Here is a 139,050-nt window from a genome sequence, read left to right as displayed (position 1 = left end):
AGTATGCATGTAAGCTACAACGGCATCTTTTCCATTTGTAAATACTAACTTCAAACTTTTGAATACTTTTTTTACTTTGAATTTACTTTTTAAACAACTTCCATTTATGTTTTTTTTCCTTCTCTTTTTTGTACTTTTTATTATTGTATTAAAAATAGTTCATTGATAACCTTAGATATAATTGTAATATAATATGGAAACTTCAGTGGTCTATTAAAGTTACGTAAGTCTAACTGTGTAAAATATAAAACGATGTAACCGTACTGTATGTTTCCTGAATAAAAGAAAAAAAAATCGCAATCATCATAGTAATTATAGTTCTTCCAAGAACTAAAGAAACGTTGAAAAAAAAAGGACTTTTTGTATATTCGATCACCCTGGAATGCGAAATTATGTAGATTAGAAAAATTCGATTTTTGGTTTATCTACTTATACAATATATACCACTTATGGTATATATTTTTTCTCCAATATGACTTGTATTTTGCATTTTGATTACACTGTATTAATTTTGTATATTAACTAAACTCATTACAATGAACACAAAGTTCTAAATAAGAAATGTATGCTACTGTAAAAATAAACAAATATATTACATTTTCTTAACCTATTTTAAATAGAGATTTAAAAAGATAACACATGTATCGATAAGGGCGATAAGGATAGTCGTTCATAATCGCGGCTCCCGTCACAATCAATTATTAAGATTTACATGCATACATACATATTTATATATAAAATATTGAAGAGAAGAGAAACAAGAAGAAACAGTTTACATATTTGGAGATTTTTTTTTTTTACATTTTCAATCCGCATTTTGTCGCCCAACTTGTTTGTTCTAATGCTAACAAATGAGGAAATTTCTGGTTTGCAAAAGAACGTGGTAATGATAAAGGTATAAAAAAAATATATATATAAAATTGAAAAAAATTACACTAACCATCGAGGAGAAATAAGAAAAATATTTTGTGTTGGATTCACATAAATTTTTTTGTAGTCCTGTGCAGAAATCCACTTGTTATCCACTTTAAACGCATTTAAGCTGTTTGCGGTTCTAAAAAAATGTCCAATTGCCTATGCACTCTCGGTGCAATAACACTGTATTACCTTTGAGCGAAGATTGTTCTTGTAGCAGGGGTTGCATAATTTTCAGCTAAAGCACACTCTCAATAGATCTTCACAGGTCGCGATGACGTCAGAAGCTTGCATGGCACTGACCCTCACCTCTAAGAATACGAATAAGATTACCCCCTCTTCATATAACAGATGATCGAAAATACGCGGTATTTGTTTTACAAACGCGGTGCCCGACGAAAAACAAAATGTTGATGATAATGATTTGGATAGGTTTATCTAATGCAATTTGGTATGGTAAAATGCAGCATAGCCAATTACCACTAAAATAGTCATGAAAACTTGTTCCACTACCGTAACGGTAGTAGATGGCTATCAGTGTTTTTATTTTCCAGTCAATCTTCTTGCTCCCAGAGCGTTTGACAAATTTAAATATTGTTATTAGCAACACTACATACTAAATGGTGTGGTTGGATGCACTGATGATCAATTCTTCAGAACGGCAATTGCTCGGGTTGATTTTAATGCGCATATCTGTAAATCAGCGTATTTCAACCTGCGGTTCGCGAAGCCTCGAAGGTAGCGCCAGATCATAAGAGCAAACGCGGTCAGGTGTTTATTCGTACAAGCGCAGTCCCCTTTTTTCTCCTTGGTCTATGATAATAATAAAACATCCTTATTAATCATGATACATCACGTGAAAAAAAAATACAAAAAAATTAGAACAAAGGAATTCAAGGTTAAATGGCAGACTTATTGCCACTAGCAATTGCTTACAATCTAACCAAAAACAAACAAATACTATAATAAAAATTCATGTTTGAGTATGTCCAAATGCTTACAGACTGGCCGGATTTCCTCCCTAGGGAGTCATTCATATTAACATTTATTTCAACAGAGAGGGAAAACATTTTTGTGAAGGAATTATGGAAGTCTAGGCATTTACATGGTCTTATGACCTGACATTGGCTGGTTTGGCCACTTTACACACTGTATAACATTCACCATTCTGCCTATGTTTAAAAATCCACATTTCCTCAACTCTTCCTCATATGAATGACTCTTAAATATAATTATATCTAAGGTTATCAATGAACTATTTTTATTACAATAATAATAGGTACAAAAAAGAGAAGGAAAAAAACATAAATAGAAGTTGTTAAAAAATTAAAATTAGAGTAAAAAAATGAAGAAAATTTGGTAAACTAATTAAAAGTTAAGAATAAAAATAAACAATGAAAAACATGCTCAGATGTAAAAATAAAAAAAAAAAATAATATCATTATTTTAAAAAGGAAAAACATAAATATACACATACATATTTTAAAGGATTCAAAGAAACGATGAGACGAATCTTTAAATAAGAAAATTAATTTAACTCAATTTAAAAACATCTTCAAAATTAATGACACATAGTAAGAGCAGCAATATATTGATTTTAAATACATATACAATATAAGTAATTAAAAGTAGTTTAAAAGTATAAAAACATGTCAATGAAGCAGAGAAAAAATAAAGAATAACAGGTATAGGTAATATTTAAATTTTGAAAAAGCAATATAAGGAAAAGATTTTAAGTAACACTAGTTGCAATTTGTCAGAAGTATGCAGATGCAGGATATGATAAGGATTTATCAGATAAACACTTTTCACAATGTGACTTGCTCGCAGAACGGTAGAACAGCAATAATTAGAATAAGGAAGGATATGGGTAAGAACGGGACAATTTAAGTTTTATGAGTTGCCAGTGTAAAAAATATAAATTCAGTACTTAACATACGGTATAGAACCATGTTAACTATTTTTGAAAAACGTAAGAGGTACCGACACAGAACATTTTATTAAAAAACAAAATTAGTTCAGTTTTGGTGTCCGGTATACGGGACAGGGAAGCGTTTATTCATAACTAGGCCAATGAGCAATTGTCTTTTTTGCACAGTATCTCTGAGGCATTTGCAAGAGAGAAACAAAAATACAATGTTAAAATACCTATACCTAAATAGCATAAAAGTTTTTTACAAATTCGTACCTGCCGTAGATGTCATAAAGAATAAATTAAAATTCATCAAGTAGTTTTGCATTTTTTTGATGTATTTTTCCAATTTCGTTTTCACAGAAACTAAATCACATAAATCATGACATGTTTTCACTAAATTTTAATGCAACGTACTGTGTGGAACTTACTATCCAATTATATTTTGTGCACGCAGCGTGCGTTAAATAAAACATTAAAATGAACCTGAAAAAAACACACGGAAAGGCGCCATAAATATTTTTTAAACACAAATGTTTATTTGTGTCGCAGATATATAATAATTGTAGCAAAAAAAATTGTTTCTAAATCCGGCTAGGATAATCAATATATCTTTAATCTACGCGGATAATCTAACCAATAAAGTAGAAAGGATCTTTTGAGTGGAATTTGGAAAAGTAAATTTCACATGATGGAGTATTAAACCAATGTGTCCTACCCCCTACCCATCCTGATTTACGGGGTGGAGGCTTTCTGGCCAGGCCTTCGTATAAGATGCAAGTTGCACTATGAAACGCGTTACGCTTGGAATAACGTAAGAAAGAAATGAAGAAACGGTTGGACCCGCATTCAAATCAAAGCATGTGATGTGGTGAAAATGATTTGTTTGTTGATGTGGGAATGGGCAGGTCATATCGCTTGAATATCTGATGATCAAAGATGTACAAAGCGTATTCTCGAGTAGAGACCGAGAAATATGAGGTCACTGAAATCACCGGTCAATGAAAGCACCCCCCCCTTTTCCCGAAACTGTTAATGAATACTTGTGTTTCGGATTCATTATCTTCTTATTCAAGTGCCAAGCCATTCCTTCCTTTGATTCCGGTGGCCCTTGTTTTGAATTATAATGTACCTCCCTCCCTGACGGCGAGTCAAGAAACCAACGTGCGCGAACACACAGCGAAAAACGTACCGCGAGCGTAACAGTGATTCGAATCATCAAAAACATACACGAAACGTTAAAAGTCATTAGTGCAAATGATAACGGTGTTTTTCTGGACCAGTGTCAAAGGGAGGAAATCGTAAGTCCTTACCATTTTTATTCATTCCAGGATTGGCACTCAAAACCATAACGTCAATAGTTTACATAAAATCAAACGTTCCCTGTTTTCTTCAAACACGCGTATCGCGAAAGGGCGGGCCTTGTTTACAATCCCGAGGTCGAAGGAACCGAGCATCCAACAACTTGTGTCTTTTTTAAGCTTCACATATTCACCATCAATTAAAAAAAAATTAATTAAGCGAAAATTTAGTAGTTATTTACGATCAAACCGCGAAATAACAAAACATAGAAACTTTAAAAGCTTTTATTGTAACCCTGGCTGCAATATTGTCAATTTGTGATCAATCAAATACCCACGGTCAGTACAATCACCCTTTTCTGATTTCCCAGCATGATAGAAAAGGAATACAGTGTTAGTTCCGAATTGAGACCGCGGCCGTTCGCTCCAGATCCTGCTTCGGAAAGGAAAAGATCTTAGTAATACAAACAAAACAAACAGCGACACAAAACCCAAATACATATTGGAAACATTGGGAGAATTCGCCTGATACAACATGCATTTAAGCCACAGAAGAAATACAATAAGCATACCAAAGCACAAAAGTACATTAAATTATAAAGACACTACTGGCAAAATCCTAACACAGATCCTAACACAATCCCCATTGAACTCAGGTGAAATTACCTATCTTAGATGAGATGGTCAGATGATATCGGAGGCTTGCCGGAAGACAGTGGATGAGGAATACGCATAACCGGGAGGAGTGGAGGGCACATAGGGAGGGTGAGGCCTATGTCCTGCAGAAGACCAACACGGAATGATTATGATAATGGCAATTTCGAATAATTCTCTATGCAATAAATTTGGATGACTAATATGTAAATATGAAACTACAGTGAGAAAAAAAAAGTCCGCTACTATCAAATTTTACTATCGTAAATTTGTAGCTTCAATGCGAAATTAGTTTTTTTAAAAAATATCAATTAGGGATATGTACCCACTAATGTTAGAGACCCCCACCCCTTCTTTATTTACATTTAAGTCAAGGTTGAAATGTCACTATCTAAATATTTAAATTGTTCCTTTATTCTTCTTATTTCCTTCCCATCCCCTCTCCTCTCTTCATAGTCAAGTGTAATTTTTTTTTTTATATTTTTATTTTGTTAATCTTTGTTTTTAATTTTTGTATAAAATTGTAAGATTCAATATGTCCATGTATTAATAATTTTCTCAAACTGAACGGTTTGGGTAGGTAGGAAGAAATTACCTTGAGGCAATATGCCCGCCCTTATATGTATATATATTGTATATGTATATAAGGTGTCAAATAAATAAATAAATAAAATGTTTTACCAAAATACATATTTTTTAAAATTTAATGAAACTGAGCAGTTTTTGAGAGTTAAAAAGAATTATACTAATTCACGAATCCGCTTTAGATTAACTGTCAAATTTAGACATAGTTGGGCTGCAAGAATTAGGAAGTTCCTTATTTTTATGATTTTTGCCTAAAATCTGCGGATCATGAATTTATTTCAGGAGGAATCTAAAGAAGGAACCTTACATTCCTGAAACATTTCGGTTGCACTATAGTATCTGGAAAGCTCAAAGAGCTGTCGATTCGCGTTGTTTTGTCACGTTCATTTTATGTACAAATATTTAAGCCCGCCAATGTACAAATAACATTATGTACTAAAGTTAAATAAATTTAAAAAAAATAAAATATATATTTTTTTTAATGGAGTTAGTTTTGGAACATACGTAGTAAAGCCAAGTCAAATAAATTTGTAGTTCTTAAATATAATATTTAAATATATTTTAACTACATTAACTTGACTTCTAACATACCATACGGTTAATTTTTAAATAAATTCGTTCCTATCCAAAGATTATCCGCAAATATTATACGAAAGTTCTTCCGTTACATTCATCCAAACAGCGAACAATCTGTTTGCTATTTTGCATAATCAAATACAAGATTCAATGTTAAAATAAATTTATTAAAAGTAAACCATGGCAGCGAATTAAAAAAAGTCAATAAAACATTTTAAATATTAAAATATAAACATCTGTGATTAAAATGTTTTTTTTTTTAAATACGACCAGTTTATACCTCTACTATTATAATATTACTCATACATATACTACAGTGTTAATATTTTATTTTATTTTATTCATATACAGGCACCGTCTCCCAGGTTTTTTACAAACGTCTTCTGATAAAATTGGTGTACAGGACACGGCTATCCGAAGAAACTTTGAAGCGCTTTTTTAGATTATATTTACTTTTCATAATCATGAATCTAAGAGCAAAACATTATGCGATAAGCAGAGTTTTATTTATTCTAACGTGTTTTTTATGTTACTTTTGCTATCATTTTTGTCAAAAACTAGGTACCCGCATTCATAATCTTTATACAAATTTCAGACAAACATAAAAATTCACATGGTACAATAAAGTTACATTAGTGGATTGATTTTTATTGCATAATAATTTTTTTATAATTTTGATAGTAAGCAAACGCACTAACACATAATAATTCAACATAAATCAAAATGTAAAAAAACAATACTTAAAGTCCTACTGAATTGAATGAATGCAATTCGTCCGTAGGTGCTTATAACTATGATCTTATTATATTTACGTATTATAACCCCTATCGACAATGCTATCGATTTCAATTACAAATTAAATAATACCAATATTAAATCTGTCGAAACGGTACCTAACTTAATGTATCCTCCTAGTTAATTTCAATAACCACATCGATAGTATCATTAAAAAATCGTTTAGAACACTAGGATTCATATTACACACAGGCGAACCATTTAAAAATTCCAATACTCTTTAAAAAAAAAATTCCTATGTTCATAGATTATTTACTTGAATTTTCTTCTCTTGTCTGATCTCCGTTTTATAAAATTCAATCTTGCAAAATTAAAAGAAATAAAAACATGTTTATAAAAACTTAAACCGTAGACTACATCTCAATTTCACAGATTACCGCCAAGCGTGCACTTTTCATAACACTGAAACTCTCGCTGGTAGACGAACCACGGCTAATATACCTGTAGTGTTACTCACCAATATTATTTCTGATCAAATAGATTCCCCGACTTGATTACCCGTATTCATCTTAAGGTACCACAGAGAAAAACGCGTTATACACAACTTTTCCACATACCTCAATTTAGAACAAATTTTACAAAAAACACTACTGTTAACCGCTTTATGGATACTTTTTTTTTTTTTTATAAAAGAAATATTAGCGTTCTTATAATTTACGCAAATATTTAATTTTGAGGGCCATTTTCAACGAGTTGTAAATAACTCACTATTAGAAAATGGAAATCAAGTTGCGGTAGAGTGGGATTCGAACCACAGACCTTTGGTCCGTGAGTCCGAGACACTAGCCACGGGACCACAACCCGATTCTAAACTTATAACAGGAAATTTAACCACATACGAATATATTTACAAAAAATACTAAATTTATCAAAACAACCATAGGTAATCGATTGTCTGCGCCCACTTCCCCCTCTCCGTTCCTCTCTATCCCAACATAAATATTAGTTTTACAGCGAGAAGATCTTTTAATATAATTATGAATCACCGTACTGCGCGTCAACCGTTTGTGATATCTAATTTTTATCAATCAAATCACTTATGTCGAACTTATATGATATTGTTATAAATATTATGTGGATGCATAAAATGTGTATTTGTATGTTTATTTTGAACCAACGTACGCGTATTGTCATGGTCATCCTATCTTTTGTTATATAAACTTAAAACAAACTTTTACTGTCGCGGAAATGTAAATTCAAATCCATTGGAATAGATCATTTAGAAAAAGCGTTATGGTAATATGCGAATAATTTCACGTCATTTCACAATCAAAATGTATTAATATCACCTGAATTAAGTGTACAGCAAGAATTTGCGCAATTGCATTAAATGCAAAGTTATCTCAATTGCTTCATTATAAATATTTTATCTTGTCAATCAATTGCAACGATAATTATTTTTTGTTGCAACAAATGTGTAAAGAATTTTAATGTATTAAAAGCTTGAATGATCTAAGAGTATTATGCATTTGGTTTCTTGGTAGAAATTACTTCGGTGTAAATAGGAATATAATTAATTTGAATGGATAAAAAATTAAATAAATTGTGTATGAATCAAAACGTCATAACTACCATACAAACGTTATTGAAAGTACTTCATATTAAAAGTATTTGAATTTTACATTTTTCTAGTTACTAATTGGCTTCATAAAAATACAATTTGACAGTATGATTTGTAGGTCTGAAGTTTATTTTACTAGGTTGAAAGGTGTTTTAAGCTTACAAAATAATAATACATTCGCATGGTTCTTAGACGATTTGAAAGTAATCGGGGCCCAGGCCTATAAAAACCACCAAAATTCCTTTAAAACATGATTAAATTATTTCAAATATTATTATAAAAAATGTATTAAGTGATTCTTTACAATTAAGTATCCTAATATAAATATAAAACAATATGTTCGATACATAATGACACAAAATACCATACATTACAGTTTTACCAGGGTGGGCTGTTTTCTGCGAAAAATACATCTTGTGGACAGCCAGACATTAAAAATCATTAAAACTGGTCAAATACAAAATCAAATTATTTTTTGTATAAAAAAATGCATGTATGCATTATTTATCTTTTGTCAAAGTGAAAAACATTTCTACTGTTGTGTGGATTTGATTATTCACTCTTTTATGAAAGTGCTATTATCTCAGTTTTACTTTTCTATGGCTGGCTGCTTTCTACATTACTACGTTCATAATAATGTACATGAAGTTAAAACAAAGTTTATTTGAAAATTGTGACTAAAAGAATTAGTGGTTAAAAAAAAAAACAAATTTATTGGCAAAGCAAAAAAACCATACAACGCTAGATTTTTGGTAATTTTTAATTTTTTGTTTTTTTTTTATTTAAGAAGGTAAACATGAACAGAAAATATAAAAGAAAGAATAACGAAACCCACTAAACCGCGAAACCGGTTTGTCAGCAGGTTAAAAAAGTTAAAGAAATTATATAATTTTAAAAAGTTTTATAAACATTATTTAGAACTAAAAGCATAGGTTTTTTTCACACAAAATATATTTACAAAAATATAAATAGTTGACTAATAACATAAAATAATAATATAAGCCATTGAAATATTTTTTTCTTAAAAGTTTTGTCAACATTTTCTTTTAAGATCTGCTTAGGAATCCTATTGAAGATTTAAGGAATTGTATAATGAAGTGTTCTATAGCCATACTTGTTTAAAAACCTCGGTACTGACTAGCCTTCCCGTTGTGCTAGCCTTGTAGTGCATATCTTTTCTGGTAGAATTTTTTTTTGATTTTTTTTTTAAATTTTTCTCTTTTTAACTCAAAATAATTATTTTTTATTTATATATAAGCATTTTTGGAAGGTTTTTTTTACAAATTTTGATAGTTTCAAAGAGTGGTGTTTCCTTTGAAAATGAGTTACAAGGGTAAATTAATTAAAATATTTTTGAAGTAATCGTTATGCATAACATTTTACATGATTACGTACTTTATGTATTTCCGGTTGATTCGGCCTTCCAAGGCTGCAATAGCTACATATTTCATATCAACTTATTACTTAACAATCATCAAATAACACACAAAAATAAGGTTAAACATATTTTATATTTTATAATTACGTCAATTGATCTCAATTCAACATGTTTCTTGTGTTTATATTGTGAAGTAATAATTAAAAATAATTGTTATTGTGATTGGCATACGTGTTTTTCTATAAATTACATAAGAACTTTCCAATTAGCCACCAAATCAATACACGATATGTTTTGTACTATGGATGGCTTTACACTAAAAAATAATGTAAAGGTGTTTGTATACAAGACTTTCTCTCGATGCTGTAATATGATATTTCTCTTTTATGCAAAGAATCGAAGTTTGCGTAATGACTTCATCTTGAATGATGGAATATTGTGATTCGATGCAATAAAATGTTTAATGTGATTTCCGGATTTTACTCAAACTTCACACGAAGTTAATTACCTGTCTATATTTTTCTTTCGGAAACGCACCTGGTAATAAAAATGAACGCACTCATAACATGCGTTTATTGTGTCTATGAAGTCATAAACATGTAGTTATTAATGTGTTAACATTTAAGATTTTGTAACAGTGCAAGATATGAGATCTAGAGGAAATAAAAGATACCTTGGGAAAAGATGTTATAAGGAATCTTTGTTACTTATTGTATAGTAGAATGCCTTTTGATGCAAATAGTTCTTGCTTTGATTCGCCATTTTGATTTAAAAATCTAAACCTGGTAAGTTTTCTAATATAATCGAATCAAGTTATATACCCCTATGTATTTATTCTGCCGCTAATCGAACACAAAAAATAATAATTGTTGTGTTTTAATCATATATTTATTTATTTTACTCTACACAATATTATTGGAGTAATATAAAATTGCAGTGACTGTCTAAGTACAGTAAGTTACTCAGTTCTAAAACAAATATTTTTTTTTTATTTTACTAGCCAAAAACATATGTAAATAAAATTATAAATACTGTATTTTTAGAGAAAAGTGGTCACATAATAAAAATAAAACGAACTTTTAAAGTAAATTAACGAAAAAAAACAATTCAAACAAGAACATGAAGTGTTCGCCATCTATCAGCTATCGTCAACCTCTCAGACTCTCCGCGACCAATTTCACCCAGGAAAGCAGTCAGTAACCTCTAGCTTGAGGTTCTGAAAACATTTCCGTAGTTCTGGCATTAAATTAGATACTTAATGTCCTATGTAAGAGTATTGTCTCAGTGCCAAATAAACTCTAACCATTTGTCAAGAAATCAGATTGCTATTGAAATTCAGAGCCTCATAATTATGAGAAACTGATGGGTGTGCGTCTCTGTTAGTGACAACTACTGCCTTCAGTAACTTTTGCTGTGTGATATCAAGCACTGAAAATTCCTTAAATAGTTAATTCCTCTTGTTAATCTACATGGCTTATTTAGGATAGTTCTGATGAATGACTTTTGCACTTTTGCTGCTGGATCTTATGAATTGCAAGTGTGACTGTATGGAGTGGAGGGTTGGACTCTTAAAGTTTCCGCGATGAAGAAAATTGAGGCCTTCGAACTTTGGTTGTGCAGAAGAATGCTTCGAAATATTATGGACTGATCGTGTCTCCGAAGAAGCGGTTTTAAGCATTGTGCACAAAGAGAGGGAGTTACTGACCACTGTCAAAAGAAGAAAAGCCTCATACTTTGGTCACATATTCCGCAATGAGAAGTATGCTCTTCTCCAACTTAAGGAAAGATAGAGAGCAGGTGGGATATGGGACAGAAAAGAGCATCATGGCTCGGAAATCTCAGACCTCAGATAGTGGTTTGGTGTGCTGGGTGCAGCACGCTGATTAAACTGGCCAAGGATCGTGATGAATTTAGAACGATGGTCGACAACCTTCGGTAGAAGCTGCAAAAGAAGAAGACAAAGTTACTAGATCCAACTCTGTCATAGTTCAACTGCCTCAACGAATTACATCGTAAGTCGTGACAGAATTTGCCTTGTCAATTCATTCATAATTTATTCTACATTGAAAATGTACCAATTTTAATACCCTGGTATTTCATTTTCTTCATCTTTTCAGAGATCGTAAAAAATCTGTGCTACAGAAAACTAGTTGCTCTCCTGAGATGATGAGGTCCAACTGTTCCTTCATCTCTTGGATGGTCTTCCAGGCGGACGTTGTCCAGGTGGGATTTCATTGACTGCAGTGTTCACAAGTCTGTCGCAGATCATTCTGTCCACATGGTACCTCCAGTATCATCTTCTGGATCTGCTCCATCGCTCGATATCCTCTATTTCACACGTATCTCTAATTACGCTGGTATTTAATATTTGTAACTGCGCACAATTACAGTTAAATTCACTGTAACGTTGGTGCAGCTGCAAATCGTAATTATAAAGCAGTCTTTCTCAAAGAGGGTGAAAACGCCTTTTCGTGGGCGCTAAAGGCCTTCAAGGGGGCGGTAGTAGGTTCTAAGAAAATTAGAGGGCGTTGAAGCAGTCCGAATCGGCGATGGGTGATTTTAAAAAGGTAAAAAAATATATTTTCTTGATATTTCCAAATAAAATTCATTTCTTCATTATTCCTACCCTGTTTTTGTTTGATTCATCACGGCTTTATTAGCCTGTGTGCCGTTTTTGTTGATATCAAACTTTAACAATTTTTATATTAAACCTAATTATATTAACAAACTTTTTAAAGTGGATCAGATTCATCATTCGTATTAGTGAGTTTTAAAATGCTTTTTTTTATTTTGGAAAAAATATTTCTAAATATAATTAAGCATTCGTTTTAATTGCTATTATTAATAAGGCTTCTTCATAATGTAAATTGGAACTCAGAAATAGCATATGGCACGTTAAAAAAAAATGCAATAGCTGTGTTTTAAATGCGCAACAGACGGTAAGTTTAATAATTTTGGTGGACTTAAGAAAATTTTGCACTCCCAAAGTAGGCGGTGAACTTTAGTTTGTTTTAAAATGATAAAATAAATAAAACAATTTTGTTTTTAACCACTAACTTTTTATTATTTTTTTCCCACCGACCGGTTTCAAAGCAAACAAGCTTTTTGTCAAGGTTTATGTAACTAATGAATTAATTCCTATTTTATTTTAATCATGTTTACTAAATACTACACGTGGACCCAATAAATCAAGTATTTTTTTCCTTACAAGGGTGGTAATTTGATATCAATATTTTCGAAGCTAGACAGGAGAGGACTTAAAGAAATATTGTTTATCTGGTCAAAAATGATTATTTTTTAAAAGTTATAAATTATTAAAAAATAATAGTTAGTGGTTAAAAACAAAGTTGTTTTATTTATTTTATTATAATGAATAACCACAAAATTAGTGCTTCAAATATAAACGTTATATTTTAAAATGCGTTAGCAAACATATATTTCTGAATTGAGAGTTAGTAAAATATTATTTATTAATTTTTTTTAATTACTCAAATAAATTCTAGCTTTTTAATGGAGCTTACCTATTTGAAGCATTGTAAACAATAGCTGTATCATCAGAACATATTATTAATAATAATTTATTTTATTAATGCCGTATGTTTCTATGTTAATTGTAATAAATTTAGATACACGTTTCAACCTTGGGAGATAGTAGTGAAAAAAAAACAATGGCTATTGTTATTTTAAGCGCGGCCATGATTACATATTATTAAATCATTGAAAAGAGTAGGCACTAATGATATCTAATTAATATTTTATTCACATGAAAATTTAATTTAATTCAGCAGGAAGCGGAACTGATTCAAATAGATGCAAACTAGTGATGCGCATAATCGATTGTACGGAATACAATGTTTAAATTGGTTATTTGTTAACTGATTATGAGAATAACTCATACTAATTTAAAATTAAATTTATAACTACCGAGTTATTACTTTTAAGGAGATGTAGGTATTTGTTAAGGCATGGCGCCGCTATTTCATGGGGATTTTCAGGCGCCTCGTATCGCCGGACTTAACTATAAATATTGAATAAAGACAACCTTATCTACATAATCTAAATATATATCTTTATCCATACTTAATATTATAAATGCAGAAGTGCGTTTGCTTGTTTATTTGTGTGTCCTTTACGTCTCAACGGAGCGACCGATCGACTTGATTTTTTGATAGGAAGTAAAATAGGCTTCTTAACTTTTCATATTTAAATTTATTTCAACAGAGAGGGAAATCATCTTTGAGAAGTACACAGTAAGAGCAGCAATATATTGATTTTATATACATATACAATATAAGTAATCGAAAGTAGTTTAATAGTATAAAAACATGTGAATGCAGCAGAGAAAAAAGAAAGAATAACAGGTATAGGTAATATTAAAAAAAGCAATATAAGGAGAAGATTTTAAACCAAAGGAAGTTGATTAAATTTCAGTATTACAAATTTCAGTAGAAAAATTTGATTAAAATTAACAATATTAATGTGAAGTGATGTAAGAGAAAAAAGGATCAATGGAAGTTTAATTCAAAAGATTACAATACACTATTTTTAAATAATTGTAATCCTGTATGATAGATATCTATATCTATATGATTTACAGGGCTTATGACCTGTCATTGGCTGGTTTAAGTGGCCACTTTACACACTGTGTAACATTCACCATTCTGCCCATGTTTGAACATCCACATTTCCTCAACTCTTCCATCTCTGTTGAAGGAAATTTAAATTGAGATAATTCCCTAGGGAGGAAATCCAGCCAGTCTGCAAGCATTTGGACATACTCAAACATTGTTGTACTTACTTTCTTCCCAAAAATAAAAAAGTACGCTTAAAAGTAATGAAATATTGTAACAATGAGCAACATTATTTGAAAATAAGTAGGCGGTAAGTTGTAATGTCAGAAATAATTTATTTGCTTTTTTTTTTTAATTTCTACTTCCTTTTTCAATGGTAAGTTTGGTATGCTTTTCGTTTTGCTTTTGTAGTAGGCTTTTAGATTTGTGAACAGAATGACGATGCTACGTCATTGTAGACTAACTGATCACTGTATTTCTTTCATGGGGATGATAGACCGAGCTTCTTTCAATCCCGATTAAATATATCATTCCATCGGAAAAATTATTATGTATAAACGAAACAACTAATTAATTGCCTAATTAAATTTTCCCTAATTCCACGTGAGCGAAGCCGCGAGTAAAGGCTGGTGCACTATATAAAGCCCATTTCAGGCGTTCGTAAAAATTTACACAAGGCAACATGATGGATTAATTAAGATTGTGTTATTGTTGTTGATTTGATGGTAGTCAAACGCACTAAAGAGTACATCATTTCGCCGACTTATCAATTTCTTTATGTGGTGTTTTTACCCGAGAGCCAGTAAATAAATATTAAAAATTACAGTAAAAATCAACCCAAACTAATTTTATACTGTCGTGTGGATTTGTACGATTACGGTCGTTGTGAAATCGTCTACAGGTCAGTGGCTAATGGTGGTTTTATTTACAGGCAAGCTATAAAAAAATATCATATATTTGTACCTACATAGAAGGTATATAATATAATGTAAGTAATATATACTATTAATTGATATTTTTCTGTGGTTCTATGTACAACAACTCTCATCTATGAAATCAACGATGTAACTTCGAGATATATTATATTATAAAGATATATTATCCATTACTTTAAAACATTACTCATTAAAAAATAAATAAAAAATAGCACTATGAATTCAGTCGATATTAAATATAGGCAGAATGGTGAATGTTACACAGTGTGTAAAGTGGCCACTTAAACCAGCCAATGACAGGTCATAAGCCCTGTAGATGCCTAGACTTCTATATCACCTTCTCTTAAATGTTCTTCATCTCTTTTGTAATATGTTAATGTTAAAAGCTCCCTAGGGAGTTGAATCCAGTCCTTGTCTACATAAAAATTGACAAACTCAAAATATTGTTGATAAATCCACCTGGTCCATGAAGAAGTGTAAAAATTGAAAAAATAAATTTCTCAAGCGTTGCCTAGTATGTAGGTGAAATAATTCATTTAGATGAATCTCACCCGCATAAATAAAAGTTTCAGCTCTTTAACTTCACAAACATCAACAGATGAAAGAATCGAAGGAATATAGATGTTCAAATATGGGCAGAATGGTGAATGTTACGCAGTGTGTAAAGTGGCCACTTAAACCAGCCAATGACAATGGTCATAAGCCTTGTAGATGCCTAGACTTCTATATCACCTTCTCTTAAATGTTATTCATCTCTGTTGTAATATGTTGATGTTAATAGCTCCCTAGGGAGTTGAATCCAGTCCTTGTCTACAAACATTTGGGCAAACTCAAAATATTGTTGATATATAGGACTAAATTCTATGCTTAAATTCTAATTCTAAAATTAATGCATTAATCGTAAACTTATGTGACAAAATTTATTACCAACTTACGAAACGATCATTTTCGAAAGACCTTATTTTCGAAACGAAAATAATGAATGAAAATATTCATAATAAGGGTTTAAATAAACACTAGGAGAATCTTTCAAAAATATTTTATTTATAGAGTAGGTTAAATCCGATATTCCTCCCGAGTGATAATACCCTATTGAATTGTCGGAGGGTTTTCAAGAATAGCATTATGACAAAGCAATCGAGTTGCCCAATCGACTATTGTCGAGTGGGTGACAAAATGTCGCATCTTTCCAGCATAAGGCTCCAGTTCATTACGTTTGCCTCGCATTAAATAAAAAAAAGAATTATATTACAACCGATATAAATCCAGGGTAGGTTATTTTATCATGCAGTGTAGATTTTTATCATGGCGTGTGGTATAGGCCTACCGATAAAATATGAGGTGTCAAGTGATTGAGTAACATAATAATATTGCTAAGATGCAGCTGTTGGGACAAGCTCTATTTACTCCCCTCTTTCTTATAACGACGGTCGGCTCGTCTCACTAATCAAATTACCTGCCGTGTCCCTGGCACCGGTAAACACTAAAAAATACGTATTATTATAAATTGCTAGAAACAATGGGTACTAAAGCAATAAGCGATCGCGTCGGGCGTCGCACTAGTACTAGCCACGTACTAGCTATTAAGGATGACAATAATTATTATTGCTGCTTTATTTTCATTTCATTAGCACACGAAGTTTTCAGCTTAGCATGTGAAATGCTATTGGTGACTGAGGAAATTCAGTGGCATAAAAAAAAACATGTTAATAGACTATCAAACTACGCCAATAAAAAAAATGTATTGTATTTATCGCACCTATCAGGAATACGATTGTTTAAAGTTTTGTTATTACTCCGCGTGTGACGTCACAAGTTCTCTTCGTTGAGTTCTGAGGTGCTATTATGGAGCTTCTTGCGGAGGCAGAGAATGGTTTCTTTGTGGATTTTTATTTTTTGTATGCGATTACAGTTTGCTTCATATATGACCAGACTGATGATTACACGTCATTGTAAATTGATTACAAAACTGTTCAAATAACAGAAAAAACTAATACGATTTGGTCAATTCAATATATAATATAATTTAATAAGTTAAATATTTTTGGCTATTCCGATTACCTGTTATTTTTAAAATTATTATTTGTATTAAAATATATTAATATATATTGGTATTATAAACTTATCAAAAATAATAATAATGATAAACTAAATGAGAAATGATATATTTTTTTTATTTCAACACCTTCCAGGCCGTTTCATGCCTCAGAATGATAAATTAATCTTAATAAATTACAACAGAAATGGAGAACATTACACAGAAGAAAATATGGAAGTCTAGGCATTTACAGGGCTAATGACCTGTCGTTGGCTGGTTTAAGTGGCCACCTCAAACACTGTGTAACATTCACAATTTTTTGATTACGTTTGAACATCGAAATTTCTGCGATTCTTCCATCTGTTCATTTTACTGAAAAAAAAGAGCTGAAACCTTTATTGTTGTAAAGAGACAAGAGAGAGAGACAGCCTATGACAGGTCATAAGCCCTGTAAATGCCTATACTTCCATATTTTCTTCTCTGTAAAATGTTCTCCATCTCTGTTGTAATTTGTTAATCTTAATGACTCCCTAGGGGGCGAAATCCAGTATTTTGTCTACAGACGTTTGGACAAACTCAAAATATTATAATTATTCAATTATTTTCCTATAGCTAAACGCTTTAGATTTTTTTATGCTGTGCCATTGATAGGTTCAATTTTAAGAGTTTCATTAAAAAAATAGCATTTGATCGATGCTGATGCTAATGCTAATCATGTCATCACTTCTAGGTAGGTATTCGGTATCCGTAGTCGACTGGCTCTATGTAAACTGTAAATTATCGTCAACTACGGCACGCGGTCGTGAGCTCTACTTCGCTCCATTGGCAGTCAGAAAGAGACAGGTACCGCGGTAGGCTGCGCTGGCGGCGTTGCACTATACGCTGTTAAGTTTCATCCATATCCATTCGTCGATGAACTCAAATTTAACTCTTGCGTTCGAATTTTGAACGACATAGAAATAAGTTCTCCAAGTTCAATTCAGTTTTGGACGACGGCAGTTTTCTGAACGATTATTTTCCCGCTTTGAGTTTATACAAAGCGAGAACAAATTAATTAAAAAGTGTTTATTTACGTGTACTGTTTGTGATAAGAACCGATAAAAAGATATTGTTTATTTAAGTGTTTTGAGGATAAGGACGCAAATCCTGGTATTGATTCTTCCAATAAGGGCAAATGTAAGTAAATTAATACATTTTAATGGTAACAATATTTTTAGTGTGCCATCTTAAAAAATCATAAGTTAAAAAAAAAAACATTCAAACCATTTTTATTTTATATATGTATATTTTATTATTCATAAATGCTTCATAAAGCTAGTTTTTATAACGTATATGCCTATAAAACATTTGACTGACTTTATGATCAAAATTAAACAATTCGCATTTTTTTTAAATGATCAGATATATTAGACTGTGAAGGATAAAATTTGGTATTTTAAAAAGGTTTTTTTTTTTTTTTTTATAATTCAGGGCAGTGGTGTAGATTCTTATTACTAATAATATTTGTAGAATAAACTACTACATTAATAAATACTACATTTGTGAAAAATAATTAAAAAAACAGACCGTTGAAAATTTGGACTAAATTTCGCTGATCTTTTTAATCTCAAAATTAAATAAGCATAAATATAATATATTAGAATAAAAACATTTGTGGCATTTAAAAAATGAATTGGTTTAGGAATACATTTTATTGGGAATGATGGGCGTTAACATGGACAGAATGGCGAATATTACACAGGGTATAAAATGACAAGTCAAAAGAGTTCAAAAGTTAAAAAATTCAAAGTTCATTACTCTATATCTTGAATTCTACAATCACTTCTTAAAGAGCATCACCATCTCTGTTGAAATTCTGTAACCTCTATTTCTACCCCTGTGACGAAACGATGCAATGGTTTTAATATATTAGGTATTATGTATTTTATTTTTTAAATTACTGAATTCGTAAAAGTACGTTTCTTATTTTCGTAGTTCTAAGAATTCAAAATTTAAGTATTTATACCGTTTTTTTTTATTACTTTGTAATATAATGTAGTAGGTACATAAAGTTTTCTTTCGTTTTGCATAATTTCTACCGAAAAATTCAATGAATAACGTTTATATATTATTATTACAAAAATTGAGAAGAATACAGGAATTTTTATATTAAAAAACGATTATTAATATTATTTTATCATCATCATCATTCCCATGCATAGGCCACTGCATTGGTTTAAAAATCGCTGCGTATCTTGATCATTTTTAATGAAGGTAAGATGATCTGTCTTACGTTTCAGGTGCTAGCCCAGGGACTAAGAAATTTTATAGTGGAAAACACTTTTTATTTATAAATATTTCGTGTTAATCATGCCGGGAATCGAACCCGAGACCTCTTGCATGGTAAGTAAATGCGCTGACTAATACACCACGCGGCTGACAAAAGATTATTAACCTGTTAACGGAATTTTTGTACGATGACAAAACTGATCAAATTGATTCGATTTATGATATTTATTGACAATGAGGAAATTCATTACTATGTGAAATTGAATATGAAAAGTGTTTTTTTACACGTGATAAAAATTAGAGCATTTTTTTATTAATTATTTTTTTTTTTGATTGATTTTTTTTTGTTTTTTTTTACAATAAACATAAGCGATAAAACAGAGTATTAAAAAAATAAAGCATAATTACATCGCAATGAAATACATATTAATAGTAAAAATAGTAAACAAAAAATCCCACAAAGGCATGGCCTGTTCGTGGGTATACAAGAAAATGTTTATGAACTTTTGCTCCTATAATAAAAATTAGACAGTTATAATATTTTTGTGTAACACGAGAAAGAAAAAATAAAATATTCTCCGAAAGATAATATGGCATTTAGTTGTACGGCGAAGATTCTGGAAAATGTATTAAAATAATAATAAAAATGTTTTTTTTGAATTGACCACTTTGAACTACGTCACAGGTTCTTGTGAATCAACCAATTAATTATGGTTTTGTTATGCGTTGTGAGAGAATACCGGTTTCCGGACAGTAATTTTTTCAACGACTAGCGTATTTCGACTGCTACGGGGTTCTACTTTGACTCAATTTACAACTCACCGACGATAACTCGTGACGTCGGGCGGCGTAATTTCAAAATAACAAAACTTTAAAAAGTCATAGCGATGATAATACGAAACATAAAAATAAAAACAATTTTGTCTGGCTTAGTTTGATAGTCTAATAAAAAAAAAAATGAGACCATTGAATTTCCTAATCATAAATGCAATTTGATTGTATGTAATTAGATAGTAATTTATGCTTTCATATAAGTTATAAATTAAAATATTGGTACACTTCTACTTATTTATTTGGACAATTAGCGCTTTCGCTCTCTAACGTCCATCTTCAGCTCCAGTCTGGATTTATAAATATATAAGTTACACTTTTTATTAATATTTAAAGTATGTAGCCAAAGATTTCAATTAGCGTGAGTAAATATTTGTAAATAACCAATTACCGATTTTATTACATCCACCGGATTCGAGACGTACCCGTCTCTTCGTCAGAACACTAATTACACATACATGCAAATCGTACTGCGCACATTTGTCATAGTAGTTGCTCAAAAATATGACACGAACGGGCTAAAAACCACACGATTAAACATCTTTCAAATATTATAATCAATGCACGTTGGTGTAAACTCTAAATAGTATTTGTTCTATCAGAACGTTGGGTTTATATTTTTGCGGAGGTGTATTTTGATATTTGCATGTTAGTGTAATTAATGTCCCGAGGAAGAGACCGGTACGTCTCCAAACCGTTAGACATGGAAAAGTCTATAAGTAGTTATACTAAAATATTTCCTAACATTTAAGTACGTACTTTAATTATTTATTGCATTACACAAGCATATGGCCATTTAATATACTTTGAATTGCCACTTATTTCATTTTAATTATGTCGCGTTATATTTTTATATTGCAAAATTATTTTTTATTTTTTTTTTTATTAGAATTTTCATTTATCATTCAATTTGAATTAAAATTGGTCTATTTTTAAACTTATTTTTAATATAATTAATATTGATATTAACGAGGAAGTTCGGTGTTATGGGAAATTAGACATAAAAAATGTATTCTTACGCGCGATAAAAATTAGAGCATTAAATTGTTCGACGAAGTTTCTTGAAAATGTAAAAAAAAAAAAAAAACGAACTAATTTAAACGACGTCACTATTTTTTTCTAAATCAACTAACGGTAGAGTTGTGATAGATCCCGGTTTACGGGAAGCTAATTCATCAATCAGCAGAACTCACCGATGAGAACTTGTGACGTCACGGGCCGAGTAATTTAAAAATCACAAAACTTAAATAATCGTGGCGCTTATAATACGATATTTATAAAAGCATTTTTTTTAAATATCGCTTAGTTAGATAGTCTATTAACAAATAAAAAATATTAAAAGAAACCACTGAGCTTTCATTCGTCATCTAATCCTATTTTCATGACATGGTATCGAAAGATTGCCACATATGAAACAATATTAGGTGAGCGTATTCACTATAGAATTCAACCAACTCTATAAACACCAAATACAAAAGTGGGCATTAAAGTACCATATAACAATGCTAACCAAATTAGACCACAGATGTGAACGGCACAATATACTGCCTTGAGTTGTGTGTTGTGTCCTGTTCTATTTTTACACTCTGTATAAATCTATTGTTAGTAATATAAAAAAAAAAAAACGAAAAGATTGGTGGAGAAATCACTGTTAATATGTATCGTTTTATTCACGCTTCATATACGCTCGACGAAAATGATTAACGATAAAAATATGGCACACGGAAAATAAAATAAAATGCAAATATTAAACTGAGGTGAAATGAATTAAATTACTTTATAATAATGTTTAAGATCAATCAGAATATAACATATCAAGAGCAGAAATCTTAATTTTTCTAAAATGTTGGATAGATTAAATGAAATTAGGTACTTGAACTGTGTTGAACAATACTCTACAGACATACTTTTTACAGAATTTTCAGTACTAGACATAAGACAAATATACATAAAGACAATTTTAAGACATTTCCATCAAAATCCTGACAGACATAATGACGGGCAACAAATTTACGACACTAGGCAAAGACAAAAGACAATACTTCTGCTCCCAAAGATAAAAACAAATTACGGACAAAGGCATTATACCTTTCTGGCCCCTAAGCTATACAACTTTTTAAGCAAGGACATATTGGCGAACAAAATGAAAAACCATATTTTTAAAGCTAGAGTCCATAAATGGATTGCTTAAAAGACTAGACAGGAAGCTGAGGAATATGTTTCGTACATAAGAATATAATTTTAGTTTCTTGAAAATCCTTTTTCGTTTTATTGATGAAGGTATGTTTAAATTTTTAATTTTTTAAAATTTCTTTTGAATTTTTAAACAATTGATGTGAAGTTATGTACAATTATGTATAAAATAAATAATACACCGACACTCCGGAACGTACCTGTGGGCCAGTGGAGTGGCTACATCAATAAATAAAAAATAAAAATATTGAATGTACCGTACCTGTTGTAGAAACATTTTTGTTTACTATGTATTTGTATTTTATATTGGATTAAATAAATAAATAAAAATAAATAAATGCTCTAAATGATAATAATAATAATTTACTGACAAAATTACGATATATTTATCATTTTTTAAGGTAAAAAATATATTTTATTTTATTTATTCAAAACTTCAAGTACAAAGAATAATTACTTTGGTGGACTTATTGCTAAAAGCAATATCTTCCAGCCAACCAAAAAACAGACTGGTCAAAAGAAGAGTTGGTCAAAATTTTGTATAAAAAAAACATAAATATAAATCAAAAGATACGTGCATAAATGAAAATGACCCAATTAATAAAAACTAGCACATATTAACTTTTTTTAAAGTACATTATGTTATACATAATAAATGATAAGGAATGTAGAATCAGATAATGAGTTTGGAAGGAGACAGAAAGAGGAACCAATGATTTGTTAAGTATTATAATATATTAAAATGTAATTGCCTAGCTTGGAACGGGGTATGTACCCTTGTTAGCTGGGCAAAGTGAATATGGAATTGTATTTTGATAAAGAGTGTGAATAAATAAATAAATAAATAAAATAAATAAATAAATGAAAGAAAAATCGATAAAAATGCATATTAAAAATATTTTTTAAAAGTAAAATTTAGAGAGATCAGGATTCTGGGGATATATAATAATGTTTCAGGCTTTTTTTGAAGGTGGCTAGAGAAGGTGCATTTTTTATATGAAGAGGTAGCTTATTCCGAAGTCTAGCAGTTTGAACGGAAAAGGAATAGCTGAAATATGATGTGCTATCTTAAGATGTATGAATAATTCCTCTGTACGTGTGATGTCACCGTACTCCTCCTAAACGGCTTAACCGATTTACGTGCGGTTTTCAAAGAAATATAGATCTTTGCGCTGTGAGTGTTCGTAGATATTAAAATCTTCAATCGAATATGTAAAAAAGAAGTTACGAGTATAAATGTCTTATTTATCGATCTACCAGGGTTGCATTCGAAGAAAATGCATTTGCAAAAAATGGAAAGATGTTGTTTTTTTGTACATAAAAAAAGTTTGTTTTTAAATGTTTACAAACAACATTTGTTTTTTGTGGATCTCAATCAGATTCTTTCCTTAAATTCCTTATAATTTTTACCCATTTATTTATTTTAATTGGATTTTTGGTAATACTAAAATAATATTAAATTCAAAACATTAATTAAAATCGTATTCCTATATAAGTACACCCATGCTGGTGAGAAGACTGGAGTTTGACGTTTGCAAAAAGAATGCCATATTTGAAAAAATATTTATTTTATGTTTGAATTCAACCATAAACAAGTACCTCGGTACCTACTCAAATTCAATATTATTTGAATATTGACAATTTTTAGTTTTGGAATTCAATCTAAAATCCTGGATTCTTCAACTCAACGCTGAGGTTTTTTTAAATAATTTTTAACATCGATTTTTGAGCGGACTCGAAAGGGTTTAAAATAGATTTATAAGGGAATCTCCATCCTATTATGCCACGAGCTATAATTGAGTTACATAAAATATAATATTGTTGTTTAAGTTTGATTAAGGATAAGATGTTACGTGCCGACTTGAAGATGTGGAAAAGTTCTACTTTTAAAATCATTCTTCAATGCTCCTTTAGTAGTTTACTACTAAACTCTATAAGAAGAAGCGCTCGTAAAGTGGAGATGCTTCCAGCTCCCCTGAGACTTTCTGGCAACTCAATAAACATTTGTAAACCTTGTTTTGAGTTCCAGTCAGTCTCACCTTACTGGTACTAGTCAATTTTGGCCGCCACATGGTCTAGTGGTCAGCGCGTTTGCCTACTATGCAAGAGGTATCGGGTTCGAATCAGACGTGATTGACATGAAATACTTATTTAAAAATGTAAAATAATTTTACGTACCCTACGTGAAGAGCTCTATCTACAAATTTATTACATACTCTGCAGGTACGAGCTTAAAAGATTTTTTCATCATATTTATTTTAATTAATTAAATGTTATCTGAATAGGTCTATAAATTATGCATTTTTACATGCACAAATATTTTGTTTCTCCACGTTGAGAGATGAAGATCGTGTATTATAATAACATAGACGAAATATCTTGAAATCGTCGAAACGCAATTTGTGAAAAGCCCGGTGTTAGAAGTTGTGGAAAAAAAATGTAGGTGGCGCACTTAGATCAAGATATACCAGAGTTAACAATCCTCAATTCCTGAATAAGAGGAATGAGGAAGTTCAGCACTACGGGTTATTAGATTAAACAATGTTTTCTTACGCGCGGTAAAATATTTAGGTATGGCAAAGTTTCTTGAAAATGAATTAAGATAATCATTACAATAATTTTAATAAAAACCAACTGCAATAGAACTTCAACTAAACATAGTTATGCAGAAATCAGCCAGTCCACCGTTTTGAAAAAAATATATATTGGTGTTATCCGGCGCAGTGTCAATTTTATGTTCCGCTAAAAACAGCCAGGCCGCTTTGATATAAAAAAAAGTGTTTTAATCACCTTCTGAAAATAGGGTTGATCACCAAAACGGCATTTCTCAATTTGCAGAAAACATCCACAGCACTAGAAAAACCTTACGGTATAGATGCTGATGGGAAGATTAATGCCTCCAGAAATCTAGATCTCTTAAATAAATTAAAGTGGATGAATACACAAGTATTTTCATTTTACAAATTCATTAATTTAAAAATACCTGTAATAAAAATATTCGTTTTAATACGAAATGTTACCCCATTCATTCAAAGTTTGAATGAGGTATCATTCAATATTCGGTCTGGCTGTTTTCTGCAAAATATGTATTTTAGGTGTAAGAGTGTAAAACTGGGCAAATACATAATGAAATACTTTTTTTTGTATTTTTTTATTTTATTTATTTACAATTATAAAAAACCCGTTAGGGTTACATTAGAAATTTAATATTGTCTAGTCATTTTATGTCTCGTCTAGTCTAGTTAGTTCAGTCATCATGTGCTTTTTCAGATTGATTTTTAAATTTGTCTCCATTAAAAGTTTTCAAGTAGTAAGGTAGGTCGTTGTAGTGATTAAGTCCATTATGTAGTATTTTTGACTGTCCTGTGTTTGTCTTTGCTTTTTCAATATGATAGTGTTTTTGTTGTCTGGTGTTATATTTGTGTATGTCAGCATTTTTGACTAATATTATGTCGTCGTCTTGTATGTTTCCCAGTGTTATTTTGTGCACAATTTTTAAGGTCTCAATTTTAGTCAAGTAGTTTATGTCAAACTGGTGTGTTTTTTTGTACAGGTCAGTCGTAGAGGTCAGGTAGGGTAGGTTGTATGTTAGTTTAAGAATTTTGTTTTGTTGTCTTTGTATTCTTGTTATGTCTGTCTTGTTACCAGTTCCCCAGAAGGCGATCATGTAACTCAATTACGTAGGGCACGCCGATTTCGTAGTCCCTGGACTGGCACTTAAAACGAAAGACTGATCTATTTATTCATGTAACAAAAATGATCAAGATACGTTGCTATTGGTGTACCAGCGCAGTCTTCCATGCACCATTAGGTGTGAAAAGGGAACGATGATGATGATTAGCAAATTCAGATCTGCGCTTTAGTATTTAAAATACACGAAAACTGAATAGAAGGAACTTAGATTGTTGTCTACACGGTACACGGGCATAGTCAACCTTTTTCTAGTTTAGGCCAGTTTGCCGATTTTTAAAATTTAGAATCGAACCTCGGAACTCAAGCATGGTTGGCGAATGCACCAACCACATTACGAGGGGGACTTATCTTCACTAGATTTCTTTTTTCTGGATTTTTCGAAAAGTCGAAAACTCTCGTTCAGGGTTCTGGTTCTTTTTTCACACACCACCCGGACACAAAAAAGGTGTATATTAAATCTTCAGTATTAAAGGTGTATATTGAAATACGTTTTTACAGAAATTTTCTGGTATTTAACGACAAAAAAACCATGTCGTTTGCCTATGACACGGTTTTGTTGTTTGAAGCTAGGGATTGGAGCTCTGTATTAAAAAAAAGCAAACTGAAGTAAGTCAGCGGTTAAAAGCTGGCCATTCAATAATCTACCAAACAAAATATATCACGTTCCGTATAGGTAATAGGTCATCATCTGAGTCCCATCTTAATCTGGAAAAAAACTGTGATTGTTTAAACCAGTTTTTGAACTAGTTGACCACATTAAACATCTGCAAATAATTTTTGACAGAAATTTACTATGGGAGGAACAGTTCCAATCGCTGCTTTCCAGATTAAGAAAGCTGTGTTATGTTTTCTGCGCACTTGGGTATATCTTGGACATTAACACTCTCAGAAGTGTATTTTGCAATTTTCCAGTCAGTTTCTATATATGGTATAGTGGGCTAAGGAGGTTGCACGGCATCTATCATATAATATAAAGGATAAAAATACAAAAATAAATACTTAAAGTGATGCTTCGGTGTCCCTTAAATTTTCCATTTGAGACATTGTTTCAATTTATGAAGATTGCAATGACATTAGACAGTTTAAAAAAAAGACATTGACACTTTTGCGATGCGATGCGTTTGCAAAAAGAGATCCCAGCAGAATGCTTGTACGAAGTTTTTCTGTAATTTGAATGATTTAATACCCAAAACGCGTACGACTTCGCTTAGAGATTTTTTTTGTGGCCCCAATAGTGTTCATTGTCCTGGATGAATAAAAGTTCTCTAAAACAGAAGCCATTTTAAGGAGAAGTGTACAAGATTGGATGTTGTCTAATAGAAAATACCATTGCAGGAGACTGCTGCAAGACATTACATATATTTATATACCATTAATCGTGTTGTCTAAGTGTTAATTGAAATTTATGTTTATTGAAGATTAATTTAACTTTTATTTTTGGTATTCTTTAATAATATGCATGCTTCCATTTCCATTATGTTGTATCCCAACTCAACACAGAGCACTTGGCTTAATGGTGTTAAGGATACGTTATTATTACTTAATAATATGTATTTTTGTATGAATAAGTAAATAAATAAATAAATAAAATAAAATAAAATAAAACTAATATAAAATTACTCGAGACTGTTAAATGCTCATTTTATAGACAATGAAAACGATTTTCGAATTTCATAGTTTTATCGCTCGAATTTTTTTTCTTTTAGATAATTTCCACCGAATAATTTTCCACATGTATAATACCGGCAGATTTTAATTTGCATACAATCAACAGTATCTTAAATTTGAATTTTATTACATATCTACTTAATATGTAAATCACGACCCACAGATTGGGCGCCAATGAATAGATAAATAAATTAATTGCATTTACATAATTTATTGTACATTGCTAATAGCTAATTTTAAATCTGATGAGCAATGCTAATTAGTGTAATTAAGAGGGAGTAATGCAAATAAATATATAAATAATAGCTCAAATATTAAACATGCAGACATAAAAATATACATAAAAACATTCCCATGGACAATAAATTTTGGATATGGTGCGTGATTAATTATTTCAGTGCAAATATTAGACATTAACGAGCAAAACGTTAATCATGGTGTTTTATGGAAAAAGTTGCTGCTTTACAGTTTTTCTATATGATGTTTCATAATGAAATAATTAAAAATAATGAGAAAAGAATGCAGGATTGAAAAGATATTTAATTGGGAATTAATACAACTTAGATTATTTATGTAAAAGCCTTGAAGAGAAATTTTAATGTATTTTCCCACTTTGTATAAAGTAATGCATTTCTTCATTTATTAATTGTTTAATTTGTATGCTACTTTATATTCTTATTGGGTTTGGTTTTGCGAGAGTGAAAGGGTGAGTTTAAAAAAATCATATGTGCTTTGTAATGCATTTCTCATAAACCTTATGTTTTTTTATAACTCAATACAAAATATGACAAAAGTTCACAGGAGATGCGAAACATGTGAAGCTTTTAAATAGATAAAAAAAGTCACTAAATGTTATTAAATATTTGTATATAACCACTAAACGACTTTTCTACGTCTACCGGTTTCGGAGACGGAGACGTCTTTTCGTCAGGACACCAATCAAACTAATATGCGAAACCCACTATACACATTGGTATCTGCCCGCAGTGTGGTGAGCAACTGGGTTGGCTATTTGAGCCAATATAAACAGCCACCTTGTCCAGAGAAAAACCTTCCGATACCGGTTTCTACGGTCTGATTTTCGACCACCTTCTTAGCGAGAGATTTACCAGCTCCATTGAAGAAGGTAAAGTTGGTTACCGAAACTAGTTGGTAAAAATAAAGTGAGTGTATCAAAAAACAAAGTAAAAGTTTTATTTCTCCAAATTTAAATAATGGCCGTTCCTAGGGCGGCAATTCTTACAATGATAACTCGTACGATCGTCGTAATCAAATGTACTAATTACACTTTCACCAAAGTTGTTGCACAAAAATATAAAACCAACATGCCGATTTAAAAGCACATGCTTTTAGACCCCTCTCATGTTAAGCTGAAGAAAATCATATGCGTTGTTGTATTAAGATCAGGACGATATAATCCGTAAATGTCAACATGTCAATTATACTGTTTGTCATCTTTGAGAGTTTTGTAAAGACTTAAATCTCACAAAAGCAACCTGTCAGTGTTTTTACAAAAATTAAGTAAAATACATTAACACTACAATTATCGGGATTAATGAGTGCCAGACGCAAAAATCTGGATATTTGGTATAACCATTAAAATAAAATATTTTGAAATAAAACATAAAATTCACTCAAGGTCATTTCTTCATTACTTTCGAAATAATACAGCGAATTGGAATAACATTAAAAACTTACCTAAACATCTCCAGCAAAGTTAATTACTTTGACGAAAAAACTCCTTTACGACCAGCGAGTTCCTTATTTCGATGTATTATTTTCTGATAGCGATCCGGATATTTGACAATCTGCATGATTGGAGTTCAGATAAACGGAAATCTAATGTACGTAAGTGTGATTTGTCTACGTAATATTAAAAGCTTCAAACACAAACGTTATTTACGAGTAGTTTATTTATTTATTCTATTGAAATTTTAATAAAAAAAAGAAATAACAGTAATGTTCCGTGAGTGGAATGAAGTTTGAATTCTTTTTATAGTTTTATTTTTGTTTTTATATTGTTGTTTTTGCAAACAATGTTCTCACGTAATTAAGAAAATTCAGATTGGAAACGTAAATCACCGTGTTTAAGTTTTCTCCTTCAGTCATGAAATATGGAATTCTTTAAGTAATTACCATGTTTTTACCGAATCGCGGAAATACGCGATAAATTCGAGGAATCGCCATTGCAATTAACTTAAAATTATAAAGATAAATAAAACAGGTAATTATTACATCGATGGTAAATTTTACGGAAACCTCGTTATTTCCCTTCGAAATTTAGAAGTTAAATAAAGTGTTTTAAAATCATTATATTATGCACATGCGGAAGGAACGTTCGAGGGCATCCATTGAAAACTTGGCATGACTAGGAATCAGTACAGACTGCCAGGAAATGTATCAATACTTACGTCGAAAGATAATGCTCTCGTAAGGTTATTTACCGGGACAGATTCAGGGCCCCGATTACAAAGGAAAGTTAACAGAGTTATCTTCGACTGTCTATAATGAAAAACCGATATTTGTGTACGAAAATGAGTATGTTTGCATGAAAATTTAAAGTATCTTCGTCGGAAACCTACAATCATAGAATTTAGAATAGTCCAGAAACCGTATACGCACATCAAACAGAAGGCGACTAAACTACTCATAAATTAGTAGGTTTACGTTTTGACCCATTAGTTTCTTAGTCAGCAGAGGACGTCTAGGACGTCGAGAACCTGTGGTTAAGGCTCTCAGAAGGCATCTGCAGTACATAACCAAGCCAACCGTATCGCCCCCGCTTAATGACAGCTGTCACCGGAGTTTGCTGTCTTTTTTCTTATTACTTAATTCCGCACAAAGTCAAACCATCGTACACCAAAGATTCTTCTGAGACACCTATTCTCAAACTCAGTATTTTGCTGTTTTGGGCCCTAGTGAGGTGCCACGATTCGCATATTACATATTACAAAAAATATAATAACGTATTCCTTACTCTGTGATGCCAAGACCCCAGTGTTGAGTTGGGGTACATCATATTAGAAAGTGGAAGCATGCATTGTTTTGCTGTAAACTATAGCTAACTTCGTGATTGTCAATCCTAGAATGATTTTTTGTCCATATGGACGGCTTTATTGCGGTAGCGCCTTTTAACTCTGAGAAACTAAAACTCCGACGAAAATATAACTAGATTCCAAATATAATGCACCTACATAATTATGTACATGTTAAATACAATATGTTTTTTGTGGTGTTTTTTTTTAGGAATAATTAGTTATTTCGGTGTGTAAAAGATGTATTTGGTTCTGACAGATATTTATGTTTTTTTTGTCTTTTTTCTGAATTTTATTTGTTGTTTAATTATGATGTTGTTTTATTATTTTATGTCCCACACTGACTAATTAGTAACTCTTGGAAACAAAATATTCTGTAGGATAGCCAAAAATGAAAAACCTTTACGTACTTTTTTCATAATTACTTACCTACGTAGAATGTTAAACTGGAGAGTTTTTATATTTTGCCGCGGACGGGTACCTTCTAATTTATAAATGTAAATGATTAACTCTTAAAATACTGTGTCACAAAATCCCTCTACAAACGGTGATTTAACGTCGTGTTGCATTATGCAAAAGACGAGATATTTTTTAAAAAGTATGAAAAAACAGAAACATATTGTTTGATAATCTTTTTTCCATCATTTAGAAAAATATTATAGGTGACCTTTGTTCAACACTGAATACAAAAGAAGGCTAAATCGAGTCAAGTAAAAAATAAATTATTGCAGTCTCATAAAAAAATATTTTATTAAATGAAATTTTATAACTCTATTCCATAATGTTAATAAAATAAATAAATTAAATAATGAAATTTTTACCTTTAATGTGGATTTCACTACAAGCTGAACCTTAAACGGTCATTCATTGGTGCTTTGACCCTATTGTATTTATGGAGTTCTACAAAATAAAAATCAAATCAATAAAAAAAAACAATTGTTTGCACTTCGATTCTTACGTGATGTTTTTGATTAATTGACATTTAATATAGAGTAGCTTTATAATTTTATATTTTTTTATGCTCGTAACACGGCTATACAATAAATCTGAGAATCGGTGAAACTATCTGATTCGATACTATTCGCGAAAGTTATTTTTACGATTCTTAACAGTGTGATACATTTTATGTTATGGTGATAAATAAATCGTGTTTTTTTATATCATGTTACTGTGGGCAATGTATTTTAGATGTATGTTAAAAATAATTGAATAAGTTCGCATTTACTCGTAACTCGTAACATATCAACAATCAAATTTCATATTAATTTGGATGACATTTCAATATTTTCAATCACAAATCATATAAAGAGGAAATGCGGTGCCAAAGAAATTTGATGAATGGGTATTTTTTTATATTTTTCTTATTAATAAAACATATAATGCAAAAAGTACATATTATACTCCCAGGAGTTATTAAAGAAACTCATTTGGGACCGTAAAAACACTGGATTAAAAGTTATTAATGTTGAAAATAAAATATTAAAATCAGACAACTTAGAAATCTTAGAAATCTAAAGAGCGATTCATAATAAGAAAACAACCAAATAACCAATATTTCCTTTAATCTGCTCCTGTCTAGTTTTAAATACCGTATCCATCTCACTTTATACTTTCCATCTTTACAAGAACTATATGACAAAAATACTTGATTAATTAGCTCCACAGATTTCGTTGCATATTTATTCAATACTATTTAGTAATCACTGTCAAACTAAAATAGGATGAGATTCAATACTTAAGTATAAAGAAGCTTGTGTAGCATTGAAACCGGTCAGTGAAAAAAATATTAAAAATAAGTGGTTGAAAACAACGTTGTTTTATATTTATTTTATAAAACCAAATATGTTCATACATAAATCGATTGTGCCGTATATGTTAATAAAATAAATATTTCGGATGTTTGAAATACAAATGGCTTATCTCAGGTTTAGATAATGCTCTAGAAATAGTTTATTCTTTCTATTATGGTAGGCAATAAAACTGTCACGGATTTGCTTTTTGATGCAATCACTCAAACAATTTGTTCTGCATGACTTTCAATTTTATCCTTGAGACACGATTACTCCTTGAACTTTGCGTTTTGGTTCTGTAGTTTTGTCATGATCTATTAATATTTTGTAGTGAGCATTCTTACAATCTGCCAAGGCTTACTCGTAATAATCATCAGTGATATCACTGATAAGAATGCATTATTCATAAATAATTAATTCATAACTTTTATTTATTAGTTTTAAGTGCTGTGTTTCCTGTGCGAAGTTCTAAATTATCATAACTTCCTTTCAAATGCAATAAATTAATAATATATGCTAAATTACTTACATTTTTTAACATTGTGAAATTTGCTACATATGTAGATAATCACAGAAATCGCTCGTATTACATGGGTCAGAAAATGGTACGTGCAAGATTTGACTAAGTGAATATTGCGTCGGTCAATAGTCAATACAAAAATTGAATATTTTTTTTAGTGAAATTGAGAAAACTTAGAACGCGTACTGTTTTCCAACAAACATTTGAACCAATATCTGCGTGCGCATCCCACGCCTGTGATACTGTTAATTGATTGCTTCAACTGTCAACGCGTGTTTGTTGTTGCTCAATAATTAACCCTGAGTAAACCAGCCTCAGAACTGCGTAGGGTAGATACGATTTAAGATGGCACATGTTTAATTTGCATTGTGTCAATCAATTTTGGAGTACGATATAATCGGTTGGGGTGGTGCGAGTGACACAGTTTTAAATAGCGTATTTCTTGCACAAAAATCCACATTTAAAATAATACTCAGAGTCCCGATACAGACATCTACTGAAGAAATATTCCACAAATCACAACTTATGACACCAAAACAATCATACGCTAAATGTAAAAACATTTCAAAAAAGTATATTGTTAAGTGTCCTTGGCACGGGTAACCCCCCCCCCCCCCAAATTTTAAATTCTGCATCATGAAAACATCCGAAATGATATCCGAAATATGAGTACTTTTCTCTATTAAAAAGCCGACGTTGATTTTGTGTATCTAAACATGATAATATGTTAAAATGAATGATTTTCATAAAATCGCGTTTTAAATACAGTGTGAATGGCTATTAAATGTAATAATATGTTGTTACCAAACTTGCAGTTTTTAATAAGGTGAATCCGGATTCTCATTTCTTGCTATACAATTATAATTGACGGGTCGGGTCTATCAATCAAAATAAATGTAAATAATCACGCAACATTTATACTGACAGGTGAAGAGGTATGTATTGTATATACCTAGCAGTAGCTGTATGTATTAGTAGTTTGATTACGCTCGTGTGTAAAGTGTGACGTGTGACGTCACGGTCAACTGCGCTAGTACGCTTTTATTATAAATATCGATTTTTTATCGCAACTTTCTTAAACTGTTGTTTGAAATTGGTTTTAGGTTTAACCATAACAATTCTATTATATTTTAAATAGTATATTATATATATCTAATTCATACATCTTCTTAACATTCTCAATAAGTTGTACAATAAAATTATATCATGAATTCATAACCTATAAAATTATTCTGTTGTATAAGGTTTTTACAGTGAATTGATCATGAAAAACGAATTTTGACGTATTCTATTATTATTTATTAACCAAGCTTCAAATCCAAATTTCCAGTTTGGCAGACTTCTTTCTAAAATAAATATCTTCCATCCAACTAAAAACACAATTTATGTCGTTTCTTAAAAGTTCCCCAGTAAGATTGATTATTACGATACAGATACTTATATCCAGAAATTTTAGTAATTCAGAAACTAAAAATAAAATATGTAAATATAATAATATAAAAGTAAAAAAATAAAATAAATATATATACACACATATATCATATAATAAATAAGTAACTTTATAAATATATTTTTTTAAATAAGAAAAAAAATTATTTATGTAATAATATTGAAGATGGTACAAAATATAAATATAAATGTACAATTTTATTGACATACTCATATAATTATACAGGTGTTTCATCAACGCCTATAAGTAATCTTTTATATTTAGTATAGGAAAGATGAAAAATGTCTGCGTGACCGGAGAGTACGATATTGTAATATTGACATGCTCTATAGAAAAAATCATTATTTTTATATCAATGCATATCAACCGTATTTTATTTATATAGGCGATAAATTAGAATGAACGTCCCCCGCGAATTTTCACTACTCAAACTTTTATGTTTATGTTTAAAATAAATAGCGAACTAGATCTTCAAATGTTTTTAGACAAGTTCTGTTAGTGTTTAGTAGTATATGTAATCGTATAAAAACCACTAATTACAGAAACAACAATAAACTGTTAGTAAGCGAGATGCGTACAAGTAACGAGCGTGTAATTATTTAGTATATGAAAACATACTAGTATAATACATATGTGTGTATACAGTGCACTAGCGCATACTGCGTGACAAATTTATATCTGCAGTAAACTAAAGTAAACACGATGTGCTTTAATTTTATTGTTTTATTTATGACATTCTTGTCACGTCGATTTGATTGACGTTTTCATTTACGGGGTAAACGCGATTAATAAAAGTGCAGGAAAACTGATAGACACGGTCAGACTCAATGACGGAATGATGAATAGATACGCCATTAGGGCGATGTAAATGACATTTCGATTCGTGGGTAGCTCTAAGATAAATTGGATACAAAAAATGTTTGGTTAGGCGTGGCAAAAATAGAGCATTGAATTATAAGTATTTTGAACGACGTCACTAATTCATGTGAATCAACCAATAATAAGGAATAGGGAATATCACTTACTACGAATACACGATAAAAATATATGAAATGGATTTAGAATAATTCATTGTATTTTCAAGATCAATATGAATACTGTGGAGAAATGTTTTCATTTTTAACATTATTTTTTTTTTTAAATACGTTTTTAGAAAAACGCGACATGTTTGGCCTTGATAGTTGTGACGTCAAGATTCATGACAATGTTTTAAACAAATTTCAACGGTCAGGAACAAATAAATAGAAATTGGGACGTATTAGGGGCGTGGCCAATAGAATGGCCGTTTTTGCGGGAATTAAAATTACAAATATAAAAATATATTTTATGCTACTAATAAACAACAAAAGTTTTTTTTTCTTGACAGTATTTCATAGACCTCTATTACTTTAAAAATATTTTTTTTTAAAAGTGATATTTCCTGATTGAACGCGGAGGTGTCGAAAATGCTCACTTCGTCTACTCGTCCATTTTGAAGGTTTGAATTAAAATAAAATAATATGTTACGTAAAAGCAAACACAACATTTTGTATGGCAGAAAATTTTATTTTGAATGATGGATAACATTTTTAATATATGTTTCAAATAAAACAATTTGCGTATATATACCACACGCGAGTTTAATATTTGAACACAACTAGTTCCAGGTATTCTGATTAGCCATTATCAATTAATTACTTTAATTTAATTAATACATTAATTGTAACAATTATCTAAACCAAAATACAGAATACATGATAGTAATTAGGTACTGATAGTCAAATAATATAAACTTAAAACACTGCAAGCAACTTACCAAGACACACGTATGAAGCATATTGATGTACGGTTGTGAGACATAGCGCCTTACCGAAAGAGATAAAAAAAGACTAGAGACCTTTACGATGTGGTGCTACAGAAGAATATTAAGAATTTCCTGGAGAGACCACATCACTTATGACGAGGTTCTCAGCAGAATCGAATAAGGGGGGCACCTAATTAAAACCATCTAAGAGAGGCGAGCCTAATGGATCGGCCACATTATACGCCATGGGGGTCTCCTGCATGACATAATACATAGAGAGAATGGCTGTAGGGACAAATTACAGAGGGCGCCACAGACGGGAGAATTTAGAGCAAGTGTGCGAGGATTTAATCTGCGCCATATATACTGAGTTAAAGAGGGCTGCAGAGAATAGAGACCGATGGAGGACGAGGTGTAGGACTTTGTTGCAAACCAATCCCTAGGATTGAGACTGCGAAGAAGACTGATAGGGTTGGATGGAGTGGGTAAGGCGTTGGGGTTGAGGCGGTAAGGCAGGGTGTGGGGGGGAGGGGTTAAAGCATGATAGGTTTTCCTATTTATTGGAAATATTGACAGCAGGAGTAAAAAATTTTGAAATTAAAAATTATTAATTAAAGTTTTGTCAGATTTTTTAAAATGAATTTTCTAAATAATTCATTATTTTACCTTTATTTGTAACATAATGCTGTATTTGTATATTGGCACTGGCTGGAGAAGCTGAAATTTGGAAATTGTAGGTACCTATACCTACATATGAGTAGATTGTAAATCGTACCCACACAAACCAATGCTTTTAATCGCACACACTTATTGATCCACAAATCACAACGGTGATTTAATTGTGATTATTGTCAGTGGCTTGTACCGCTTAGTCAGAAATGAAAATGCTCGTATTTTCATTGCCTAACATTAAAATTGCGAATATTTTTATACATCCGGTAAACAGACCACATCCGGACACCACGAATGACGCAAAATTGTTAACATTATAAATCGTAGGTAGGTACTAGCCAAAATGAAGACCATCAAAACCATTACGATTATATCTGCGTATATTAATATAAAAAGTTGGTAAGATATCCAAAATAAAATACTTTAACATATTACAACAGAGATGAAGAACATTTAGGAGAAGGTAATATAGAAGTCTAGGCATCTACAGGGCTTATGGCCTGTCAATGGCTGATTTAAGTGGCCACTTTACACACAGTGTAACATTCACCATTCTGCCCTTATTTGAACATCCATATTCCTTCAATTCTTTTATCTGTTGATGTTTGTGAAGTTAAAGAGCTGAAACCTTTATTTATGCGGGTGAGATTTATCCAATTGAATTATTTCACCTACATTTTTTTTTTTTTTTTTACATTTTTTTTGCACCACAACAGGCCAGGAGGCCTAATTACAGTGGTGAATTACATCACAGAGCACCCAGGCTTGAGAAAAATCACATTTTATTTTTTGTGTTCTCACCGGGAATCGAACCCGGAACCTTCCGTGCGTGAGTCAAGCGTCTTGACCACTACACCATGGAGGCCGCATACTAGGCAACGCCTGAAAATGTTATTTTTTCAATTTCTATACTTCTTCATGGACCAGGTGGATTTACCAACAATATTTTGAGTTTGTCCAAATTTTTGTAGACATGGACTGGATTCAACTCCCTGGAAATATAGGTGTTCATTTATAGGCAGAATGGTGAATGTTACACAATGGTGGTGAATGTTGTTATTGGTAGAGTTCCATAATAAAATTTGGTGCGGTATCCAAAATTAAACACTACTATGATTTTTAATTACGTTACGTATCTTGGTTTATACAGAAATCCTCAATACTTACCAAATACCCCCATAAACTATTAGCACCAATATGCATCTATATAATTTAACGGTAATTATTGATAGCTTATAAGGAAACTTTGTAAATATTTAAGTTAGTTTGATAATGTCCTAACAAGACGAGACGCTTCTCATTAAGTAGAATTAAATCTAATAAAAGTATTTTTTGAACAATAATTTGAGTTTGTCCCAATTTTTGTAGACAAGGACTGAATTCCCTGGGGATACGTATATATTTTCATATTACAATAGAGATAAAGAACATTTAATTTAAGGTAATATAGAAGTCTAGGCATTTACAGGGCTTTTGACCTGTCATTGGCTGGTTTAAGTGGCCACTTTACCACGGTGTAACTTTACTTTATTTATTTATTTCCGCACCACAAAAGGCCAAGAGGCCCAATTACAGTGGTGAATTTCATCACAGAACCCCCAGGCTTGAGAAAACTGACATTTTAGTTTTTGTGTTCTTACCAGGAATCGAACCCGGAACCTTCCGTGTGTGAGTCAAGCGTCTTGACCACTTCACCACGGTGGCCACCTGTAGTATTCGCCGTGTAATATTCACCATTCTGCCTATATTTAAACATCCACATTTCTTTAACTTCTCCATCTGTTGACTTTTGTAAAGTAAAAGAGCTGAAACCTTTATCATGTTGGTGAGATTCAACCGGCTGAACGAATTCACCTCTAGGTAACGCCTGAAAACAATTTTACAATGTATATACCTCTTCTTTTACCAGATAGTTAATTCAACAATGGTTAAAGTATGTCCAAATGTTTCCAGACAGGCTGGATTTCCTCTATGGGGAGTTATTTAGATCTTAATTTGTTGCAACAGTGAGGGAAAACATATTTTAGAAGGGAATTAAAAGGTAATTAGAACTATTTTCGTGAAAAATCACCTAAAACTCGCCTATAATATTATTCATCTAGATATTATCAAAAAGGAGTCAAATAAATCACACACAGGTTCGTTGTTTTGAGTTTGTGAACAAATTTTGGTATTAATCAAAACTCCACATTTCCGAAATCCGGATCAAAACTGATGCAGTTTTCCTTCCTCTTTACATCCACTCAGAACAAGTGATAATGCAGGTATTACTAAATAACGTAAAATTAAACACCACTAGAGTAAAATTTTGCTTTATCTCATCTATCTTTAAACTAAATAATAAAATATAACCTTTCAAAAATACACCCAAAATAAGTTCAATATTTGTGCAGTACATTAAATAATTAATCTCAACTCCTTTGGTTTATATACTTGTAGCTTGGTAGCTGACATACTTCATTGATTATTCTGAATCTTTTTTGAACTCATCAAGCATTTATTATTTCAATTAATGTTGAATTAGATACTATACTAATTATTTGTAAAAACAACATACAACGTGTAGACAGCCCATTTGCTCAGAGGCATCTCTCATTTATCGCACCGAGAGTGTTCAATATTTTGGAAGAGCGTATTATAATAATATGTATTTAAACATCTAACTTAGCAATTCTAGGAAAAATGAGAGCAATATTCGCTGATGAGTTTTAAAATGCAGTTCTCATTTAAAAATCAATTATTTCCACAAATGGGGATTAATTAGTTTGGCCTTGACGATTACAATCACCGTTTGGCCAAATATAATTGATGCGCCTTTGAGGTTAACAGGAACAACTTCCGTGAATTAGATTTTCGCAATTTTTAATATAACCGAGTAATTTTGCTTTCGCATCGGGTTTCTCAAAACTTGATCCGTAATGAGAGCGGAGAGTCTAGCCCGGATTATTCTCAATTCTCATTGGAGCGCATAACTCTCTTTGCATCTCGTTCGACCGGTTTCCGTTATTACTTATTACATAAAAACTTTTCGTTTTTATTTCCTAATTAAACAATGCTCTATCTCCGATAATTGGCAGTGAAAATGCCCCGGGGAATCCGTACGACTTGGTTATTTTTCGGGGACGACCACTCATTATGAACTACATTCTACAATATATTCGCCAACTATTGCGACTCCATATCGAAGAGTTGAAATTTCAGTTTATGGTCTTACTTTCCTTTTAGATAGATTTATTCCACTCGGGTACACCGGTAATTATACACTTGAACCAGTTTATAGTTACAGCTCGTTTTCCAGGTAACCCACGTTGTTTTACCGGTGTAAGAGTACCATTTCTTCAACGCAATAACCTCACTGTAAGCTAATCATTAAAATCGCTGGGTACTTTATGGTAATGTTTATATTAATGAAGGTCTAGGGCACAATATATACTTACTTGATGTAATCTTATAACGTAATGAGTTACAACATGCAACGTGTAAGGGATATTTTACTATATTGGTGAATAATTAAAAACACAATTAAATGTACATCCAATATGCATTTAGTGCGTACCTACTGAATTTAATAATGCTAAACTTATCATTTATACATATCAACAATATTTTGAGTTTGTCCAAACCCCTGTAGACAAGGACTGGATTCAATTCCCTGGGGAGCTGTTTATATTAACATATTACAACCGAGATAAAGAACATTTAAGATAAGGTAATATAAGAAGTATAGGCATCTACAGGGCTTATGACCTGTCAATGGCTGGTTTAAGTGGCCACTTTACACACTGTGTAACATTCACCATTCTGCCCATATTTGAACATCTATATTCCTTAAATTCTTTCACATGTTGATGTTTGTTAAGTTAAAGAGCTGAAACCTTTATTTATGTGGGTGAGATTGATAAATCTACCTGGTCCATGAAGAAGTATAGAAATTGAAAAAATATCATTTTCAGACGTTGCCTAGTAAATAATTCAATTAGACGAATTTCAGCTCTTTTTGTACTATTTGTTTAAACAAATTCCAGTTCACATTTTTAGTTAGATATTTGAAGGTTTTGGACTGTTTGTGTGGTATTTTAGTGCTGATATTTATTGTGGAAGTAATAGGATTGTGGTCGCTAAGAGAATTCAATTAATCAGCAACCTCCCAATTTGTAACACTTTTTAAGAAATAAGTCGAGCAAAAAGTTACGTCAATAATACTTTTTATGTGAAGAGTGCCACGAACAGTTTCAAATGTAGGCTTGTGGCCACAGTTAAGAATATAGAAATCTTTTTTTTTTTTTTTTTTTAAAAAGAAATATTTGCGTTCTTATGATTTACCCAAATATTTAATTTTGAGGGCCATTCTCAACGAGTTGTAAATAACTCACTATTAGAAAATGGAATCAAGTTGGGGTAGAGTGGGATTCGAACCACGAACCTTTGGTCTGTGAGTCCGGGACACTAGCCACGGGACCACAACCCGACTAAATTGGGAAAGACAGTCTGCTACAGCCTCTCCTCTTCTATCTGTGTTATTGCTACTCCACCACACTATTACGGATTATTACATTCATTTAACAAAATAATTTTTCATTTATACCCAGTTGTTGATGAAAATATCTTTAACGATTTTGATAAGGTTGTCTGAGTCTTTTGTTTAGTTTTGTCTGGTAGTTTGTTCCATATTTTCAGTCCCTGATTTATTAGTCACGATTGTCCTTGTCTCGTTTTAAAACGCTGTATGTGATATTGTTCTGATACTCTCGCATTGTTTCAGAGTTTATTACATTTTTTTTCGTGCTTTAGTTCTTTGTCTACAATGACATCAGTGGCCAATTTATTAATAAATTTACAAGATTCCAGTTCCAAAAGTTCTTTTACATTTAATTGCTTAGTTTTTCAAAAGAGTTATATAGTTGATGTCAGATAAAGGAAGTCAAACACTAACTTCAATATTGTATTTTGCTGTCGTAGTCTGTTATGTCATTTTAATTTCCTTTTCCCCATAGTTGTTGCATATAACACAATTTACAAAAACACAATTTAAATTCTACAGAGATTTTATAATTAAGTTTTTTTTCTTCCATTTTTGGAACAAAGTTTTTGATTATACATGGTATGATTCATTGACGCGAGAAAGTGTGAGAGTGCTGGCTGGCGATTGGCGATAGGGTCTTCTGGAAGCATCTGGCATCTGGTGATGTCCACAATGTGTAGAAGAGGATGCGTAAAAAGAAGAGTATCAATGATTGATAATCATATATATGTTGAAATAATTACTCATTCATTTATTCAATTGTTACATATTTATTACAGCAATTTATATTTCATTATTTATACTATAATTAAAGTAGTTAAAGTGTACATTCATATTTTTATTATTTTTGCTGGTGAGTCATCTAAACTGCCTAACTAGGGATACCTTCCCCGTTCTAAGGCAGTAAATAATGTATTTAAAAAAAGTTATTTTTGTCATAAATATCATTTACTCAAATAAAACATTTTCATATTTTTTTTCAAACATAAAGTTAAGACAGAATACATATAAAATTATCTATTTATTTTATAGAAACAAACAGTCGACAATGACATTATAACATTTTTTTAAAAATACAGTTTAAAGACAGACCAGCGAAGTTTATAAATAAAAATCATACATATTATTAAATTTTGTTACAACAAAAGGGTGTGTTTATGTGTATTTGTATGAGAGTAAGTGTAGATGTGTGTTTATGTGTATTTGTATGAGAGTAAGTGTAGATGTGCGTTTATGTGTATTAGTGTGTGAGTAAGTGTTCAGGTGTGCGCATCATTAAATAGCAAGTGGAATCGTATCGCAGCCAAAAATAATAAGTCTTAATTTATTTTTTAAATAAATTAAGAGGTATGTAAAATATATCAATAGATGAAAAAAAAACATTATAGTAAGAACAAGAACGATAGAGGAAAGAGTGTTGTGCATAGTTAATGCTACATACTGGCAGATGGAATAAATACTTATTTCTTGTCACGCGAAAGGGGACATTAAGATTAATAAATGAGATATGCAGTATATACAGTATTATTACGATAGCACACATAAGAATATGTTAATGTTTGCCCTAATTCCAGATTTAAAATGAAATAATAAATGTACACAAACAAATAATAAATATACTACAAATATCTAAATCCTATGTCATTAACATTAAAACTAGAAATCCGTTTATAAATTTAAAAAAAATGCATTAAACTACCTGCTTCCCCGTTTTAAGGGAGTAAATATATTTTTATTTTCAATAAATTTATAAAAAATAGTTCCAACTTTATTATTGTTATTATTAGAGCGCACATAAGAATATGCCTGTTAGGTCTGTTCCTTCCTAGTTCCTACTCGACATGCAACATATGAATAATTATGATGTTTGATACTATAATTCTCGTATAATAATAACAATTTTGTATTTTTATTTTCCACCAATAATTTCACTAACAATGTGTTCAGTTTATCCGAACTTTTCTAGACAAGTTCGATTCTACAAATCACGTAGGTAATACCTGTCCAATAATTAAAACAAGTGATTATCATTTGAGTTTTTATGAGTGATAGATAGGTTATATAAAATGTTTCTATTCTGTTCTTCGGTGAAACATCTATATTACAAATTGGATACACCGTAAATGTAGATTATTCGCTTCTCACAAAACGTTACACGCTTAATGAGTCGAGGCTTCGAGCAATTGTTCTTCAAGTACCAATCCTACCTAGTATTAACTACCGCCAGGCGTAGCAGGCATCGCTCAAGCAAAACACACTTACAAATCAGTTACAGATTGATGTTTGAATCCGACAAATACCTTGAGAACTCTTCCTCATGTTTTCCGCCATTTCTGCATTTCGTGAACTTTCTTTTCTTCCCTGTAATGACAAACTTCCGCCTTCAGCAGGTTAACTGGTACCTAATCGTGATCTGAGGTTTCCCCGTGACCTCACAACGATAGGTTGTCATCGCTATGTTCTTTTCAATGAAACAGTAGCTTCTATTTCTGATCCCATGTTAGCTGTTTAATGTGTAATGTGATGTCAGCTTGTTACATACATATGGTTTTGAATACCTACCATTATAAAAAAGTAAACAATACGTATTTGTATCTACAAGTAAACACAATGAGAAGAACAGGCCGTATCTTATTGCGTGTAGTCAATGTGTATAATAAACACACTATAATTTACAATAAATCTATGTTGATGAGTATAAAGAAAAACACAATGTTTAAACCTCAAATTACTCATCAACAATATTATCAGTTGCATTGCACTCGATAAATTACTACAGTGAGGAAGTTCAGTGATTTATTTGTTTATTTAAAATGATTATTAAACTGAGTCAATTTTTTTTTTTAAATTTGGTTGTATCGTATTATCAGGGCTATGATGTTTTTTAGTTGTGGATTTCTGAAGTTTTTTTTAAGGCGGTATTTCCATAGAAGCCCAGATTTAAATCAAAATGACCAAATCTGGACCTAACGATTACAAATAATTATTTTCGTTGTTAAAAAATTAGTGCGATCGCTTGTAAAGACGTCATTCTTACCTGGAGACGAATTTAGCTGAAACCTGAATCCCATAAAATGCATGTGCGCGGATGCTGGCAGTAGGAATAGTCGTCTCGCTCTCTTATATGGGCTTCTCATGTGGCTTTCTCGTCGCAAGAAAAAATAGGAACATCGCATTGCGAACATGAGATACAAATAAAAGGATAACAATTTTTTATCACATGTATATATTGCTTTTTGTATAGAAGTTAGAAGCTAGCTTCTTTTGAAGTGATGTTAGTTGCGTGCGGATGCGATAGAACAGATCGAACGTATTCACGATTGTTTCTTTTGCGCTGGTTTTTTTCTATCTTTGTTAGGTTTTTTTTCTTTAAATTAGTTAAAGACCCGTATTGCACTACTTATACATTGTGTTATCACGCAAGATTTTTTTAACGGGCTTGCCTTACTGGTTAACCGTATGCACGCTACTGGTTTCAAGTTCTCTTCCGCTTCTTCTCGGTCACTTCTGCCTATTGGTTCGTTTACTTACTGTAAACCAGAAATCTTGCAAAACTTTTTTATCATTGGATGATTCATTGACGTCGTTCAAAGCAGATCGTTTTTATTAAAATATTTTTTATTATTTTTTTCATACATGTTCAAGAAACTCTGCATTACAATTTAATGCTCTAATTTTTGACGCGCGTAAGAAAACATTTTTTATATCCAATTTCCCGTAGGGCTAAACTTCTCAATTCTGATAAATATTTAGAACCTTTTACTATTTTATTTTACGCTCGTCTACGATAAACAATAAGTATCTCGTAAAATTATCGATTTTATCTAAAATATATTTTTTATTTTCAGCTCATTTTTTTAATAAACTGTCGTTACAAAATGAAAAAATCGTATGATTTTCATGTTCTTCCACAGGTTTACTGCCAACTCCGTCAATTGGTGGTGTTGGGTTTACGGAGCAGTTTTATATTCTAGCTCCGCCTATTGTCGGAGTTATCATTTTTACATTTTTCTTCAAAAATAAATACAAATTATTAATTATTTTGCCTTATTTTACATTTTTTACTATCTGATCTCCGAGCCAATATGATAGTAAAACATATTCGATTTTTTCCATAACTTATATTTTAGGCTGGCGGGGGAACGTTTTAATCCATTTTACGAAATCACAGCCTTGAACTTCTTTACCGCGCAAAACGTTATTCTTCTAAAGAAATAATAAATAACATTTTTGGTAACAGTTAAATTTGTACTTAGATAAAAAGTTGTGATTGGATTATAATATTCAAATGTAAAACGAACAACGAAACGTTAAACCAGCATTGTCAAATGAAGCCATAAAAATGATTAAGTTATTTTAATCTGTTTCCTTTTAAGCTGTTTTATGACACGATGTATTGAAATACTTCAAGTTCAATTCAACGCTGTCAATACCGTCAATACAACTATTGCATACTCAATACGATGATATCTGTTATGTATGTGTATTTTTCTAACGTTTCGGGTAGGTATTGTCAAAAAATGCTTGTGGAATTCACGCGCTAGCAAAATGTTACGAAATAAAAATACCGTGTAAATTGATTTTCGGTTTCTTGTTTGCGACAACCGAACAGGTGAGATTCGGTGTTCAGTCATCTATCGAGGGCAATAGTTTTCCTTTTCGTTCGTTTCCAGATTCCGCTGATTTCCATTCTAGATTCTAACTCTCCGACATTTTCTGCAATCGTGATCCCCTGAAATGATATGCGGGTAATTTAGCTGCCAGCAAACTGCTAGCTCCAACCGACAACCGACGAGCTCCAGCCCGTCAGCCGCTGTCTGCGGCGGGCAGCAAGTGAGATCGGATGTTCGCCAATCCCAACATATAATTATGGCGGTGATTATATCGATTTTCCTTCATTATCATTACCCATCCGAAGGTACAGTCATTACTGTGGTTAGAAACATGAATAGACGTCCGTTTATCAAAACGTCGACCTCATTATCGGTTTCAAAATGTGAAACTGCCTCGAGAACACTATTAATGATGAATTGTTTTTGCAAGAAACAACTTGCGATTGCTTACTTTCTTCGCAGAAAGGACGGTCTTATTCCAAACTAGGAGAAGTTTCATTACCCGGACAGCTGTAACCAACAATAAACTTTTTACTTTTTATCACAGTATTCTACTTTCCCATTTTAGTAGAAACAAACTACATCTTTTTTCTTAATTAAATTTAATGTATTAATTGTATCAAAATTATATTTTTGGCCTATTAGGTTCACGAGTGATTAATCGAAGTGAGTTTTGGCGAACGCGGCATAGTCAAAAGAAATGATTAAATCGGTTAATTTTGAATATCCACTCTACATTAAGTAAAAATTACTATGGGAAGTTTTTTCCATATCTATCTTATCTTCTAAATCATAAGTTCGAAAACTTATTTCGCCCACCGTCCACCATCCACATTGTAATAAAAAAATCTAAAGCCCCCCCCCCCGGTTGCAATTCTTTATTTTTTCAAAGTGCTATATTTGATTTCTTGGATTTAAACTTACATTCTAAAGAAGGTTGTTTAATAAGAGAAATTAAAACGCGTGCTTAATCACATTTAAAAGTTTTAAAAAATTAAAACAAAGCATTTTAAAACATACCTTATGTAAAGGATAAAGCTGATGAACTTTTACAATAATTAGTCAATATTTTTTTATTTATTTAATGCACAAAATACACAATTTTACATAGACACAATTATATGTTTTTTATGTCCCGACTTGTTAGAAAATTCCGTGTTAAGTCGGGACTCTTCGATATATAAATCAAAAATATTTATTTACATATTAAAACAATATACAGGTAATTAAAACAACATGCAAAATAATCAAAACAATTTACAAAATAATAATAGAAAAATGAAAATAATACAAATTTATAATACATGTCGAAAATGGAATCAAAAGATATATAATAATACGTATGACAGTGATGACATACACATATACGATATACGTATATGGATAATAATGAAAACAGCAGCGATGTTATGCATTTATTCCCGAAGCAATCTCATACAGTGGTCTCTACCCCTCGATACAATCCAATTATGGATCTTCATCTTAAATATAGACGTTGTTTTAGAGAACTTAATATGTTCATCCAAGACGTTGAACACTCTCGGAGCTATATATGAAAAGTGTCTCCGAGCAAACATCGTACGCGTTCTCGGTATTAAGAAGTTTAGGTTCCGCGAAAACCTCGTGCGGGCATTCTGTTGGCAGTTGGGACCTCCTTCTCAGTCGCCTGACCAGAAAATGGTCAATACATTCTTGATATAGATTTGACGAATATCAAGAACTTTTAACAATTGAAATAATGGTTCAGATGGGTAGGTCGGAGGGCACCGAATATCATAATTTTAACTAAAATTTCGCTAAAACAGGGCAAACGTGAACATTTTAGAGAAAGTAATATAGAAGTCTAGGCATCCACAGGGCTTATGATCTGTCATTGGCTGGTTTAAGTGACCACTTTACACACTGTGTAACATTCACCATTCTGCCTATATTCTTTCGATTCTTCCATCTGTTGACGTTTGTGAAGTTAGAGCTGAAACCTTTATTGTTGCGGGTGAGATTCGTATGATTGAATTATTTCATCAACATACTAGGGAACGCCTGAAAACATTTTTGTTTATATTTTAATATTAACAGCTCCCTAGGAGATTGAATCCAGCCCTTGTCTACAAAAATTTGGACAAACTCAAAACATTATTCATACATCCACCTGGTCCAAGAAAAAGTATAAAATTGAAAAATACTTTCAGGCGTTCCCTAGTATTTTATTTATTTATACTTTTACATTGTTTTTATTCTTTTTTTATACAGACCAACGTTCCCTCACTGGGATGTTCCGTGCCGAGGGAAACATTTTACAAAATGTGAAATATGCCTTAGATTAGCTATTTAACAAAGTATACATAATAATAATAATAATAAAAAAACGTAATTAATCCAATTAACCTAATCATCATTAACATAATAAACAATAAAAAACTAAAATAATCATAAAAACAAAATCAATTTATATACACCAATAGTATGTAGGTGAAATTATTAAATCTTATTAATCTCTCTCTTTATGGTCTTCGGTTGTTTTTATTTTTTTTTTTTGGTTCAAATTAAAAGTAATATTTATTTTTTTAGTTTTTTTATTTAACTTTTTGTACATAATGTTATTTGAACATTGGCGGGCTTATTGCCAAATAGCAATTTCTTCCAACCAACCAATAAAATAAAAGTTTTATTTTTATAATTCAAGTTACAGAACATATTCAATAGAAAAAAAAGATTAAAAAGCTAAAGATATATAAAAATAGAAATAAACGTATTTGTTTATAAACTATCTTAAATCAAAACTCAATGGGAAAAAGGAAAAAAGAGGAAAGAGGAAAAAGGAGAGGAGGAGAAATTAAGGAAGAGAAAGGAGATGTTTCTTCAGACGTGATTTAAACAGAGATAATGTAGTAACATCTTTGATGGTGGATGGGAGATGATTCCACAGTCGAGCCGCATGGGCACTATATGAGTTAGAGAAGAAAGAGGAATTGTGGATGGGTATTAAGAGAGTGCCTTGATAATTAGAACGAAGAGGTAAACCATGAACTGATAAGCGTTGAAATTTTTCCCGCAGGTATATAGGAGCGTTAGGACTGTAAAGTACATTGAACAGAAGTGAGAGGGAGTGATAGTCTCTCCGCTGTCTAATTTTGAGCCATTTCAGTTGCCTGCGATAATCAGAAATGTGGTCATATTTCCTAAGACCAAAAATGTACCTTATGCATGTATTCTGAAGTCGTTCAAGTTTATCAAGTTGCTCACAGCTTAAATCAGTCACGGAAACATCAGCGTAATCTAGAATGGGTAGTAGTAATGCTTGTACAAGGGTGCATTTAGTATTAATGGGTAAGAATTTATTCCCAAACGATTCTTCTTAATTTAGCTCCGTGTTATTTTATTCGACAAGTAATCAAATATTTTAACTTAACAGAACGTTCCCTTGTTAAAAATCGTTTAATACTATCTTATAATCACATTAAATAATGCCGAGACATGACATGCGTAAATATTTATAAGTATTGTATAATATGAATATGATATTCACGTGTTTAATGCATTCCTGCAGCTCAATAACATCATATGTATGTAGATGTATGTAAATACTAAACACAAACACAAGTAAACAAAGCGTAAAGCTATAAATGCCTCAACTTCGTATGTATTTAACCAATTATTATGATAAATTATGCTTTTTAAGATCATTTTTTGCGTTGAATTATAAATATTTGTTTTGTTGCTAGACTTGTGTGATTTCGTCTGAAATACTGTGCAAATTTTAATTTTTACTACACGGCATTAATATCTTAGTATTGTTTTCTTTTATCTATGATGATAATAATTTGTATCCACTTACGGGGTACCCAAGTGTATTTTATTTAGGCTTATATCTATGAGTTTATTATCAAGTGATTAATTTGAAATAAATATGTAAACATTAAATAAAGGTGCAGTTCGTACAGTATATACCCATTTACGTATGTAAACGTTACGTAGTTCTACGTAGTATTTTTTTACAAATTAAATTAAAAATAGTTTTCTTTAATTATTCATTTTACTTAACAATGTTTTGAGTACGTCAAAATGTTTGTAGACAGGCTGGATTTCACTCCCTATGGAAATCTAAGATCTTAATAACTCCCCGAGGAGTGAAATCCAGCCTGACAGACATTTGAGCATACTCAAAATATTGTTAATTGAATTGTCGGTCTCGTGGTGTAGGGGTCAGCGCGTTTGCCTACCAATCAAGAGGTCTCGCGTTTGATTGCCGATGTGGTTGACATGAAATATTTATTTCAAAAAGTATTTTTTACACTAAAACATTTCATAGTCCCCTGGACTGGCATCTGATGCGTTAGACTGATCATCTTACCTTCATGTAACAAAAATAATCAAGATACGCTGCGATTGGAGTACCAACGTAGTGTCCTATGCACCATTAGGTGGAGAAAGGGAATTATGATTGCAACGTCTTTTTAGGCGTTGCCTAGTAGGTACGAATAATATAACCCAGCCAGATGAATCTCACTCATATCAATAAAGGTTTAAGCTCTTTTTTTTTCACAAAAATTAACAGATGGAAGAGTTTTGGAAATGTGGTGTTTAAACATAAGCTAAATGGTGAATGTTACACAATATGTAAAGTGGCGTCTTAAATCAGCCAACGACAGGTCCTAAGACCTGTTAATGCCTAGACTTCCATGTTTCCATCTCAAAAATGCTTTTTCCTCTGTGTTGCAAAAAAATTCAATCAATTCTTTATGCATCCATGTTCCGGATTTCAAAAAAACATATGGTGTTCAAACACATGCAAATTGGTGAATCTTAAACCGTGTGTCAAGCGCTAAACCTGCCAATGACAGATCATAAGCCCTGTAAATACCTCGACTCCCATATTTCCATCTCAAAAATGTTATTGTAATGTAAATATGTCAAATTGGATTAACTCTCTATTTAGGGTGTACAATCCACTAGCCTACAAATATTTGGAGGTACTATAAATATTGTGAAAGTTGAAGTTTTAATAATTGAATGCTGTAACAGGTACACAGTTTGCGATTGGGTTATTTTTAAATTTAATTAAAAAATGAACAAAAACCCTTACTTATTATTGCTTGATCTTCTTCGCAGTCTCAACCCTGGGGATTGGTTTGCAGCAAAGTCCTGCATCTCGTCCTCCATTGGTCTCAATTCTCTACAGCACTTTTCAGCTCGACATATGAGGCCCAGTTCCTCGCAAACTTGCTCCAAATGGAGCCCCCTCTGTAATTTGTCTCCTTAGCCATTCCCTCTATTATGCTACTCTCATAGCGTATACTGTAGCCGAACCATTGGGCTCATTGGGACATTAGGTGGCTCCCTTCTTCGATTCTGCTGAGAAACCTTATTGCTTGATTTAAATAGTTGATGTAGTATACAGTATACCACACACAAATTATTTATAAACATATATGTTAGTCTGCCTTAGCACGGGTATTTTCTTACTAGGCACTTCATAATATTTAATACAAATAAATAAAATAAAATAAAAATATATTTATTGGAAATGTCTTTACTCCAATGGCAAAAGTTGACTCTGTTCTCGAGTAAAGCGTTGTACTTTGTCCCCGTCATATTCTAGAACTTTGAAGATTATACTTTTATTTCAGTAAGAATAAGCGATGGGTGCAATATTTCTATTTCTTCTTCATTCCCTTTCCACACCTTATGGTGCATAGGACTCTGCATTTGTATACCAATCAAGGAAAAATTATCAATCTTACGCTTCAGGTGTCCGTCCAGGGATTATGAAAAATATTACAGTTAAACCACTGTTGTAAATAAATATTTTACATCAACCAAGTCGGTACAGTATTTAGCCAGCAATATTGTTCTCAAGTACTCGCGTTATATTCATTGTTTTTAAAAATTAAGTACGTAAAACGTTTTAACTTGTTTTCATTTATTTAAATAACTGCTCATAAGTTAAATTTAAGGCAGCCATTTCATTTTGATTTGTTGCAAAAAACCTGTTGTAAGATATTACTTAATGATTGTTTTCATTTATTTTTTATTATTTCAAGAAATGCTTATGCACTAATGCACTATTTGATTATATAAACGATTCCTCTGGCGTAAGAATGAAGAGCGTGAAAATTGTGATATAATTCGATTATATTATTACAAAATCCTTGCAACAGAAATTGATTGAAAAGTATTACAGAGAATTTCACCCATGGCCAATCGATAAAGCGACTTATTACATTTTCGAAGCATTCCATCAAATTATTAGCGCTTACTGTTCGCAAAAAGTTATAATACCTCAAATTTTGGGTATGTAAAAAAATATTGACCAATATTTAAGAGCTTTATGTAAAAAATCACTAATAAACAGGCAGGTAGAAGGTACTTTGAGACGTTAGTAGTTTTTACTTACAAAAAGCTTAACATTTTCTAAAAGGTACTATTATTATTAAAAATGTACATATCTCTTTATTTCTGTTACAAATCATATAAACAAGTGTAATTACCTCATTCGTATTCACTCAATAGTATAAAGAATTTTAAAAAAGCTTTCGTTTTTTTTCTTTTGTTCTGGAAACATACAGTACAATTACTTACATATTTTAAAAGTATATAAAATTAGACTTAATTATAATGAACCAGTGAAGTTTCCATATTATATTTGGAGTACTGTATAATCGGTTGGGGTGGTGCGAGTGACACAGTTTTAAATAGTGTATTTGTTGCACAAAAATTCATCATTAAAATAATACTCAGAGTCCCGATACAGACATCTACTGAAGAAATATTCCATAAATCACAACTTATGACACCAAAACAATTATACGCTAAAACAATACTCACTTTTAGATTAAAAAACTACTCTTACTCAAATGAAAGACATAACCCCCACAATACATCACATACAAATAATATAATCACTAGATCCTCAACACATAAACAACTTAAACAAATACAAACTAATACCACTTTCGGACAAAGGGATTTTGAGTATTATTCTATTAAAATCTATAACCTACTTCCACTATCTATTAAAGCAATTAGTAATGAGAAAATGTTTAAAAAGGCTATAAAAAAATGGATAGTGGAGCTAGGTAGAAGTAAAATGGATTGTCTCATTCGCCCATACCAATGCTGAATCAATTGCTCCACAACTGTATAGCTTATGTTAGGTTTTTGTTGTTTTCATTGTGTGTTTTGTAATATAAATAATATAGATGTACATAAATACCTTGTTTTGAAAACTGTCTGTATATTTGTTAATTATGTTTGTTTTTTAAGTGAGTCTTCTTTGTTTATTCTCAAATGTAATTTAAAAAAAACTAAATTGTTAAGTGTCCTCGGCACGGGAAACCCCAGCAGTGAGGTCACATTATTTTTATTTTTAATCATAGTTTGTAAGCGAAAAATATGAATAAATAAATAAAAAAAAATATCACATGCTAAGGTTATAAATTAACTGTTTTTATTATTTAAAGTAAAATATTATTATAAGGGGAAAAAAACATAACTGAAAGTAATTTAAAGATTAAATTAAAACCAATAAAAATTTAAAATTTAATAAAAAAATTAAGTTAGCAGTTTTTACCAAAGATTTTTTAGTTTTGTAAGTATACTAAATAATGTTTAATTTGAAGAGGAAACGCGTTCCGACTCTTCTTCATACAAACGTTATCCCGTATTATCTCTCTGGATTATGGCACTGGAGCAGTGATTTTTTACACACTTTAGATATTTACCATTGGCGTGTCCCTATTGTTACGTTTTTTTTTTAAAACTAGTTTATTATGGAAACTAAAACCATTCAAACCCGTAATAAAGCACAGTTTTATCTGATGTCTTCGGGCGCACGGTATAGAAATAGAAATATTTTTGAAAAACGCAAAACGAACCGATCCAGAAAATTTTATTCTGATCCTCTGTCTAAAAAAATAACAAAATCTTTTCAGTTCTGAGGTGCGGAAAACGGGACAACGAAACGTCGATTTTGTTTAATCTAACAAAAGATCTGACATGCAGTTGTCTTTTTCGCACAGTATCGGGTGGGCATCATCTGCAATACAGTGACAGGAAAACAATGTTCCAACACCTATTTATCAAAATTCTCTGTCCTCACAATTTGTGTTAACCGAAACACAAAAATAATACTGTATACGTACATTTCTAATTTGGACTGAATACATTAATTGATATCAAACTCCTACTCGTACTCAAATATAGCAATAGCAAAGCGTTGCCGGATTCAGCTCGTATTAGCAATAGATCCGATAGTATACTGTCAGTTCCGGGATGCAGAACTAAGTTCGCACAGAGGCACTCCTTAAGCTAGGGTTTCCTAGGACAGCGGTGCCCGTATCTTAACGGCCGTAGTGAACGGTGATGCGGTGGGAAGCCGTCGTAACGTCGTCTAGAGAGTGGTTTCATAGGGAAATGGTGTTAAATGGTGTTGATAACACCGTTTTCCTAGGAAACCACACTCTAGTCATCGTTACGACGGCTGTCCACCGCATCACCGTTCACTACGGCCGTTAAAATACGGGCACCGCTGTCCTAGGAAACCCTAGCTTTACATGTTACTCCGAGATCCTTCAATCTTCTACCTAAGGAGTTACAAAACATCAAATCAGTGATCCAGTTTAAAGTAGGTTTGAGGTCTTAGATTAGAAGGAACAGATAAATACTTTTTTTTAAAAATAAAATGAAATAAAAAATAAAATGCATACTGCAAATAATCCTGTTTTGTAATATCAGCATATTATGTTAATCTTGTTTTTTTTTCATGGTAATGTCATACCATGTTTATATGGTATAAACTCATAAATCATTAAAAAAGGAATGACCCACGCTCAGACGCTAAAGTCTTTGTTGGCATTTTTTCCAAATTATGTTATATCTTAATTTTAAGATGTTTTTTTTTAAAGTTTATTTTTTGTAATTAAAATTCTATGAAAAAATAAATATGTATAGAAAAATAAACAAGTAAAAAAAAAAACAATAATAAAAAATAATTCTATTTCGGCTTATGCAGTTGCTATTTTTTTTTCAAGTTTTAGATTATACCTACCTATTATTGTATTTTAGAATATATGTCGTTCGATTAATTTACCAAAGTCACAATTATTAATAACTGAAAATACGGTGAAGTGTACTCGTATGGAAAAATAAAACATTGTTAGTCTTTTCTTGCCAAAAATGAGTATGAATATAAATTATTATAAATAAGAGAGAGCAGAGAGCATAATAAGTTTATATAATCTGTAAAATTAATAGTTCAAGCGATGTTTATTTGACTGTTGTTAATTTGTTTACCTAATTGAGGCGAGCTCATCAAAATAATTGTACCGAGTGAAATTAGTTGATGTAACAGTAATTTCAGGGTACTACTTTATAAGAAGAAAGAACTACGCAATCCCACGAATACTCAAAATTAATTACGGTTAGAAGCAAATCAAATAAAATCATTACAATCCATTAGCTACGATACAAATTACTTGCCTAGTGATTTCAGCACCGGTGTTGATGTGAGAGAATTTTTATAATTGTTCAATCGAATCGTTTATTAGCGGAGTAAAAAATGTTTGATATTAATCAAAGTGAAATCGGTTTAAGTTGCTGCTGTCACGTGATATTAGTGCCTTTTCATGACTCTTGACAACGCGATGAAGGAGTAATGTAACTGTGAGATAAGCAAAGCACATATGACACATCAAACAATTACCTGATTCCTAATACATACTCGTATTTTGCAAGGATGAACTAATCGATAATTAATTTTCCGTGTTCTGCCCACAAAAAATGTAATAATGTTATTATTTAACAATTTTGTCCAAATGTTTCTTGACAAGGCTGAACATGCGCGAAATTTAATGATTCCGTTATTTTGTGTAATGGATTATGTTTTATTATTTTATTTATTAAACGAAAACCACAGCCATTGCAACAAAAAAAAACATTTGCAAATAAACCAAAATTATGGGCCAATTATAGTTTTCTATACATTACTCAATACAACGTCAAAAAAAGAAGAAGAAAAAATACATTGAAATAGCCACTCCACATTATTCCACACGCAAAAAATAAATAAAATATTACTATAATAATAAAATGATAAAAAAAAATAAAGAAAAAGTTTTTTGTTTACTCGGACTTAAAATCCTGTCGCCGGCGGATCCATACGGAGTAATACGGAGCTATCAGTCCTCCCTTCTTTCTTCTTTCAAACAAGAGAAAATAATTACAATATTAAAGTGTACAAAAAAATAAAATATTGGGTTGATTAAATTTTAATTATTATTTTTAATTAGGGTTAAATTTGTTTAAAGTGAGGAAATATATGTCTATTTCAGCAAAAAACATGTTATAATTATTTACAATTCTGGGCAAAGATGCATTCTTATTATTATTCGTGCTTGAAATACCAACATGAAACAATTGTTGCAGCCGAGTTGTACGTTGAGGGATACGAATTTTAATTTTCTCAAGTAGTTGAGGGCAATCTAATGTTATTGCATATTTTGTAATGGAAAACGGTATCATTGATGATTCTTCTAGATTGTAAGGTATCGATTTTGTGATGTACCGTAGCTTCTTCATAGTTATTGAAATGTAAATATTGACAATAGTTTAGGTGATTCTAATTTTTTTTTTGAATTCTTTCAATTCTTGAAATAAATTTGGAATATCATTATGGAGACCAGACAGTAGAACAATATTCAAGAATACTGCGTACATGTGCAAAATATTGTGTTTTTAATGTCTGTGGATTGTTAAAAGGCTTGCAGACTCTTATTATAAAGCTCAATGTTTCGTGAGCTTTGCTTACTGTCTTCTCTATACGGTCTTCATATGTCATTTTTGTATCCAAATATACACCAGGGTCACGAATACAGTCTACTTCAGTAATTCTGCATGCATTTATAAGGTAAAAGGATGGTATTATTATCTTATTTCTGGTAAAGGTCACTTTGTAGCATTTGGAGACATTTAAATAAAGGAAATTATCGTTGCAGTATTTAACGACCCTATCTAGGTCTCTTTGAAGGTTGTTAATATCTTCTAAAGATTTAATTATGGTAAAAATTTTCATATCGTCGGCACACAGGGAAAAAAGGGCAAATATTATGAAAAATAAATGTTTGTTACTATATATCGCTAGCCCAAAGCAACAGTGAGATATCTTTGAAGAACAGACTCTGAGATAACCGGAATTTGAGAAGAACAAAAGGCCTGACTGAATGAAATTATTTAAAGTAATTAATGTAAGTAAATATTGGTATTTAACCAATAACCGACTTTTTATGTCTACCGGTTTCGAGACGTACCCGTCTCTTCTGTTTGACCACAAAGTTAATGCTTTGAACATAAATAAAATACTATGAATACTAGAATATGAATACTTTATTTTCATTAAATGTTATTAAGTATTTGTATATAACCACATACCGACTTTTCAATGTCTACCGATTTCGAGACGCACCCGTCTGTTCGTCAGGACACCAATTAAACCAACATGCTTTAAATATTAATAATACTATATTTTCACATAGGTTAATTATTTGAATTCAGTATTTTATTATTTCCAAACATTTATTTATATAATTTATAAACATATCTGCACGTGTATCTCAAAAACGGAAATTTCACTATTATCTCACTGTTGCTTTGTGCAAGCAATATATATTATTTATAATTTAATTTTTGAAATAGTATTTATTGTTTTTCCTTTATTGGATTGTTTTTTTTTATTTATTATTTTCGTGATATGGGTAACGGGTTCTTTCAAATGTATTTCCCTCAACGTCTATTTATTATTTTTTTATTTTATTTATTCATTGACGAATTTATACAGTCTATTCCAACAATGTTAAACACATTTTCTTATCATAAATACAGGTACAAATTAAATAAAATACAACTAAATAAAATTAAAGCCAGGACAAAAAAAATACTACCTCAAGACAAAATCTGGTCTATCATATTGATATTTTAAATCTATAAAGACTCACTTTAAAAAAGTCCAGATCTTGTCTCAAGTTTACAATGCGACACAATCGGGAAATTGGTGCATGCAAGCCATAGTTTGTGCTGTGTTGATCAAGGAATAGCACATTATAATTTCGCAACCGGCGGATCGGAACATTGAATGCCACTTATTCCAGTAACGATGATACATCAATAAAGCCATTCAGTAAATCATAAATATGAAGTCAATGTTATTTCTACGTTTTTGTAGACTTGAGATTTTTAACATTGACTGCATTTCTCCGTAAGTGTAGTCTCCCCTCTCGAGGCCAATCATCCATGCTAATTTTCTTAGCAGACGATGTTCCACCGATTGTTATTTTATTTAAATTAACTCTTATTCACTTGTTTGGTGAGAGTAAGGCCGAGTTTGTCATTATTTTAATAATAAATTAGTTACAGTGTATAAAAAAATAAAATCTACCAAATTGGTCGCCATCAGCCATCAATTATTTACTTTTTTGAAGAAACCTTCACCAGCGCTTAGAAACTTTTTTCTTATACCGTGCTCTGTATTCAGGGCATACATTGATATATTCTTTTTGATTAAGTACTTTATAAAATAAATAAAATGATCAACTTATTGCCAAATGGCAATTTCAATAAAATTAGATGAATCTCACCCGCACAAATAAAGGTTTCAGCTCTTTAACTTCACAAACATCAACAGATGAAAGAATTGAAGGAATATAGGTGTTCAAATATGGGCAGAATGGTGAATGTTACCCAGTGTGTAAAGTGGCCACTTAAACCAGCCATTGACAGGTCATAAGCCCTGTAGATGCCTAGACTTCTATATTACCTTTTCTTAAATGTTCTTCATCTCTGTTGTAATATGTTAGAATAATATAATATAATAATTTCGGTGTCTCAAGATCACACGTACAATTGAGGTTGGTTGGGGACTGTTGACCACAAGTTTGAAATTAAATTTCCTAGCCAGTGATAACAACTTATAATTTGCTCTATTTGAACACCTAATATTACAGTTCAATATAATATAATAACGTGACTGAAACAAAATTAATAAATAATATTGCAACTATACGTATCTTGTACACGACCTAGTGACGGTTTTCACTACTATTTTTGCACCACCACAAAATATTTTCGTTTGGCAATATAGAAACTAGGACCATTGAATAAATATGAGGATGAGAGAGCATTCGCCCCCTACCTGACAGCCAGTTACTTTAGTGACTTGGGCATGGGGGAGGAGATTTAACAATGTGAGAGCACTCGCCCCCTACCTAATAACTAGCTTCTTTAGGGTCTTGGGCATGGATAAGGAGATGTAACCACTTAAGACTGCTTGCCCCCTACCTTTATGTAGGGACTTGGGCATAGAGGAGGAGATTTAGCAATGTGAGAACACTCGCCCTCCACTCAGCAGCCAGGCTCTTTAAGAGGAGCGGTTGTTAATAATTTTGATAATTAGGCATTTGAACATTATTTTTCTGTTATTCTCGCAAATGTTTCCCTGGTGCTGTGCGAAAAAGACCAACTGCATGTCGGACTGATTATGTCTAACTAAAATCGACTAAATCTACGTTTCGTTGTCCCGTTTTAACTGAACCCCAAAACTGAACGGATTTGGTTGATTTTTTAAAAGAAAGAGTATCAGAATGATATTTTCTGTGTCGGAACCTTCGGCGGTTTTCAAAAATAGATATCGATTAACTCTTTTTTTTATGTTCAAACTACATACTTAGATATATTGTAAATGCACCTGAATCCTATGTCAAAATTAGTCACAAAAAGAGAAGAAAACTGACGCTTACAATTGCTGCAAAAACCAAGGAATAAGTCACATTTTGAATAATCAGAAATAAAAACACAGTATTTCAATTGTTTTTAAGCATAAAACACTTAAAAATACTTTATAGTTTTATTCCACTTTTATTTATAATTATTTTTTTATTTTTTTTACCAGTGACCGGGTATCGTCGTGACCGACATCGTCAGACTGGAAAACTATTAAGTATTTTTATTATTATAATTAAAATGCAGTTCCACCAAGAAATGTCAGTAGAAAAACTCAATATATTAAAACTCTTAATATCATAAATCTACACTGAGTTTTTGCTTATGAATCTCTAAACACTATTTATGGTTATTGATTAAAATAACTTTAAAAAATATAAACTCGTTTTTCATTCTAAAATAAAAAAAATATGACTTTTTGCTTTACTTATTTATTAATTTATGCTTAATCAAGTTAGTTCATAACATGTTAATAACCACAGATATATTACTCTATTCAGTGTTAATAACTAATTTAAACTTTTAATAACATTACAATTTTCTATCAAAATTTCTCAAAACTCATTTTTTCAAATTAATTAAAAATATTTCAAAAATTTTTATTTCTTTAGGTTACTCATTGTATCTTCAATCCCTTGTGCAATAAGTTTTTAAACTCTGTTTTTCTCCACATATATATAAAGTGTTTCAAATTTGTATGTAGACCAATACCTCGGATTCAATTCATTTTATGATTTTTGCCGAAAAGCTGCCTTTATGTTTATGAGAGCAGAATACATTTCCCTTATTAAAAAAATGCATTAATAAATATGTAATAAAACAGGCATTTTAATTTATTTTCTTCTTAAAAAAATGTACGGATACACTGACTTACCGCGTTGGTAAAAACGGCGCAGTTAACGGATTTTAGTTTAATAGTTCAATTTATAGTTTTAATAATAAAACTATTTAGTTCTATTACGTATTAGAAATTTAGTTATAAGTAATGAAGCGGTTCGCTTATTATAATACGCTGAATTTAATTTACGCGATCTTTTCATCATTTGATCGTGAAAAGCGATAGTTTTTTATTGGTTTAACTTTGATTAAGCTATCGGGGTCGCCTTTCTAAAGTATTAAAAGCCAATATTAATCAAGCTTTTGATGCAGAAAGTCACGAAAAACGATTAATTTCGTATCTTAACGATTCGTTTTTAATAAACTTACGCAGTGCTTATAAAACAGTTTAATAAAAGTTAACATTTATTGATTACGTTATATGGTTGAATTAACAATGCATTGCGCACAAGGAAAACGCGTGCCAAAGAATAAATTTGCAATTTTTGTTTAAATTGATTAATTTTTAACACAGTTTTAAAATTGATTTTATACGTAAAAGTACAATAACCATTTGATTAACAGGTGTACTGTTGATTATGAATATTTTAACAGAAAAGTATACACGATTTATTTAAAATTTGGGTAGCTTTAATAACAGAGTGACCATGGTGTCAATGCTAATTATATTTCCACCCATTAATATATTTTTTACTTCCTGCTTGTATTTAGAGTGAACTACATTTTTAACAATATTTTTATTATATCCAAATGTTTGTACACAAGTAGGTACCTAGTGGATTGCACACGCTCTAGAGAGTAAATCCAATTAGACATATCGTCGACAATACTGCAATTCCGCGTAACTATCAATATATTTTTTTGGGAAGAGAACCTACAAGGGTTCTGTTAATATATTACTTATGACTATAATCATCCAAAAGTTCTGCCGAAGTATCAGAAAAATTATAATATTCCGCGACAACGCCCGTCCTCACACAACCTTACGCCACCAAGACGCTCTTGGACTCACTTGGTTGGGATGTTTTGAACCACCTCCTTAGAGCCTTTAGATTATCATGTTTTTACCTCCTTGAAGCACACAAGGGAGGATTATAATTTTCAACCGACGAGCAGGTGCAAAAATAGGTTCTGAGGTGGGGGAAGGAGCTGGCAGGAGAGTTTTCAAGGAGGGTATAAAGAAGTTTGTGCCACGTCTCACCTCATGCATTGAACAGGATGGCGATTATCTGGCAAAAATTGTCAAAAAGTGTATCAACAATATCCATAAAACTTTTTCTAAAAAAATATAAAAATTTGGTACACTTACTTTTCGAACATGCCTCGTGGTTTCCCGCTTTGCCGACATACAGTTAGTTCTGCTTTTTATTAAATCGATCGTTTTTTGGTTCATTTTACATTACCCGCCTACCATAAATATACGAGAAGCGTAAAATCACAATACTGTTTCCAAATTGTGATAGGCGGTTAGCCATTTTCCTTTTTCAAAAGCGCGAATTCGGTTCATTTTTAAAAAACCTCAGAATAACACCGTCGATGTTGTAATAAACCTTAGATATATATACTCTAATACCCGTATGCAGAGACAAACCTTAAGGTGAGGAGAGTACATTCTATTGTCTTCACCTTTGGATTATTCTTTGCATTTGAAATTAGAATGTACTTTCCTCACCTTAAGTTTTGTCTCTGCATACGGGTATAAGTAATAAACGTATCAAAATAGTGGTAGAATTTCCCGCTTAAATAGTCTAATGTATTTACCGAGAAAAACATCCACTTAATTTATTATTTGTCTAAATAAATATAATGAAATACCTAAGCATTTTGTTTGTTTGTAAGTGAAAAAACGTATTCTTATTCAAAGCATTAACTTTGTGGTCAAACATTTTAATAAATGTTATTAAATATTTCTATATAACCACTTACGACTTTTCTATGTCTACCAGTTTTGAGACGTACCTGTCTCTTCGTCAGGACACCAATTAAACCAACATGCAAAACAACATGCAAAACCCAGTATACACCTTCACCATAGTTGTTGCACAAAAATATAAAACCAACACGACATGCATTTTAATAAGCACATGCACTGATTATGACAAACATGTCAATAATAGTAAAAAAAAAAACTCATCAGCTCCGATGAATATCGATTTTAACATAGGTATTCTTCACAGTAAAATAGACTAGTGTGTTTGCAGACCCGTGATTTTTATTTAGATCACCGCACTACAGTAAAATAAATAGCTACACAAAAGCAATGTTTTATAAGCTCAAAATAATTATTTGAAATAGCTTCTGAAAAGGCAGTAGATTTTTTCTCCGTGGTTATTTTTATATTTTTTTTGTTTGTTTATTGTTTGCGAAAAACTAAGGCTTTATTTGCCTTATATTGCCCAATGATGAAGCCAGCCCAGCGGCAGCTCTTTGATAAAAAAAATATATGTAAATATTTCAAGAAAGTTTCTCGATAATATATTTTTAAGTTGGTTGTTCTTGGATAAAAAGATACTGTTGTAGTAAACTTTAAAATATACGTTTTTGTCGCCGAAGACTAAAGATACTACCATCAAATGAAGATATATCTCAAGATAACGAGAGCGTAAATATACCATTTAAAATTATAACTTTATTCAAGAAAATTATAGAGCTACGGTGTTGAGTATGCCATTAAATCTGGAATGGATTTGCATCAGTAACTTCGACAGATGAGTGTTGGCAAGAAGCGAAGTATTGAAGTTTGCTACTTGCAATATTGAATGATCATTATTTTATACATTATGATATCTATAAATAATAGGCATTACCCTCGTGAAAGGTTTACCTTGTTGTTCCGGACGCGTAAAATCGAATAAATTAAAATAATACATTAATTAGAAAGGATCCCCGGTAAATGTATAGAACTGATGGCTGGGCTCTCAATAAAGATAAAATGGTCACTTTCGAGCCTGGCCTCAGTATTACCGGGGAAAAATAGCTAGGTTAAAATGAATAAAATGTACAAAAATATATTATGTAAATGTCATGTTGCGCGCGTCGCGGCTGCCGACGAAATGGCCCGTACGGGCATTGAGCGCCCGTATTTACGCCACCTGCGGCCGGCGGCATGTAGCGAGTGGCGGGGAAAGATTACCCCCACCACTCCGAGGCAGCCGGCGCGGGTGGGATGGCCGACTCACGGAGCCCGACGCGCACCGCTTTATAAGGCGGTCAATTGGAGATATTAAATCAGTTGAGTTCCTAACTCTGAACAGTTCACACGTGTTTTATTCCGTTCTCCGTCCTGTTCGCCTTCCTGCACTTCGCTCTTCGCTCCGCTCTGCCTGCTGACTGCCTTCGCCTCTCTGCACCACTTGGACCGGGTGGAAAGTCCTTTTCAGGGCTATTGAGGTTGACTTGCGGTCGGCGCAGCTGTGCTCCTACCTTCCGACTTTGTCTTTGGCTCTGTCTGGGAGGGCGGCTTCCCACTTACGCCGGGAAGCTTGACTGCGGCAGACGCGGGTGACGAACCGGCGAAACTTTCATCGTGGTAACGCGTACGTTACATTTGGTCCTTCGGAGCTAAGGATCGTCGCCAGTGGTCTCCAGTCTACAACACACCTACAGCATGCCGGTCAACAGATCGCCTGTGTCGACGCGTTCGGGAACGCGTCGAGACGCCGGCACGGAGCACGAAGAGGAGCTTCAGGAGCCCCAACCGGGGTCTGTACGAGCACATCAGGAGGAGCCCCAGCCAGGGCCTTCACACGACTGCCAGGAGGAGCCTCATCAAGGACTTCTGGAGGAACAAAAGGACTCGGACGAGGGATCCGCACCCTCGGAGCGGTCCATCTCATCGGCGACATTTCGCCGACAGATGGAGGAACGCGAGGCGCATCACGAGAGGCAGGTGAGCAGCCTCAACGAGATCATCGCCGCGCTGAAGGCCGCCAACGCGAGAGAGGACGCCAGACGAGACATGGCAACCCCCCTCACGCCCACCATCGAGAGGGACCTCACATCGCACGGGACGTCGGAACCGGCTCACAAGCCGCTGCCGCTGACGTCAGACGCGTCTAGGACCGACGCAGCCCTCAGTACGAGGGAGGCTGCCGCCGCACGCCACGCCGCACGCTACGCCGCTGATCCGGAGGATACCGGAGCGGCGTACATCCAGCAGCCGAGCCACTACGACAGCAGCCGGGCGAGAGACGGGGCCGCTTGGAAGCGCCCTGTCACCGACGCGGAAGCAGCCTTCAGCACAAGGGAGGCCGCCGCCGCACGCCACACCACACGCTACGCCGCTGATCCGGAGGACACCGGAGCGGCGTACATCCATCCACCGAGCCACTACGACAGCGGCCGGGTGAGAGACGGGGCCGCATGGAAGCGCCCTGTCGCCGACACGGAAGCAGCCTTCAGAGCAAGGGAGGCCGCCACCGCACGCTACGCCGCTGATCCGGAGGACACCGGAGCGGCGTACACACTTCCGCCGAGCCACTACGACAGCGGCCGGGTGAGAGACGGGGTGCCACGGAGGCACCCGGTCGCAGAGGCGGACTCCAGGACGAAGGAGGCCGCCAACACACGCTACGCCGCTGATCCGGAGGACACCGGAGCGGCGTACACATTTCCGCCGAGCCACTACGACAGCGGCCGGGTGAGAGACGGGGTGCCACGGAGGCACCCGGTCGCAGAGACGGACTCCAGGATGAAGGAGCCCGCCAACACACGCTACGCCGCTGATCCGGAGGACACCGGAGCGGCGTACACACTTCCGCCGAGCCACTACGACAGCGGCCGGGTGAGAGACGGGGTGCCACGGAGGCACCCGGTCGCAGAGGCGGACTCCAGGACGAAGGAGGCCGCCAACACACGCTACGCCGCTGATCCGGAGGACACCGGAGCGGCGTACACATTTCCGCCGAGCCACTACGACAGCGGCCGGGTGAGAGACGGGGTGCCACGGAGGCACCCGGTCGCAGAGACGGACTCCAGGATGAAGGAGCCCGCCAACACACGCTACGCCGCTGAGCCGGCCTACGCCGCTGAGCCGGCCTACGCCGCTGAGCCGGCCTACGCCGGAGCGACAAACGCACATTTACAAGGCCGCTACAATGAGCGGCATCGGGACAATGAGGCGCCACCCGCACACAGCCGAAGGGAGGACGCCGACGTACGCTACGCCGCCGGGCCAGGCGAGCCCGTAGCGGCACGTACTATACCACTGGGGGGCTACGAGTTTCGTGACCCGGTGAGCGCGTGGGTACAAGAGGGGCTACCCACGGAATACATGCCGCCGGGTGCCACCGGCGAGCCTGTGACGAAATACAGACAGCCGCCGGAGTGGCACACGTTCATGGCGAGGCAAACCGGCGCTAGGGATCTACCGCAATTCTCCGGCGACCCGCTAGAATGGCGAATATTTAAGGCGCAATTTGATCAATCGACACAGATGTGCTCCCTTACAAACGCGGAGAACATTCTCCGTCTGCAACGAGCCCTCACAGGACGGGCCAAGGCCACAGTGTCGTCTTTGCTGGTAGATCCCCGAAATGTGCCGGACATTGTGAAGATGTTAGAGGCCGCCTTTGGACACCCGGAGATCGTCGTGGACAGAGTACTGGAGCGGATAAGAAAACTCCCTAAACTGGCCGACAACGCATCCCTGGAGGCCCTGACGGACTACGCGGTCGCGATAAGAAACGTCGTATCGACCGTAGAGGGCCTCGATGGAAGCCACCTCTCCTCCCCGAAGCTTCTGTCCGAGATGACTCAGAAGCTGCCACGAGTCGAGAGGATGATGTGGATTATGTCACGAGCGGATACCGTGAGAAAAGCTACCCCCAGGGATCTGGCACTGTGGCTAGCGAGACTGACCGGTGCAATACCGAATGCGGGTTGCATCGGGATCAGCACGGAACCCGCCCGAGTGGAGAAAAGGCGTACCCAAGAAAGGCACGTGTTTCTCACTCAGGACAAAAAATGCCTGTTCTGCGACATGAGTGGACACGCATTCGGACAATGCCGGAAGTTTCTCCGGAAAACGGTAGAGGAGAGGTGGACAATTGTGCGTGCCAAGTTCGTGTGCTACGGATGCCTAGAACCGGGACACAAAACGACCACCTGTGAAGCGGCGAAGTGCGACGAGTGCCACGGGCGGCATCATCGGTCGCTACACCGCGAGAGAGGGGACAGTACGCCGAACGAGCAAGTCTTATTGACAAGGCGAACGGAAGTCCCAGTGACCTTCAAGGTAGTGCCAGTAACCTTGAAGGGCCCGCGTGGGTCAATGGAGATCCACGCACTACTAGACGAGGGTTCATCGGTAACTCTCCTCGAGGAGGATGTCGCCCGTGCAGTGGGCGCCACCGGGGCCTGCGAGGAGTTGAGACTCATCGGTGCCAGTGGGAACACGGACACGCTACAATCACAGCGTGTATCCGTAATCCTCGTTAAAGGAAACAAAGAATTTGGTGTCCAGGCACAGACGGTGCGGGTCATGGATCTGCCGCACCGCAACCGAAAGAGCACCAAGACACACGGGCCAGGCATCAAGCCGAAGATGTTAATCGGTCTTGATTACGCCACCCTAATGGTATCTACAGGCCCGCCAGTCCTACAAGAGGACGGGCGGCTAACCATCGAGACGGCCCTAGGAGCCGTCACCTACGGCGGGGCTGTGCACCCCGCCTTTGAATTACCCCCAGACGGCCAGGGTGAAAGGGACTTAGCGGAACTGGTAAAGAAGAGCTTCGCCGTTGACTCGCTAGGTGTAACCACCCTGGAACGTTGCCGCGCCGCAGATGTGCGAGCGGCGGAGCTCATGAGCAGCTCAACCACACAACTACCATCCGGACGATGGGAGACCGGTTTACTGTGGGCGAAAGACGGAGATTCTTTGCCCTGCAACCGGCAAGCAGCCATGAAGCGGCTGCACTCCCTGGAAAATAAACTACGGAAGGATCCGATACTGGCGATCGCATATCGCGCCAAGATGGCGGACTACATTGAAAAGGGATACGCCGTCAAACTAAGCCGCGAGGAGGTAGACGCCCACCATTCGCGCAAATGGTACCTGCCCCACTTCGCGGTGACAAACCCCAACAAGCCTGGCAAGATAAGGGTCGTGTTCGACGCCGCCGCCCAGTTCCAGAGGACGGCGTTGAACGACCATCTACTGACGGGACCTGACCTGCTTTCATCCCTCCTCGGAAACGTGATCCGCTTCAGAGAGGGACGAGTAGCCATCGCGGCCGACATACGGGAGATGTTCCTGCGGATAAGAATCCGGGAAGCCGACCAGCAATCGCAGCGGTTCCTATGGCGGACGCAGGACGGGCAGGAGCCCGACACGTTTGTCTTCGCGTCCATGATGTTTGGAGCGAAGTGCTCACCCAGCAGCGCGCAATTCGTGCGAAACACAGTCGCACGAGCACACGCGAAAGAATTTCCCGCCGCAGCAGAGGCGATCGAGCACAATATGTACATGGATGACTACCTAGACGCCACAGACAGCGAAGAAACAGCTGCAAGCCTGGTACGAGATGTTACCCTCGTACTCGGCAATGGCGGGTTCCGGCTCACCGGGTGGGCTTCAAACAAACCAGATGTCCTGGAAGAAGTAAAGGCCGACGACCGGGCCAATACAGCAGTCACCATAGGGGAAGAAGTAATGACGGAGCGGGTCCTCGGGATCGTATGGGATCCCAAGAGCGACCTATTTATATTTCGGCACGGAGCCGAAAGTGCAGCCATCCCGGAGCGACCCACCAAGCGCGGCATGTTGAGCGCCGCCATGAGTATCTTCGACCCAGTAGGCTTCATTGCGTGCCTCACGATACGGGCGAAGATATTGCTGCAAGCCATCTGGAGGACAAACACAGGTTGGGACCAACCGCTGCAACCGGACCACGCCGAAAAGTGGTTGGAATGGCGCGACCTGCTGGCAGCGAACGGCTGTACAATACCGAGATGCTCGCTGCAAGGGCAGAAAGAACCCGTGACACTGCACGTGTTCTGCGACGCGTCAGAGCAGGCATGCTGCACAGTGGCATACTTTGTGGGGGCCGACACCACAAGTTTCGCAATGGCGAAGTGCAAGGTGGCCCCCCTAAAGCCTCTGTCAGTGCCTAGACTAGAACTCCAGGCAGCGCTACTAGCGGCAAGGATGGCCGCCACCATAAAAAAAGAGAGTCGAGCTCTCATCACCCAAACCGTGTTCTGGACGGACTCGAGCACGGTCCTGTGTTGGCTGCGAACCGACCCACTGCGGTACAGCACGTTCGTCGCAAACAGGCTGGGCGAGATTGACGAGCTCACAGACGTACGGGACTGGAAATGGGTCCCCACCAAGGACAACCCAGCCGACATAGGGACCCGCGACAAGGGCCCACCCGACCTTGCGAGGTCGGGACTATGGTTCGGAGGCCCCGGCTTCCTGAGAAAAGGGGAAGCCGACTGGCCGAAAGAGAAGAAGTTACTACAACAACCGGACGAGAAGACGCTGGAGCGGAAACAACCCCGCCACTTCGTGGGCCACATCAGACGGACGGAGGCCCTACCCCAGGTGCAGCGCTTCTCGTCGTGGACCCGACTCGTCAGGGCGACGGCATGGGTGCTGCGATTCATCGCACGATGCCGCCGCCACGAGTCCCTACCGTCCCCAGGGGGGACCTTTGAACTTCACGCCTCAGAAACACGGGCCGCAGAAATCATGCTGCTGAAGCGGTCCCAGGAGACGGCTTTCGGAGAAGAGCTGGAGCTCCTGAGACGAAAGGCGCCTATCCCGCCGCACAGCCGCCTCCATGCAGCGGCACCCTTCTTAGACAAAGAGGGAGTCATCCGGATGGGAACGCGCATCCAAGCGGCACAGAGCTTCGCAGAGGACTGCAGCGCGCCGCCTATCATGGACGGGACCTGCCCATACACCCGGCTGCTGATCACGCACAGCCACCGGAAGGGTGGCCACCCGGGAGTCGAGAGGACGATCGCCGACCTGAGAGCCAGCTACCTCATCCTGCGACTCCGCGGGGCTGTGAGGAAGATAACACGATGGTGCCCGCTGTGTAAAATGCTGCGCAGCCGGCCCCAACCCCCGCTGATGGGGCAACTGCCTGAGGCCCGACTGGCCTTCAGGACGCCGCCGTTCACGCACTGCGGGCTTGACTTCTTCGGGCCGATGATGATCACCAACGGCCGAAGAAAAGAAAAGCGCTATGGGGCACTGTTCACCTGCCTCACCACACGCGCGATCCACCTGGAGCTAGCGTCGTCCCTCGAAAGCGACTCCGCCATAATGGCCATAAGAAGGATGGCCGCCCGCAGAGGCTGCCCACACGCGTTATACTCGGACAACGCTACCAACTTCAGGGGAGCGGACAAAGAGCTGAAACAGGCCGTAGACGAGCTCCTGGCGGACCCCAGAATGCTCGCCGAACTTACAGTTCGCAAAATTGAGTGGAAATTCATTCCGCCCTCATCACCTCATATGGGGGGAGCGTGGGAAAGACTCGTGAGATCTGTAAAACGAGCCCTCCACGCAACCCTCAACGAGCAGGCTCCAAGAGAGGAGACCCTCAAAACCATATTGGCTGAAGCAGAGTACACCGTGAACAATCACCCGCTCACGCATGTGTCAACCAAGCCCAACGACGAAGCACCGCTGACCCCGAACCACTTCTTGCTCGGGTCAGCCAATACACAGCCAACTCTGGCATATTATAACAAAAAGGAAGAAGGGGCCTGCCTTCATAAGCAATGGAGGATCGCCCAGAAAATGGCCGACATGTTTTGGCGCCGATGGCTGAAGGAGTACCTTCCCACCTTGGCGCACAGGAAGAAATGGCGCGAGCCCGCGCCTCCAATACAGGTCGGGGACCTCGCGCTCATCATGGACCCAAATCTGCCGCGGAATTCTTGGCCTCGCGGCAGAGTCACCCGTGCAGAACCAGCAGCTGACGGACAAGTACGAGTCGTCGAGGTGCGGACCACCAACGGCACCTACACCAGACCAGCGGTGAAGATCGCCGTACTAATGAAGGAAGAGGAACAACGCGCCCAGCAGGAAAATAGTACAGACTAGCTGCACGGGGGGAGTGTTCCGGACGCGTAAAATCGAATAAATTAAAATAATACATTAATTAGAAAGGATCCCCGGTAAATGTATAGAACTGATGGCTGGGCTCTCAATAAAGATAAAATGGTCACTTTCGAGCCTGGCCTCAGTATTACCGGGGAAAAATAGCTAGGTTAAAATGAATAAAATGTACAAAAATATATTATGTAAATGTCATGTTGCGCGCGTCGCGGCTGCCGACGAAATGGCCCGTACGGGCATTGAGCGCCCGTATTTACGCCACCTGCGGCCGGCGGCATGTAGCGAGTGGCGGGGAAAGATTACCCCCACCACTCCGAGGCAGCCGGCGCGGGTGGGATGGCCGACTCACGGAGCCCGACGCGCACCGCTTTATAAGGCGGTCAATTGGAGATATTAAATCAGTTGAGTTCCTAACTCTGAACAGTTCACACGTGTTTTATTCCGTTCTCCGTCCTGTTCGCCTTCCTGCACTTCGCTCTTCGCTCCGCTCTGCCTGCTGACTGCCTTCGCCTCTCTGCACCACTTGGACCGGGTGGAAAGTCCTTTTCAGGGCTATTGAGGTTGACTTGCGGTCGGCGCAGCTGTGCTCCTACCTTCCGACTTTGTCTTTGGCTCTGTCTGGGAGGGCGGCTTCCCACTTACGCCGGGAAGCTTGACTGCGGCAGACGCGGGTGACGAACCGGCGAAACTTTCATCGTGGTAACGCGTACGTTACACTTGTTTTAATAAAATTATTAACTGATTTACGGATTGACATTTTTATTTTGTCGATTCAGATAACGGCACAAAAATGTTTTTATTATTTTATGCTTAAAATAATTAAGAAAACACTATTTTACTATTTAACATGCGTTTGTTGGATATCTAATTATTTTATTTTATTTGGGAAATCAACAGTTCTACATACATATTTATAGTAAACAAACAGATATAGTGTATAAACTCAAAACTAATAACAGATTTCCACAAAGTATACAAAGTTAGTAAAGAAAATATATTACATATAAAATAAACACATATAAGTTTATACGTCATATAAAAATGTTATTTTCATGTACTTGTAAATATTTTTCAATAATCAAAGAATTTTTTTAAAGAACATTAAGTTACTGTAAATTACATCTTGTAATACTTACCAGTTTGAGGTCCTAGGTTCGATTCCGGGCAGGATGGACGTAAAATATTGGTTTTAAGATGATATACGGAAGGTAAGAATTTTGACGAATAGGTATTTGAACATTGTCTTTCTGTCACTCTCTGGCAGATGCCTCCCCGATAGTGTGCGGAAAAGACAACTATACGACTAACTGATTTTTATAACTACTCGTAAAATCGGTAAAATCGACGTTTCACTGTCCCGTTTTTCGCACCTCAAAACTGAATCGATTTTAATGTTTTTTTTTTAGAAAGAGGATTTTTTCCGGGTTCTCAAAATTATTTATAATATTTGTATATCGTTCCTCCGAGGACGACAGACAAAACTAAGCCTTTTTTTGAGCTTTTGGATGGTCCTAGCTCCCATAAGAAACAATTCATCAAAAAAGTAAAACAACAGAGACACGCCAATTGTAATGTGATAAATCATTGATCTAGTGCCATAATCCAGAAAGAAAATACGAAAATACGTTTGTATGAAGAAAAGTAAGACCGCGTTTCCAATTAAAGGTGGTTCGACAATGTTTCCTGGACTGGCACTTGAAGCATAAGGCTAATCAATCACCTTACCTTTTTGTAACAGATGGTCGAACACTGCATTTTGTTTACTAATGCAGTGCCCTATGCATCACTGGATGCGGATAGGGGCATGACGAAACATTTATCCGCAGCTGATGGTGCAAATGGCACCACACTGATGTAATAAATCAGCGTATTTAGATAATCGGTCACGAGGAAGGTACATAAATGATTAGATTTTTTAATTCATTTTCGAGAATCTTTGACGTTCAGTTAAATGATCTAATTTTTATCTAGCTTAAGAAAACATTTTTATGTCCAATTTTCTGTAGCACTGAGCTTCCTCGTGCTACGGAAAACACAAAATCACAAAACGAATGTACCCATGTTAATATTATCCTATTTATGATTTATTTTGACTCAAATATGGCTGCTGCGGAGATCGAACCCTTTTCCATCGTATTGTATTGATTTGATACATTTTCTTTCCATTCCAGTTGTCTGCGTTGCAAAATGATGCATCGAGTGAACCGAGTTCCCAAAGAGCGTATGTTCGCAGTGTAATACATCGCAAAATTGACATTTCCTGTGTTGAAAGAGTGGCCGAATTAATCAGAAAGCGTACCTGATGCCTAATGCCTGATTGGAGGATGATATTATTTCGTGTCAACACGTTGTATTGTGTAAACATTTAATTAATTATTCCGCCTGTGTTTCGTGTTTAGGTTTCCATTTCAAATCCAACCCGTGAAAAAGTTTTCTTGTGTTCAGTTTTATCAAACAACGCTTAATGTTTTTATTTCATTTCCATGGCCGCAATGGCTGATTAACTCCAGTGCAAGCGCGATAAACTATTTACCATTTATTAAGTTTTTGTCATGCTTTTTTATTTGATGATGGAATTTGTAATCTTTATAAATTGCACCTTAAATAGTTTTTTATTCGTGTTAGATAAACTTGTCCGAATGAAAAGAGGTTCCTTGTTAACGACACAATTGATTGGTCAGAGTAGTTAGCATAGTGCCACAAAATGTTTCTTTAGTGTGTAGCGGATACGAGAAAGAAATACGATTTTGAGAGCGTTAAAGTAAGATAGATGTTTAGTATGCGTCCATAGATTTATTTATTTATTCGTTTTTTTCCATTATAAACAAAGATAAATTACCCGTGCCGAGGACACTTAAAAATACACTTTTTAAAAAATATTTTTACATTTGAGAATAAACAAAAAAGACTAACTTAATAAACTGAGATAATTAACACAATGTTCAGAAAGTTTTAAACACTACGTATTTAAGTTTATATTTAATTTATGTACACCTATATTATTTATATTATAAAACGTACAATAAAATAACTAAAACATAACATAAAATATACATTTGTGGAGCAGTTTATTGGTTTATTGGTTTGTGCGAATGAGACTGAACGAACTGAAGTAAAAAACACCGTGCTTTGTCTAATTATGAAATAGGGAACTGCATAAGTCTTTTAGCTCCCTTGAGGCGGTCGTTTACTACTGAATCCAAAAGTCCGCGCATGCGCAAATTGAGATCTTTAAAAAGCTTTGTGGAAGCAGTTCTAATAAACAAATCCATGGTCGTTTTTCATGTATTGTGACTGTTTTATTATAATTATAGCACTTAAATCGGTTGACACGATTGTAATATGAAACTTTTAAATATTACTCTTCTATTCTAAAATGTTGGCACAAAATCGTTTTCTTATTTTATTTTAAAGAACTAAACTCAAAATTATGTTGGTAGTAGGTACATATTTTACCTATGCAACTTGTACTAAGTGACTGTGTCCCTAATCAAAAACATCACCGCACGCTCTGATGTATAGGATACTGACAAACATTAGAAACGAAAGTATTGAATTGTAAAGGGTCTGACCCCATAACACGCCAAGCCTTCGATTCCTTAGTTCGGAGTCTTCTCATGTTTCCGATGTATACGAACGAACAACTGACAACTAGACAGGTTCTTTCACAATATTCTTTTTTGGGTGTAGGGTGGGTAATTTAGCTGTTTTATCTATTAGAAGGAGAGTCTATAGCAGGATAAGTCTTATCTGTCATGTAGGCAAGCGGGCGAAGGTAGGTGTGATATTTTCACAAATATTAATTAGATCTCAAAATTCAGAAGTTTTATTTAAAAATAAAACTAATTTCCTTTTTGAAAGTCCCCTGCTTACTGTTTATCGAGCGTTCATGTCAGACCTACGGGACGCGAACCTGCAGGCTTATTCTGTCACAATTTCGTTTCGGAAGTTCGTTCGTTCGTTCGTTCGTCATTTATCCGTCTACCATATTTCGCTTTCGTTCCCTCTCATACGATACGAATGAATTAACGGAACGAATTAGTTACAGAGTAAGGCCACTGACTTGAGGGGTTACACAGAAACTGGCAGAGAACAGACAACCTGGAGGCTGTCGATTTTGACGCCATATGTTCCAGCTAGGGAACAGACACGGATTTATGATGATAATGCTTTTCAAAAAATAATGTATTAGGTAAGTCGGTACTTACTCCCTGTACCTACTTACCGGATGGCGAACAATACAACAATGGGTTACTATATCGGATCCGGTCATTAGGTAGCTTATAGCTTGCAACTTATTTTGATATGCACTTCTCTTTTCATATTCAAATTAGTTTCATTGTTCCAAAACGTACTCGAATTCAAATTTCCCATTTTCTCTTAACTGTAACAGATAAATCAGTAAGTAGGTACGGCTGTTACCCTAAATACGCAAGAAAATGATTTAGGACGGGTATTTATCTTATCGTCATAATACGTAATACGGAACACTATGTTGTAACCGGCAGTCGGTGCTGAGGTGGCGGTTATCTGACATACGTTAATCCGCATGATTGAGATAATATAAATAGGTACGTAATATTCGTTTTCGAACTAATAACAAAGAAGACAAGAAGCTGTTTTGTGTTCGGTGTTTGTGTGAAAGAGACAAAAACAAAAGAAGACATTCGTTCAATCAGTCGGTTATTGGCAATGAGTAGACACTAGTTATGTGACCGGTGAATTTATGATTTTTAATTTCTTTTGCCATAATAGGCCTAAATTATACTATAATTTGTATGATGAAATCCATAGAAATACAGATGCTCGGTGTATGTCTAAGAGACTCAATAATAAATAATGAAATAAAGCGCCAAATCATGGATCGGGCAGCAAAATGAAAATGGCAGGGGGTAGGACATTTGGCGAGGCAAAATGATGGCAGGTGGACACCCAGAATAATAAAGTGGAGACCAAAAGAGGCGTTGGAAGGCCACAGAAAAGATGGGTCGGTGACGTTGCCTCGATAGGCGGTAAAACATGGAGGATGAAAGCGGGTGATAGGAAGGAATGGAGACGTTTAGAAGAGGCCTTTATCCACCAGTGGAGAGAATAAGGCTGAAGAAGAAGCAGAAAAACACGGAAAATGAATTATTTAACAATAAGTCTCCATGTTTTTTTTTCCAAATGTCTGAACTTCAGAATATTCTGCTTGAGGTAACACGATGTTACATCACCGCGTGTAAATGATTTTTTGGCATAGCCGTTTGAGGGTTAAGAAATTTGAGTATTAAAAAAACTAATCACGGGAATAGATCTACCCCCAATATGATGTATCGTAATTTCCTGTGTTTAGGCAGAAACTTTTTTGTTACTTACATGTGTTTTTTTCGTTGAATGATGCTAAAACAATTAAAATCGATACTGATAATACTAAAAATAGAAACGTAAATATGTTACAAAATATACCATTTTAAGTTTAAGTTCCCCAAAACGTAAGTCATTTCCAGAAGTGTACAAATTTGGATTTCGTCTAAGGGAAGAAACCATTGCAAGAGACTCCTGCGAGATATTGCATAGATTTATATACTTTAAGCGTGTTGTCTAGATGTTTATTTAAATAAATGTTTATGTAACAATTTTGATTTTTGGTATTGTTTAATAATATGCATGCTTCCACTTTCCATTACGTTGTATTTCAACTCAACACTGAGCTCTTGGCCTCATGGAGATAGGGATACTTTATTATTATTTTTTGTAATATATATATTTGTATGAATAAATAAATAAAGATAAATCATAAGAATTGAAATATAAATACTAATACCTCATAATAAATGTTGAAACATAAATATTAATTACAAAATATAAAAAAAAACGAGATATTAAGTCAAAGAAACAATTCACAGCATACCAAAAGCAACTCTTTATCCACCCTCTCACCATCTTCTCATATGTATTGCAACTTGCAACTGACAGACGTCTTTACTTCAGGGTCTAACACAGTCTTTCTCAAAGTGGGCGATAACACCCAATTGTGGGCGCTGAAGGCCTTCGGGGGGGCATTAGAAGGCTTGGAGAATATTGGGGACGTTATAGTAGTCTAGGGGGGCGATGGTTGATTAAAAAAAGGCGAATAATTCTGTTTTTCTGGGATTCCTTTTTTGTTTTATTAATTACGGTTTTTTAGCCAAAAATCGACTACATGATACTGAACGCGGTGACTTACGGCTATTTTTAAGTAAATTTGAGCCTGGGGTGATATTCCAAACACTCGTGGCCGTAATAAAAGCGTATTTACATACAAAATACCCGAGATAAAAGTGTTGTCTCCGGCCGCGAGAGTGCTCAGAATAGCACCCCTGATATTGACAAACTCACTAAAGTGCATCTGATTCATTCTTCACATTATATGAGTTTTTAAATACTTTGCGTTCATTTTAATAAAAATGAATGCGTTATAACTGATATTATCAAAAAGACTCCTTTGGCTTAAAAGTTTGAACTCAGAAATAGGATTTGCCATAGTTAAAATTATAATAGCAATAGCCGTTTTTAAAATGCGAAACAGATGGTATGTTTTAAAAATGTAGAGGTCTTTAGAAAAATTTTCAGGGGGCCAATACCGTAAAATGCCTCTAAAAATATATTTTTACTTTGAGGTAGGTACCCAAATATTTATGCACGTTGCACATCGTGTTTTAATATTTTGTTGTTTTGTTTTTGTTGAGGAGTGGACGAGGTGTAAGAATTCTCGTCATAGGAGGAAGAAAATTCAGTAAGTGGACTGCATTGTTAGGAAGGAAGGTTGCGCAACTCCACTAACCTGCTGATGATGAGGCATGATGAGTGCTGGAACCTGGCTGGTGAAGCTGGCGGTCATAAGACACTGGCACACCTTGTATGGAGCTGGCGGTCTAAATGGACGCTGGCACAGCTCGCTTGATGAAAGATTTTGATGAAACAAAAAGCACTTCACTCGTAGAATGTTATTTGTGTACTGATAATATAATATTTTTTCCGGCCCTCACACGTAGAATTATTGTTACATGGAGTACGCTAGGACATGGGAAGGACGGGTAGATAGGTATTGATTAGGTTGAGCGTTGGTTCGAACAGTTTTAATTATCTTTTTATTAGTTTTGATTTATTTAATGGCAAGAAACGGACCAACCAGTACACCAGATTTAACCATCAGTAACCAGATTTTTACCTAAAAGTTATCGCTCAATATTTTTTTTTTTAATGCCAAACAGTATAATAATATATTTCTATCCACCTTAATTTTATTGTGCCATGTGTATTTGGATACGCGTGAAATCGACCTAAGGGCGCAAACCCCGTTCCTCCAAACCAAGCAGGAAATACATTACGTTGCCCTCAATGATTCTTTTTCGATCTACGTAAGTAGCACTCACTATTGAAAAGTTTTGTTTCTTTTTTTTCTTTCTGTGTCGAATTTGTGTGGAAACTGTGTCTAATGATTCGATTGTGCCGATTATATTCAAATTACTATCCGGAATAGATTACCTAAATAAGATGTAGCGGCGTTTCACAAATTATTTATTGATGAATGGGCTCGCGTACAATCATTAATTATTCATTATAAATATTATTATTATTAATTATGACACGTTATTATAATCGCGTACACACTTTAACGGCTACAAGATAATTAAACTAAGTACTAGCTCAAAATAAAATTAATGATAATCTGAAAACGGCACAATACCTGTGCATGAACATAATTTTTACTTTTTATTAAATTATTCCATTCGTGCCATAAATCGGCGCCCCCTAAGACACTTACCTCACCTTAGAGTATATACATTTGTATATACAGATGTATATACTCTAAGTACCCCACGCACGGAGGGCTCGATTCCCGGTTAAATCACAAAAAAATATTTTTCTCATGAAATAAAACTAGAATAAACAAACCTGGGTGTTATATGTCAATTCGCTTCGGTCATCGGACTTCCTGGATTTGGATTTTTATTGCGATGTTAAAAATTGCTAGCAACGAGATTCACACACATAATAAGGCCAGCAACACAATGAGGAACTTCAGCCCTACGGGAAATTGGATACAAATAATGTTTTCTTGCGCGCAGTAAAAATTAGAGCATTCAATGGTACGGTAAAGTTTCTTAAAAATATACGAAAAAAAATAAAATATTTTATTAAAAACGAACTACTGAACGAAATTGCTGTTTCATATGAATCAACCGATGATAGGCGAGCTGTGGAAGATATACGGTAGATAACGGACCGATCGGCAGAACTGACCAAGAATAGGTGGAAAAAAACTTGAAACGTCAAACGCGGAGTAATTTTAGAAACACAAAACATTAAAGAATAATAGCGTTGATAATACGATGTATAAAAGTTTTGGCTTAGTTTAATGGTCTATCAACAAATAAAAACATATGAAAAATCCATTGAACTTCTTCATTGTATGGTCTAATTTATAAAACTTTAAATAATTAATAAATCACGAGGAATGTACAATAAGTTTTTCGAAGTTTTTATGTGGTGTGTCGTTCGCACTATTTATCGACGTTTCGGATCACATTATAGCGTGCATCATAAGGGTTGATGTTATTTGTATAAATAAATGTGTAACGTCTATAACTTATCAATTTGAAATTTGTGACGCTTCACAGCCTGTGCTCTTATGTCATTTCTTTATAACTGAGTACCAGGATGATTTTTAACGCATCCCACCCCATAATGATGCACGCTGTAATGCGATCCAAAACGTCGGTAAATAGAATGAACGACACACGGCACAATAATCCAAAAAAACTTATTGTGCATCTGAACGACCGTGAAAACCTAAAAAGTTTAATCATGAGAAAGTTTAGAGGAACCGGGCTGTGGTCTCGTGGCTACTGTCGACGACTTACGGATCAGAGGTCCGAGGTTCGCACTCCGCTCTGCGTTTCCATTTTCTAATAGTGAGTTATTTACAACTCGTTTAAAATGGTCCTCAAAATTGATACATTTGGGTAAATCATTAAAACGCAAATATTCATTGGAAAAAAAATATTTCTCTACTTTTCTTTTATTGTTAATATTTTAGATTGGATATCGGGTTGGTTAAAAATTTAAATCGAGAAATTTGTGCAAAAAACCGCATTTGCAGTTTAGCGGGAATTTAAGTGCAGTATGTATAATGATATTGTGAATGTGAATAATAAAAAATAAATAAAAACGAGTTCATTTTGCTTAGGTACCCCATAAAATATTTTTTCTATTAGTTTTTTTCCTGCTATATCACTGAGTTCGCTAGGTTGTCAGTCTGATAATCAGGAAGCGGGATCTTCAGAGGTTTCAATGTGTTATCCGTTTTTCTTAATTGTCAAAAATAAGTCACTTTAAAACAATGCTGTCAGATTTTGCAATAAACTGCGAACTCTTGCATTAAAAACAATAAAAGACCATTGTTTTATTTGTGTTAAAACAGAGCAAGCCATTGATACTATCACGTGTGACCATGAATCCATTGGAATATTATTCAAACCTCGGTATTAACTTTGTAAATAGGTCGTGCATAGTACGGCTTCACAGATATTATTGTACATTTACAAAATACGAGACGTAAATAATCTTGTTAACTACTAGATAGTAGGTTTAAACAAGTGCTGTTTTCGTGTTTTCTAAAATAAATTGTCCAGTAACATCTCAGATAATTGTGTGTTCTCTTTTCGAAAAAAAATTTTTGATTGTGATGATTGTCTCTTGTTTTTTCGCAATAGTGAAAAATAATGAAGCAATGACCCTATCTTTTAACAAGCTATTTAAAATGTTTTTTTCTTCTTTTGTTTCAGGTGAACGTACAACGGATTTTCAAGCTATAAAATGGCTTACCATGGATTATCTCAACATGTGGAATTGGATAGAGTGGCTGATCCCTTGGATAGATTTACCCTCGAAAGTCTCATCGGGGAAGGGACTTACGGAGAAGTTTTCTCTGCTCGAGATAAAAAGAATAAGAGACGTGTCGCCATAAAGGTTTGTCATTTATTATCAAAGGTTTGTCACTTAATATCCCTCCCATCATTGATGATTTCTTTGAATAAAATTTTAGATCCTAGAAAGCATAACTGAAAATATTGAAGAAATTGAAGAAGAATTTTTGGTCTTTCGGGACCTTTCTCACCATCCCAATCTTCCGGCATTTCATGGGCTTTTTCTAAAGAGGGGGCCAACTGCTGAAGATGATCAGCTTTGGTTTGTTATGGAGGTAATAAAACTTTGATAAATTTACAGCGATTCAGATTCAGGGCCGGCAAAATCGGTGTTTATTTTAGTTGAGAACATTTTTATTCTTACAATAGGGAAAACAAATTGTAAACCAAAAAAGGTACATAACATCAGGCTTCCGGAACAAGCTGGTAACTAACATTTTACTAGTTGTAAGATATTACACTTTTAAATTTAAAAGCTCATTCTAAGCTCATTTATTCTAGCAATTTTAAATAAATCAAAGTATAATTTTTTGTATTCATAAAATATAAAATGTTTTTATTTATTTTTTAAACACATCTCATTTTGCGAAAATTTGTAGTTACCAACTTGTTCCAGAAACCAGACGATAATGTAAATTGTAATTATTGTTGCTGACTATCTCACTAAGTATAACCTGTTCTGAGATAGCTAGCAATGATTCCTCAGCTATTTTTTTAAGCCTTATATTGATCATATTATAAAAGTACAGAAATAAACAAAAAAAGAAAATAAAATAAAAATTGTTATTAGACAGCAGATTATTATAACATTATCGAATTTTATCTAACGCGTATGTGTAAATTTTATTTTTTAGTTGTGCATCGGCGGGTCTGTGACTGATCTCGTGCAAGGTCTCCGAAACCGCGGTGAAAGATTATCGGATGAACAAATTGCTTACATTTTGAGAGAAACATTAGAAGCCTTAATATACCTGCACAGCAATCATTGCATGCACCGGGATGTTAAGGGCCACAATATTCTCTTAACTGAGAATGCCGGAGTCAAATTGGTAGACTTCGGAGTTTCTTCACATTTAGCTGCTACCATGGCGAGGCGGAACACTTCGGTTGGGACTCCGTACTGGATGGCTCCTGAGGTTTCAAAACATTATAAAAAGATGTTGCAACAATGGTTTAGCTTTATAGCGTTATATAAAAGTGTGGGAAAATGTTCATTTTTATTGCCTATTGTAGCGAGGAAATTATTCCTTGAAAAAACATTTTACATTCCACACTGCAAGACATGCGATGTCTGATTTAATGGCATTAATGCCGCTTTAATGATGCATTTTTTTAAAAGTCATTGTCACAGTAATTAATGATTTATGACAATGTTCAATAGCTACTACAAAATTCATTAGATTTGCTTGATATCCTGCACTGCCAGTTGGCAAGTAGCGCTAAAACCAGACATTGTAGATCTTTGACAGAAAAAATGTTCACATTACATACATAAGTAATAGAGCATTCATTACATCGTGGGGTTAATGCTACTGCTTTGTAATTTTGAAATGAACTCTGCAGAACTTTTTTTTTATTGATTGAATACAAGTCATTGAATTTTAATCCCAGCCCAGTAAAGGGTTTAGGAAAAGTATACCTTCATTAAAAAAAATTAATAAACATAATAATCTTTTCACAAATCAGGAATAAATTTAAAACATATTGAATATTTAGAGCAGGTTTTTGCAATTCTAGTGATATTACTATCAATGTACAAAAACACAGTTCTTATTCAAAATTTTTGGTTTAAAATATGAGCACACATAAAATGGCTCGTCTTTGGCGAATGTGTTTCTAACAAACCGGGCGTACAACTCCAGTATGGCAAGAGTAATGTGATTCTTGTCATTTGTCTCATAGGGCACTAAACGTCTCGTTTTCAAATAATTCAGAATATATGTATTTTAAACCTTTGATAGTCTTTATCAGACATTTCATGGAAAAAAAATATACCTATATTAATATAATTTTTGCCATATTTTAAAAATAGATAGTTGAAAGATGTGAAAATTTCTTATTTAATGTTTAAAAATATTTTTTCCTGTTTTGCACCTGATATTAAACTAAATCAAGCACTGTATGACAATTGAGGTATAATTTGTATACTGATGATATCTATTTCTCTATACCATTTCTGCAGGTAATCGCGTGTGAACAGCAACTCGACCACTCTTACGACGCTCGTTGCGATGTTTGGTCCACTGGTATAACAGCCATTGAGTTAGCGGAGGGCGACCCTCCCCTGAGCGATCTCCACCCCATGCGTGCCCTATTCCAGATTCCACGCAACCCTCCCCCTCACCTCACCCGCCCTGAGCTGTACACACCACTGTTGGCTGACTTCATCGCCGAGTGTCTGATCAAAGATTTGGATCAGAGACCTTTCGCCAAAGAACTCCGGCAGCATCCATTGTTAGTCGCAGTGCAACAGTACGCCAGCCAAGTGCGAAAAGAACTACAGAATGAGATATCCAGGCAGAGAATGGAAGGTCGTTGTTGCCGTGCAGCTGAAGCCACCACCAAACAGGGCAAGTTAAAGGCCGATCGGAAGTCTCGCCCTGAAAAGATGTTCATGGACGACCTCGCAGCCCTGGATGTGCTCTCTGAAGATTCTATAGTAGAACAGTTGCTAACTCGATATAATCAGAACCAGATCTACACCTATATTGGGGACATTCTAATCGCCGTTAATCCTTTCTTAGAATTGGGGATATATGGTGCAGAAGTAAGTACCAAAGTTTAATGCCTAAATAAGAATATTCGGATAACATCTGCTTAAAATTCAAGGGCTGATTTTAAAGCGAGTCAGTTTATTGGAAACAACTGAAAAATTATAAACAGTTATTGTTTATGTGAAATATTCCACTTGATCGATTTGCCTAGTTAATATAATGGGAATATTAATTGGAAGGATCATTATTATGTTCCCAATTCAAAATATTTTATGATCTAGTTTTAGGTCAACTGTTGTTTTAACTGGTGTTATCAATATTTCTCTAAATGTTTGCTATAACTTTTTAGGAACAGCTGAGATATAGTTGCGCCTGTCGCTCTGACAACCCTCCCCACATATTCGCTGCAGCAGATGCAGCTCATCAAGCCCTACTTCACCAGAGGAGACACCAGGCCATAGTCATTTCAGGAGAAAGTGGAGCGGGCAAAACAGAAAGCGCAAATCTCTTACTAAAGCAACTTGTGTTTCTTGCCAAGGTAGTTATTCTGTCCTTATGAAAATATTGCGAAAAAAAATTCACAAAAAAATGTTTGTCGGTAAATAAATTATTCTGGTTACTGTTTTAATTGTATTTATCAGTTCTATGTTGCAAAAATTAAGAAACTTCTCGAAACCTTTATCTCATGGTGATATGAGGTTTTATTTTAGTGTTAAAATTCAAAACAATGTGTAAAACCTGTCATCAATTTGGTATTTTATTTATTGTTATTTTGACAAATTTTAATATGTGCTTGATTGTGTCCATTATCTAATAATGTCAGGTCCCTTTTTAGTGGATCTTTATTTTGCTTAGCAAACATATAAAAACATTACAATTAGTAGATACGTCAATTTATTAGTTTTAATTTTATTTATGAATTTTATCATTCTGCAATTATGTAATTACATTGAAATTAAACTGTTTAACATAACACAAATTATTGATATCAGATGTCTATTAAAAAAATAATTTCTCCACATCTTTTCGTATTCATATTCTCATGGATACTTTGGAAGTCTAATTCCGAAATAAAATTTTCTCAAAGTGCTAGTAAATTGTAATACTACAATGATAAAAAGTAATCAATTTCATTTTTATTATATACAAAGTATCATTCTAAATAGTTTTTGATGAGATATAATATTTAGATCTCTATTAAAATTAAGTCTCATGGATCTTTATATAAAATTTAATATTTTTAGGCACCAAATAGGAATCTTGAAGAGCGAATTTTGCGAGTGAACCCAATAATGGAGGCGTTTGGTAACGCTCGGACGGGCATCAATTCTAACAGTTCACGGTTTGGAAAATATCTTGACTTGTCAATGACTAGAGCCGGCAAGGTCACTGGTGCTAGAATATCTGTTTACCTGCTGGAACAATCCAGAGTTGTACACCAAGCCAAGTAAGATATTCATGCTTATTTATCAGTTTGAGGCCCAGTGTTCATTAAAAAAAACATGAAATAGTTTTTAAATTATAAAATATGAAAATAAAACAAGTAATTCCTACATAAAGAATTTATATTTTTTTATATCCACTGGAATTGATTCAGATTCCGTAATACAATGAGAAGTTTACAGAGTTATCTTCAATTGTCTATAAAGTAAAATCAATTTTCTGTATGAAAAGTTTAATTTGCAAGCAAATGTTTTTTGAAACATGTTCAATTACAGATTACCGACGAAGATACCTCAAATTTTTATACAAATATACACATTTTCGTACATAATTTCGATTTTGATTTATAGGCACTCGAATATAACTCTGTTAACTTCCTATTGTAATCGGGGCCCAGGTCTGAAAGCGTTAGTCAGGTTAGAGTCAGTTCAACGAAACAATAAAATAATGGTGGGAGAAAATACTTCAAATAAATATTTAGTATTGACACTCGGGTATCAAAGCCCGAAAGCTTAACTACAAGTCGGTTAAACATTTAGTTTGCTATTTTTTTACAGTAATTTGTATCTGATTTACTACTAGGACCTGATTTAACAAGTTTAATTTTTTTTTAGTGCGGAGAGTAATTTTCATATATTCTATTACCTTTACGACGGCTTGGAGAGTTGTGGAAGAGCTTCCAACTTCTTCCTGGACAGTAGTCTCAGAAGCAAACACAGATATTTGAGGTCCCTTTCACCAGTCCATACTCCGACAAATATCGACAAGTGGAATCAAATAAACGAATCGTTTAAGGTATATTACATTTTTCTTTACTCACACTATATAAAATATTTTTATGACTCGTTGCTATCGTTACACAGTAGAAACACTATGAAAGTTAATGGGTTCTGACAATCTCTATTTCTAAGGAAGGGTCTCATAGGCATGGATTTAAAGGTTATTATTATGTACTAGTATTTTTGAAATAAACCTAAAGTAACTATGGAAACAATATATTAAAATTATGACAAAGTAAGAAAAGAATCAAAGGTCTTAATGTTATACCACTGCAAAAATTACATAAATTAATGTGATTTTAAATTTGCTATTTGCACGATGTCTAAATTTTTTTTTTCTATGCTTTAAATGTGGGATGATAAGTTATCTCACAATCGGTATCACATGAGTCTTAAAACAAATATATTATAATACATATTCAAAATTATCTTTCAATCTAATGTTTTCATATGTGGGTACAACACAGCATTGCCAACCTCCATCAAATAGGTGGCCAACGTTACCAGTATCATGATTCATTATTCTCCGTGTTGTCCACTCAAAAACCCCGAGCAGGGGAGGGTACCTGCTAATTGAGTCAAAAAATTTAATAGTTCTTAAAAATTTCATAGATAAAATCATTTCTGTATTGCAATTTTATTATATTAATAAATGTTTAAAAATTGGTAGAATTTCAGTTAAATTCTGTAGATTGCTCCCAAAACCGTTAGATCTACTGAAAAATTGGTAGGGTTGGCAACGCTGGTACAACGTCCATAGATCGATGACACACACACTTTGCATTTATATCGCATCATGGTTACCACTGTAAGATTTTTGCTTTTTATATGTAAGGAGCTTCAGCACCAACTGGAGATGACAGAAGGAAATTGATGTTGGTTATGCATGTATTACATGTTGAATATCATACAGAATTTTGTAATGAAGTACGAAAGTAACTGCAAATGTTACCACAGTCTGTGGTCCTTTTATAGGCCGTGTTTTTTGTTCTCGACGTCACTATGGCGGAGATGAAGTTGATGTACTCCAGAATGTTGCGCTGGATTTGTCATCCGATTTCGTTAGTAAAAAGTAACACCATATGTGTAATAATGTGAGTTTTGCACAGTATATTGTATTGTGTTAAACAGAAAATGCTAAGTTGCTTTCTTTGGTCAAGGCTCTAAATTTCTAGTAAAATAATTTGGCGTGTGTGTGTTATTAATCTATGGATATTGTACCGACACATAATAATAATTGTTTGATTTCAGTTGATAGGTTTCCACGAAGAAGAAGTGGAAACTGTTTACAGAATGCTTGCGGCCATATTACATCTCGGGGACATAGAGTTTGGTGAAGTTGTATCTCAGGATAATACTGATAACAAATCTAAAATTTTGGATTCATCTCCACTGCATAGAGGTACTCAGAAATAATATTATGTACTATTATATGTATAAATTATATTTGTTTCTCTTTTTTCCAGTCATTAGGTACCGACTTGTGATTTTAGTATAATTTATTTTCGCAATAAATAGTCATTGCTTTCTTCATAGGGCACTGCATTGATATGACTGTTGCAGTATATCCCGATCATGTTTTGCTTTATGAAAGTAAAATGGTAATATAGTCTTACGCTTAACATGTCACTCCATGGACTCTGAATTGTTGCATTGTAAAAATATTTTTTAATCAATGGATTGTCGACCTATCAAAGCAGTTAGTGTAAGATTTTATTTATAATATAATAGTGTCTTAAATCTTGAATGTGTAAAATTTGTTAATGGTTATAAAACAACACAAGAATATAGTTCAGAAAAGAGAGACTATGCTTTGCATATATCAACGGTAAAAAGGCTAAGTGACTGATACTATAACCGGAATTGAGTTATGTATGCCACTTTTCTCAGAATTTTAAGTTGCATCGTGTGAGCTGACATCCATGAATATCGGACCTAAAATTTGTCTGACACATCAAAAACCCTTCTGTATGATGATAATAAAATCAATGAATTTGTACAAAATTGGACTTATTTTTACAAATCATCATTTAGAGTTACATTAAAATCAGATTTTGTCATTATATAATATTATTATATTAGCCGTAATAGTTTTACGTACCACCCTTTGGATTATTGTGCCCCTAAAACATCTAATGGGGCGTTACTTATTTACAAACACGTTATTAATTCATTCAATAATGTGTTTATGAATATTCTTTTATTTTTTATTATATACTAGCAGAAAACCATTGGCTGTCCTGTTTTTTCGGATGAAAAGTAACATTTGATACTTGTCAGATCTCTGGCTATCTCTATGCAAAACATCATGTCAATTGGTCGCTCTGTTGCGATGCAAAAGAAAGACAAACAAATAGACCAACACACTTTTTCATTTATAATATTGCATGGACGTTTACACTTTTTCTAATACGTTTATATTATTACTTTTAACCGCAGCATATCGGTTCAGAGCATTGCCCATATAGGAACCGATAGATCTGTACAAGAATTCTGCTATACTACACTGCTTCGCTTATTTAACTTATCCTTGGTGCATAACTAGAATTTTGCATTTATAATTTATTTAAATACGTATTTAAAAATAAATAATAAAATAAATTGTTTTAGAATTGATTCAAAATAAAAAAAGTAATGCTCATTTTTTATTTTAAAAATCATTAAATGACTCCTGCAAATTAAGTTTATGGCGCATCGCCTTTTTACCGTCGATATGTATTTCTGTTAGTGGTCTAATAAGGACTTTTTTTATCTCGTGTTGTTACTCAAATAATTTGTGCTTTCATTACACCGCAGTATCCCGTCTCCTGGGAGTTGATACCAGTGAACTCCGCGAGTGTCTGACCTGCAGTAGTGTGGTTACCAGGGGGGAGACTATCACTAGAAACAATACTCTCACAGAGTCAGGGGCCGCACGAGATGCCATGGCCCGGGGACTTTACTCCCGTTTATTCGACTGGACAGTTAATCAGATTAATACCCTGCTGTCATTTAATAGGCCACATTGGTAAGGAAATATGTGAAAATAACCAAATATGTTTATCAGTATGTATTTGTGTACCTGTGTACTATAGAAAAGACTTATTATACTTATAATATAGATTAGGTATGATAGGATTAAAAATAATGTCTCATATATGAAAATTATTACTATAAAGGGCAGCCTCCTCGTGAGAAAATAAAGAAATTATTTGATTTTTCTCAAGCCTGGGTGTTCTGTGCTGTATATCACCCCTGTGATCCTTTCCTGCTGTGGTACAAAAAATATATAAAATGTAATAATTGTATTTACATATAATAATTACTATTACCTTCGTTTGTTCTTTTACAGATGGTCGTTTTCCTGTTATGTATATATTTTTATTTATTTATTTTAATTATTATTTCATAACAATAATATGAGGTTATGACAGACTCCCTCTCCTAGACATAAAAAGATGCCCACTCTAGAAGAAGAGGATAAACACTGCAATTTTTAATTAAATATTTTGAAAAGTATATTACAGACTATCAGAATGTTCAGGGTGACGAGTGTTGTACTCAGCATGTTTTGTATTCAAATATTGTTTCAAATTGTATTCATTCATCTTAGCAATAATTTAATTGCGTATTAGGCACGTTGATTCTAAACCAGTTGTATTCGGCTTGCACGAGTGACGTCGATGGTCGCTTGGCCTACCAAAAGAATTGTCACATTTATACAGCCTGCCACCAAAACAAATTTCCAATGTAAAATGCTACACGCTCTTCTATTCTAACCCAGTCTGTAACTTTCAAAAAAACTTGTTTCTTCATTCCTAACTTTAACTGGCAACTTAATGTAGTAATTTTTGGTCCAAGATCCATTATTATAGGTATTTTGAGCCATTGAGATATGTATGCTAGGAGTAATGAAGTTGTCCTCGCTTCCAACTTTTGCACTTTGTATTGTTTATTTCCCAGTTACTATTCCTGCATTCCATGTTAATTTATGAAAACTAAATATTTTTTCAATTTAATGTTTTGTTTTATTATGTGTATTTTGATGGTATGTTTTCTCTATAATATGTTCATAATAAATAAATCAACAATTTTCCCAAAGACATTTTTTCTACAAATTTATATTCACACAAAATAAACAAAGCATTATACGGCTACCCCGTGGGGGTAGGTAGAGATAATAAAATCCCACACCATTCTTTCTTTCCATACAGACATCGCTTCCTCTACATTCATAACCACGCTTGATATTGCTTGTCTCAGCCTTACGTAATGCACAGATCTCGACATGTAATGAACTTCACAGAGTCATTTCTGTAGTATTTCCTCGCTCTCCGTTTATCTTGTAGGCACATATATGTATTCATTTTTAATAAATGTATTTTTATAAATGTGACAAATTAATTTCACTATACATTTTTTTATTTTAGCTCTGAACAATTATCGATTGGTCTTCTTGACATCTTTGGGTTTGAGAACTTCCCTTGCAATTCATTTGAACAACTGTGCATTAACGTAGCCAACGAGCAGATCCAATATTATTTCAACCAGCACATTTTCACCTGGGAACAGCAAGAGTACTTGGGAGAAGGAGTTCCAGTAGATCTTGTGGAGTTCTCTGACAACCGCCCTGTACTGGACATGTTGCTCTCTCGTCCTCTAGGCCTCTTGGCACTCTTGGATGAAGAGAGTAGATTCTTGAGATCCAATGATCGGTCACTAATTGGTAAGGAAAAAATCATTACTTTACTAGATGATAAAAATGCCATTTACATTAGAATTTGTATTATTTAACATTTATGTGAAATATTTTCAATCTGTGAGATATATTATGAACTTATTTTGTAATTATTTGCATCAAAATCATCTAAGATGCATGCTCTAGAAATATGGTCTAATGGTCTAATTGACATCTTTCGAGTTAGTCGAAATTTAGCATTTTTTGTTATGCCCGTTTGACAAATGGTAACAGCAACGCTTGTAGTGACATGCATAAAAAAAAACTAACCACATTTTCTCTGTTAACTCTTCCTTCCCGGAGATATGTAGCCAGTACACATTGCATCTAATACCATTTATATCTCTGTAACTATAATAAATACTGCGTTAAGATTTTTAGTGTTCCTTCATTATACATTTACGTATCAATTGAAATAATTTATTATTAAATAATAAATACTTACTAGGCACAAAAAAGAATTTCATCAGAAATTGGAGATAAATCACCTATACAATCAAATGCTTACCGGTGTTTTCCATTCGAGGAGATTTAGTAAAAGAGTACCAAATATACGACTGTCTCAAACACTCGTCTCACTCTCGATGCTATAGATATATTTCCCAAGCCCGAGAGACAATTTCACATGTGACACAGGCCAGCCTGTACCACTGGCGGCAAAACGCCAGTTGATCTCAGTTACTCTCGGAATTTCTCTGTAAGGGTGGTCGGTTTGCTCCCGCTGCGGGCATGAGAAAATGTCTTTTTATTTTTTTTATCGATTATATTAAAAATATTATCATTTTTGACTTCAAATATAGTTAATTGAAGCATTTGCCTATAAATGTTGCATTCTTCAGATTGTAAATTCCTCATTATTGTAAATGTATTGACTACACAGCACTGGAATGGGCAGATTTTTTTAGCACAAGGGAAGGGATATAAGTTATTTAAAAAATAGATAGTGACCCTCCTCAGGAATGGTAATTGGAATATTGAGTTATGCATCATTCTTTCATAATAATCATCATCGTCGAACCCTAATCCCCACCAGATGGTGCATAAGAAACTGTATTGGTAAAATACATGCAGTGTATCTCTATCAAGTGTTACAGGAAGGTAAGGTGATCAGTCTTACGCTTTTGAACCAGTCCAGAGAAGGTGAAATATTGCAGTATTAAATCACCTTATAAACGAATTAATATTTCATGTTGACCCAGGACTTCAAGTATGGCAGGCAAATATGCCAACCACTACGGGGTGGACTTTTCTCCACTCGATTTCCTTTTTCGGAATTTTAAAATTAAAGCCGCCATCAAGTCGAAAACACTCGTCCAGGGTTCTGGTTCTATTTCACAGACAGAGCTTTCTTTTTCCGCCTTGACTCAGTAATAATAACAATACCAATCAGTCGAATTCTCACTTCAATATAGACAAGGACTACCTAGGCCAGTGACACGTGAGCCCGAGGTGACACGCCAAGACATTTTAGATGACACACATCATTTACTAAAAATCTAGCGATAGCTTTACTTGTAATATTTCCCTCAATGTACTTATGTAGAACCTTATTCTCGGCGTTAAATAATATTAAAACGAATTGACTGACTGATGTTGTTTGTAACGCTTGCCTGTATTTAAAATGTAAAAATACCAACCTTTAATTTAAGATTTAACAAATTAATTTAATCCAGCAACAAAAAAGTTGCTAATGTAAATACCATTTTTTTTTCACTTTCTCATAATAATAAATAAATATATAAAAAACAAAACCCTATTTAACTTACTAGGGCTGCAAGCATTATTAATATTTATAGATTTGTCACCTTGCTCAAGCGAGGTTTCTTCAAAATGTTGACACGCCAAACTAAAAAGGTTACCTATCACTAACCTAGGTAGATAATAATTATAAATTGAATTCTAGGTAAATTAATGTTGAAAAATAAATTATAAATTATTAATGTTAAAAAATGACCTTACTTTCTTTTGCACAGAGAAATTCCATAACAATATTAAAAGTAAGTATTACGTCAGACCCAAGTCGGACGCAGTGTGTTTTGCCATCCATCACTTTGCTGGTCGCGTGGTGTACCAGGCCAGCGGGTTCCTGGAGAAGAATCGCAACTTCCTTCCCCACGAAGTGATTCAACTAATGCGCCAGAGCCAGTTTGACATCGTCAGGTTCCTGTTCCAATGTCCCATCACTAAAACTGGAAATCTCTACTCTGCTTTGCAGAGCGACAGCGATTCTAAAAATTCTAGCTCGCAGAGTTCAAAGGATGGAACGAGGGTAAAACATAACAATTGATTTATTCTTATTTAAATTAAAGCATAATTAAATATTACAAATGGCGCTATTGACAAAATAACTTAACAAAACAACCAAATGTTTATATTTTTTCAGGAGCGTTATAACAGTCGCGGGTTGGCTTCTCAATCTAGAGCTCAGCAAACTGTGGCCACATATTTCCGCTACTCCCTTATGGATCTCTTGCAGAAAATGGTTTCAGGATCTCCTCAGTTCGTGCGTTGTCTCAAACCCAATGAATCACGCTCACCAAAACTGTTTGATAATAATAAAATATTAAAGCAGTTACGCTACACCGGAGTTTTAGAGACTATCAGAATTAGGCAAAATGGTTTCTCACATAGATTGAGTTTTGCTGAATTTTTGAAAAGGTAATATAGATGTTTTGTAAATCACTGATTTCTCAATGTTGCGTGTTTTAGAATGGCTAATCTCAAGATCCCACGAGAGTCAATTATTTGATGATGGTATATTTTCAAATATTGTCCTTGCTCTGTTCTTGTTTAATGTTTCTCGCTATGTTTAATAAACTTTAACCAATGCATTGGCTTAAGCCATTTTTCAATATCTTTAATAAAACATAGTTGAATCAATTAAAATAAAAAAAATTCTTATATTATTACAACATATTTTTTCTGATTTTAGATATAGCTTCTTAGCATTCAGTTATGATGAAAAAGTTGAACCCAATCGCAACACTTGCAGATTACTTCTCATAAGACTTAAAATGGATGGATGGGCGATTGGAAAATCTAAGGTCTTTCTAAAATATTACCATGTAGAATTTTTGGCAAAAATTTATGAGGAACAGGTTTGTAATTTATATACCACATAATATTATGTATTAAGCATCTTCAGGTTTTTATTATATACATGTGTTATTAAATGTGAACATATTTTCAGATAAGAAAAATAGTCCTGGTACAAGCTTGTGTACGTCGCTGGTTAGCTCGGTGTTACTATCAGAAGGCGCGCTGGAGAGTGTCCTCTAGTGTGGTCACCCTACAGAGGCACGTCAGGGGTTGGATAACGAGGAAAAGGCTCTCCGAGAGACAAAAGCAAATGGAAAGGGAAAGAGAGAGGGAAAAAGAAAGAATTCGTGTTGCTGAAGCGGAGGCCAGAAAGCAACTGAATAATGTCCAGCAACATCAAGGTAATGTATAGAAACAGTTTTATTTATATGCTCTATTTCGAAATTGAACCTAACTTAACATTGTAATAAGTACAACAAATGTTTTTAAATTTTTTACCTTTGAAGACAGGAATTTCACTCTGTAAATCATAGTATTCGTCAAACACTATAATATTAGCTCTTGTTCTTTTATATCTATCGTATTCTTCCAGTAACCTTTATTGAAATTTCCTCAGTAGCCTCATTTATATGTTATATGAATGAGTTTCTTGTTTTATTTGTAGCTAATGAAACTAAAAGTATAGTATTAATAATGTTTTAGGGCCGGATGCGAAAATGAAATCAGCCGTTGCAAAAGCCAAGTTAATTAAACGGATGTCTTCTCAAGACATGATGTGCGCTGATGAATCCAACGATAAGGAAAATGTTAATTCAAACAAAGCTGCGGTTATAATTCAAAGCCGTAAGTAAACAATAAACAAAACAAAAATCTGTAAATATTAAATTAACATTACTCGTTCAAAAGCTTTTTTTTTCTTTAGATTTCCGTGGTTATACAGTAAGAAGAAAGTGGAGTGATCGCCTTAAAGGCAAACATCAGAGGGGACCCAAGAGACCCGCTTCACACACACCCTCTCACGAACGTCAGGCTCAACTTATTATCTTCTCTAAACAGGTATGCCAGCATAAAAATCTTTAAATGTCACTTGTCGATAAGCATTTGGACATACTGAAAATATTGTTGACTAAACTAACTTATATAAGTATTTGCAGGCGTTGCCTAGTAGGTGAAATAATTTAGCTGGATAAATCTCACTCACGTCAATAAAGATTTCAGCCTGTTACTTCATAAAAGTCATCAGAGGGAAAAGTTGAAAAAATGTTGATGTCTGAATGGTGAATGTTACACAGTGTGTAAAGTGACAGTTTAGACCAGCCAATGACAGGTCATAAGCCCTGTAAATGCCTGGACCTATATACCCTTCTAAAAGGTGTTTTCTCTGTCTGTTGCAATAAATTTCAATATTAATTATATATTTGAACATTTTATGTAACAAACCTAATCTGCGAATCGCGAGCTTGCATCTGCTATCAAATAATTTAGTTTGTTCCTTCATTGTAGTAATATGTTTTTCAAGAAAGTAACCATGCTTTATTTATTTGCATTAGGTGCTTAAATATACATATCTTCATTTACTTGTTTCTTTTAGATTCACAATGCCAACCAAGATATCCACAAAATAATGCGACGCAACAAGCCGGGCGTATCCATGGAAGAAGTTCTTCCCCTGCCGGATGACTATATTGCTCCACCCGGGTTCTCTCTCATGTCTTCTCTCGCACGCGACGATCGCGCTGTAGAATACTTCCAGCAAGATGGACATCCGTTATCCAGGTTATTCATTTGGTTTTTTTTCACCATTGTTAATATAAAATACATTCCTACATATTTTTATGTGGATATTGCTTATCGAGGAATTCTCAGCATATATGAAACCTGAAATTTGAATGCAACTGTGTAGGCGATTATAAAAAAAATTGTCGCATAAATATATTTTTGTTTCTATTAAAAGTTTTTTTCAAATGTGGTTTTTCCCAAACTTGAGTAATTGAATACATACCTTTTAAAACAAAATGAATTTTGCTTGTACTTAATTTTTGTTAATACCTTGTCCATAGAATATCTGAACGCAACACTGTTTAACTTCTAACAATTCATTCTTTATGTAATGTTAAATTTATTCGTAATTCTTTCATTAGTGTTTGGCTTTATAACTATTATTCTGTATATTGTATTATTATTGCTGCCTTGTTGGATAAAAACAATACAATTTCACCCGTATGAACAGTCCGTCACCAGAATTCGATGAAGTTGAAGATGAAGTGAATATATGTTGGGACTTCCCTTTATTACAGAAAGAAAGTCGAATACAACCTGACAGGTAATAAATTCTTACAAAATATTATGTTACTGTTATCAAAAACATTTTTCACTTTGTGGTATGACATTTTACACTTATTTGTTTATGAATTTGTATAAACCACTTAAATTTTTTTTTAATTACACTTTAGACCGGTTTTGAGGTTACAGGAAACCAGTCGAAGTGTAATTAAAAAAAAAATTAAAGTGGTTTTTACAAATTTATAAACAAATAAGTGTAAATATTATGTTGTTAAGAAAAGTACTTACTCATAATGTTTCCACTCAAAGTGAAAAACAGTTACAGAATCATGTTTAAAGGGCCTTTTACATGTGGACAATATAACAGATATGACAATATTGTCATGTCCCAGCTCCGTGAAGAACTCCTCGACCGTGCAGGACAAATCGCTGGGACAATACGAAAATTCGGCTGCAGTTTACACGTGAGTGCTGCGAAAATGAATATACGATGGTGTTTCTTACGAGCAAATTCACAAAAATTATTGTTAATTTTATACCAAGATATATTAGAATTGTTAAAGGATGAACCAAATAATAAAAAGGATTGTTTTCTGCTGTCATTTTTAAATTTTTTTTTTGGATTGACATGTTGGTCACGTGCGATGGTGACGATAATCATTGCGTAAGAAAGCCTGCACGTCTATATCCATGGCGAGATCTCGGGACAATGTTTTGTCCTACAAATTACTATTTACATGTGGACAAGTCAATGTCCACATGTAAATAGTAATAATAGTAAATAATAAAATAAGACAAGTGGTCGAGTCCTGGGACAAAACAATACCGTATTATCTATGTGTAAATGGCCTTTAAACTTAGGTTCTGTCACAACTTGCACCTCCTATGAGTCAAAGAATTAAAAACAAATTTATTTTAATTTTTAAATATTTTTTTTTAAAGGAATAAAAATAGAGATTTTATAATAAAGTAAAGTAAATTTTATTCTGGAAATAAAAGATGAGTGATACTTAAATCCACAAATTTATAATGACCAATGATCTGCGGTGTAGCCACATTTTAAATACTTCCAACCGGTTAGTGGAATTCACTTTTAAGGTCTACGTTTCCAAGCCAAATAAAATAATCGACCACACACAGCTCTTGATCATTCTGAGACGCACTTTCCAATTGATATTTTCATCACAAAAGATTGACCTCATCTTGTTTGTTGTCAACTTATTTTTTTATCAGGGCCTAAATTTTTTTATTATAATTATTTTTCTACAGTTTTTTTAATGATTCTGTTTTGACATTTTTAACGAGAAAACTCACAGTATCAAACATCATTGCTTCATATATCTTTAGATTTCCACACGATGACAAACCCCTAGGTGTTTCAAGTAACCGATCCCTGGCAGAGAGGCAGATTTCTTCTGCGTGGCATAATGTACTACCTCACACACCACAACGCGCTTTACCCAGAATGCGAAGCAATTTAGTCAAGTAAGTCTTATGAAGATAGCAATAGGGAAATATCTTTTTTTTTTACATTTTTAAAGTAATTAATGTCTATGAAATACTGTCTAGTAAAAAATTATTTTTAAATTTGTAATTTTGAATTCCTGCAAAAAGGTCATTCCATTGGCCACGCCCCTAATACGTCACGACTCATGTTTATTTGTTCCTGACGATTAAAATTTATTTAGAGCATTATCACGAATCTTGACATCACAACTACCAAGGTCAAACACGTTGCGTTTTCTAGCAACGTATTTTCATTAAATTTCTTTTTTACATTTATGTATGAAAACATTTCTCTCATATATATCATATTGATTTTGATTATCAATATCCATATTGATTTCGATTATCCAATTAATTATTCTAAACCCATTTCATATATTTTTTTCAGTATTCGTAGTATGTGATATTTCCCTATTTATAAAAATAGAGCATTTGAGGGGGTCGAAAGCAAAAATGCCACTGTCCATGATCACTGTTTTTGGGAAAATCAACAAAACTATTAGCGAAAATACTATTTCTTTTAAATTTGATGTGCACATTGAACTTAAAATGAATAGTTTTTTTGCTACCGGTTTTGTTGATTTTACCAAAAACAGTGATCATGAACAGTGGTGTTTTTGATTTTAACCTCCTCATTTTATTGTATGGCAAAGTTTCTCAAAAATGTATTCAAAAAATTAATTGTTGACAAAAATGAACTGCTTTTCAACATCTCAGGTTTATGGGACAATGTGTTTGCAAAAGCCAATAAAATATAGCGGTAGCCGAAATTTCAGAACGAATCCAACTTACACGGGATCACCCAAAAAAGATACATAGTGATTAAGTTGTTGTGGCAACCGTGGGCGGTAGGGTGTCCCAGACTATAAGGGCAATTTTTTTTTTTTACAGATTGAGACACGCATACCCTCTTATTTTGTTCCATTTGACCTTAATAACTGAAATAATTAATATTATTGAAATCGGATAGCGATAACCCGTGCCGACTAGATGTCAAACTTTGAATATAAAAGTTTGTATGGAATATTTTAACTTAATATTTATTTTGTAAATAAAACAATGGTACTTTGATTATTGTATCATATTTATGATGTATTATACATATTAATTATTTAAAGGACATTATAAATTAAATTTTCTTTTTAAGGTTTGTTTTTTACAGTCAGGATATACTTTTCTGTGTTCTTGTACGCAACGTAATAAATATTGTTTTTGTTCCTTGTCCACTGTGATTAAGCCATGAAAGTCTTGCAGCAACTTAACAGCTCTTTCAGCCGTATCATTAACTGCTTTCAGTGACTGCACCCTTATTTTAGCGTGTTGAAACGAAGCATAAGCAGCCCACGAAGTAGGACACTCCATGAGAAAACTGTCATCAATTTTAAGTCGCCTGAAAAAGGATCTGCTGTTCATGGAAATAAAGTCATCGATGTTTTTTTCGAAAAGAGGCCCGCTAAGTTCTTCTCTCGATGGAATGTAGCGTTTATTGTGGACCGATGGATTTTCTTTGGCCAAATTAGCAACTATTTTTACCTTACTTTCTTGGTTAATATCATCGTCAAATAGAGACATGATAGACACTTCGTCTGCCAAATACCACAAATGCTGGCAAAACTTCTGTATAGCCGCTTTTGGTATAGTTTTGTCGACCATTTCGTATGCCTTCACAGCCTTCAAAAAGCACAAGTCCTGGTAGGGCGCTTTTACCGCTAAAGTGCATTGCAGCCAAGGCTTGACATAGGATGTCGCGATAAACAGGCAGACGTCTAATAGAGCTGTTTTGTCCTTATTTGACATTTTGAATTGAGAGCTAAACAACGATATTTTTAATGAATAAAAAGCTCTCGTCATCCATCTTGCTTGGTGCATGGCGCCTGGAAGCCGAATTTTAAATTCATTAATTTTATCTCCGCCAAGAAATAGATGCAGAGCTCTATTAACTCTCGATAGTCATCTCTTACAATTTCTTTGGTCAATTCAGTTCTGTAATACTCTAAAAGTTCATCAATTTTAGAATCGTTCAGACGTAATAGCATTTCTTTGTGGCTTTGTATCTTCTCTACATTGATGTTTTTCCAGTTTGATTGAAAAATTTTGGATAAAGGGATATCGGGACTTGTAGTGACTTGGCTGATTTTGGCCTCGAACACAGCTTTTAGTACCAATTCGTAGATGTGATGGCGGCAAGCAAAAATCAACATTTCTCTGTTCAATTTCTGTTCGAGAAGCACAAATGCACCATTAATTCGGCCTGTGTTAGAAGCAGTAGTATCACAACAGAGGATCTGTGCTTTATCTTCAAGATTCCAGTCAACAATAGCATTCCAAACTGCTTGTGCCTGTTCGCTTCCCGATGAGTTTTCTAATTTTGGCACAGCAATAAGTTGTTCTTTATTATCGTATAAAATAACGATTGGTAGACGTTCCTCTTTAGATTTGCGTACATCTAAAGCCGGCAACAGTTTTCCATTCCAGTGGACAGTTACAGTATCTGGTACATCGTTTTGAAAATTAAGTTTTATAGCTTCTGCGCGATGTTTTCGCTTTTCTGTACAAATTCTTTGGATGAAGGACTTGCTTATAGGAAATTCGTCAGTGTTGTGGCCAAGTGCTTCAATAGTTGCTTCAATAATAAAGACAGAATCTCTCATACTCAACTGACACCTGTCTAAAGCCGCCACCAGTTTCAGAGTAACGAAATTTTTCTTCACAGAAGTTTTAATAGTTTCGGGCTGTTTCCTCTCAGTTGGAATGGACAAATCTTCTTGTAAGTCCGTTACGTCAGAATCAGAAGATGAAGTTTCTCGTAATTGCTCATGAGAAGATGTAGAGGGTGTTATGGATGCCAAATAAGTGGCCAGCCGCTTTTGCTCCTGGATATTTCTAAGACTTGCCTTTTCCTCCTTTTCTGTCAATTTTTTGTCCACTCCAGCTAAATGACCGGGTCGTCCTGGCTCTCTCTGTTTTTGTAAGAAAATCTTATCTTCATTTATCTTTATTAATTGAAGCGCATCGGCATGTGCAATATCAAACAAATTTTTTGTATTTGTAACAAACTCTTGTCGACGATGCTCAAACACATCTTGAGTTTTGTTTGCATCTTTTTGCAAATTTCTCCAATCTTGGTATAAGGCTACAAGTTTCTTAACACAGTTAGGTAAAGATTTAGTCGGTATACGTGCCTTTTCCCAATAAATAATGCACTCACGAATAGGAAGATTTGCACTTTCATTGACGCTTAAATTGACTTTGCGAATATTATAAAATAAAACCGCCAGCACTTGTCCACTAGAGGGAAGTTTAGAACCTGCAATTTGATGTTTTATATCCCCAACCAAAAATGTTTCCTTTTTAGAACTGCGTAACTCCACAGACATGTTGACACAACGAAAACAATGCGTTCACTAATAAAAACAAACACGATATAACAAGCACATTAACACTTAGTTCGCGCGCGCCGTACTATGTAAGTTCTGACAAGTTCCGATGCAAGTCGGCACGGGTTGCCGTGATTCAATTTATGTGAAATTTTATTTATAAGTGTTTTGACATCATTCAAACAAAATTAGAGGGTATGCATTGAAAAAATAAAACTTAAATTTTTCTGGGACACCCTAGTGGGCGGTCATGATTGCAACCGGCAACAGATTTCCAGTTTCCAGAGTAGCCAAAGTTTTTGACGTTTAGCGTGTTTGGGATACAAATCACAATTGTACGGAGTCCAACTTTTAAATGTCAGAAACAAAAACAGACTATTTATTCTTCCTAAAAACTAATTAGATCATGCTAAACGATGTAGTAGTATGCCTGCAAGTCAGTGGTTCGTACAATAAGCTTACGTTAAACAAATGTTTTCGTTGCTTCTAGTTAGTTATGTTTCACTGTTCAAATGTTCATTTTGATCACTCACCGACCAGAACTCACGATGTCACGGCTGGTGTAATTTCGAGGTTTTGGTGGGGATTTTCAAAATTACAAAACTTTGAACTTCCCCATCGTTACATTTGTTCTGTATTATAAAACAAACTCCTGTTGCTTCAAATAAAATATCCATTGCAATTTATTTTGTTTAGTTTTACTAAAAGTAATGAATGCTTTTGTTCATGTATATTTGTATTTTATTATTTATATATTTACTATGTCATGATTAAACTAACTAATACATCAGATACATACTAGCAAAAAAAATGTTTGCTATTATTACTCATACTTTCCTTTTATATCTGGATTTTAAACATTATTTAACTTGTTACTTTTTTTTAATACTTACACAATTATTATTTTCAACCTTCAATTAGCTTTCAGATGAGTGAACTGAGAAAATAGGTAATAAATTATACCTACATATTAATATTTCTAGTATACATATTTCAATAAAGTAATTGAATTTGTGTGTATTTTCTGAACTTTTCTTTAACTAATTCACAGTATAATAAATGTGATCATACAAGTCTACATACAAAACAAGACTTAATATATCTCTTTTTTTTTTAAATAATGAAATTATATTTTCCTTTCATAGGTCTAATTAAAAAAATATTTTTATAAATTATAGTAAATAGATTATATTACTAAAGTATATTTATGTATGAGATAATCTTTGTTTTTAAATACCTGTATTTCAAAATATCTCATCTTTTGCTTTTACAAAGGGATATTTTAGCAGTCTTTTAAGAGTTAATAATATCTTCATTTTACCTTATCCAATGAAAATCTTAGACCATTTTTGACTTATCTATTCTCTTTACAAATAATATGTTCTCCATTTCTGTCCTAATATCTGTGGCTTGGATCTATAAAGACTAATGTCATAAATTGTAATATTACAGGAGAGTAATTATTTAGCCATTTTGTGGTGTTATGATGAACTGTTTGATGTCTATGAAAACAAATATAAATAAAAAATATTACAACACATGCATGTGTGTATAAAATAGTTATACATACAAGGTTTTTAATTGACCATCTATAAAATGGTGGCGAGTAAAATATTAAATCTGCCATTTTAAGTATTTTTGAACCTTTTTGTTTTATTGTCTAATTATTTTATGTAACATACTTTACAGCAACAAAATCAACGAGCTCTGTAACAATTGGGGTTGGAGAGAGGACCCTACGCCGGACACGAGCAGAGTAGTCCTGCGGGTACACAACCCCCCTAACATCCCCCGGCCCTCGCTCGTGTCCCGGGACCGCTCCATCCCCGAGGTGTGCCTTTCCCCTCCCGAGCGGCCAGAGGAGGAGGAAGATGACATCAGCGGCCCCTTCAACTTCCGCCAGCTGCTTCGCCCGACTCGAGGGCCGACGGAGAGCTTGAGGAAGAGGAAAATACGCCCCCCCGCCAAACAATCCGTCTGGAATTATAAAAAAGCTCCGGAATCCAAGGAACCGCCCTCTTCAAAAGTGCCTCACAGTAAGCGATTCTCTTAGAACTATTAAAAATCATCTGATTGTGATTTCCATTGTTATGAATAATTTCTCGGATGAATAAACTTAATGTTACAGAATATAAAAAATATTAAGGGATTTATTTTTTAATATAATAATTACAGTACTCTCAGTAATCCGCCTCCCTTAAAATCGGGTGTAGTTTTACTGTTGAATTTGTACTTGGATCTTGCAGTTTGATTTATACAAATAATCAATACAATAATTGTAAACTATATATTAATTATTATTTAACCCGATCTGAGAGCCAAAGCTTACAAAGCTCGGCGCTCGAGTCTTTAGGCACGCGGCGGACTACTGAATTTGACATTTAAATACCGGTGAATCATAGAGCCTGATTTTGTGCTCACAACTAGTAAAAGTAACGGCCGATTGTAGTAGTTGTCTGACAATCGAGCAGCGGATTACTGAGAGAGTACTGTATTATTATTTCATACTGACTAATATATTTTTTAGGTCATTTATTTATTAGACAAATCTGTGATTACATGTTTTATTTATCATGTTGAAATAATATTATATTATTTTTCTTAATATAGTTAGAAATGTTTATTATATTTTTATAAATACAACGTAGTATTGATTTTCCTTAAATCAAATAAGTTAATTGAAATAAACTTTTCATGTGATTTTAGTTTCCACTATTTTCTAATATTTAGCAATTTTCTTGAAATGTATTTCATTTAACAAAATATTTATTTGACCGAAGGGCAGTCCCATTGTAAAGTACTTAAAAAAACATTTATTTTTAGTTAAAGAGCATAATTGTTTGCAATACTAGTTTAATACTTAATGATAGTGCTTAGATGTATTTTAAATACCAAAGATATTGTGATTAAATAGATGTATTTTAATTAAAATATGGAAATATCTTTAAAAAGTAAATGCAATGTTTAGTTACCTAACTTATAGTGAATTAATTAGGAAAAAAATATTAGTGCCAACACTGGATTTATTATGATTACTGTTTGTATACTATTATGTGGTTTAATCAACTATAAAGATTTAAAAAATATACATAAATGACATTATTTTGTATGTGTTTTCTCAATCCAGCAGTTACCAATTCTAACTTAATAAATATTTTTAAAACTAACAAATGTGTCTTAGCTTAGAAACTAATGGGAAAAAATCGTATGTATTTGTACCATCATTTATATTATGTATGTAGTTCTATATAATATATTTTGTAATGTACCTAAATTATAAATTAATTGTCATGTGATATTGTGCCAATGACTTATGTTATAATAAATTACAAGTTTAGATGGTTAAAGTTTTATTTATTTTAATCCCTTTCTGAATAAACAAATCAAACACCAAAATTAAAATAAAATTTTAAATACTCTAATTTTGTATTGAGCATTTTCAGGTATTTACTTTCAGTTCCTGAAAGTGAAAATTAACCTTCAAGGGAGATTTTTGTGTTTCAATAAAAATGAATGTTGAATTTATTTTAGAATATAATACGATAAAACATGGTGTCCAACAGATGGTTTTAGACCGTAACTTCATTGAATTAAATAAAATACAGATGCACCGAAAATAGTTCCTAACTTGTCCGGCGCAGTAGATACCTGGTCCACATTCACATAACTCGTAAAATAACGCCCCTTTTGCCGTCGAATATTTTTTATTCGATGTTCTGCCGTAATTTATGAATAGACAAGGCAGCCCAGGGCGGGGGACGGCGGGGGGCGGCAGTGCGTGGGCGGGGCGGCCAGCGGAATGGCGGCCGAAGATCCGCCAGATTACAATTTACCCGAAATAAAAACGCGATCTATCGAACAAACGCTCCTGCCCCTAATCAAACAGGTAACACTATATAATTATTCTGCATGTCAACTTTTGTCCTCGTCAGACACGTCACAAACGTCAAACGCGTCAAACTATCCGACTGTTGTGATTTGACTTCCGTATTTCGACAACTAGAACACTCCTCAGCGACCATGACTGCAAAATCACACTTAAAAACCGCTTCGTTCTATGAAATCAACTCGACTTTAAAACCCGAGATCATTCCGTGTCAAATTTTCTTCAATTTTAAGTTTCGTGGAGCTTTTGCGTACGGCGAACATAACCAAGAAAATGTTGTTATTAGACGAAGCTTCCTCGAGTATAAATAGGCCACTAGACAAGTGCGTGTGTTGTTTGTTTTGCTACCGTTCTGAATATTGTTCCGTGGCTATTCAGTGCACTGGGCAGTGGACATTAACGTCAAATGAAAATATTCTCCGAAGAAATGAAGAATGTGTATTTTTCGGTTCCCGCTTCCCGCCACTATTTGCGCTCAACTTTTCACTGCTAACTGTTGCACATTTTCCACGGCGTCTGCGTCGACTTTTACTGATATCATTCAACTAAATTAATTATTCGAAACTGTTATAAATTTGACTTACGAAATAATTTTACAATTAAAACAATGACCGTGCTTGGAAATAAAAGAAACACCCATATAACGGTTGTGATTTATTCATTTAAATAATGTTATTATATAATTTTAATTGATTACAGATTCATTTATAATTAATTTACACAATTAACTATTTCCACTAGATTTACGCGTACGTAAGGTAAAAATTCATTTATATCCGTTTTATATAGAAACTTTTACATTGTACATTATACAACGAGGTTGAAAAATTTACATCAAGTTGTGAAAATTTGATTATTATTTCAATCATTTTGCGAATGAACTATTTTCATGAAATAAACTCGCGTTTAATTTGAACGTAGAAAGAAACATCCATACAAGGGTTGTAATTTATTAATGAAACTAATGGTATTATATAATTTTAATTGATACATATTCATTTATAATTTATTCAAACAATTAAATACATTTTCACTAGATTTACGCGTACGTAAGGTAAAAATGTATCAATATCAGTTTTATATAGAAACTTTTACATTGTTTAGTATACAATTCGGTTGCAAAATTTTGCACCAAGTTGTAACAATTCGATTATTATTTAAATTATTTTGCGAATAAACTATTTTCATGAAATAAACTCGCGTTTAATTTGAACGTAGAATAAATTACCAAGAAAATAAATGAAAAATTAATCACGATACTCACGAAAACGCCTAACAATCACCACTCCGCGTCATTTTCATGACTTTAACTGCAAATTAACGCGAATGTAATGGATTAGAATAAATCTGAGTAATTCTGTGATGAGAATTGCGTTTGGCTTTAATTGATTTCTCTATATTGTGTACACAATCGAACCGAGCCGGACGTTTGGTGACACACGAGGCGTTTTGTAGTAAGACTGACAAACTTCCCGCGAGTCCTGGAGCAGGGCCGCCCAAGCGCGGGGCGCAGTCCGCGGTCCTGCGAGGGCACGGCCGCGCCGAGGAAGACGGTGACTTGCGAAACCGATGCAGGAGGTGGGTGATAAACCACTTACGCCTGTACGAGCGGCGGGAAAAGGGATCAATGGATTTTAACAATGAACTAGAAATCCTTCCTATGAAGTGCTATGAAAATACGAGTATGTTTATTAGACTTTCAAAATCTTAGTATAGAAAGATATTTAAGTTTGTAGAAAAATAATAAAATTTTATTTTTTCGTATTTCTTGTAAAAATACAGATTTTATTAACCTCAAATCTCAACAGAAATGGGTAACATGATAGTCATGGTCGAATGGTTTACATAACTTAGTAGTAATTAGTTAAACCAGCCCAAGAATAATTATGCTATAAAAAAATATGTATATTTGAAAAATTATTTTTTAACCCTTACGGATTATTATATTCATTTAACAATTTTTTTTTTTTTTTTCACACTGTTGGTAATAATATTTTTTACATCTTTTGAAAAGTTTGTCAGAGTCTTTTGTTTAGTTTTGTCTGGTAATTTATTGTAAAATTTCTGTCCCTGGTTCATTAGTATCGACTGTCCTTGTCTCGTTTTAGAAGGTTGTATATGATATTTTTATGAAATTCTCGTACTGCGTCCATGTTTACTACATAAACTAGATAAAGCTCTGTAATTTTCCATTCTGATTTTAAAATCTTTGCTGAAAACAGCATTTCTCTGAAAAGATACAGTTGCTTATGTTATAGGAAAATGCGGCGTTTTACAAATATTTATATTCATGGTGTTTCAAAACATGCCCTTTTTCAATGCACAACATTTTGTAAAATGTTCATCAAACCTCGATTTCTTTTATCAGGCCCTAGATTTCTCAGTTTTATCCATATAACCAGTATGTACCTAATATAAAAATAATTATATCATAAAATAAAATTTAAATCTTTTTTTTTAGACAAAGATATGAACAATTTTGAATACAAAAAATATAAATAAATCGAGCGCACCACCTATTTAATTTGTATCATAAATATAATCGAGTATTAAAAAATAGCATTAATTATTGTAAAAATATGCCCAAGTAACTCTATGGATTGATTCCCTCAGATATTTTAAGAATCTGGCGGAGACTGAACGACAAAATTCGATAAATAATTATTTGCTTGAATACTATTACAGTTCGAAGTGAACAAAAACAAAGAAGATATTTGAAAATAATCTTAACGGAAAATTTAAGGTAGACATACTAATAAGAACTCAAATATATTACACATGCTGACGTTTTATGCAAATAATGATTATTCATTCTTATTTTATGATTATTATTACGCAGTGGACGTTTGATGGAAAAATCTAATAGATACTCGAAGAAATTACTATTGTCTCCTTTCAAATTTCTGTTCCTATGAAATTAACAAACGATATTAGACATCCCATGAACGATAAGAAAGTCACGATTCTAACTCTCCGGGATTTCAGCAACGCTTTCAATTCTGTCGATTTTGATATCCTCCTTGCACACTTCGGTTCTCTCAATTTCTCACTTCCTGTTTTAAAATGATTTTCCTCATTCTTAAATGGCAGACGTCGGAGCGCCATACTGGCAAACAAGGCATCTAAAATCAATAACCTAAGCACAGAAGTTCCTCGTGGTAGTGTACTGTCTCCATTTCTATCTTCATTAATTCAATATCTTCGCATTACGACAGTTTGTTTCATCTATATGCCGATGATCTTTAGATTTACTTCCATATTAGTAATGATTTTAAGACGCTAAACTCTGATCTTAATTCGATTTCTTGTTTGTTCGAAGATAACGGCTTATTGACCAATCAGAAAAAATCTCAGGTGATTTTAATTGTTAGCCAAAGACATTATTCCTCGATGTTTTAACCTTTCATACTTTAGTAATCGACAACAATGGGTTTCTTTTCACAAAAACAGTTAAAAAATCTCGGTATTATTATAAACCTTCACTTAGCGTGGCGATAACAGATCACTGAGGTTGGGAGAAAGTTTTACCGCACCCTAAGAATTTTCTTCTAACCACTGAAAAAAAAATCTGTTCCAGTCTGTTATTTTGTCTTCTCTGTGCTATGATAATATTTGGTATCTTAACGCCAATACCGAACTCATTGATCGTCTGGAGCGTTTGAAGAACCAGAGAAAAAATATAACCATGTACCAGTGTCCTTTCGTCCTGAACTCAAGTGACTTCGTTTAGTTAGCGCATAAACTTTCAATGCCTCACTTCTTTATAATATTATTCACAACCCTTGCGTACCAAAATATCTCTCTGAAAATTTAATTTACGGTTCTGATTATTTATCACTTCGCTCTTCTTAGGAGAGGACGATTTCTATTCCTCGACATATTACATCATCTTTCAGCAATTTCTTTTTTGTGCAACATTTTGGAATGAGCTATTTTTCATGTAAAAAATGCACCTTATTTGGCCACTTTCAAGAAACCCTTGAAACATTACTATGTATCCTTAGATTTTTAACCTCCCTTCATTTTTAAAATTTTATATTCCGTCTCTTTTCTGGTTCTTCCTCCCGTCTCCTTCCAAACTCATTACCTGATCCCACATTTCTCATCCTTTAATGTGTGTATGTATAACATAATGTACTATTATTAAGTTTAAAAGTGCAAGCTTTTTTCCCCATAAAAAAAAGCTCTTATATTTAATTGATTAGATTTTTCTTATACGTATTTTTTTTATATTTTCTTCAGTACTAATTTTTGACCAACTCTTCTTTTAACCGGTCTGTTTTTGGCTGGTTGGAAGATATTGCCTTTAGCAATAAGTCCACTGAAGTATTTATTCTTTCTACTCGAAGATTAAAATAAATAAATACATTTTTGTGCGAAAGCGACTCGTCAAAACCTAGGCCCATTAGGAATAGTCAAAAACCAGAGGTTAGTAATGCCAATATTTGTAAAAATAATAATTTTAGTTTGGAAAAAACTTTTTAAAATTTTTGACTATGACTGTTTTTAACTGTTTTTTAGCAAACACTCTTCACACTACAAACATATTATAAACTATTTGACTAGCGTTTTAACCGTGTTTTTAGTTTTAAAAAATGCTCATGGACAATTAGGGGATGTAAAGTTGATAAATGGTAAAATGCGGCCGCAGTTTTCCCGCCCTGCTCCATCCCGGGCGGCGGGTAGCAGTATCGATCAGCGGGCGGCGCGGGGCGCGGGGTCCGCTCCCGCCCTCGCCGCTGCCGCCCCCGCCGCTCCGCGCCCGCCCTCGCCGCTCGCGCCGCCCGCAAGTGTCCCGCGAGCCTGGCGGCCGCACGGTCGCTCCGCCGTGACCCGCAACAATACATAATCACTAGGACAATAATCAAACAATTAGTCGCGTAGGTAGCCCGAAAAATGTGTATTTGTATTTCAATTTCTCTTCCAGCGCGCCCCGGTCGAGCTCGAAGCGCGGCGTGCGCCTGTCGTGTTTACGGCGCTTGTTATTGTTTTGTGAATTTACCTTTAGCCACGGGGTTTTAGGTGTAGTTGATAAGTATCAAATAGCCGTGATTGTGGTATAGTGGGGGATGAGATAGCTAGCGGCCAGCAGCATGGGGGACGTTGCCGACTACTGGAGGTCCAGCCAGGTAAAGCGCTGTCAGCCCTCGGCACTCGGCGGCATGGTCTGTCACGAGTCACGACCCTAGCCTGACACTTGCGGCGGCAGCGTGTCTGTGTCCTGTCCCCGTGTCTGTCACGTCACCTACTAAATGGTGTCTCCGACCCCCCTCAATCAGCATATAAATTCCCTATCACATCGTGTGAACATTTCTTATTTACTGTCACATTAAAGTTTTCATTGAAATATCCATATACGTTAAATTCGTGTTAATATTTTTAAGATCATTAAGTGTAGATATTAGATATACCTTAGCCCACTCCATTCAAATCTTTGATAAACTTTTCTTATTTGTGCGTAAAAAAAGTTTTCAAATTTAAATTTTGAAAAAAATCATGCTTGGTTCACTCACAGGCACTACACACATTCGAACGCGCTATATTATATGTACATACACAAATTATAATTGTAGGTAGGTACATTAAAATTTTCAGTCATTTAAATGTTTATACCATTTAATAATCTTAAATTAAGATATAATAATATTACTCAAATAATAAATTTCAAAAAGAAAAGATTCGATTCATAAATCGCCAGGTTTCCTAAGCACATTTCTGTCAATCGGATGAGATAAACCTTCTTATATAAAACAAAAACAAAAAAATTTACGGTTTTAAACAAAATAAGTTATTTTTAAATATTTTTTGATAAAATATTGTTCAAATAGAAAAATGAGTCAATTGTAAACTTTTTTATTGTACCACGTAAACGTTAATAACTAATTTATAATTGTTTATATAATTAACTAACGATAATCGTAATATCCTTTAAAATGGAAACGCAATTTATAATGTTGCATTCGTTGATTGTATAAATGTTGCAATGTTTAGATAACAAACTTTCTTCATCTTTTTGTTGCCATTACAATCGTTAAATAATTTTAAAACATCTTAATGTAAACCTTGCCAAATGAAAGTACACGACCTAAAAAGTCTTAGTTTATTATAAAAATTTAATCAACGTAAAATAATTACATTAATAATTAATGTAATTACATTCATTACGTAATAATATTTTTTCTGATTGTTAAATAAAAATTTCCATTTGAAATAGCTTTTGTTATTTTATTTTATTTATTGAAAGAAAACAACAAACTTTATTTTAAAAAGAAAACAAAAATTTTCGATTTGTTTTTAGAAAGGAAAAGGCGGGGAATTTCACTGAAAAGCTAATGTTACTCGTGTTACCCATTTTTATAGTACGATTTAAGAGTTTCTCGCATCTTTTTTTATTTCTCAATATATAAACTTAAATTACAAAAGAAGGGACAAACGATAAATACCACATTCAAATTTCTCTGACAGCCATATTTGTAATTAAATCATCGTCAGAAAAGAAAAATGTCGTAAAACGAAAGAAAAAAAAAGTATTATCAATGTTTTAAAAATGCACATACTGTGCAATCATTTTTTTACATTTACAATGTCAATTTTCTACATTTCATGAATATTATAATTTTAAATAAATTTTCTTACTCCATGAGTTGCATTTTAAAAGCGCACTTTACATATATTATTATCATTTTAAAAATTGCAGGATACATACAAATTACTCATAAAAATTATATTCATAATACCTATAAATTATTTATATCTTTTAAAAGGTAAAATGTATGTATGAAGTCGTGTATTTATTTTCAGCGATATGTTGTTATATTATTTAATAAAACTATGCTTATGCCAAATCGTGTTTAAAAATATTTTGGGGAGCTAGTAGCCTAATTCGTTTTTTAACATGAAATAAAGAATATCGATTAATACAGTAAGAATGTTGAATCTTGTTTTTTATGAAAAATTTTACAACACTCCAAATATCTATCTATGAAACATTGTTAATCGTAATTTTCAAATCAGTTATTTAATATGTCACGAAAATATTTTGGTAAATCTGAAAAATAAGGTAGCAGAACCTAAATTAGTAAATATTGGTATCCAAGAAAATACATTTGATAATTCGATACATTAAAATACGTTTCTATGAAAAATTCAATGTAATTCTTACATTTTTATAATGAAACAAATTCTCATTTACATATCGTCGGGCCAATGCTAAAGTCGCGAATCTGCACTTTTGCCAGTTTCGGGTTTAATATACCACAAAAAATCATTTCAAACAGAGCGCTCACTACAAAAACAGCGAATTAGAAATTGTGTAATAGGGCCGAAATCGGACCATCTACCGTTCTACCAATCTGACAAAATACTCAGATATGCAATGACAAATTCGCGAACATTTCTTTCGGTACTTTGGCATTGAATACATTTTTACTTGCTTGCCTAATTTACATCGCTTAATGAGGAAGTTCAGCCCTACGGGTAATTTGATATAAAAATTGTATTCCTACGCACGGTAAAAAATAGAGTATTCAATTATACGGCGAAGTTTTTTGAAAATGTATAAAAAAATGGTTTTTTTTAATAGATAAAGAAATATTTGCGTTCTTATGATTAAGCCAAAGATGGCCATTTTCCACGAGTTGTAAATAACTCACTAATAGAAAATGGGAATCAAGTTAGGGTAGAGAGGGATTCGAACCACGGGCCTTTGAGCCGTGAGTCCGAGACACTAGCCACGGGACCACAACCCTATTCAATCATGGAAAGTAGTTTGCATGACGTCACTAGTTCTTCTGAATCTAACGGAGAGTAGTTGTGGTAAGTTTTAGGTTTATGGTAGGTAAGTCAACTGACGAATCAGCAGAAATCACAGAGAAAAAGGGGAAGAGAACTTGAGACGTCACGTGTTCAGTAATCAAAAATAAAAAACATTTTTTAACGTCACAGTGCTGATAATACGATACACATAACATTTTTTTTTAATTTGGCTTAATTTAATAGTCTGTTTACTAATTGTAATTTTTTAACCACTGAAATTCCTCATGGGCGAATGTGGTAAATTTGCGATTCCAGCGTCTCTGACTGAATGTTATCTGTAATTCGTAATAATACGTTAAAAATAATTTTACTCTTTCCTTTTGTAGTAAAAAAATTACGAAAACGGTTTTTAAAAAATAATAATTATAATTATAATTTATTTATTTACATACATAAGTTTACTGTACATTATTTGAGACACAAGTCCCAACTCTATGGGACTAAAAGTCCTGTGTTGAGATGGGACGAAATGATTGATTCGATAGTTTTAATGTCGATAAAATAAAATTATTTAAATGAACGTTTAAAACCCCATACTAAAATAACACAAATAATTCAGATTTTTTAGATATTTAACTATATGAAGCTAGTCAAGAAACAATAAAAATAAGTTTATGACACCAATTCTAAATTTCAAACCTGAATATCTCAAAGTGATGTTTTTGCACATTCGCGCCTTTGGCATCAACCCAACGATATATACAGGTAACCCCCTATAAAACGGTCTCCAACAACACGGTTTCGCTCTAACACGGTTGAGTACATGATAATAATGTTTGGATAATTTATATAGCGCCTTTTTTGTGAAAATCACCTCAAGGGCTCTGTACTTGACAATCATCTGTGAAGCAGAAAATGACCGCAAATTATCTGAAACTGAAATTGTTGGCATATTAGAACTTCCGAAATCAATCGGAGACGACGATTTTGACGATTTGAGCATTTAGGGCGTTCAAGATTTATTGATGGAAGATGAAATGTCGAAGCAGATTTGCTGGAAATAGCTTCTGACTTTTGAATCAATTTTGAGGAGACAAATAGTGATTAAGGGTATTATAGAATTGACCCAAGAGAAATTACAAGAAGCTATTGCTTTATTAATAATAATATTAATCTAGATTTTTTTTTCCAATTCAAACTTATTCGCTGAAAGAATCCGAAAACTTTAAAAGGAGCTGAAAAATTGCCTGTTTACGTACCAGAAAATCTCAAACGATATTTTAAAGAGGATATGCGGTATCAGTGAAATTTGATAAATAGGTATTTGCACATAGCTTTTATTTGTCTATTTTTTTATATTTTGAAACTTGAAATAGGCCACACATAAACAATTCTTATGTTTTTCTGTCACTGTTTCCGATACCTCCCCGATATTGTGCGAAAAAAACATTGCTCACACTGCACTTTGAATTAATTATGCCTGACTAAAATCGACAAAATCGACAAAATCGAGATTTCGTTATCCCGTTTTCCGTACCCCAAAACTGAACCGATTTTGCTTTTTCGAATTGGAATTGAAATTTTCTATGTCGGTACCTTTCCTTTTTTTAAAATTGATTATCGTATTTTTATACCGTTCGTCCGAAGATGGCAGATAAAACTGGGCGCTTTTATGGGTTTTTAGGTAGTCCTAGCTCCCATAAGATGCAATTTATCAAGAAGATAAAACCCCAATGGTAAATATCTACGGTGAGTTAAAAAAAATCAGTGCTCTAGTGTCATAATCCAAGGAGAAAATACGGAAATACGTTTGTAGGAAGAAAAATCAGGCAGTGTTTTCTCTTAAAGAACAGCAAGAAAACTAAAAACACAGACATCTTATAGATGGCGGAAAGCGCAAATAGTAAAATGGATTTATATTCAACTGAAAATACGTTTTCGTTTAGTTTTATTTAGCAGCGATGAGGAAAAAATCATTTAATTAAAATTTAACAAAATTAAGAAGTTTTTTTTTACTGTTTGACTCATAAATATGATATTTTCTTAATAAACTTTAAAAACAATTAAAGTGTTTTTTTTTTTGGAACCTTACCTAACCCCCCTATTTTGTACTGGCTCTGAATTTCATACAATACGATTTCACGTAACATGGCATTTTGTAGAAACCTTTCTACCGTGTTGTAGGAGGGTCACCTGTACCTAAATATTTGACCTATCCGGGAATCGAATTGTGACGTTTATTATCAAAAGAACTCGTTTCAACTTGTGAACATATATGTGTTTGGCAATGAGTATTTCAATGTTGTGGTGTAACAAATTACCTAAATTATATTCATTTTTGATAGAAATCTACTGCAGATCACACGATTAATTCATTTATTATTGTAATATTATGTTTGATAAAATGTTATATCATTGTGTCCATCAACTGGGAAATCGGATAAGAGTTAGAAGAAGAGTAAAAAAAACTATAGGACCAACTATATCATATAAATAAGTCATTTTATACCCACGCACTGCAGGTTCTCATATTTTAGGGGTTTCAGTTTCAGTGCTGCAGAGCAGCGTTTATTTTATAATTAAAAAATACATAAAAGAATTTGTTACCCACTAAGTCTAAAGACTTTTCGGTGGGAAACATTTTTTAATTTTTTTTTTTTTTTATGACAGGTTTAAATTACATTTATTTTATTTGTATTTTACAGATTTATTTATAAACAGGCACTATAAAGTATCAAGAAGATATTTCTTCAGTTCTTTTTTTTCATTTGAAGATTTTTCATGTTGATGATGGTTTGTGGGAGATCATTGAACAATCTTGGAACAACGCAATTTAATGTTCGCTCTCCGAAGTAATTTGTAATTCGGGGAACAGACAGGGAGCCCTTAGTTTTTAATCTAGTGTTGTGAGTGTGGGAAACTCTTTTTTTATATTCCGGATCAACAAAGTGATCTACAATCAATTTGTAGTCACAAAGTTGTTTTACCGGCAGGACATTACAGAATTTAAAATATACACTTTCGCCCATATGTTTCGCCTCACGGATTATGCTATCCGGTACGATCCCCCCTCAACAGTCTCACCTGAATATCATAAATTTAATTGTTTTGTTTATAATTGTATAAAATAGACTTGCGAATGAAAACAAAAACCGAGGTTTACTGTGCGAAAACTTTCTTCTTACACCGTTTTCTGCTATTCAATAATACACGAAACTTCACGTTTTCATAGATTAAATGACAAAATTTAATTGGGAAGTCGTAAGCTTAAAATAAACGACGACGTAGAGTTTATCACGGAAGGTAACTTAACAATTTGATTAATGTCGATACTTTCTATTTAATTTTGCATTCAGCTTTCTGACTAACACCAGACCTGTAATTCCAAAGATGTAAATAACATTTCAGCCTTTTTTTAGTCTCGGTAAACAAATAACATATTTTATTATTATTTCATTAACATATACGGCAAAATTTCCATTTCCGAAACTTTATTATTAAAAAAAAAACATTTATTACTTTTTACTCAAGATTTAAAAACAAAAATGAAATCTTAAAATTATAAAACACAATAGTAGTTTAAAACAATTGAAAATAAACGTAAAAATCAAATTAAATAATAAATTATTTTAAAGGATAAATATAACAAGAAAATCATAAAGCATTGTTTCATATAACAATTATATTAAAGGTTTAATTACCATTCACTATCTTTTTAAAAAATTTACGGGTTTGATCTATAAGAACAATACCCCATACTAAATTTATACGTAGGAATAACTATTGCAGAGTTTCTGGAGTCTATTTAATACAGCATTACGAGTATACACTGTCCGTGAATTGTTGCTAGAAAACGGTGGTATCTATCTAGTAATTATTCCAGGCACCCTGAAGTTGATGCGATATAACATCCCATTATGAATTTATAATTTTGAATAAATTTAATCTTTATATATATAATTCCTTTGTACGTTTGATCTCACCGTACTCCTCCTAAACGGCTTAACCGACTTACGTGCGGTTTTCAGAGAAATATAGATCTTTGCGCTGTGCGTGTTCGTAGATATTAAAATCTTCAATCTAATCAATAATATGTTAAAAAAGAAATAAGGTGCATAAATATTTTATTCATCGATCTACAAGGGTTGCATTCGAGGAGAATGAATTTACAAAGAAATGGAAAGATGTTGGTTTTTTCTGTATTAAAAAAGTTTGTTTTTGAATGTTTACAAACAGCATTATTTTTTTTGTGAATCTCAATCAGATTCTTTCCTTAAACTCCTTATAATTTCTACCCATTTATTTCTTTTTACTGGATTTTTGGTAAATCTAACTAAAAACCTTTTTAAAAATCGTATTTCTACATAAGTACACCCGTCTGTTGGTTAACAGACCGGAGTTTGACGTTTGCAAAAATAATGCCATATTTGAAAAAATATTTATTTGATGTTTTGGTATTCAACCATAAACAAGCACCTACTTAAATTCAATATTTGTTTAATATTATCAATTTTTAGTTATGGAATTAAATCACAAACAAGTACCTAGATAAAAAGTATTTTTTCAACATAATAGCAGGTAAGCAAACGTTCGGGCAGGACAACGTCTGTCGGGTCCGCTAGTAAGTATATAATTTTTCTTCTATCGTTTAGTTTTAACAAATTTAATGTTTTTAATAAAAAAATGTTAATTTTAAAATTCTTGTACCTACCTTAAGATCCTTATTAATAATTTATTTATTTATTTATTTATTTACGGACAAAGTCCATTATAAACATTACAATTAAAAGAAATTTTTACAAAGGAATAAAAAAATATAAGGAACAGAAATAAGCAGCAAAGACAGATGATAGATTTTTTAGATTAAGTAAAAAGCATAGGCTAACTATACAGATTCTTTAGCTGATTTGTAAAGAAAGACATCCTTACACCATAATAATCAAGATCTTGATGATCGTTCACCCGCCTGATCATTCTGGGCAAAGGCGACTGTGCACCATAATTGGTCCTGTAGTGACCGAGGAAAAGCATTTCTTTATTTCTTAGTCTACGGGTGGGAACGTTAAAAAGAATCTTTTGCAAAATTTCAGGGGCATCAATGAGACAGTTCATAATTTTATACATGCAGATTATATCTGCAATGCATCTGCGTTTTTCAAGACTTGATATGCTTAAAAACCTCTCCATATCAGAATATGAATAGTCTCCTCTTTCCAATCCCATCTTCCATGCAATTTTTCTTATAAAACGATGTTGAACTGATTCAAGGCGCTTGATATGAACAGCATAATGAGGGGACCAGATTACAGATGCATATTCAAGAATAGGGCGAACTAAAGAGCAATAAAGTGTTTTAAGTGTAAGCATACTTTGGAAATCAGACGTAGTTCTATTAATAAAGCCTAAAATTTTTAAGGATCTGTTTACTATATTATCAAAGTGTTCCAGAAAAGTTAGTTTATTATCTAGGATCACTCCAAGATCTCTTATAGAGGTGACAATCGAAAGAACTTGGCCATTAAGTTTATAATCAAAAATAAAAGGATGTTTACATTTATGGTATGAAATAATTTTGCATTTATCGATGTTAAGTTCCATGTTATTAGTTTTGCACAAGTATGAAATGCATTTATGTCTTCTTGGAGTCTGACACAGTCATCAATATTTTTAATTAGCTTAAGTATCTTGTTATCGTCAGCAAAAAGCCAGAATTTTGTAAAAGAAAAAACATTAGCAGCATCATTAACAAACAGATTAAATAGAAGAGGGGCCAAGTGGGCACCCTGTGGTACACCAGAAGTTACTAGGAAGCTATTTGATATGAAGTTATTGATTTTTACACTTTGTTTTCTATGTGAGAGGTAGGATTTTAAAAACGATAAAAAGGGATCTCTAATGCCTACAGCACGAAGTTTAGCACATAAAATGTTGTGATCAACTTTGTCAAAGGCCTTGGAGAAGTCTGTATACAGTACATCAGCTTGAAGATTATTCTCGAACGCTGTAAAAATAGTATCAGTAAAAGAAAGCAAATTGGTCGTCGTTGATTTGGCTGTCCTAAATCCATGCTGCTCCTCAATCAGCACATTTTTAAATATAGGTGTTATTTTTTTTGTAATAATTGATTCGAATAGTTTAGGTACAGGAGATATCATTGAAATGGGTCTATAGTTAGTTACGTTAGATTTATCACCAGATTTGAATATCGGTCTTATTATAGAAATTTTCCAAATATCAGGAAATACACTCGTTGTTAAAGACATATTAAACAGTAAAGACAGAGGCTTGGCAAGACTAGATTTACAATTTGATAGTAGTATTTCAGGAATACCATCTGGACCAATACATTTACCATTACCAAGTTTACTTAGAGCGATTCTGACATCCTCAGCTGACACTTCACAATTATTCAGGTCTACAGTATTAGTATAGTTAAATAAGGAATTAACATTGGAAGAATTATTAACATATACTGAAGAAAAATGCGTTGCAAAAAGATTAGCTATGTCGGTACCATTAGATGCGTGTTTATCTTTAAGAAACATAATAATAATTAATACTATCAATGAGGTTCTCCTTCAGTTAAAATAACTGTCGCTAATAGATTCCTTCAAATTATATGTGCATTTTTAAATATAGTACAAAAAATAAATCATCTTTCAAAGATTTTAAGTTAAAACTTATTTATTGCTATAGGATTTGATGCTGGATTAAAGCATGTCATATACACAACGTACCTACGTAAACGTTTTACGTTAGTTACTTAACATTTGGGCTACATGCTGGATCTGACTTAACGAACTGACCGAACTTGTCCGAACCGACTAACTAAAAATGCTACCACTTATACATAGTTATTGTTTCTCAGCGATTTTATATCCGCTCGTATCAGTAGTTTGTTATTAGTCAATTGAATGTTTTGATAATCAATTGTTTACACATAAGAAATGCATGATTCAATTTCTGCACTGTCAGGTGACAGAGAATATTGGTTTCCGGGTGAACTTGAAGTCCCACATTGCTATACCTGAAATCCTTTTTGATGATAAACATAAGTAAACTTAAATAGGAGCGAAGGTTTTCACGGTCACTGTTACCAATATGTTTATTTTTTTTGGGTGATACTGTGTGTGTTGGATTTGTTCCGACGTTTCGGCTACCACTGCAGGAGCGTACTTCAGGGTAAACTGGGTGTTTTGTCGAAAAAAATGTGTGTTTAAGAAATGTGCCTACTGCAGACTGCGACACGGTACAAATTACTATTACTTAAACACATACTTTTTTCTACAAAATACTCAGTTTACCCTGAAGATGGCTCCTGCAATGGTAGCCGAAACGTTGGAATAAATCCAACACACACGGTATCACCCAAAAAATAAACATATTGACTAGTAAACTTGACCGCTGCAAACAATATTTTTTACATATTGTTGGAAAAATAACGCTTCATAAATCTAATTTATTATTTAAAAAAAATGTTTTAAGAAAGAGCTTGAAAACATTATAAATGAGTCAATACAGCATCCCTGAAAATAGGCTTGAAAATGAATGTTTCAGAACTAAAATGCAGATCGGGTTGTGGTCCCGTGGCTAGTGTCTCGGACTCACGGACCAAAGGTCCGTGGTTCAAATCCCACTCTACCCCAACTTGATTCCATTTTCTAATAGTGAGTTATTTACAACTCGTTGAAAATGGCCCCCAAAATTAAATATTTGGGTAAATCATAAGAACGCAAATATTTCTTTTTTTTTAAAAAAAGAAAAAAAATAAGTAAGTAATACAAACCAATCGTGTAACGTGTTAGTAATAAAAGGAACCATAGAAAAAGTTGATGTTGTGTATACCTAAAACATGAAATACAGCTCGGGAAAGGAAATCAAAAGTTGGTAGCCTTTGGTCAGTTGTCGTATGTCCTGAAGTCTCCGAAGTGTTCACATTACTTACAAAATATATTTTTTGATGTGTTTAAGTATTCCTCATTCTTGTTCTTTCTTTCATTATGTTGATCCTTTTACGAGTTTTGTATTTTTGAAGTATGTAATCAGTGATGTAGTTTTATTTCTGATAAAAGTACAAAGATATTTTTTTAATTTTTAAAAATAAAGTCAGCGCACATTGTATCGAGTCGTACGCAAGGTACGCCCGCGGGTCGTACCGGAATTGGCCCGCGATTCGTATTCTGAAAATCCTTACTCTAACGTCCAACCCCACCCCCTCTCTCGTGTTTCGAGAAAACTCTAAAATGACGGCAAAGGATGAACTCAGGTTAAATGTCGTGGAACTAGGGGCGTTAAGGACACTACGCGGAAAGTCCTTATTTCATCTTGTGGAAATAAGAGAAACAATATCCTGAAGCAAAGCGAGCCAAGGAAGAAATTTCGAGCATTAAGAATAATTGAATTTTTAATCAAGTAAGAAAGTTTCCGTTAAAGATGACATTTTTAGAAAGCTCATCATCATTATTCCCTTTCCGCACCTAATGGGGCATAGAGCACTACATTGGTATAACAATCACAGCGTATCTTGATCATTTTAAGGTGATCAGTCTTACGCTTCAAATATCAGTCTAGGGACTATGAAATATTCTATTGTAAAAAGAAAAAAAATATCTTACTTTATTGAAACCTCATTAAATTTCCTAGATAAACTATATTACCATAACGAAAGCCATTTTCAGGAGAGGTGTACAAGTTCGGTTTTTGTCTAAGGGAAGAAACCATTGCAGGAGACAGAGAAATTTATGTTTATGTATTAATGTTTGTTTTTAGTATTCTTTAATAATATGCATGCTTGCACATTCTATTATGTTATATCCCAACTTAACACAGGGCTCTTGGCCTCATAGAGTTAGGGATACGTTATTTTTTTTTTGTAATATGTATATTTATATGAATAGATAAAAAAAATAATTAAAAAACTAATAATGTTACTTCATTGCAAATTTATATTACTGTATATCTACGAATTCAGACCGTAAAAAAAGTATTGATCAACAGTATTTAGAGTATGCCCAAATGTTTGTCTACGGACCTTTGACTGAAAAGTCTAAGATAAGATGTTTGGGAATAATAATCGACCAAAATATTAAATGAAAAAAACAAATAGATTAAATGTGCAAAAGACTAAAAAAATTATTCCACATATTTTTAAAGCTTAGAGGTATCTTATCGACGGATCAATTGAAGACAGTTTATTAATCAATGTGCAATAGTTGAATGGGGAGGGGCTTTTAACGCTCATCTTAGACCCTTAAATATTCTACAGAAAAAAAATTGAAATTATACTATATAAACCATTCTAGTTCTCAACTATCGAACTGTTTAAAGAATTTAATGCTTGCAAGATATCTACGGAAAGTGTATGCTCCAGGTGCATAAGGAGAGCCTCCCATCGGACCGTATTACGGGAAGGTTAAGAACAGGATGCCTCGCTCTACAGAGAATTAAAACTACCACGGCCAAACATCATTATACTTATATAGGACGGAAGCTTTTCAATAATTTACCACAAAATCTACGTCAAAAAATAAATTACGGAAAATTTAAGAATAAATTAAAGAAAAGCTTCCTGGCATAATTAACATTGACCGTATTTTGAAAATAAAAATGTATGTATAATATGTGCCTGTGTATATCAATTTATAAATTTTGTGTGTTTATCGTGTATTTTTATTGTGTATTATTTTTACTTGTTATTAGTATTAAGTTTTTTCAATTATTACAATTGTTTAATTTTTTATTTATTTTATTATTTTGTTTTGCATTGTTTCTTTTTTACAATATTTTGTAAACTTGCCAAACACAAGAGCCAGACTCTTTTTTGGCAAGTTCAACCTTAATTTTTCCATTTTTTACTGCATGTTTTGTTTTTTTACGCTAATAAAGGTTTTTATTAAAAAAAAAATTGTATGTACTTAAAATACTGTTTAATAAACCAACTGGTCCAAAAAAAGTATACAAATTTAAAAGTATATTAAGTTGTTGCTTAGTAGATTAAATATTAAAGCCAGATTAATCTAATTGAGAAATATTTGCCCTGGGTGCTTATTTCTCCAGGTGCAAGTGATCACAATTAAGGTTCGATAATACTCAATAAAAACTCTGACTATACTATACAATATATTCCTCAGACTTTCAATACAATTTATTTAACTCCAAAAATTGTACTATATGGGGGGGTATTAGAAGCAAAGTCTCCACCATAAACGGAAAATTACTTATTGATGCCAAAATAAATTATTCATAAAAACTTACATACCTAAATAATAGCGTAATTCAAAACCGTCTCAAAATCTTACAAAAACAGATGTCAATTATACTACTTGACACCGTAAACTTAGCGTTCTCCATTGAGTTAGTGAAGCATAATATTAAAAATCTCACTTTAAAAAAGAAAGTTTTTCGCAAATGTCTCAGTAACTCCTTTAATGGAGATTTCTAAGTTTGCTTCTTATATCCTCATGTAGATTATATTATTATATTATATATAATAAAAAATATTTTAAATGCATAGACACGTTAGTAAAGGTTTCAGTATTTTTACTTCACTAAACTAAAAATGGAATAGTTAAGGAAATATGTATATTCAAACATAGTCGGAAATGTTAATGTTATATATTGTGTAAAATAACTACTTACACCTGCCAGTGACAGCCATATTTCTTTCTCAAAAATGTTCTCCCTCTATGTTGCGATAAAGGCTCAATTATTCTAAGAGATAGAAGTTATACTAAATTCATAGATATTTTTCGTTTACCTACCATTGATTTCTGTACAAAATCTGTTCTCAGCAGAAATCCAATGATGAACTTTAAATTCAAATAGGATACAAAAAATGTTTTCTTATGCGTGGTGAAAATTAGGACATTAAATTATACGGCAGTTTCTTGAAAATGTACGAAATTTAAAAATTTGTTTTAAAAAAAACACAATTCTTTGAATGACGTCACTAGTTAATATGAATCAACCAATGATAAGAGAGTTTTGGAATATTTCCGGTTTACTAACCGTCAACAGACCAATCGGCAGAACTAAGTGAGAAGAAGCGGAACAGAACTTGAGACGTCACACGTGGCTTAATTTCAGAAACACAAAACTTTAAATAGTTATAGCGCTGATTTAACGGTACATATTTATTTTTTTTATTGCTTAGTTTAATAGTCTATTTACAAATGAAAAAAACTACTGAATTTCCTCAATGAGAGGATAAATTTAATTTTAATTTATTACTCGTTTGTTTTTTAAAAAGGTTTAAATACGTGAATCTCGGACTCGTGTATTTTTTCATTTTAAAATATTATATAACTGACGCTAATTGGGTACTTATTATGCCTTCAATCAAAATGGACACTGTTTGTTAGTGAAAATATTTTAATGGTTTTTTTTTAACCCAGTTCAAATATTCTTCCTATGTAATAAATGACGTTCCGTACAATCTCTGCTAGAAAATAATGATGGCCAATTAAAAACCCAATTAATATTAGCGATTTTTCCTAACGAGTGTGATTTTTCGGGGAAAGTGTTTTAATGGCGCCGTTTCTGTTTTTTGGCCAGTACGGAAAAAGAACGCGGGATTTCGGAACGTCAGCTGCAGTTAACGATACAATATTTCACGAAAGATACTTTATGTTAATGAGAAATTTCAGGAAAAAATTTCCTCTTCGTAACGGGAGTAACCAAAAGTATCGCATTCTCTGAAATGAAATTTATTTTTAGGTTAGGTCGTGTGGACCACAAAGTGCCTCCCCGATGCCATGCGAAAAAGACAACTGTACATCAGGTTTCGTTGTCCCGGATCCTGACCCCAAAGCTGTTTTTTTTTAGGAGTATCAGAATGAATCATGGTTGTATACCGTACGTCTGAAGACGGCAGATAAAACCGGGCATTTTTATGGGTTTTCTAGATGGTCCTAGCTCTCATAATAAACTATTTATCTAAAAAGAAAAACAATAAAGACATGCTCATGGTAAATATCTATAGTGCATAAAAAAGTCACTGCTCTAGCGCCACAATTCAAGGAGAAAATACGTCAATACGTTTGTGTAAAGAAAAGTCAAAACTCGTTTCCTCTTCATTTAAGCACCACATTTATCACATTTTTTTTAAATTCATAGTAATAGTTTACATATATCATCAAACACTTTTATTTTATAGAGTAGTTAACACATTATGAGGTCTAAAATAAAATTCCTTACAAGGTCAACATAAAATTTACATATATTTGAAGAGATTCTCGTTTGGATAAAACCTCAAATTTCTTCGCGATTCTGAAAGAAATTTGCCATTTTTGATAATCATAGTAACCATTATTCATTATCTACTGTTAGACAAAGGCCTTTGCCATTTTTTATACTTTTCTTTGTCGTATTTTTTGTCCTAACGCGACTTCTACTGACCTTATCCATTCGTCAGAATTCGGCAATATGCTATAATAAACTCATTTCATTGGAGATTCAATGTATACGCCAATGTGTCCTTTAACCATATATTGTTCTCGAATCTGGCAATGTGTTCTGCATATTCCGTAGATAAATAAAATCAGTTAAATCACAGCACGCATCTATATATTTTTATCCCCGAATCCATTCATCACGTCTTGTGTATTTATTTATTTTAACACTATACATATAACAATATAATAACAATATAAGGGCGGGCATATTCCCTTAAGGCAATTTCTTCCTACCTACCCGCGTCTTCTGTCTAAGCAAGATACCAAGCAGCATTAATTTGAAGTTTTGTCGTTAACTCGGCTCCATAAGTTTGATGTGAGAAAGGCAGTTTGATGAATAATCTTAAACGATCAAAGCGACGCTGCGATCTATATACATATACAGATTCATACATCTTTCCACCACTAGGAGTGAATAGACAATTGAAAGAAACGAATCTCTTTAATTTTAAAACTAGCTTTTGTGAGCTTTCTTCATAAATTTTAATCTTGTTAAAATCTCCCATTAACGTTATAATAATTCCTTCTGCCGAGTCAGACGACACTGAAACATGGTGCCATTTAAATGTCCATGGAATTAAATGAGAATTTTTATGGCTTTCCAAGACATTCCAGAATCTTGCTGAAATCTCATGCATTAAGTAGGAGGGATGCTTTTCACTTGGCAGTATAATGCATGATATATGGCATTACATTTTTATACTCAGCGCAAATATTTTACCTTTTTCATCGGTTAGGACACTCGTTTATAATTTTCAAATTATAACATCAAAAATAACCCATTTTAATCTGTCTGATAACTATCATAGCCTAGTGGTAGGGTTGCGGACGTTGATTTTAATCATCAGCGGATCGAAACGCGTTTAAAAAAAATATATAAAAAATCATACATTATCAAATGTCATAAAATTAGTAAGACTTTTTTTTGTTAAAAAAAAAACATTTTTTAAATTAATTTAGTGAGGGCAAATATGTCGTCACCTTGGTGGTGAAATGAGCCAAGTGAAATATATCTAGTACTTCTTTAGTAACAAACTTCTTCATGACATTTTCTTTCGAAATTTGTACTACTTTTCCAGTAATGACTATTTCCTGAATTTTTCATTACCTAGCTGAATAAATATTGAAACAGTACATAAATAAATGTATGTAGTACATCTAGTTCTATTGTACTCTACTACAGTAAAAATACCTATTTTTGTTAAATAGTCTACTTAAAATCCCTTTTTTAAACTATTTTTTTCACTGATTATAAATGCACGGAGGTTCTTTGTTTCAGGTTTAAACTAGCTAGAAAATTCATTGTGTTTAGGCAGGACCTTTATTTTATGTGTTTTTTTATTTATTAAAAAATGCTTAAACAATTCCAATAATAATATCAAAAAATTAAAAATAAATTTAAAAACATACCATTGATAAATAAAAAAATGAGATATAAGTATACATTAATCGGGTTGTGGTCTTGTGGCTAGTGTCTCGGACTCACGGATTAAAGGTCCGTGGTTCAAACCCCACTCTACCCCAACTTGATTCCCAGTTTCTAATAGTGAGTTATACACAACTCGTTGAAAATGACCCTCAAAATGAAATATTTAGGTAAATTATATAAAACACAAATATAAAAAAAATATTAAAAATTCAAGCATTTAAAAAAAAAGAAATAAACCGCTAAGCCTCTATTTTGAGGCTTGTCAGCAGGTGGAATAGAAAGGATATCGAAGGAGGTAATAAAAAATACACCACAATACCCAGACCAATTGATGAAAAAAAAATCTTGGATCTTCTTCTTGTAACTGGCGGGAATCGAACCCGCGACGCCAGTTTCACAGTTGGCCGTCTAACCAACTGCGCCACGGCGCCTGTCATAAATACAAATTATATAAATTAGAAAATACACCATTAATAATCAAAAAATATGTTGTGGCTTGATACTTTTCATCACCAATCCGACGTATTTCTTAAATTCATTCTCATTCACACAGCTAGTTCAAAAGGCATTGCAAAGTGCCTTAAGTAATAGAAAATTTGAATCATTTACGACGTACCCGAACATCACTATCAAAACTTTATAAAACAAGAACACAAGATGAATCGCTCTCTTTTCCACGCCGACAGCCTTCCAACGATAAGTACCGTCTAATCTCTTAAGCTCATGATAGTAAATTATTAGCTTTCACCCACAGCTTCGATCACGTGAGATTGTGGAGAAATTATTTAGGCCATCAATTGGTTGTGCCGTTTATCAATAAGAATTTTTCCGGAGGAATAACATATTTTATCGGGATTGAAAGTAGCTCGGTCTTTCTATCGCTATGAAAGAAATACAGTGATACGTTAATCTATGGTGACGTAGCATTGATATACTGGTCCAAAGTCCTACTACGAAACTGAAACGAAAAGCAAACCAAATTAACCATAGATAAAGCCAGTCAACTGTAGAAATTTTAACAATTGATTTCAATTTGATTCTTTTTGACAGCCCCCATTACCGCCTACTCATTTTCAAATAATGTTTCTAATTGTTTTAATTTTTTGTTTTTTTTTTTAAGAGAAATTCTTCACTCTTATTATTTTATAAAATATTAAAATTTTCAGACCATTCCCTGAAAGTCGTTTTTGGTAGAGGTAAAAGATTTGTGGTAGAGATTTGAACCTCGAACCACGAAGTCCGGCCCGTTGGTCCACAATACTACAACGGAAACACAACCCGGTTTCGTATATATTGTATATTTTTTTAATTTGGGATGAAAAATAAGTATTCTATTTTACTTCTCATCTCTTCGGCTATTCCTGTGCGAAAAATTATGTCAATCGGTCGCTCCGTTGAGACGCGAAGGAAACACAAACACACTTTCGCATTTATAATATTAAGCATGGATTCTTACCATTGTAAACTCAATGAAAAGATTACTTACGTGAAATTTTATGTAAGTAATCTTCATCGCGTGTCATTTAACAATCATGACCCACACAATTAAAAATAACTAATATCAAATCAGCATTATCTTTCAACGAATAATATCCAAACAACGATTCTTCATGGTTTCGACCTCTTTCTTTAAAAACACATCCGAGGTGCTCTTCTTCAGTCCAGCATATTTAAAATTATAATTAAAACCAAGGTGTCGCTGCTAAAAGAAACGTACAATGATTAAAATACTCTATAAGTGAAACAATGGGTAAATAAAGGAATTCTGTTAAAGTAGACGTTGGTTTAAACATCCTTGAAGAAGACCCATTAACTTTTATTTGACTGGAAAACTTAACGATATTGAATTTTCAAACCTATTTCCTCGATAGAAAGTACTTCGATTCAATAAAAATCCCAGTCCCAACAAAACGAAAGCTTCGCTATCGCTACAGATTTAGTTTTTCTTTTTAGTCTCGAGTGAAGATGTGCATTTCTCGACAAAGTTTATTTTCTCATTTTCCGCCGATGGCCGGATGATCAGCAATTTCTTCATTTTAAGAGCTGTATTGGGAATACAAAAGATTGCGACGAGCTTAACGGTTAAGAAAGGAGATAGATTTTTATGAGCGGATTAAAATCAAATATGTCCTGGGATTAAATAAACTGAGCTTGAAAATACATCTCGTCATATTTATAATATTCCTTACTATTATTGGTGCACTGACAGGTTTTCTGATAACGTATTTCTTTATCTAAAAAGGCAAAAAAAAAATTATACTTGCTGGTTCAGTTGGCAAACTTCTCAGGTTATATAATGAAATATGAAGTGAACCAGTAAGATTATAATATATCGTCGGCTAATACTCTTAAATCCTCCATTTGTTTTTTTTATCAAAAAGAGTAAAAAGTGATTTTACTTTAGGAGCTAAGTTTTTTTTTCAATATTTATTTTTCGTCAATGCAACACTACGGATATTTAAGTTTTATACACGTATAGATTATTTTAAGTCCTCACAGAAAACGCCAAAATATCAGTTTTGACCATTCGTGGATTTACGAGTTACACGGAAATACTAAGATACAAAAAAAAATGAAAACACAGTAACCCACCAATCAGTTAAGGACCCTTAATTACAATGGGAAATTAACAGAGTTATCTCCTAAATGTTATTACATATTTGTACCCGTCTCTTCACCAGGACACCAATTTTCAACATTCAAAAACATTCAAAACCCACTATACACCTTCAGCATAGTTGTTGCACAAAAATATAAAACCAACACGACATGTATTTTAATGAGCACATGCACTGATTAGGACAAACATGCACTGATTAGAATATTTCATATGTACGAATTTTAGAGGTACGTCTTAAAACCGGTAGGCAGAAAAGTCGGGAAGTGGTTATATACAAATATTTAATAATATTTCATTTAACGTTTGACCACAAAGTTAATGCTTTAAATATTAATAATATTTTATCAGAGAGTTATCTTTAATTGTCTATAAAGTAAAATCCAATTTCCTATCCGAAATGGATATATTTGTACGAAATTTTTAAACATCTTTGTCGATAACTTGTGATTAAATATTTTGCGAAAACTATTTTATTTTAATATTTAATCTTTCTTACGTAAAATTTTATTTAACTTTGTAGACAATTGAAGATAACCCTGTTAACTTCCAATCGTAATACCGGCTGTGGGCCCGTATTCCAATAAGAAGTTACGAGGAACTTCAGACCTACGGGAAATTGCCCACAAAAAAGTTTTTTGCTAACAGTGCTTCGCTCAATTATCTTATTGTTCAGATCAAAATTATTGGGAAATCGTTTCAGGAGACATCAAATATTAAAATCGTAAAAGGTATATCGGTTCTGTTTCCATTAGGATATAAAATAAAGCTACGTGTGGGAAATAGAACCAGAATCCTGGACTTTTTGTCTCAATGGCTACTTAAAGGTAAAAATCCTTGAAGTTTAGGGGTTACCATCTTCGCCTACCATTCTTGAGGTCCTGGGTTCGATTCCTGGCTGGGCGGACGTGGAATATCGATTTTAAGGATTGTTTGAACTGCAATATTTCTTTGTTCCTGAAGCTTAGGACTGATCGCCTTACCTTCTGTGCAGATCTCCACGCTGGTGTCGCACCGCAGCGAGCGGTGCGGGGGCGGGGGCGCGAGCGGCGGGGGCCGGGCGGTGGCCCGCGTGGGGCAGGCGGTGAACCTGGCCGTGGAGAGGTTCGTCACAGTGGGCGAGACCATCGCGGACGACAACCTGGACATCAAGCAGGACATGTATGACGCGTGCAAGGAAGCCAGAGCAGCTGGTGAGTACTGTTTTCAATATGCTCGTATAGGAATACCACCACCAAGATTTTATGTTTGGTTGCTATTTGCATCCGATTAAGTCGATAGAACCTTAAGGTTTGAATACGTTACTTTTTCACTCTTGTCATAAATACTAAAAATGAAAACAAAAAATTCCTTTATGCGGAAGTTTATATTCATTCGGTTCACTCTATCCAATTTTATATAATAATCGTGCATGGCAAAATTAACGAAAATAAGGAATGTTTACGTAAATAACAGAAAAGATACATGTTTTTAAAAAATATAATTATTGGCTTTATAATATAATGTTATCTCTGGTGTTAAGTCGGCTTCATGGTGTAGCAGTCAGCGCGTTTTTCTACCATGCAAGAGGTGTCGGGTTCGATTCCCGACATGCTTGACATGAAATATTTATTTAAAAAGGTGTTTTTGCACTAGAATACATCATGGTTTCTGGACGAAGAAGCCTTACTTTTATGTAAGAGAAATTATCTATATACGCTGTAATTGATGTACCAATGCAGTGATCTATGGACCATTAGGTATGGAAAGGAAATGATGATGACTATGATGATAAGGAAAAAAAAATAGACAATCAAATTTGTAAGACTTTCAATTGTGCCTACAGCTAAGATTTTTTTTGCGTTTTCGCCTATATTGGAATATGATTATCTGTATTCGCGTACATCACGAAAAATCATTACTATCACTTCTTCACAATATTTTAAATGATCTTTATCTGACCTCTATCACAGCATGAGCTATCTCTTCATTCTCGTAACGAGAAAAACTTTCGATACCCATTCATCGCTCTATTTTTTGGCCTCCTTTTTCTAAGTAGTAGCTGTTTGACTATGAAATAATCAACATACTTATGTCAAAAGGCCACTTCTTATTTTACATTCAAATCACGTATGAAATATTACTTCCTAAATATTTGAGTTTTTCCTTTCTCCTCCGTTATTCCTTCTCTCTTTAGAAGGGGGTCCTCTCTTTGTAGTATAATGTAGATATTTAATCAATTTTCGTTTCTTAAAAAATAAAAATATACATCAATGTGATTAATTGAATTATTATAATATACCTACAACACATTCATACACCACTGATTTTCTCAAATTCGACGGTTTGGGTTAGTAGGCACTGCAGATTGAACAAACACCTTGCTAGAATGAACCTTTCCGAAACTTTTAGATGTAGGTTCTGCAGTGCAGATGAGGAAACACCTATACATTATACAAACTAACAAAACTGTAGTGAGGGGTACAATGAAAGTTTTTAAAGTTTATTTGTTTTGTTATTTTCGCGGTTTGATTGTAAAGAAATATTAAATTTTCCCTTAATTAGTTTAAAAAAAATTAATTGATATTGATATGCAAAACTGAAAAAAGACTCAAGTCTTTATGAACAGTTTCGGGAAAGGGGTGGATGCTTTCATTGTATACATTATATGTGAATGTGATGCTTTGAATCATAAAAGGAGCCTCATCCTCGGGGGACCACTGGTTAAACCTGAGGATGTTAAAGAGCTCGCCCCCTACCTAATAGCCCGATACTTTACGATCTGGCCTTGGAAGGGGAGATTTAGCAAAATGTAAATTCTCGCCTTTCACACACACACAGTAGCCTGGCTCTTTATAGACCTGGGCTTGGAGGGCGAGAACTTTTCACGGGGACACGTCACAAAACGTGACGTCAGAAGCTTGCATAGCACTGGCCTCCCACCCCCTCTCTAAGAATAAGAATAAGGTAGGAAGAAATTGAAAGGCAATATGCCCGCCCTTATGCGTATGTATGTAAACTAATATTTATTTATTAACAAACTTATGCAGTCCATTCTAACAATGGTAAATATATTTTTTTATAATAAATACACGTACTAATCAATTGAAATACATTAAGTAAAATTAAAGCTGGGACAAAAAAAAATACTGTATCAAGACAAGATCCGGTCCATCTAAGTGATTTTTTAAATCTATAAAGACTTACACCAAAAAGTCCAGATTTTGTCTCGAGTTTACAATACGACACAATCGGGACATTGGTGCATGCAAGCCATAGTTTGTGCTGTGTTGATCAAGGAACAGCACATTATTATTTCGTAACCCGCGAATCGGAACATTGAATGCCACTTGTTCCAGTAACGATGGTACATCAATTAAGCCATTCGGTCAATTAAATATAAATATGGAGTCAATGTTATTTCTATGTTTTTGTAGGCTTGAGATTTTTAACATCAACTCCATTTCTTCGTAAGTGTAGTCTCCCCTCTCGGGGTCAATCATCCATGCTACTTTTCTTAGCAAACGCAATGTATGCAAATAAAGTTTTTCAATAAATAAAGTAAAAAATGTAGACCCATGCGCGTGTAAAAATATGTATTTAAAAAAAAACATTAGTTGGGTTTTTTACGTGCATTTCATATATAACCAATATACTTGTTTTTATTTTATTTTATTTATTTCGAATACAGACAGATGTACAAGTTAAATAAATATTTTAAAAAGCCATATAAAATGTATACATAGTAGGGCCTGCCATTCAATTATATGTATTCACAAAATAATACTGTAATAAAGCGACGACGGCTTAAAGTTTAAACTATATAAATAATAAATAAACTATATATTAAAATATGATAAATATGGACAAAACAAGGAGATAGTGGGAAGGAAATTGATAAGGAGTGGTAAAGGATGATTGAAGGAAAGTATGAGTGGAAAATCGCATTTGATTTAATGATTAAATGAATTATGAATGAAGAGCAAGAAAAGAGACAAAACGTCTATTCTCTATTATTCTGAATCAAGCCTATTAGTTCTCTTCTGTATATATTGTATGGAGTGTTAAATATATCAAGACTATTATTTTTTTTTATAAATTCTTCACATATACGAGGGATCGTAGAATGTTTCCGATGATTAGTTTTAATTTTACGAATAAAGAAAATATCAGAGAGTCTAGTTGGCCCGGAAGGGACACGGTGAGCAAGTAGATTTATGAGTTCTGGGGCATCGAATTTATTATTTATAATGTTGTAAAGCAGGATTTGATCAAAAATATCTCTTCTGTGTGCTTATGAATCATGGTTATGAAATTTCAATGAAGCTATAGAGTTTGGAAAATGCAAATGCAATTTGTATTCTAGTTTTTTCATGATTTTTTTTTGAACATTCTCGATTCTATAAATATTTAATTTACAAACAGGAGACCAGATAGCAGTGCAATATTCGAGATGATAATGTGTTCATCAAAAAATGTTTTTTCCAGAGACCATACACGACTATAATTATGACCCACATAACAATGCATAGTATGTCGATTTCTCTGCCCGCCCAAGACGATTTATTTGAAACAGTAAGATAAGGATAACGTTTTGATATGGGGTACTGGATGCTGGCCTCTCTGGGGTACGATTTATATGAAGACCATCCATATTCGCTTCCACCCTCCGTCAGCTTATAGGCTCAATTATATAACAATGCGTCGATCGTCAGCCGAGACGAGCGAACCCGAGGGTACTATATATCATACTGTGATACATATTCTATGAGCTAGTAATGAAGGCGCTTCCAAAGCTATTGCCCTTTTATGCCCCGCAAAATTATTCAATTGCAGCATTTTGTCACATCCATACCCAGCTTCGAGCTGTAATTTATTCTAGCTTTTATTTGTTTCTGTGAAGTTTTTTACAATGAGGAAGTTTAGTGTTTTTTTTATTTTGTAATTTTGAATTCCAGCAAAATCGATCATTCCATTGGCCTCGCCCCTAATACGTTAAGATTCATGTTTATTTGTTCCTGACCATTTAAATTTGTTTAGAATATTGTCACAAATCTTGACGTCACAATTATCAAGGTCAAAATATGTCGCATTTTTCTAGTGACGTATTTAAAAAAAAATCTTTTTAAATTTATACATGGAAACATTTCTACACAATATCCATATTGATTTTGAAAATACAATAAAATATTTTTTATCCACTTCATATATTTTTATCAGTATTCGTAGTATGTGATATAATTTCCTATCGAATACGGAGATTTGAAGCGGCCTTCGACTGCCTGTTTTCTTTGATAATATTCCCTAACTGCCAGTTCTCCCTATGGGTTCGTTTTTCGGTAAGCAAACCAGATATCCTTCACAGCTCTCATATCATTGGTTGGTTCATATAAACCAGTGATGTCGTTTAAAGTACTGCGTTTTTATTAAAATATTTTTGATTATTATTTTCGTACGTTTTCAAGAATGTTTACCGTACAATTTAATGCTCTGATTTTTACCGCGCGCAATAAAATATTTTTTGTATCCTATTTCCCGTAGGACTGAAGTTCTTCATTGTCCACATAAACAGAAATATTCATGTTTGTTAGCGAAAATTCTTGCTGGAAGTTCATTGTAATTTCGATGGGTAATTACACAAGAGCGTTTCTACAAAAATGCCCATTTAAATGAAGTAAGCATATTATCGGTTATATCCATAACATTAACACGTATCTACGTTAAATCTACTTTAATGAAAATATTTAAATTCATAAAATCTATCTGGTTTTTTGTTACAAATAAAAGTAAAATTAATCTGTTAAAAAAAAACTCTTATCTACATTGGGGATTTTGTTTATATGTTTTGTGTCATTAGCCCATGAATAACAAAGATTTCATATCTTTCACAGCAGCTTCATCCCGGTTTCGAAGATGTTACGAAAGCGATGAAACCGGTCACTGGTTATTTGAAATTTCTAGATATAAGTGTCGCTCGTCTTTTATGTCTATTATTTAAAAAAAAAATTCAAACTGAAAATGAAGTAAATAAAAACTCTTATTTGGAATTCTAATAATACGGAATGACTTTACGCCCCAAAAAGTAAAAGCCTAGACATCTATAGTCCCTTCTATAAAATGGTCTTCGTCTTTTTTGTAATTATTCACAATATTTTTTTTTTATGTGTTTTTTTGTATGTACTCATTCCAGTCAATGGCAGCCTTGAAATGCCTAGATTTTCAAATTCCCAAATAATTCGTTCATCTCGGTTAAAATATCGGTCTGATGAAATTTTATTTGTCAGTGAAATGCATTATCTCGGCTATAATTTACAAATTCCTGGGAACTTCACAAACCAAATTACGTTATTAAAACGAAATATCAATACACAAAATACTTATTGTTCCATAAACCGACACAAAGCGAACAATTGAAAAAGGGGAATACAAAAGCCCTATAGTAAAAAATCACCTTGAACATAATTATTCTATTTAAGAGCTCTTTCTAACTTAATGCGAAGAACGGGGTTTGTACATCACATTTTTTCCCCATAATTTTATTGTTGCAGTGGTGCAGACTGGTCATAACAAGCTCCCAGAGGTGGGAGCTTGTCATGGCCAGTCTGCGACCTCAAATACTTAAAAGAGAAATCAACGGGAAGAGGTCAAGTACTCAATGATAATATGGGAACCCGAGAGCCATAAAGCCTGAACTCTGACATCCCCATTTCACAGTAGAGAGAAATTAAGATTTTTTCGAGACTTATTTTTCTAGATTATTATTTTTTTGACATCACGAATGTGAAATTCACACATTTCATATTTCAAATGACACTATCCATGATATGAATTATGTTTTGTGAATTTCGGGTATTTTTTATTTTAGAGCATTTAAGACATTTAAGCTTTTAAAGTTTTACTCTAAATTTCTACATAAGATGTTACGATTAGTATGGACCAGAGATACTATAGAATGGGTTGGATAATTATTTAAACATTTTTTTGTTTCATCGATAATATTTTGAGTTTGTCCAAATTTTTATATACAGGTACTGGATTCGACCCCATTGCGAGTTATTAATATAAATATATTACAACAGAGATAAAGAGCATTTTACTGAAGTTAATATAGAAGTCTAGGCCGACCAGCCAATGACAGGGCTTATTACCATCGTAATGTTTCGTTTTTGACCCGGGCAATTGTGATAAATTATATCTACTCTTGTTCCTTTTCGGGTTAGCCGCATCAGCCACTCGAGACCCTTTCAAGGCAAGATGGAACATATTGACTTTTCTTGATTGATGAGGCTATGACAATATCACGCACATGTCTGAACATATCACGGATTGATAATGCTCCATGTTGCATGTTATACATAATTATTGTTGTAAAAACATACATTTATTATGTTAAGAAACAATAAAATCTCATGCACCATGGCACCATAGAGAAAAAATAAGTGAGTGCTATAACACCCCATTTAAGATGTTATAGCCCTTAACTTTTTCCGCATTTTAAATACTATTTCATCACCCATTTCCGCAACCGTAAGAAATCCTTCAATCTTCTTACTAGGGAACTACAAAACATTAAATCACTGGTACAGTTTAAAATAGGTTTGAGGTCTTGGATTAGCAGGGAAGGAACAAATAGACACATTCTTTAAAAAAAATGCATACTGCAAATAAATCATGTCTTCGTAATATCAGCATATGTTAATTTGGTTTTTCTTTTATTTTTCTTTTCTCTTCTTTTCACGGTGATGTCATACCATCTTTATATGCCATAAACTTTTTAATAATTAAAAAAGGAATGGCTCACGATCAGACGCTAAAGTCTTTGTGGGCATTTTTTCCAATTTATGTTATGGTTTTATTTTTTTTTAAAGAATAATAAATATTTGCGTTCTCATGATTTACCCAAATATTTGATTTTGATGGCCATTTTCAACGAGTTGTAAATAACTCACTATTAGAAAATGGGAATCAAGTTGGGGTAGAGTAGGATTCGAACCACAGTCTGTGAGTCCCAGATACTAGCCACAGGACCACAACCCGATTTAATTTTAACTTAATTTTTAGCTTAATTTTAAGATATATTTTTCTAAAATGTATTTTTGTAATTATATTTCTATGTAAATAATATATGTATGGAAAAATAAACATAAAAATATATATATATGAAAATACGAACTTGAGACTTTTTAACATTTAGGATAACATGCAGGCGATGACAAAACTGCATTTAAGTCATTTTAGCCCAAAATGGCATTAAAGAGGTTTTGGCTCTGAGGTACAGAAATGAGAGTTCATTATTAAATTTAGCGCTGTCCCTTTGAGACTAGAAGAACGAATCTAATATGCTTTAATTTATTTTGTTTCTTTCAACTGTAAACGTTAGCCTTGACTGAGAACGCTTTCAAGACTTTGAGATAATATAAATAAAAGGAAATAAAAATGGTACACTAAAAATCGTTCAGTTTCATCTTGTTTCACAAAGAAATTGATTCGAACCTTTTTACAGAATATTTCAAAGATTTGACCGTCAGATCTCTTTGATAACGTAATTTTCGTTAAGTTTATGTTTACTCTGATTATAAGGAACATAAATTACTGTTACAATTTTATTTTTGTCGGTACTGCTGTAACCCTAGTAAGTAACTATTGTTGTCGTATGTTTTATATTTTATAAAAATTAAAGATGAACAACAAATTGCAACAGGGATGGAGAACACCTCAATTAAGGGAGTAAGAAAGTCTAGGAATTTACAGGGCTTATAACCTGTTATTGGCTGGTTTAAGTGGCCACTTTACACACTGTGTAACATTCACCATTTTGTATGTTCAAATATAGGCAAAATGGTGAATGTTACACAGTGTGTATAGAAGCCACTTTAAACAGCCAATGACAGGTCATAAGCCCTGTAAATTTTCATAAAACTTTCATACTCCCTTAATCGAGGTGTTCTCCATCCCTGTTGCAATTTGTTAATCTTAATGTCTGTCGAGGGGGTGAAATCCAGTATTTTGTCTACAAACATTTGGCAAAATATTGTAATAAAACCAACTGGTCCAAGAAGAAGTTTAAAAATTGGAAAATTGTTTTCAGGCGTTGCCTAGTATGTGAAATAATTCAGTCAGATGAATCTCTTCACAACAATAAAGGTTTCAGCTCTTTAACTTAACTAAAACCAAAAAATGGAAGAATTGAAGAAATATGGATGTTTAAACATAGGCAAAATGGTGAATGTTACACGGTGTGTTAAGTGGCCACTTAAACCAGCTAGTGACAGGTCATAAGCCCTGTAAATGCCTAGACTTTCATACTCCCTTAATTGAGGTGTTCTCCATCCCTGTTGTAATTTGTTAATTTTAATGACTCCCGAGGGGGTGAAATCCAGTCTTTTGTCGACAAACATTTGGACAAACTCAAATATTGTTAAAATGAATAAGTTTAACAAATGTAATAAGTATGCCAACAATACTTAATATAAGTATTTAACTTACAGCCTTCCTGCATTGTCGACTTATGTTATTTGATTAAATCAACCCTCAATAAAACTTTTTTCATTTTGGATTCACGTATTTTATTTTTAAAATGTTTCTTTACAAAGGATCGCAATTAAATTATTTTTAACTTTCCTGAATTTTTTTTTTGCATCTAGTGGTGCATAGACTGCATAAGGCACTGCTCTAGTAAACCGAATACAGCATATTTAAACCATCTGTAGATAAGGTGATCAGTCCAGTTCAGGAACAATAAAATATTGCCGTTTAAACAACTTTTAAAATCAATATTTCACGTCCACTATGCCAGGAATCGAACTTGTTTATTTACAACTATGTATACAAAATACTGCAAATAAAATTTATTCTTTCGAAAAAACTTGAAAATCTTTTTTTTTTGCTTACAAATATTATGGTAGGTGTTAAGGATTAAGTAGTTAATCAGATAAGATCCATAAAAAACTAATGTTGTTTGTAAACATTCGAAATCATTTTTTTTATGAACAAAAAATAACATCTTTTTAATTTTTTGCACATGCATTATCGACTAATACAGCCCTAGTAAATGATGAATATAACATTTACGCTCATAATTTTTTTCGACTTAAATTAAAGATTTTGAGAGCTATAAAAATGCACATGGCAAAGATCTGCATTTTGCTAAAAACCACATGTAAATCGAACTATTATTTAT

The 139,050-nt window shown here is 33.7% G+C and overlaps 2 protein-coding genes across 3 annotated transcripts; both read left to right on the top strand.

Annotated features, from left to right (window-relative positions):
- The first annotated feature begins 17,993 nt into the window (after positions 1-17,993).
- LOC148277828 (myosin-IIIb-like) lies at positions 17,994-102,817 on the top strand. 2 transcript variants are annotated; one of them, XR_015823353.1, is made up of 21 exons: positions 17,994-18,397; positions 80,754-80,937; positions 81,014-81,169; positions 81,749-82,030; positions 83,077-83,661; positions 83,958-84,146; positions 84,853-85,055; positions 85,666-85,846; positions 87,082-87,232; positions 88,627-88,837; positions 90,240-90,535; positions 92,521-92,816; positions 92,931-93,205; positions 93,480-93,645; positions 93,738-93,987; positions 94,289-94,429; positions 94,509-94,642; positions 95,178-95,362; positions 95,884-95,909; positions 97,217-97,354; positions 102,442-102,581. XR_015823353.1 is itself a non-coding variant. In XM_088232306.1 (20 exons), the coding sequence occupies exons 2-20, from the start codon at positions 80,785-80,787 to the stop codon at positions 102,803-102,805; spliced, it is 4,356 nt and encodes a 1,451-aa protein (XP_088088432.1). In that variant the 5' UTR covers positions 17,994-18,397; positions 80,754-80,784; the 3' UTR covers positions 102,806-102,817. The 2 variants fall into 2 exon arrangements, 1 of the variants encoding a protein (XP_088088432.1); XM_088232306.1 differs by lacking the exon at positions 95,884-95,909 and having other exon boundaries at positions 102,442-102,817.
- On the top strand, positions 64,471-70,926 carry LOC148277829 (uncharacterized). Its single transcript, XM_088232320.1, has 2 exons — positions 64,471-64,939; positions 65,828-70,926. Exons 1-2 carry the CDS (start codon positions 64,471-64,473, stop codon positions 70,924-70,926), a joined length of 5,568 nt encoding a protein of 1,855 aa, XP_088088446.1.
- Positions 102,818-139,050: the final 36,233 nt, after the last annotated feature.

The sequence above is a fragment of the Micrasema longulum genome, unplaced genomic scaffold (assembly GCF_059751315.1).
Source record: "Micrasema longulum isolate JH-2025_06_02 unplaced genomic scaffold, ASM5975131v1 h1tg000971l, whole genome shotgun sequence".
In the NCBI taxonomy this organism is placed as follows: Eukaryota; Metazoa; Arthropoda; class Insecta; order Trichoptera; family Brachycentridae; genus Micrasema; species Micrasema longulum.
This window is presented reverse-complemented; position numbering and strand designations above follow the sequence as displayed.

Bases quoted from the DNA above. Each gene is read 5' to 3' on its own strand.
- LOC148277829 (XM_088232320.1), top strand. From the start codon at position 64,471: ATGCCGGTCAACAGATCGCCTGTGTCGACGCGTTCGGGAACGCGTCGA. The intron at 64,940-65,827 runs GTACGAGGGAGG...ACCCGGTCGCAG, and splicing joins TAGGACCGACGCAGCCCTCA to AGACGGACTCCAGGATGAAG.
- LOC148277828 (XM_088232306.1), top strand. From the start codon at position 80,785: ATGGCTTACCATGGATTATCTCAACATGTGGAATTGGATAGAGTGGCT. The intron at 80,938-81,013 runs GTTTGTCATTTA...ATAAAATTTTAG, and splicing joins AGAGACGTGTCGCCATAAAG to ATCCTAGAAAGCATAACTGA. The intron at 90,536-92,520 runs GTAAGGAAAAAA...TCTTTTGCACAG, and splicing joins CAATGATCGGTCACTAATTG to AGAAATTCCATAACAATATT.